A 144179-nucleotide genomic window follows, 5' to 3' on the forward strand; every position below is an offset into this window, starting at 1 on the left:
AAAATGCATACAGTAGGATTCATTCATATGAATTTCACGGAAGGGAACAACCTAACAGTGTCTTCTTTAGTGGTGCACATGTTGGTGTAAAAACATTAAAGAAATGCAACGGGATGGGGTCAACATAAATGTCTGAACAAGGAGAGGTACAGATAGCAGGAACTTGGAAGCATCTGGTCTATTTCTTGGCCTGGGTGATGAGTACATAGAAATCTGTTTTATTATTCTTTTAAATCTGCACACTTCCAATTTTTTATCTTGTTTAGGTATGTGCTATATTTTACAAACACATAGTCAAAAATCCTTCTTTCTTTTTTCTTTTCCTCCTACCCTCCATCCTTCCTTCCTTAACTTTCCTTTCCTTAACTTTCTTTAACTATCATTTTCTTTCTAAAAAGCAAAAACCCTGAATAAACTAACGTATCCCCCTTTCCTTAACTTTAACTTTCATTTTCTTTCTAAAAAGCAAAAACCCTGAATAAACTAACATATCCATGAGTGCTCTTAGTCGCAAACAAAAGAATTCACTCTAAAAAGCTCAAGCAAAAATTAATTTGTCACTTATATTATGTGGTCACTGAATTTCTTAGATGACCAACTATCCCAACTTGGAGACTATGTAGACAGACATGAGGCCCATGTTATTCTGCTAGATGGTCCCTGTGGAGCTGCTACTTCAGCAGCCACAGCAGGGTAGAGACTGTAGCTGGTCACACTGGGCAGCGGACATTGTCACAATATTCTGTCTCTGGGATTTGTACAGTTCCATTCCCATGAGCATTGGAATGGATTTCTGCAACAGCTGCTTCTTTGTGATGGTAGTTTCAAAGTGATGGGAAATAATGAACCTAAGTCAGATGCTGGAGACGCTGCACCCAGCAAAATTCTGCAAGGAATAATTCTCATCACATTTATGTGAACGTCATCTTCCAAAGTTGTGCAGCGCAATCATCGGAATCTGCAGAAGCTCTGGTAATGTTTGCAAGTGAGTTTCTGGACTCTAGCTTTAATTTTAAAGGTGTGAACTCCGGAAGTGCTAAATTCTCCAAAGACAAGAAAGGTGTTAGAACTTGTCAGGTGGCTGCTAGGGACTGAATTGTGTTCCCCACCAAATTCATATGTCGAAGTCTTTACTCTCAGTACTTCAGAATGTAGAGGTGATCATGAGCTCTGGGTGTTATGCTAAACTGATGAATCATTGAACGTTATATCAAAAACCAGTGATGTACTACTATACCTTGGCTATTTGAATTTAAATTAAAAATAAATAAATAAATAAAGAGGTGATCAAGTTGAAATAAAGCCATTAGGGTAGACCCTAATCCAATGTGACTTGGTGTCCTTATAAGAAGAAGAGATTTGGACACACAAGAAGACACCAGGGACGCGTACCCTTGGAGGAGAGATCATGTGAAGACAGCCACTGCAAGCCCAGGACAGAAGCCTCCGCAGAAACTAACCCTGGCCGTGTCTTGATTCCAGCCTCCAGAATGGTGAGAAAATAAATTTCTGTTGCTTAAGCCACCCATCTTTGGTGTTTTGTTATGGCGGCCTTAGCAAACTAATACCATGGCCAAAACAGAAGGACAAGTGTTCACTGAGACTACTCCCAACAGAAAAAAAAGGAAATAAAAATTATTTTCAAGTCAAAATAGTGATTAGCTTTGGAGCGGTTTTCACTGGGATGTTGGGTAGTGGATACCGAGATGTGTATGCGTGTGTCTGTATATGCATACGATTTCATTGGGCTATATGCTTTAGGCTTGTGTACTTTACCATATGTATAATTTACCTCAAATAAAACGTTAATTTTTTTTAAAAAAAAGACCACAAAAATGCTTGGCACCAGTTTTACTGGTAAGGTCTTTCACAGTTTTTAAAACTAGATATTTCTCAGACTATACAAACTGAGAAATTTTTAAGTAAATTTGTCACAGATTTTGTGACAGAATTTGTAAGTAAAGCTATTGAATTAATTTTATGAAATTAGCGCAACTCTTGAGACTTAGGCCAAATAAAAAACTGGACCAATTTTACTTAGAAATGAAGATTTTTAAAGTAATAAATTATTAGCAATACATTTCATCAGTACCTTAAAAAGTAAATCTTTCACCAGGACAGTGCAGAATTTATTACAGGATTGCACATAGTTCACTTCTGAGAAATTTATTAATGTATTCTACCACATGTCAGTAGATGTCAAATGGCATTCCACACAGATTCCTGATTTTAGAAATGAACAAACTAGCAAAAATAGAAGTAGCTGTTCAAGATTAAAAATATACATAGTAAAATAAACTGAAAGGATACCCACCATCATTACTACTGGTTAACATTGTGTCAATCAGGGATTCCAGAACAATCAGAGAGGAAACAAAAATTGAGTTAGCATCATGGAACACTACATCAAAAAGTAATGATGTACTCTATAGTGACTAACATAACATAATAAAAAGAAAAAAAAGAAAAAAAATTGAGTTAGCAGGAGTCAATGCTATTGTTTGTAGATAAAACAATAATTATATGCTTAGAAAACTAGTGAATACAAAGTCCTAAAATTAGTAGGTGTTTAGCAAAGCCGCAGAAAAGAAGATACACATGCTAAAATAGCTTTCTTTTCAATCAGCTAAAAAATAATGAAAAGCATGGTTCCATTTGCTCTAGAAACAACAAACATAAAAGAATTCTAATAGGAATTAGGTAGGGCTCATATGACAAAATTAAAGCACTTCCTTATATAAAATCAGATTTAAATGTAGAAACATACCATGATCCTGAACGGACAGGCTAATTTTGGAAAAGGTATCATTTCTCCCCAAGTTAACTTAAACTAGAAAAAATATTGGCATGTGGTAGTTTCGTAATGTGTCAACTTTCTATTTCTCGGAGGGGTGGACAAAAGAGATTCTTTTGGGAGACTTGGAGAATAGAAGTGAAGCAGCCATTTTGTAGCGTGTACAGGTTGTCGCCAATCGTTTTCTCTCTCGGTGTGATGGCGTGCCTGGGCAGGCAGTGCTCAGCCTTCCCCTGTATGCTCCTTCAGCTGCTCTGACTCCTGGGACAGATGTACGTTTGGCCCCAGGACTGAAGGCAGACACCTACACCACACCACCAAGGGCAGAGGCAATTTGAACAGGCCCTGGTATCACTCTGTGCCCAAGGGGCTCAACTCATGATTGCGGCTGCACCTAGTCCTTGCTCTTCCCATAGTCTTCCCACCTGCTTGCCCTCTGGACTTCAAGCCCCAGATCAGAGGCAAAGACAGCAGCCTTGCCGACACTGCTTAGCAGTTCCTACAATTGCCTAAGATTGTATCTGTATGTGTGTACCTCCTAGTGTTTTTGCTTCACAAAAACTGAGAAGTATGATTACATATGAATTAAAACCTCTGAACGTTAAAAATACATAAATACATTTAAAGGCAAAACAAAAAACATGATAAAGTTTTAATGTGTTTAATACATAAAAAGCTTCCTATGAATAAATTCTTAAAATACTAACTATACAGCTGGAAAAGGGGAGAAAACAGAAATAGGTATGTTAAAGAATATGTAATTGACCATTAGACATATAAAATCAATATGGAATATCAATTGTATTTAAAGAAATACAAATTAAAAATTGCCATCATAATCTACCAACTATAATTCACTAAACTGTTAAAAAGGAAAGTCTAATCTCACTGATAATGAGAAAATAAATTGATATGAGGTTTTCAGAGATGATTTTGGCCAGATCTATCAAGAGCCTTGGGCGAATTATTAATTCCACTTCTAGAAATCTCACCTAAGGGGCTTCTGGGTGGCTCAGTCGGTTGAGTGGCTGCCTTCAGCTCAGATCATGGTCCCATGGTTCTGGGATTGAGCCCCGCATCGGGCTTCCCACCCAGCAGGGAGCCTGCTTCTCCACTGCCTGCCTTTCCCCCTGCTCTCTCTCTCTCTCTCCGTGTCAAATAAATAAATAAATAAAATCTTTAAAAAAAAGAAATCTCACCTAAGAACATAACTAGCACTTGAATAACTAATAATACACAAAGAGATGTTCATTGCAGTGTTATGCTAACAAACCACTGCACACAAAATTGTTAGGAAATAATAGGAGATTGGTTAAATATATCATGGCATATTTGTAAGATGGAGTCATAAATCTCCATTAAAAACTATGTACTTGAAATATTAAAAATATAATGTCCATATATAATGCTATGTGAAAAGAATGGTCTATAAAACTTTATAAAGTAGAAGTTTCGTTATAAATTATAAATTAAATTAGATGTAAAAATAAAGGGCCAAAAGAAAAATACATCAAAATGTAAGGGGTGATTATTTAGAAAATTATGGAATTTTTTTAACTTTTGTCTTTTACTTCTCTTATATTTTTCTCTTTATACTTTGCTATATTTAAATCTTTTATAATCATAAAAAATAGATGTTATTAATACATCAAATTATTGTCCCTGGATGGTGGGATTAGGAGCAGCTGTCTGGTTTTATGAAATACTTCTTTTTTATGTATTAAGTTTATAATCTGACTTTTTATAAAAATCATCCTTTTCATATCAACTCAGAGGTCAAGTGAGCACAAATGAAGGTCTCAGATATCAGTTTTTGCAAAAAAATGAACTACTTTTCCATTCCCCGAAGGTGTGAGCATCTCTGAGATAGAAGATGAGTACAAATAGTTAAACTGTGATTGGTAAAGTTCTCGCCATTATTTTTCAGAACATGATTTTCCATGGCGCAACAGTTCTAATCGTTAGAAGGCGCTCAAGTCATTGAGTCCAACAAATGGTTCTAATTCTATCCTCTTGGGCCACACAGAGTATATCTAATCCTTCCTTCATATGCAAGCCCTTCAAATATTTGAAAAGTTTTCATTCCCCCTGGGTCTTCTCAAGCCTAAATATCTCCAGATTCTTCAACTATTTTTCATAGATCATGATTTTGTCTCATCAACTCAGATATCATCCTTCAGACACATTTCCTTTTATCAGACAATTAACAAATGGGAAAACCTTATTGACTAGCCATGAAAAAAGACAAAGAGTCAATGGTAAGATTCATTTTCAGATTTTTCAGATTATTTATTACTACTTATTAGAAAGTAATTTATTTTTCCTTTTAAAAGTTGAATTTCCAGAAACTATTCTTCATTTTAACTCAAGTACTCAGAAAATTCCAAGTTAAGGACACACTTTACTAAATTATTTAATTAGTCCTAGAAGCAGGGCAGGCAGTATAGACTAGTGTTTAGGAGTATAGGCTTTGGAATCAGGCTATCTAGGTTCAGATCCTTCTCTACTGTTGATAACTGTATGACCTTGAGCATAATTCTGTTTGAGTCCTTCTCTTTAAAATAGATGGTAATAATAGTGAACATCTCATAGGTTACTGAGAATTAAATAGGATATTGTATGAAAGCACTTAAGTCACAGTGCCTGGCACATAGTAAAGTCTTTTTAAGTAAAACAGTTTATATATGTTCTCAAAGTAATTTTAAAATCTTTAAAACAAGTCTATATGAGGACAGTAACTATAGGAAGCATCAATAACAAAGAAAGAATACAATCAGAAGGCAAAAGCATAATAGTTATTAACAGTGGTTTTTGTAATATTTCACTTTCTAATCCTAAATGCATGATTTCATTTAAAAATTATACTTTCACAAATTCGAATGAAGGACACAGAACTTTACTGTGAAGGGCATAAATCAATAGGACATGAGGGTCAGTTAACTAAATTCAGTTTTCCAGGGGGAGAAATAATGAGGGCTTGATTCCTGGAGACAACAACAATGAAGACTACCATTTTGTTGAGTGCTAACCCTGTGCTAAGCCCTCACTCAAAGAGGAAGAGGAAGAAAGGCAGAGGGAGGTAGGGGGAAGAAGAAAGGAGGATGGGGAGAGCAGGCAAGGGAGGGTAAGGAAAGGGAAGGCCAAGAGAGGAGTGGTAGCTAACATGCACAGAGTGCCTTAACAGTTTCGCAGGAATTGTTTCATTTAATCCCATAAACCTACAAAACAGGCACTAGAAACAATCTTTAGAGAGGTTAAGTAACTTGCCCGAGGCCATGCAAATTTATTAACTGGCAGAGGATTCAAACTTAGTTCTTTTTTTTTTTTTTTTTTAAGATTTTATTTATTTGACAGAGAGAGGCACAGGGAGAGAGGGAACACAAGCAGGGGGAGTGGGAGAGGGAGAAGCAGGCTTCCTGCCGAGCAGAGAGCCCGACGTGGGGCTCGATCCCAGGACCCTGGGACCATAACCCGAGCCAAAGGCAGATGCTTAACGACTGAGCCACCGAGGTGCCCCTCAAACCTAGTTCTTAACCAGAAAGTTATTATTAAGGGAGCAACTGTTCAGATTAGGGCAGCGAAAGGACAGGGAAGAAATATGATGGTCTGGTGTCTAAATGACAGAATCAGTAGTGATAAGAAGTATGGATTTGAGTGGGGACGGGAGGTGAATAAAAAGAGTAGATAGTAATTCTTTGGTTTTTGCATTTCTGAGGTAATATCCAAGACACTCTAAGCAAAGAAAGTTGGAATATTTCCATTACACTAAATCAATTTCACATTGTAAAGGAGTTGAACCCTAAAGGTCAATAACAACATTTAAAAGACTAGCTGACATTCCTTTTACTTAAATCTGATTTCTGGGAAAGTAAAATGAAACACGAAAAGATAAAAAAAAACAAAAACAAAAAACACTTTCCTTTTTTTTTCCCATCAAGGTGATTCTTTAAGTTTGGTAACTTTAGAAAGGTCCATGTTTGCCTCAGTTTGATAAAATAAAGTTTAGCAATGGGGAATAGCTTTAACCAGTATCTTCATAAATTCTTACACCAAAGGAAACCTTTCAGGACCCAGCAGCGTGTTTCACTAACTGGCTTATGGACAGTCATGCCATGTTCACTTTCAGAGAGATGTGGAGAGTCGGTCTGGCTGGTGATATTCCTATGCCAATGCTTTCTTCTTCTAGATACACACCTGATTAAAGGCTACAGGATCAAAGAGCAAACCACTTACAGCAAAGTGCTACAGACCCGAAAGCTCATCTGTGAATGGAATCACTTAAAAGTATTTTAAAGGGTCATCACAAAGAGGGTGCTTATTTTTAGAAATGAGTTTTCTTTTGATACAAAGAAAAATGTTGGCCATTTCCCTTATGTTTATAACAACATTCCAATTTAATCTTCAGTTTAAAAATTCTTTAATTATTGCACAACAGTGTTTTGTTGATTGCATAACACTCACATCTCTATTTGATACTAAAATCTAGACTTTTCTCCATGTGTGAGCACATGCGCATGCACATTCTTTTGCTTTATAGTAATGATATATGTTAAAGCTATGGTTTATAAATTTAATTCTGCTCTCAGGGGAAAGCTATAAACATGAATGATGGAAAAAATATCTGTTATAAAAACATTATATTTCAATTTATTTCATTATGACTTACCCAAATCTTTTTCGGTAACAGCAGTGGGGCTGGAAAAGAGCATGGTATTGTGCAGGTAGGTATCTATTCTAAAAGCTTATTCCTCTGAATTCCATGTCCCTATTCTCTACCATTTAAAGTCATTGACATGTATATAGATGTAAGGTCTTCAAGTAAAAGTAACCAATAGGTGTTGGAATTATTCTTAGGGTGATGATTAGAATCTGGTACAGAAAAAGGACTTCCAATCTAAATTTCCTTTGTTGGTTATCATAACTATCACTGAAAAAGCTGGAAGAACATACGCCAAAACACACAACCACATGTTTTTTTTGTCCAGTCATACATAAGAATCCAGCATAATTATTCTTGAATTAAAATCAAAAGCAAGTTTATAAGAAGAGATCTATATCCTTTTAAATACTGAGATTTCATCTATTATTCAGTTGATAAAAATCATTGTATTTACTTCACTTTTGTTTATAGTGAAATTAAAAGTTAAAAGACAAAAAAAGTCCTACCCATCTCTATAAATTATGTGAAAGAAAACACTGCAAACCACTGTATACCTTTATGAGCCTTTGGCATTTCTATTCTGAGCAAATATATTGTTCTAATGTAGTATAACTTTTTAATTTTCCTTGTCTTATACTATTTTATAAAATTGGAGTGACCTTTTAAAAACAAACAAGCAAACAAACAAAAAACAAAAGAAGCTTTTCTGCTCCTAGAAGACAGAACCAAAAAAACATTGGGCAAATTTAAACACACACACACACACACATTAGCTTTGCTTCTCTACAATTTAGTCATTATAGTAGAATATAAGTTTCAAACACACAAAACCTCGAGTCTCCTGGTGCATCTTGTGTTACCATCTCTTATTCCACTGGCATTCCTATGTTAGAGCAGAGTGTTCTTAGGATAATTTAGCTTAAAAAAAAAAAAAAGCTACAGTTCTTCCTTGTTGTCTATTCAAATATCCAGAGATGCCAAAGAGAGTTCTTTCCCCCTTTTTTTCCCCTTGAATGCTCTAGAAGAGAGCAAACCATTTCAGTAATTTTTTTTAACTTTGATGAGTGATGTTTCACTTAAATGTTCATTCTATTTTCTGATAAGAGAATGCAGCATCTTATAAAAGTGATAATTTTGTCAGTATGGGATTATACTTTTTTTGTTTTTACTTTATAGTCAATTATTCTTCCCAGAGTTCTGTAAGTCACTCATATCATATAAGAAAAGTTTACCAGATGATCACATGGTAAACCTGAAGAATAATGTTCAACTTACATGGTTGTCTTGAGACTCACTTGAAAGAATGTGCATGATTGTTAAGTAAAGGTGAAAATATGAAGCAAAAATGAGGCATTTTTATTGATTGTTGGTGAAAACTCATTTGAGACCTACAGATCTCAGGCCCCAAGTCCCATGACAAGGGAGTTCTTACTAAATAACCAAGAATGTTTTCTAATCATGTCATCTCTTAAAACATAAGGCATACTGGTTGTGTAGAGCTCTGGACGATTTCTGAATCAATGAGACAATCCACACTCCACCCGATATTTTCTAGGACTAGTTACACTAACTTGTCAGCAGAAATTTAATTTTTTAAATAAAATTGATAAATAAAGTTCTAATACTTGTTTGTCACAGCTTCTTAAGTTTTGTTCCTATCATGTAGTGTTTACACTGATACCTGCACATATGGCAGCAAAGTATTGACCTTTGAATATACCGAGATAAAACTTCTGATCTACCATTATAGGATTCATGCTTTATGCTTTGTTTGTTTTGTTTTTAAAGGCTGTGATGGTTTTAAGCTGATCTATCTGCACTCTTTTCAGGTCTCCTCACATCCAATGGCATGTACTTAGGAAATAGCTGGCAAAGGTTCAAGGTGCAATCTGTGGCTAAGAATGGAGAAACACTAACTGGCTTATGGACAGATGGACCAACAGCTCTGGCCTGATTAGCTAACTGAACAAAGACACAAAGCTAATCACGTGCTTCCTCTCTATGCAGACCATTTGTCTTTAAAATCAAGTGAAAATTTGCATACTCCCTAAGGACAGCAACCAGAGAGACTCACAGCAATGCCCCCTCTACTAGGCTGCTGCTTTCTATTTCCCAAATATTACCTGTGTACCCAGATGAATGAATGGTTAGTGAAGGAGTAAATCTCTACAGTATCTATTATCATGCCTACTGTTTGGGGAGTACAAAGATGAACATATAGCATGGCTACTGTGCTTAAAGGGCAATAGAGAAGGCAAGAAAAAATGGCCACAAATAAATGTAATCCAGTAGCATTCTATTCTCCTAGGAGAGCTGCCAGGTTTGAAGGCCTGATTAAATAGGACTTTCTGTGATCCAATTTTTTCTCCATGCCACTCTGAATAAGCTATGCCTCCGGCTTCCAACACCTGGGTTCTAGTGCTGATCAACATGGAATCTTAGATGTATACCTTTAAGCAATCAGACTCACATGTATACACACACTTAGCTTATTCACCTGGAATTGTGCCTAAGTGCCCATGGTGTTTCCCAGTTCAAAAGAGCAACTTCTCCTTACCCCTCAATTGTCCTCACAACGCTTAAAAACAAATGAATCAATCTGGCATTGTTCTCCCAATCCCATCAGACTAAATGGAAGTCAGCACAAAAGTCAGAGTTTCAGAACCAAAATAGGAGATGCCTTAGATTAATGTTATTTCTTGCAGATTTTAAGAGTCAAACAGTTTATTAAATACATGAGATGAAAAATTAACAAAGCATAACAGTGTTTGTGCTACCTCTCCAGAAAGTTAACACTTTTCCAGACGATGGCTTGATCTCTAAGGGAATTTAAAAAGCATGGGAGTAAATTATGCATGGAAACATACAAAACAGTTTAAAACCAGGCTATTTTCTAAGAATCTAATTAAAGCCTCATTGAAAATTTTAAACATTTCACTCTAGCAGATATTTTGGCCCTGGCCTTAATAACTTTTCTTACTGATGGTCTTTACTGCTCAGTATTTCACTTCTGACCTTTTTACTGTGGAGGTGAATCTGATTTGGGTTTTCAATTGCTCCTGTGTTAGCAGTGCCACTAGAACCAGAAAGATTTACTTTCCAAGTGACCTCTTTCGGATACTTGACGGTATTTGAAGATACCTGTATCCTTTGTCCACACATCCACCAGCTGGAAAAGAAAACAGTGGTCATATGTGAGGATCAACAGTAGGCTGGCAAACCTGAGTTCACAATATTGTAAATTTGAAAGTCAACAGTTCTGTATGCTGTCCAGCTATTTTCCTGACCACGGGGAAGTAGAGAGGAAGGAAAACATCTGAGATCATTAGTATATCTGTCTCTCTTTTTACTTCCATCATTACCAAGAAAGGGCCAAGGCCAAGGGAAAGATGAAGTTTTGAAACATTTCATAAATTGTAGCTAATGATGATTTTTGCAAGTCTTCAATTGACCTTAACCATTAAAAAAGTATCTTATAGCAATACTTCATAAGTCTAAGTGTTTTCACATCCAATAGGACTCACCGTATAGTATTATGTTTGTGTGTCTAAGACATCAACTGTATATTCATGAAAAAAGGGGATGTGGCAGTCTTTTTGTTTCTTATCTCCAATAACCAGGCATACAAAGCAGCTAATATTGCCATTAGGTTAGGAAATCAGAGAATAAGAAATACATGATTTTGTTCAAGACCACCTGATAATAACAGCATGAAATCAGGGTTTTGGGATAGGTACATTTATATATTTTTCTTCAACTTTTTTTCCCCATTATACCATTCCAAACAGGATTCATTCATTCATTCATTTGTTCCATTTATTCAATAATTTATCAAGGGCCTAATATGAGCCAGGCATTAGGGATTCAGTAATAAGTTATCATCCATAAACAAATGAAAATGACAGTCTATTTTTTTAATAAAGGATTTTTTTATTTATTTGAGAGAGAGAATGAGAGACAGAGAGCACGAGAGGGAAGAGGGTCAGAGGGAGAAGCAGACTCCCCGCTGAGCAGGGAGCCCGATGCGGGACTCGATCCCGGGACTCCAGGATCATGACCCGAGCCGAAGGCAGTCGCCCAACCAACTGAGCCACCCAGACGCCCCGAAAATGACAGTCTATTAATCAACTAATTATAAAATTAATAAGTGCAATTACACGTGGAGTAAATAAAACAAGACTATATCTAGACTAATCTAGGGGTAAGAAAAATTTTCCTACAGAGAGGAAATGTCAAGTTTTCCTTGATATTTGAGTTATGTTCTGGGGGATAAATAAAATACAAACTAGAAGTACATGTGTGCATGGGAAGTAGGGGTTGGAGAGAGAGAATGTTCATTTCTCGGCAGAGGGAACAACACTGCAAAAATCAAGGTATAGGAAGGACTGCTGCTCTTTAGAGCAGTATTTTTCAAATGTGGATACCAACTGGGGGATTATGAAATCAATTTATGGGACATAATAACTATTACATAGAATAATAAAAAAATTAGATATCACATTTACTAAGGGTAGGTATTGTTTTATAAAACTTCCATCAAATATATGTATTTATTTTTTTAGCATTGGGTCATGATGTAAAATATTTTTCTTACTCTGTAGCAGTCAAAATAGTTTGAAGCTACTGTTTTAAGGGACTGAGAAAAGGCCAGTGGGGCTTGAGAGTGACATAAAATGAGGCTGACACAGCAAGAAGATAGCAGATAATGAGAGCCACATTAAGGATTCAGTCTTTAGGCTAGAAACAATAGGGAGCCACTGAAGGATTTTTTTAATCAGGGGAGGAAAATGATCAGATTTAAACTTGAAAAGATTATTCTAACTCTATAATATGGAAAACAGGTGGGAATAGGGGGTCAGGGATAGTTATAGGGAGAGTAAGTCAGAAAATATTGTATTCGGGGGCACCTGGGTGGCTCAGTTGTTAAGCGTCTGCCTTAGGCTCAGGTCATGAGCCCGGGGGTCCTGGGATCGAGCCCCCCGCATCGGGCTCCCTGCTCTGCGGGAAGCCTGCTTCTCCCTCTCCCGCTCCCCCTGCTTGTGTTCCTCTCTCACTGTGTCTCTCTCTGTCAAATAAATAAAATCTTAAAAAAAAAAAAGAAAATATTGTATTCATTAAGGGATGGATGCTAGCCTGGGTAAGAATGGTGGCACAGTAGTAGATGGATTCAAAACACAGAATATAAGATAAATTCAAAGAATATAATTTGGCACTGAAAAATGGTAAAAGAATAAGAAACTTCCAAAGATGAAATAAATCACTGAAATAAGAAATTCCATGGAAGCTTAAGAGCAAATTAGATACAGTTGACGAGATCATTAACAAACTAGAAGAAAGAACTGAGGAAATTATGCAAAATGTAATGCAGCACAGGTGGCAGAGATCCAAAGTATGAAAGAGAGGGAGGTTTTGGGGGGAACTCAAAAACAAACAAAAACCTGATGAACCAGGAAGAATTATCCAAAGAGATAACTTTCCAGAACTAATGCAAGACAAAAGCCATTTTCAGAATCAGAAGACCAATGACTCCCAATCAGTATAAATAAAATTCACTTAGAAACATCATAGTGAAACTTCAGAACACTAATGAAAAGGAGATCCTAAAAACGACCTGAGGAAAGTCTCATTACAAGAGGAATGAATAAGAAAAAAGGCATTATTGTATAAAATAATGCCTAACTTATGAAGTTACAATAAAAAGAACAGAATGGACACAAATAACTGGGGAGGAAGATCACTGCAGTAAAAGTTTTCCTTATATTGTTAGAGAGGAGCAGAGATATTAATTTTAGGACATTAAGTTAAAAAAACACGTTAAGATTTCTAGGATGATCACTAAATAGAAATAGAACATTTAGTTGCTCAACCAGAAGATAGTAAAATCAAACCATAAGAAGGCAAGAAATAGGGGGTGGGGTAAAAAAAAAGCCAAAGTGGGACAGAAAGCTTGTAATGAGATGGTAGAAATAAACCCATATAGGTTAGTAATCATAATAAAAGGAAATGGATTTAACTCACCAGTTAATAGAAACAATTGTGAGACTGGTTCCAAAAACTCTACTAGATAAACGAGGCGTGGAAACACCATGTTCACCAATATTTGGTTGAATTACATATGGTATATTCAGACAACAAAATACCACAAAGCAGTGAAAAAGAATCAACGACAGCTAATACACCAACAGGAATATATCAACATCGATGAATCTCAGTGTTGGGAAAAGCAAGCAAGATTACTAAGTATGATTTCAATTAAATACACGTCAAAAACATGTTAAGTACACGTGTCCATAAAACCAGACAGAAAAGTGAAGGAATTATTAACACAAAAGTCATGGTAGTGGTTGCTTCTCAAGGGCAAAGAGGAAAATACAGTATGCCCACAAGCTTGTTAAAGTTACTAGGACCGTTGTATTTCTTAAGGTGAGTAGCAAGTAGGAATACTGGGTAAATGATCATTGGTTTTTCTTTCAACTTTTTTGTATTTTTTTATATTTTATATTTTAAAAAGCATAAAGACGTGCTTGTGAATGCATAGAAACTTTTTAAAAAATACACAAGAAACTATTTACTTAATGTAAGCCTCGTGAACTCTTGTACTTCACTGTGTTCCCAGTGCCTGTAAATGTTGCTGATACATGGGGGGTCTATTTATTGAATGGAAACAAATAAAAGAGCACAAAAAAGAAAATTAATCACTACATAATCTGTGCTCAACATCTTACTGGGGCAGTTTACCTGTTATCAAAACTTATGACTAAACCCAGAACCAGGTAATTTGTTTTTATGCAAATTTCAAAAATGCATCTTAATGATGAACAAGTGTAGATAATGTGTAAAAATAGCCATTATAGTTTTTTTTTCTGATTGATACTAGTAATCTATAGTGGCATCATCTTTCAAGTTCAAAGGGCAGCAATATGTGAAAAGTAAAAAGTGGTAGGAAAAGTGAACATTAATTATTCATATAATGGATAACCTTGAGGGAGCAAACCATAAATAGAAAAAAATCAAAGAGATGTTCATCAAGGTTTTGTCTGTCCAAATAGATTTTTTTTTTTTTGGTGGGGTCACTAGTATCCAATGATTATACTGGTAGAAAAAAACAGAGCATTTTTTACTCTAATTTGAAGATAATGGTGCCAAGAGACTTAAATAGTTTTGTGGATCAAGATCCTCCTTTACAACCTACTAACCATATACCACTTAACCCTTTGTAAATTTAAGGCAATAATGTTGGAAGAAGGAGCAGTGTGATATAATTGAAAAAGCCTGTTTTCAATTCATCACTTTAACGTTTAGTAGGTAGGACCTAGAGTAACCATCTGTTTCTTCATCAATAATATGCAAATATTAACACCCAAATTTCAGTGTTTCCAGGCAAAATGAGGCACTCAAATGTTAGCTTTCCTTCTTAAAATTCTCTAGATACATAAATGTGAAAATGCCTGACACACAGTAAATGCATAATATTAGCTTCCTATCTTTCCTCCTTGGTTTTTTTTTTTTTTTACTGGTCCATTAAAGCACATTAAATAACTGTTAGATTTGCTTTTAACTGCCATGTAATCACCTAGAAATCCTTGCCATTAATGTGGTTTGGTTGAACAATAGTTTTAAGATAAAAAGTCATTAACGATGCCTCTAAGAACTTTTTGCCTTTGGATCACTGGTGGGTAGGGAAACAGACAGTTTAACATACTTCCCATTTCTGTATAGCTTGAGTAACAGGTAATTTTATCTAGTTTTGTTTAACTATTTCTTATAGATCTGTACTTCTGATTCATGGAATTAGCTCTTGCACTCAAGGTAAGATGGACCTGTTCTGATCTAGTTACTGATATGCCCTTTTGGTACTTCCTCTATGAACCTTGACCATTTTGTACTACAGATGACCCTTTAAAGTTGGCATTTTCACAACACTGGCTAGAGAGTGCTGAATAAAAAATTAGCATTTGGCTTACCCTAACCAGCAACCCTCCCTTTACTTCAGCACCTTTGGGCTTGTTTAGAAGAACCAATACCATAATCCAGGGATCTGAAACCACAGTACATGGACCAAATCTGGCCTATATTCTCTAAACTTAACTGCAGGTTGAAGGTGACCTTATCAGATGCCAAATAAAAACCCAATATGCATGTATCTCCTACCCTTGCACCAGTCTTTTGAGTGCAGAAACAGAAATGTCTATTGTCTGACTAGGTTTTAGTTCAACAACCAAAGTGAAAATCAAACCACTTCTGTGTAAAGGAGACCCAACCAGAGCTTTATATATTTAAAGATCTTGGGTATCCAGTAAACCATGTGCGTGTGTGCATGCGTGTGTGCAATATTCAAGAAGTCATTTATAAAATTCAGCTTATACTCCTTTTTAGTCTCTGTAGCTGCCCAGTGAGTGACAAGGAGCCACTTTAAAAAGTTAAGAAACAGCAGCTTTATTTGTAGTAGCCCCAAACTGGAAACAACCATAATATCCTTAAAGGTACATGGTTAAACAATGTGGTACATCAATACCATGGAATAAGACTTAGCAATAAATGGGAAAAAACTACTGATATATATAAGAACTTGGATAGAAGTCAAGGGCTTTATAATGAGTAGAAAAAGTTAAACTCAAAAAGTCATGTTGTATAATTCCATTTCTAGAATATTCTACTGATGACAAATTATAGAGATGGAGGACAGATTAGTGGTTGCCAGGATTTAAAGCTGGTAGAGGTAGGTATGACCACGGAGGGAGGAGCACAAGGGAGAAGTTCATAATGATGATAGTTCTTTATCTTTTTTTCCCCCTGAACAAAAGGTCTCACATATTTACTACTGAACCAACCTACTAGTGCAGAAGTATAGTAACAGGAAAAATAATTTGCCCCATAAAAATGTCTATTGTTCAGGTAGTAGTGATGTTCACAGAGTGACAGTAGATGAGCACATGACCTTCATGTAGCATAAAGGAGAAAAAAAGAGTTTCTTATCTTGACTGTACTGAAGGCTACACAAATCTACACAACTGATAAAATGGCACAGAGGTATTTGCATACATTGTCCCTATGTCTATATCCTGGTTGTGATAATGTATTATAGTAACATAGATGGAAAAACTAGGGTAAACTAGTTCATGACACCTCTCTCTACTATTTTTGCAACTTCCTGTGAATCTACTATTCCAAAATGAAAAGTTAAAAAAACACACTTGGATATATGAGGAAATTCACAAGATAAAATGAAACACAGCCAATTTTATTCAAATTCCCCAAAATTTATACTCAATATGTTAATTGTTCCTAAAATGTAGGTCACCCTTTATATAATGGTTTTATTATTTCATCTTTATTTTATAGTTTTTTCATCTTGTCTTTATACAGTTCTTCAGTAGAAGCCAGAGTCCTGAGTTGCCCAGTTAGGAGCCTAAAACATACAAAGAGAGATGGACAAGGTGAGAAGAAAGTACTTTCTGAAAAAGTTAACTTAGAAAAAAGTGATACTAGCATTTCCTTTTAGTACTCCAACCCAAACCACTCTCAAAGATTTTAACAACCTCCGTATTTCTACATGTCAACTGTGCCACTTGGAACAAAAAAACACACATCAGAATACCATCTAAACCAGTTTTTGACCAATTATAAAGTTTAACAATGACAGTATCACCAATACTGCAACAAAAGTCAATACAAATTGATCCTCAAGCATACAGAAAAGAACATTATATAAAAGTTGTTTTAGGTTGAGTTATTCTGACTTGGTTGGAAAAGGCATAAACATAATTTCCCAATTCTTCCTCTCTCTTAAAATTGAAGAACTATTCAAAGGACACAAACCTTTTGCTAAAACTTCAATCACATGAGGTCTCTGAATGCACATCTATTTTAGGAAGCAGCTGTGCTTCCTAAAAATAAAAACTTCCTATCCTCCAGTTACACATAATCATAATGGCTAAAAAGCATTAAAGCTTGTTTGGGATTCCAAAATTACAAGGCCATTCAAGTTCCTTTAATATCTAATATGCATAATCTCTACCAAAAGGGGGGATATATTTTTTTGACACAGTTTTTAAAGATCAACACTAATAGATAATAAGACCAACATTTTTATAGAAGTATTTCTTCAGATTTAAAAAGAACACAATTTTTTCAGTTTCCTTAACACATATATCTAAGAAAAATTCTTCTCAGTTTAGTAATATATTTTTAAAAAAGTTTGTACCCCCAGTTAGAAATACAAAATCAGATATAACCAATATATTAGTATGTTCTCAAATAAAGTCCAGTAATAATTACGTTACATTATTGCTAAATTCCAGACAAAATAGAAAATGTGTGGTTCTTACCTCTGACCTACTATTCTGATTAAGTTTCTTCTCAATATTCATGGCCAACATCTGGCTTCTAAACGAAAGGCTTTTGGTCTTTTCAATCACTTGCTGATAAGGTGAAACTGCATTGTTACCCATAACCACATGACCCTAAAATGAGACCGAGGGAAATTGATCCTGTAATATTACAACTGGGTTTCCCAGGTAGGTCATGAGCATGACATCACAACACTACATGACTGCTGCACACACTATCATGCACTGTACAGAGATGACAATATTCACCCAGCAACAACAAACAAAAGGTGGCTGCTGTAGCTTCAACACAAAGCAAAAATTATTAACAGAATAGAATAAAATGTCCTAGTGAAAAGTTCTCAAAATAGTATTAAAGTAGTCAGCAATTTACAGATATAGCATAACTAATTTAATACTCACTAATTTGGAATCAATCTTGGCATCCAGCCTTGCATTTCTAATCAAATTTACAATCCACCTTTCAGCTTCTTCTGGAGTCATGTTCAGTTTGTCTGCCAACATGCTAATGAAAAAAGTAAAAACAATGTTAATGAAGTCTAAACACTTAGTTTCATACACACAATCTTTGAACCACACTCTGCACAGAGACTTTCAGATATTTACGGATATGGTATTTATGGATAAAAAATACCTTCTTTAAATACTATGACTCAGTAACTGCACTGTTCATATTTGTGCTATTACCTTGTACCACATGTGCATGACCTATCCCATTTCACCAACCAGTAACAGAGGAGAGGGAACATTTCACATTTACAGAAACCTCTGGCCTCTAGAATAGTACCTTACACTTAGCAGGTGCTCAATTAATAACAATCTAAGGGAGAAAAAGGTTTTATGATGCATAATGATTACACAAATTAAATCTATTACAAGGAACATCAGTGATAAGTATAATATAATGAAATAACCAAACCTTAGCATTAGTGTGCACGTTTGTGTTGTAAACTCTGAGGGCACTCTGGGAATTGCACATTATATAACCTAAGTGGCCACTGAATTTCCGAGGAAAGAGAAAGACACACATATACACAGAATGAGAGAGAGGAAGAGAGGGAAAGGAGCAAGGGAGATGACTGGGTTGAAAAAGAGGCGTTACAGGGCTTGCTTAATTGGAACTAACAAAAGCACCCCTTGGTAGTATGTAAATACATCACCCAGCTGATGGAAGAGTTTGCATGGACAGTATTAAGAGTATACAGTATACATGTATGCACATAAGGGTGTTTAAACATTAACTGTTCTCTTTTCACCTCTCTTCACTGAAGACATTATACATTTGCCAGGCCCTCTAATGTTATCACTCGTTTGATGAAGAGAACTAGGATACCAATAATAGAAACTTTCCTTAGAATATTATAAACTAAAATTCCTGATCTGATAGCCTTCCCGGTTTTAAAACATAGTCAAAACACTGGCAATCACATAATTATGTAATTCCTTATAAGAATAATATCTGTGCTATTCCTATTTTATATATTTACTGAAAAAGAGTTAATAGAATTTCATTCAAAATGTAAAAATTAAGTTAGGTCATCAATAAAATAACTATAAACTAAATCTACAAAAACATAATCATTTAAAATTTATCCTTAAAATATGCCTGGAGTTAAAAACATCTTGATGATGAATATGAACCAACTCAACCATAAAACGCCCTGGATTTGTGTGTCACAATTTTGTTCTCTGTGTTTTTGCAATCTATTTTGTTCTAAGCACACTTTCTCAGCTAAAATAAAGAACAATTAATCCATGACTATTATTTCAGTTTCATGGATTTCATTTTATTCTCTTTATCACTGTTCTCTTTATTTATTCATGAGAGTCAGAGAGAGAGAGGCAGAGGCAGAGGGAGAAGCAGGCTCCCCGCCTAGCAGGGAGCCCGATGCGGGACTCGATCCCAGGACCCTGGGATCATGACCTGAGCCGAAGGCAGACGCTTAACCATCTGAGCCACCCAGGCGCCCCAAAATATACTCATTATTTTATCACGTCCTATAGCAATTTATCTTTTGTGTGTCTCCTGCATACCCCAAAACAAAACTCTTTAAAGTGAGGCCAAAGCATTTTATTCTGAAAAGCACAAAAGAAACTGTACTAAATATATTAAAACTCCAATGTTTAAGATCACTATATTTTGTTTTAAAGAGCAGAAAAATTATTCCCAGTAAGCTACAAATTATATGGAGTTGGTATTATAAACATGTTTTTTAATTATAATATAAAACCTATTTATGAGGGCTGTTTAACTAAAATTTTAATGAAACATTCAGTCTTGAAGCCCAGGTTATCTGTTGGATTCCTCTTCTTAACTGCCATATACAACTGAGAAGACCTAGAATTTTCTTTAACCACTGCCTCTTATCTAACCATTCTACGCTTACATGGAAGACTCCTCTCCACCAGCCCTACTAAACCTCTCTGTTCATTAAACATGCCAGCTTTTTAATCACTTCAGGGCCTTTGCATATACTGTGTCTTCTGCTTAAAAAGCTCATCCACCTTCTTCTTCATTTAGCTAGCTGTTACATGAGTCTCAGCTAAATCAGTACCCTCATAAGCCTTCCAAGACACCTCTGCAAACTGTAACATATCTGTTTGATACTTTCATAGCCCCTCTATTTTCTTTGGAGCAGTCATAATAGCTGTAGTTTTTTCTGTTGAATATTTGCTTTCATAATACACTGTATATATAACCAAAGAGCGTGCACCATAGCTTTTTTGTTCACTGCTATCTATCCAGCAATTAGCACAATGCTCAGTTTAGAGGAGGCAATTAATAAATATTTACTATATGATTTCTTAATTGGTCAACTCCCCCAGTCCAGGCTCCATTACTATTTCCCAGTTTTTTAACTAATCTACCTCTCTAGTCTCTCCTTAATCTATTTTACATAATTGCCAACTAACCAGTTTATGCCCAAATTCCTTTCAAAACTTTAACAAAGCCCTTCTACCAAAACAATAAAATCCAACCTTCTAAATTTCTCATTCATGGTTCTCTACAATTTAGCTACAACCTCATTTTCGAACCTCTCATTATTCTCCCCCATGAGTACCACATGCCAGCCAAACCAAACTAATTATCTTCCTTCCTTGCCATTCATTCAACAAAATATGAACTGTTAAGATGCTAATGACAAAATACAGTCTATTCCCCACTTTTATAAAGTTTAAGCTGGGGGGTGGGGAGTAGAGGACAATCACTTCATTCCCAAAATATATAAACTATTCTAAGTGTAAAGATGAAAAAGTAGAAGAAGCTATGTGAGATGCAAAGGAGTTTACTAGTTCTAGTCTGGAGGCTTGGGGACATATTATTTAAGGAAATATTTAAGGTCAGATTTTAGCATAAAAGAGAGAAAAGTCTATTCTGCATAATAACTCCACGTAGAAGTCTTCATCCTTTCTTTCTTTACAACCATATTCTGTCTCATTTTCCTACATGGCTGGGGCAATACGGTAACATGCATCAAGACCCATAAATATCTGCAAGCTCTGACCCATAATCCTACTTTGGGGATTTACTGCTTCACATTGTACTTGTTGATCCTTTATGTATTAAATCAGGTCAAAGCAAAACCTGAAATAAGGTCCAAGAAGTATTAGTAAATTACTGATGGCATCTCAGGTTATCTAGGCTACCAATCATTCTGAGAGTGAATTAAAGAATGTGGCAACAGTCCAGTTTCTTTTAAATAACAGGAAAATATACAGAATAAAAGAAATTAAATGACAGAAATCCTCAAAATTGACAATTCTCTTACAGTCTACTGATTTTATGCAAAAATAGTAAAGATTTAAGAATAAAAATATAAATCCTATTAAAGCTTAAAAAACAAAAAGTTGGCTTAAGCTATCCTATACAATGCTTGTCTTATTTAAAATAATTCAGTTAATCAATAAACTAAAAGACAAAATGTATTAAAATGCAGATTTAAAAAGAAAGATATCTAATTTGATATCAAAGATATCAAATATCTAATTTGATCAAGATCTTAAGCACAAAAATAATTTCCTGATTATTCAGACTGTATAGAAAATCTCAACCTTGTCTACCGGCAGCTTAAAGCAGACATTTAACTATTTTGTGTAAATATCCCTTATACATATCTTTAAGTTGATGAGCACTTCTTTCTCAAGTGATGCACACATACTGAGTATGTTAAATAAGAAATATATATGGAACCACAAAAGACCCTAAACAATCAAAGCAATCTTGAGCAAGAAGAACAAAGGTGAAGGTATCACACATCCTGATTTTAAATTATATTACAAAGCTATACTAATCAAAACAGTATAGTTTTTTTTTTAAGATTTTATTTATTTATTTGAGAGAGAGAATGAGATAGAGAGAGAGCACGAGAGAGAAGAGGGTCAGAGGCAGAAGCAGACTCCTTGCTGAGCAGGGAGCCCGATGCGGGACTCGATCCCGGGACTCCAGGATCATGACCTGAGCCGAAGGCAGTCGCTTAACCAACTGAGCCACCCAGGCGCCCAAAAACAGTATAGTATTGATAAAAATAGACAAATGGAACACAATAGAAAGCCCAGAAATAAACCCATGCATATATGTTGAATTAATTTACAACAAAGGAGCCAAGAATATACAATGGGGAATTGTATATTCTTTGATTATATATTCTTCAATAAATGGTGCCGGCGAAACTGGACAGCCACATGCAAATGACTGAAATTGGGCCAAAATCTTATACCATAAATTAACTCAAAATGGATTAAAGACTGATTAAAGACTTGAACATAAGACTTGAAACCATAAACACCTATAAGAACACACAGGTGGTAAGCTCCCTGACATCAATTTTGGCAATGATTTTTTGGATCTGACACCAAAAGTAAAGATGACAGAAGCAAAAATAAACAAGTGGGACTATATCAAACTAAAAAGTCTGCATAGCAAAAGAACCCATCTACAAAATGAAAGGGCAAGCTATCACCAAATGGGAGAAGGTATTGCAAATGATTAGAGCTAAGAGGTTAATATCCAAAATATATAAGGAACTCTTACAACTGAAGAGCAAAATCCCCTAAATAATTCAACTAAAAAATGGGCAAAGGATCGGAACAGGCATTTTTCTAAAGAAGACATATGGACAGCTAACAAGTACATGAAAAGATGCTCAACATCACTAATCATTAGGGAAATGCAAATTCAAAACTACAGTGAGATATCATCTCACACATACTAGAATGGCTATTATCAAAAAGACAAGAAATAGGGATGCGTGGGTGGCTCAGGGGGTTAAGCGTCTGCCTTTGGCTCAGGTCATGATTCCAGCATCCTGGGATCGAGCCCTGCATTGGGCTCCCTGCTCAGCAGAGAGCCCACTTCTCCTTCTGTCTGCCGCTCCTCCTGCTTGTGCTCTCTCTCTCTCTGTGACAAATAAATAAAATCTTAAAAAGAAATAAAATAAAATGTGATATGGGTAACATTTCAAATTAATGGGGGAAAAGATAATTTTTCAAGTGAATACATGAATGATAAGAAGCCAACACTGCCTTACTGCTGATAGGCAGAAATTTTCAGTGGTCTGGAAAAAAGATCAAAATAGGCACAACAGGGAGCCTGGGTGGCTCAGTTGGTTAAGCAACTGCCTTCGGTTCAGGTCATGATCCTGGAGTCCCGGGATCGAGTCCTGCATCGGGCTCCCTGCTCAGCAAGGAGTCTGCTTCTCCCTCTGACCCTCTTCCCTCTCGTACTCTCTCTCTCTCACTCTCTCTCTCTCAAATAAATAAATCAAATCTTTAAAAAAAAAAAACAAAAACAAAATAGGCACAACATTCCCTAAAGCCAAAACCTAATCCAAAGCAAGGTCCTAACTCTTGTCAATTCTTTGAAGGCTCAGAGAGGTAAGAAAGCTACAGAAGAAAAGTCTGAAGCTAGTAGAGGTTAATGAAGTTTAACCCAAGATGAAGCTGCTAATGTAGAAGCTGCAGTGAGTTATCCAGAATATCTAGCTAAGATAATTAATGAAGGTGATTACATCAAACAACAGATTTTCAAGGCAGAGCAAATAGCCTTATATTGGAAGAGGCCACCTAGACTTTCATAGCTAGAAAGAAGTCAATCCCTGGATTCAAAGCCTCAAAGGACAGAATGACTCTCTTATTAGGTGCTAATGCAGCTGGTGACTTTAAGTTGAAACCAATGTTCATTTACCATTCCAAAAATCCTCAGGCCCCCCTTTTTTTTAAGATTTTATTTATTTTTTGTCAGAGAGATAGACACAGAGAGAGGGAACACAAGCAGGGGGAGTGGAAGAGGGAGAAGCAGGCTTCCCGCTGAGCAGGGAGCCCAATGCGGGACTTGATCCCAGGAGGTCCTGGGATCATGACCTGAGCCAAAGGCAGACGCTTAATGACTGAGCCACCCAGGCACCACCCTAGGGCCCTTAACAATTATGCCAAATCTCCTCTGTCTGTGCTCTATAAATGGAACAACAAAGCCTGTATGATAGCACATATGTTTACAAAATAGTTTACTGAATATTTTAAGTTGAGATCTGCTAAAGAAAAAAAAGATTCCTTTCCAAAATATTATTGCTCATTGACAATACACCTGGTCACCCAAGAGCTCTGATGGAGATATACAATGAGATTAACATTGGTTTTGTCCCTGCTAACACATCATCCATTCTGCAGTCCATGGGTCAAGGAGTAATTTCAAGTCTTAATACTTAAGAAATACATTCCCTAGGGCTATAGCTGCCATAGTGATTCTTCTGATGGATCTGGGCAAAGTAAATTGTAAATCTTCAAAGAAGGATTCTCCACTAAGATGCCATTAAGAACATTTGTGATTCTAGGGGCACCTGGATGGCTCAATTGGTTAAGCAACTGCTTTTGGCTTGGGTCATGATCCCGGAGTCCCGGGACGGAGTTCCGCGTCCGGCTCCCAGCTCAGTGGGGAGTCTGCTTCTCCCTCTGACCCTACTCCCTCTTGTGCTCTCTTTCTCAAATAAAATGAAACTTAAAAAAAAGAACATTTGTGATTCATGGAAAGAGGTCAAAATAGCAATATTAACAGGAGTTTGGAAGAAGTTAATTCCAAGCCTTATAGATGACTTTAAAAGGTTCAAGACTTCAGTGGAGGAAGTAACTGCAGATGTGGTGGAAATAGGAAGAGACTAGAATGAGAAGTGGAGCCTGAAGATGGGACTGAATAGTTGCAATCTCGTGACAAAATTTTAACAAATGAGGAGTTACTTCCTATGGATAAGCAAAGAAAGTGGTTTTTTGAGATGGAATCTACTCTTGGTAAAGATTACTGGAAATGACAACAAAGGATTTAGAATATTCCATAAACTTAGTTGATAAAAAGTAGGGGCCAGTGTGAGAGAATGGACTCCCAATTTTTAAAGAAGTTCTACTGTGTAAAATGCTATCAAATAGCATCACATGCTACAGAGAAATCATTTGTGAAAGGAGGAGCCAGTAGATGTGGAAAACTTCACTGCTGTCCTAAGAAACCATCACAGCAACCCCAATCTTCGGTGGCCCCCACCCTATCAGTCAGTAGCCATTAAAATCGAAGCAAGACCCTCCCACCAGCAAAAAGATTATGACTCACTGAAAGCTCAGATAATGGTTAGCATTTTTCAGTAATGAAGTATTTTTTAATTAAGGTATGTACATTGGGTTTTTTTTTTTAGACAAAATACTATACTGCACACTTAAAAAGACTACAGTATAAACACAACTTATATATGCACTAGGAAACCAAAAAATTCGTTTGACTAATTTTATTGTGATATTCACTTTATTGCAGTTGCCTGGAACCAAACCCGCAACATGTCTGAGATATGCCACATATTACTTTATAGTTAGCACAGAAATACAAAAAGGCTTTTGAAACTGTCTTATCTCCATCTGGAAATGCACCTTTCTATATTTCTCTTTAATATCAGGAAGTATAATTATGAATATAAATTGCTTTGTAGTAATAAGAACTTTAAGAAAAATATTAAGATCTAAAATGTTACTTAATAAAATAAGCAAAGTAGAATGACTTCATAACTTAAAGAAATGCAAGAGTAGTTGGCAAATACCTTCTTTTGTGAAAAGCCAAACTAAAGGAAAATTATATAAATGTATGCTCCAACATGTTTATCACACACATTCAAAATATTACTTCCATACTTTGTTTTATCTACAACTGAAAACTGGTCCAAGAATTATTCTAGAACAGCTTTTAAATTTCAGACACACACCATATCTGATTAACTATTCAGCGATACTAAATTAAATCCCACCATAGTAATCTTTTTTGACAGATGTTGCATACTTTATGGTACACAGATTGGTAACTTATCCTACAAATCTATAAAATTGTATATAAACTGATAAAAACATTCTTAATATGCAGTTTTATAAAGATATGACTATCATATGTGCTTAGAGCCATTAGTCAAGAAACCTATCAACTGAGAATGTTCCAAATCACAAACAGAAAGAGTTGTTTAATAAACAATTGGTTTTATAATACGTACTAATCTCTTCAGCATTTAAAATGTGTCCACTGTTGGACAGAAAGGACAGAGACAAATCTTTCCCTTTACCCCCAAAAAGATAGAATATCAAATAATTTTAAATTAGAGGCAAAGATAGATCAGCGCAAACTAGTGAACGGAATAATTTGTCATAATTAGTATACGGTGGAAAAGAGTCTACTTTGCAGCTTAAAAATATTCCATTTAGTGAGTTATCAGGGTTCACTGAAGCTTCAATCTAAAGTACTTCTCTGATTTTCCAACACACAAATTATGTCCCTGTCATTCTAATTACTCTATATTTTTCTTCAAAATACCTATCATAATTTGTAATTTTATCTTTATTTAGTATGTTTCTTCCTCTGGACTTAAAGCTCTGAGGGTGTGCTTCCTACCTTCTAACCAGTGCTAGGTCAGAAGAGCCACTCATTCACATTTGTAGTATTTCCTTCTCTGAACACCTGTACTAGTTATACTGCTATTACTAATTACATCATAATCATGATACATAGTGTATTTATCCTCTCTGGAAAGTTGAACATTACCTTTTAAAAAAGCTTCTGCATATTCTTTTTTTTTTTTAAAGACTTTATTTTTCAACAGAGAGAGAGACAGTGAGAGAGGGAACATAAGCAGGGGGAGTGGGAGAAGCAGGCTTCCTGCTGAGCAGGGAGCCCGATGTGGGACTCGATCTCAGGACCCTGGGATCATGACCTGAGCTGAAGGCAGACGCTTAACGACTGAGCCACCAGGTGCCCTCTGCATATTTTTTTTTTAAAGATTTTATTCATTTGTTTGCCAGAGAGAGAGAGAGAGCACAAGCAGAGGGAGTGGCAGGCAGAGGGAGAGGGAGAAGCAGCCTCCCTGGCTGAGCAGGGAGCCCAATGTGGGGCTAGATCCCAGGACCCTGGCATCATGACCTGAGCTGAAGGCAGACGCTAAACGACTGAGCCACCCAGGTACCCCTGCATATTCTTAAAATGACAAAATTATAGAAATGCTTAACAAATGAGAATGTATCAATATCAACATGTTGGTTGTGCTATTTCACTACACTTTACAAGATGTTATTCCAAGATGTTATATTGGAAATGTGAACTGTGTAAATGCGAAACTGTGTGAAGAACAAAGGGGATCTCTTTATTATTTCTTACAACTGCATGTCAATCTACAACCACCTCAAAATAAAAGATGTAATTAAGAAAAGAGGTTTTTATATCAGAATTATTTATTTATTTTTTAAAGATTTTATTTATTTATTTGAGAGAGAGAATGAGAGATGGAAAGCACGAGAGGGAAGAGGGTCAGAGGGAGAAGCAGGCTCCTGCTGAGCAGGAAGCCTGATGTGGAACTCGATCCTGGGACTCCAGGATCATGACCTGAGCCGAAGGCAGTCGCTTAACCAACTGAGCCACCCAGGCGCCCCTATATCAGAATTATTTAGAGGAACTCTAAAAAAATATAGATACAAAGATCTCCTCCCAGGGAATGTTTCAGATTTTTAGGGGTTGGGCTCAGTCATCATGTATGTATGTATGTATGTATGTATGTACGTATTTATTTTTAAGATTTTATTTATTTGAGAAGGGCACACAGCACTCCAAGAGGGAGAGAAAATCTGAAGCAGACTCTGCACTCAGCGCAGAGCCTGACACAGGGCTCAAACCCACGACCACAAGATCATGACCTGATTCAGAAGGTCTGCAGTAAGGCCAGAAAATCTATTGTTTTTAAGTTGCTGTTTTTTTTTTTTTTAAAGATTTGATTTATTTATTTGAGAGAGAATGAGAGATAGAGAGCACGAGAGGGAAGAGGGTCAGAGGGAGAAGCAGACTCCCTGCTGAGCAGGGAGCCTGATGTGGGACTCGATCCCGGGACTCCAGGATCACGACCTGAGCCCAAGGCAGTCGCTTAAGCAACTGAGCCACCCAGGCGCCCTAAGTTGATGTTGTTTTAAGTTCTGTACAGCTAGCTTAAAAACCTGGTTTATAGAACAATGATTTTTTTCTATTATTGTTTAAAGGTAAACATTAAACTTGATTGGTCATTATCACAGATTTCAAATCCTTGGAGTCTGAATGAAGATGTTTTCTGTATTTATAAAAGCCCAACTTAAATACCTAACATTATTTTAAGCCATATTCCTAACCCATTAAAACAGCTTTAAAAAATGAAAAACTGGGCACCTGGTTGGCATAGTTTGGTCGTCCAACTCTTGGTTTCAGCTCAGGTCATGATCTCAGGGTCATGAGATCGAGTCCCGTGTTGGAGGACTCCGTGCTCAGCACAGAGTCTGCTTAAGATTGTTTCTCTCTCCCCACCCACCCCCTCTACTTGCAAGCTCTCTCTCTCTCAAAAACAAAACAAAACAAAACAACAACAAAACAAAGAAAACAACAAAAACAAAATCCTAAACCCTGGACTAAGTCCTACTGGATACAACCTCCCCCCTGCCAATGAACCTTACAGAGATCTCGTTGCTCTAAGATGAGTATTTCTTTTTTCACCTGAATCTATATATTCTGCTTTGCCCCTATCTTAATTCTTTATATACTAAAAATACTAAATCACTGATTTTTCTTTCCATTACTTTAACAGGCTGTAAATGTGTGCCTAAAAATTGGCAACCTGATGCAGGTTCTTAACCCTGGATGTGCTTTGGAATAACCGCTCTGAAGGTATAGTATAGTAGCTGTTACACATCATAGCAGAGCAGACTCAGAAAATCTGACCCAAAAACTCTGAGGTGGCTTCAGGGAATCTGTATTTGTAAAACAAAACAAACTCTACAATGATTCTGAGACACAAAGTTAAACAATGACTTATGATTTCCATCTTTATCTTCTGGCTTTTAGTGAAAAGACTAATGACAAGTTAGTCTAAATCTGATATTTCTAAAAATATCAATTGTGCACAATGAAAATGAGAGAATTCATAGTGAGGTACAATACAATGAATGTCCAAAACCTATTAGTCCAGGCTCTGTCATTAAATAGGACCTAAGCAGCTTAACGTCTCTGATCCTAAAGTTTCCCAGCTATAAATAAGGAGCTACAAAACCAGTAGAAAACAAAGGAGTTGTACTGGATCTTTTTTTTTTTTTTTTGAAAACGGTGTTTCCAGAAGTTTTAGGGTTCCACAGAAGTGTTTTAGCTGTCAGGAGGAAAGCCGAATAGAGATAGGCTAAACAGCATGAAGGGGCTCTGATTTGACTTACAGAGAAACACAAACATATATATATATATATAATGCTACATCTGAAAATAAGCTGTAACATACACACATGATTTAAAAACCATGGTTCTAGAATTTGAAACCTGAGCCACATTTAAAGTGCTCAAAAGCCACAAATGACTATTGGCCACTACACTGAACGATGTAGATATAAAAACATCTCCACCACTGCAGAAAAAAGTCCTATTGTTGCTGATTCAGTAACTGTGCGCTGTTGGATTAGAAACTCTTGAAGATTTCTTCCAACTCTAAAAATCTTTCTTAATATTTGAAGAAAATGCATTAATATATGTATTCAAAATCTCCTTAGTTAGAACACATTCCACAGGTAGCCAAAAACATTTAAACAATTAAAACAAAAGGGAAACACTATCACTGGAAAAGAGAAAAGATTTCTGGACTTTAGTTAGTCTGAAAATGCTTTAGACTTTGTCCAAAACTTTCAAAAAACTACAGGTAGCAAAGAACTACAGCAATCAAAGAAAAGCATAAAAACTACACTGATATCAGCTTTAAAAAATTCTTAGATAATGACAGTCACATAAAAGCTTCTGGAAGCATTATCCACTCTATTACCTCCTTTGAACTATACTTCTTTCTTGAGTACACAGGACAAATAGTTTATTTTACTGTCAAACATGGTAAACTGAATCTCATAAACATAAAACAATGAATACAAGGTCCCAGAGTTAATAAAGGGAACAAGTCAGAAGTGGAACAAACTTTCTTACTCATGCTACCTCTGAAGCAAACACCAAAGTGAAAAAGCATTATCACGGATGAAAATACAAATTCACTAATAGAAAGAAAAGAAATTTATTCATTTAGCAAATATTTATTGAACACCTATACTGTACAGAGTCAGTATACTAGGTACTAAAGATATAAAAAGGAGAATTTGCTTTCAAAAGGGTCATAACAGGGATAATTAAATAAGGTCTAGACAAAACACCCAAGTGACCATACTATAATGAGAAATGGGGGAAAGTCCACAAGGAAAAACCAAAATATTAGCATCCGTCTTTCACAAGGCTGAATTATAAATCTTAAAAAAAAAAAAAAAAGGCAGTGCAAGAATTCAGTTATCTATTGTCCACTAGCATCCCACATATAATTCTTCTCTTTATTTCACAACCAATGACATATTAGGAATCTGCATGTATTCCTTAAGAGAATCAGATTTTTTAAATTATGTGTTTGCTAGGCTGTAATAAAGTACTAATAAAACTGGTCAAGGCTTTAAATTCCCATAGCAAAAGCCCCATGATTACACTATACTTCTAACTCTGAAAAACCACTTCAATAACAACCCAGTAAAATTAGGCAAACAAGTACGGATGCCTCAAAAAAAACAAATGGCACTAAAGAAAAACTCTGGTCTACACACAATTCCAAAGAGGCAAACATTAAAGTAATTTTTTAAACATTTATGGAGCATATTTACTGTTTGACCTCATCTGTGGCCAAAAGGGCGCTAGTTATTTTTCAAATCCTAATATGAAAATTAGTTTCTAATAAGTTATGTAAGTTTCACAATTTTTCCGCCAATAATTTTCTCACACAACAAAGAGAATTTCAATTGAAATTCCCCATACTTTCCATGTTTCAACATTTTAGGATGTCACAGTTTACTATATGAGAATTCAAATATATAATTAAATAAAACAAACTCAATTAACTGAAATGATTACCAAATGTGGTCTTTCAACAGTATTTCCGATTCACTAAGGGCTAACTTCTTCCTTATTTGAACTCCTGTTGAAACCATTCTAAAACTGGCTATTTCTCTTTTCTCCCTACATAGGGCATAACAGTACTCTTTAAAAGGTTAACTGACAATCATAATACTGCCTTGAAGTTACCATTTTCAAAAATCATGCTATGCCACACACATAGAACTAAAGAAGGTATTTCTGAGTCTGTAGCATCCCCAAACAAAAAAAGTTAGGATTTTAATAAATCACTATCAGATTGTTTTTTTTCTTCTAAAGCAAAGGGAAATAAAATAAAAATCCAATTAACTGGAATCCTATTAAGTATAATTTTACACTCAATGGAAATTTCCAGGAATTTAAAAGTAGAAAAATACAAATCAAATCAGAGTGTTCTTACTTAATGCTGATACACTGGTGGATGCGACAAAAAGTCTCAAATATGAAGAGACGAGCATTTTCAATGAAATCCTCAAGACAAGCCACCAAGAAGAAGTCATTCACAAGTACCTATGTAAAATATAACAAAAAAATTAATAGCACTGACAAGCAATTTTCAAAAATGTGACCCAAAATACTTCCTGTGTGCTTTACTCATTGTTCCAGTTACTACAATTCTCTTACCTAATATCACACAAGTTCTACACACAGCACTTTCTAGAACACTATGTTCAAGCCTCTAACAATTTAAAGAAGTAAATGAATGCTACGAGAAAAAACCTTAAGTACTGCCATGTTTTCTTGTTCTATTGAGGATTTAAGCAACCCTGTGATAAAGTAGCTTTGTCCTATCCATTACGCTACATAAATGCTTTGTAGATAACGTGACTTTTCTAGCTTCTTAAAATAGTTATAACAGACTAAAAATACGCGTATTTCTGTGAAGTGAGTAGACTTGGAAATAAACAAGGGAAAAAAAAATTCAAGGGGTGGCTCCTACTCCACATTTGGTATCATAATTAAAAGAGAATTATTTTAACTTCATTAGTGTATATTTAACAAATATACACCAAAACATAATAACACTGCATATAACTACACGAACACAAATTATCACATTGGAATCTATTTTATATTTTGTCCAATGTGTGAAAATCACCTCTGAAGTTATACTTACATGATAATTTTCTCCTTAGAGAAATAAAATCTTAGTCCTTCAACAAACTCTTTATATTTTGTGTTAACATTTGGATTCAAAAATGAACCTGACAACTAGTAACACGGATATGGTAAATGTATTCAAAAGGTAAGTTTTTAGTTTAATTTCTTAGAACTCTGCAAACTAACATAAAAAAAACCCAGATATCTAACTCTTTCAGTTGCTCCAAGGTACTTTAGTTTCTACCAAAAGACATTACTGTTAAAAAATTCATGCCCTTATAGCTTTACTGGTTTATAGCAAATGTGAAGTACAATGTGTGAAAAATTCTGAAGATAGGCCAATTTATGAAACAAATTGAGAATCAGTATGTGCAATTCTATACAATCTCATACATACATATGAAGTACTTCACATATTTACTCATATAGGATAAGACATGGAATTATGGGCATATGTGTGTATTTATAATGTCGCCAATGTTTTAACAAACTACTAACAAAAGGGATACACATATGGTAATAACATTAAAAATGTCTTTACCCTAGAACATCTTAAAATGATTGTTTCTGATATAATTCCTTTAATAAAACACTACCAGTTAACTCTCACAATATCCAAATACTAAAGAATGTTATTAATTTATAAGTAAAAATTCATACTTACTGATTCACATTCCCTCAGCTTTTTCTGAGCCCCATCAAAGTCAAAGTTAACATATAAGCATTCAACAAATTCTGTAATTGGGTCTTTATATGTGTAAGACTCCTGTAGAATTAAGTCAAAGGTCAAGTTGGATCAGATTAACATTGTTTGGTAGACTACCCCTAGAATATCCCAATCTTCCTGTTTTCTCCTCCCTTACCATTAATTTCTAGCAAATTACCTAGTGTCATTTTCTCAAAGCAACTGCTCATATCCTGATTCCAGGCCACACCTTAAGCTTATAATGCCTTCCAGACTGAGTTCTCTAAATTCTCATCCTAGGACGCCTGGGTGGCTCAGTCGGTTAAGCGTCTGCCTTCGGCTCAGGTCATGATCCCAGGGTCCTGGGATCGAGTCCCACATCGGGCTCCCTGCTCGGCGGGGAGCCTTCTTCTCCCTCTGCCTCTGCCTCTCTCTCTCTCTCATGAATAAATAAATAAAATCTTTAAAAAATAAAAAAATAAATTCTCATCCTAGAATTATTCCAAAGGCTTTCAAGTTGCTCTATTGACAAAAGTCTCCCTTAGTTAATAAACAGTGATGAACATCCCCAAGTATAAGGGTATTCACACACTGCTGAATTTGTCTTTTTATATTTAATTTATCCTTAGGTCAAATAAGTAAGTTATTTTTCTAACCCATAGTTATTGCTGAGAAGCTCACTAAAAAAAAAAAATCCATCAGTAGGGCTGCAGCTTTTGTACAACTTGGGGACTATTAATATTGTATCCTACGTAAAGATCACTTCTCTGGAATTATGTAGGTAAGCCATCTCCCAACAAACAGTGCCAGGCTCCAAATTTCCTTCACTCTTTGCAATAAAGGCAACACTAATACACAATGTATATTAAGTATCCACCCAGCAGAGAGCAGTATTCATTCATACCACATCTAACATAAGTACATCTTGGAATTAGAGTAAATGCCCATCTGAGTATCCTGGGATCCTCTTTCTCTATGTATAGCGCATGTATCCTTTCTCCTATTTTTAAAGCATTTTTACCTTAAGAATTAAGAGTCCTACTCTAGAAACAGATGTTAGATCTAGTTTAGACATATTTTAAAACACCATAAAGATTTTAGTTTTTACCTGTTGAATAACTTTAACAAGATCTTTTAGCACCTGTCGGCGTTTACGAACATCTTTGTTTGTTATGACGGCTGTAGTCAAATAGCGCAGAATATGTGGACACATAGTCTGAATTGCATTAAGATACCTGAGGTAAAAATATAAATAACTTTAATATTTTTTAAATTTAATGTTAATAACTTACCCAGTTTCTATAAATCTGTAATTAACCACAAGTGATTTAAAGAAGCACTTGAACAGCCCATTACACTGTGCTGCTTCAGTAACGTAAGACTGCAAACACTGAATGATTATTATAAGGATCATCTCCTCCAAAGAAATGAAAAAACAGAAATCTGCAGAGAATTCCAGCTTATATCGCCCAGTTTGAAGTAAACTGGAAGACTCACTTCAGCAGTAAATAATCCTATTACTATTGTTGAGTAAAAGGATTTTGGAAGGCCCCTATACATGCTGTCAGTCTGTTCCAAAAGACTGCTAAGCTATGGCGTTCAGTCATTCACTTTTTGGAAAAAGTGTGTGAAAACCTATGGGCAAATTAGTCATCATAATCAGAAAATGAGGCACTTAAATGATTCAGAGGATGAAAGACTTAAAACTACAGGGAGAAGGAAACTGTTACAGTATTATAAGGCTTTGGTTAAATTGGTAGCACTGGGAATTAGAAAGGAAGGGTTATATGTCAGACAAATGTCAACAGGGCCATTGCTAATATTTAACAAATCCTGCTATTCTGATGATCAGCAGCTGGCCACCCTGTCGTTTCATGTTTATCCCGTATTCCTCCTTCTCAACTCCTTAAATAGCTCCCTAATTTTTATCCAAGAAGTACCTCTGAGTGTCAGGCACTATGACAATCTTGGAAATATATGTCAATAAAGTCCATTCCTCTTGGCTGAATATATAAACCCCAGAGTACCATCCAGCTTCATCTCCCACCAGACCATCATTGACTGCTTCCTGTTTTTCTCACTTAAAGCTCACTCCACATGGACTGCTCTCCCAAACACATCCTTCTGAAAGCCTAAACTCTAGCCATCCTTCAAGATCCATACCTTATCTTCCAAATTCTTCTAAACTATGATATTAATAAATCTTTATAGTTCATCACATTGTAGATTCCCCATAAAATGTTGTTTGAACTCCTCAGAGGACACTAGAATCTGATAGTAATCTAACAATTAATAATATTTAGTCCCCCCTTAAATTCCCTCTAAACAGGGCAGGGAATAAAAAGAATCAACACTCAAGAATAAACCAATTTCTAGGAAAAAAATAACTAAATAAATCAGCTAAAAGTTTCATTATTTGAAATATTAAACCTGGTTCTCAGGCAGAAATTTTTAAACTGCAATCTTCATTCAGGATAATTCTTTTTCTCAATACTCTCTTGCCAGAGATCTCATGTACAAGCACAAGAAAGGATGACTGTTTTTCAATACCGATTTTGAAGTAAGTAATTTTAGTAAGCATTTCTAGAACTCATAAACTTATCCATATGGTTTAAAAAACTAAGTTTATTGTATAAGATGTTAAACATATTTTACTTACCCTAGCTTTATATCACTGTATCACATGTATCTTCATTGTTTTTAATGGAGGATACCTTCCTGGGAAATCACATCCCACTCTTTTTGAGAATATATGATAGGGGTTAGCAAAACTTTTGTAAAAGGCCAGATAATAAATATTTTAGGTTTTGCAGGCCAGGAGGCACAATTGAGAATATTGTACAGGTACTTGTATGAAAAGAAAACAAATTTCCAAAATATTTTATTGATAAAACTCAAAATATTAATAGTGAAGTATGATTTTTTTTATAACTTATCTACTTAATGAGAAGAACAGCATTTATCTATTGGGGATAATTTTGCTTAATTGCATTCTAAGGGATCCTAACATTAAAATTTATTCCAAATGTTTATCTGTTAATGCTGTTCTGTAATGAAAATTTACATACTGTCTTTGTAAATGTTTTTCATGAACCTAGTATTACCAAAACCTGCTATCAACTGATAGAAATGTGATTTTAATTTATCATATTTATCACCTGGAAGGCATTACAGAACTCTGTTAAATTCTTCTTTTGATACTGTCCTTTAGGGTATCATTACACTGCATATAAATCACTTCCAATTCAATAGCACAGTTAAGTGAATTTAGAAATATGGAAATTTCCGGGCGCCTGGGTTGCTCAGTCGTTAAGCATCTGTCTTCGGCTCAGGTCATGATCCCAGGGTCCTGGGATCGAGTCCCACATCGGGCTCTCTGCTCAGTGGGAAGGCTGCTTCTCCCTCTCCCACTCCCCCTGCGTGTGTTCCCTCTTTCCCTGTCTCTCTGTCAAATAAATAAATAAAATCTTAAAAAAAAAAAAAGAAATATGGAAATTTCCTTTGTATTTACAATGAGGTCTAAAACTTTCTGGAATTATAATTTGAGCTTGAAAAAATATATCTGCTACAAATCTGTGTGGGAATGAAGGTCTCCTTTCTTGTTTTACCATGTGAAAGAACAGAAAACATATAAAGCAGCTGGACATTATTTGTTATTCATGCTATGTTAGTTGTCATCAAAGTGACTAATGCAATACAGTTTTTCCATATGAACACTATTTTATTTTGTTAATTTTAGGGTGAATTAAGAAACATTAACAAGGTACAGCAAAAGTTAATTTCCAGAGCCACCCAAGGCTTGATAATAATGTTTGAGGGCAATTTTTCTCATTCAGAAAAAATTCAGTCTTGCCCCGGGCTCAAAAAAAGTCACACTAAAACTGCCATTGCTAAGCCACCCAACTGTTGTTAAGTAGAGAAAGCCAAGACATTCTATTTCTGACAAAAATTTATGGACTGATAACAGTTAAGTCCACAGGAGCAAAAGAAGTTCACTGCTGACAAAAATGGTTCAAAAATATACCACATGGGGTACCTGGATGGCTCAGGCAGTTAAGCATCCAACACTTGATTTTGGCTCAGGGCACGATCTCAGGGTGGTGAGATCAAGACACGCGTTGGGCTCTATGCTGGGTGTGCAGCCTGCTTAAGATTCTCTTTCTTCCTCTCCCTCTGCCCCTCCCCACTGCTCACTCACTCTCTCGAAAGAAAGAAAGAAAGAAAGAAAAGAAAAGAAAAGAAAAGAAAAGAAAAGAGAGTATACACCACAGATTCAAGAATTTTCCGCCAAGTATCTGGTGATGAATAATGTAACAAATAACCACAGGCTTTGAAAAACCTCTTTTTCCTCCATACATATTTGCCAGCAAGTTTTAACACATCTTAGCAGATTCCACTTCAGGTTGTATTAAATTAGTGTTTTATCAACTCTGAAAATATTTTCACCTGTAGCTGTTCCACAGAGACTACTTATTCATAAAGGCATATTCTTTAGTCACTTCAAATCCAACACTGATTCCTCAAGTCAACAACTAAGCCACATTGGTAACATCTGTTGACTCCTCAAGAGCCAAGGAAAATCGCTAAAAATCATGTGCCTTGTTTTTTAACTGATTGATGTTGGTACAGATAACTTCAACTCTAACTGTTCTCACCTAAAAGCTAATATTTTTAAACAAGTTTATCTTTTCTGGACATTATTTCTTTGGCTGCTGCAACTGAACATGATTTAGAATCAAAATTGGTAAATGGCTTTCCCTACCTCGCTTTAAACAAGAGCCACTCAGGGCGCCTGGGTGGCTCAGTTGGTTAAGCGACTGCCTTCGGCTCAGGTCATGATCCTGGAGTCCTGGGATCGAGTCCCGTATCGGGCTCCCTGCTCAGCAGGGAGTCTGCTTCTCCCTCTGACCCTCTTCCCTCTCGTGCTATCTCTCATTCTCTCTCTCAAATAAATAAACTCTTTAAAAAAATAAATAAATAAATAAACAAACAAGAGCCACTCAAACTTACCTGCTTGAGCCTCATTTTCATTAATTTTTGTGAGGAAATTCTGCTATGATGAGATATTCTGTTTTAAATTTCTAATTTTTCTGATTGTTGCTTTGCTGTCAGTTGGAATATTATAATGAGTGATTACAATCTTGCAATGTGAATTAAACTGCATTCTTTTAGCATACCTATAGTATCTAATTCAAACAAAATAATCCCCACTCCACTGTGCCTTAAAAGCACATTTGAAGTCCACTTGTCTTGTTTTGACATGATAAGTACATACTGGTCAGAAAGTGTTGCAGTATGGCAATACACAGGGCCCTTGAAACATTGGCCAGGTGTAACTGCAGCATGGCATCACTGGGATTCATAGCGCACTGAGTAGCAGCGTTGAGTCAACGAGAGTGCAACATTGTATGATCTCTGTCACAACTCAACTCTGCCTTTACAGCTTAAAAGTAGCCAAAGACACTTAGATCAATGAAGCTGGCTGTGTTCCAATAAAAATTTATGGACACTAAAATTATAGTCTCATATTTCACATGTCACAAAATATTTTTCTTTTAATTTCTTCAACCATTTTTTTAAAGATTTACTTATTTGAGAAAGCGAGAGCAAGTGAAAGCACACAAGTAGGTCGGGGGGAGAGGGAGGAGAAGCAGGCTCTCCCCACTGAGCAGGGCCTGAGCCCAGGGCAGACACTCAACCAACTGAGCCACCCAGGCACCCCTTTTTCAACCATTTAAAATGTAAAAGTCATTCTTAGATCACAGGCCTTAAGAAAAAAGGCAGTGAGCCAGATTCAGCCCACGGTCCAGATTCCTAATATATATATTACCATGGCTCCTGACTTCCCTACCTTCTAGAACAGAAGTGATCCTTCCTAAGTATGTGTATCTACATAGATCAATACATAAGGAAGGGGAGTGGGGATTAAAAGTGACTTGAAGTTATCTTAGTTCACAATCTTGTAGGATCAGTGATGATATATTTTATCTTAGTTCAAATACAAGCAAAACCACACATGTAGTTTAACAGTCTACACATGTCTGTTGTGCTTTTTTGTTCTATTTCTTTCTTACCATCACCTTTCCTGTCAACTGAAATTTAAGGGTCAATTTTCATCTTTACTGGACTCTTCTAACTTTTCCAGATCTTACTGGTTGCTGTTATACCTACTGTGTATTTATAATGCACAATCCATCAGTCCTTAGTTAAGTATGTTCTTAGGCTACTTCTTGTATTACTTGTTTGGATTATAAACTATTTAAGAACAGAGGCTGTAACTCCCCTATTTTGGAATCTAACTTTATTATTTTTCTTTTTTTTTTTTAAAGTAGGCTCCACACCCGGTGTGGAGCCCAACATGGGGCTTGAACTCACAACCCTGAGATCAAGACCTAAGCTCAGATCAACAGTTAGACGCTTAACCAACTGAGCCACCCAGGCATCCCTATTATTTTTTCTTTTAAATAAGAGCACTGGTATTTACTGTGTTCTGAGGTATAATTTCATGATAGGTAATTAAAAATGTTTTAGTATATTTTTTCTCTAGTACAATCCCACTCCAATTGTACAGTTTTATGGAACTTTTTTAGTGTTTTCTAATTGCAAGTCAGATCATACAGTAATCAAAAGATAACACAAAATATCCCAAAATAAAAAAATATTTAAGTATCTATCATGTGCCAGATACTACAAGAACAGAGAGAATAAAAACTCTGCCCTCAAATATGCTTATACTCTAGTAGGAACAATAAAGCAATTACAAATTATTTTAAAGACATTAATTAAATATCAAATATAAAGTAGGCACAATATACAGGACTTCATGAACGGTAAAGTAAACCTGAACTGGATCTTTAAAAACAGGCAGGCTTAGATAGAGGTTCAAAAAAAGAGAAGGGCATTTCTGGAAAGACAGGCTAAAAAACAAAAAACAATGCAGGACACTTAGTAGAACATCAGAGGACAAATTTTTATTTTTATTTTAGATGGAAACCTTAAAGGTCATCGTCCTGAGCTAGAATAGGTAAGATACCTACATGAAGAAGAGTTTCCTTATCAGGAACAATTAGAAAATAGGAAAAATAAAGATGGAAAGGTCAGTCAGGACAACTTCTGAATACCACACCCAGCTGACTATTAATGGTAAAACGTGAAATTTCTTAGGGTGTTTATGTTATTTTTATGTAGAAAACACGCAAAGGAGTGTTTAATTCAAACTGAACTTTCAATCTTTTTACAATGGAGAGTAATAACTAGGGCATTGTCTTACAAATGCATTCTTTTCTCTAATACCATCTACATTGGGTGACAAAGCCTCATCTCTTATTAGTCTATGAACACTTCTCTTACACCTGATACTTTATCTTAAGGAATAACTTGAGTTTTCTCAAGTGGCTCCAGGCTCCCATCACAAGAGACCCATGCAAATCTTAGCAACTACCAATGCTGAAATTCAATCAGTAATCAAAAGACTCCCAGCAAACAAAAGTCCAGCACTAGAAAACTGCAGAGGTGAATTCAACCAAAATTTAAATCTATTTTTCTCAAATTATTCATAAAAAATACAAGAGGGGCGCCTGGGTGGCTCAGTTGGTTGAGCGACTGCCTTCGGCTCAGGTCATGATCCTGGAGTCCAGGGATCGAGTCCCGCATCGGGCTCCCTGCTTGGCAGGGAGTCTGCTTCTCCCTCTGACCCTCTTCCCTCTCGTGCTTTCTATCTCTCATTCTCTCTCTCTCTGAAATAAATAAATAAAAATTTAAAAAAAAAAAATACAAGAGGAACAGAAGTGTCCAAATATGTCCTATGTGGCCAGCATTACCCTGATACCAACATCAGATAAAGGCACTACTAACAAAGAGAACTACAAGTCAACCTCTCTGATGAAAATAGATGCAAAAATCCTCAACAAAATATTAGCAAACCAAATCCAACAATACAAAAAAATCATTCAGCACAATCAAGTGGGATTGATTCCTAGGATGCAAGGATGGTTCAATATTTACAAATCAATCAACATGATACACCACATCAATATGAGAAAGGCTAAAAACCATATGATCCACTTAAATAGATGCCAGAAAAGCATTTGATGTTAAAAGCATTCAAAAAAATAGGTCTAGAGGAAACACACCTCAACATAATAAAGACAATATATGAAAAACTCACAGGTAACATCCCACTCAATGGTGAAAAACCTAGAGCTTTCCCCCTAAGGAACAAGATAAGGATGTGGACTTTCAACACTTTTATTCAACATTGTCCTGGAAGTCCTAGTTACAGCAATCAGACAAGACAGAGAAATAAAAAGCATCCAAATTCGTAAGGAAGAAGTAAAACTTTCACTATTTGCAGATGACAAGACATTAAATATAGAAAGTCCAAAAGATTCCACTCCAAAACTACTAGAACTGACAAATGAATTCAGTAAGGTTGCAGGATAAAAAAGCAATTTACAGAAATCCACTGCATTTCTGTACACTATTAATAAACTAGTAGATTGCACCAAAAATAGGAAAATACCTAGGAATAAACTTAACCAAAGAGGCAAAAGATCTGTACTCTGCACACTATAAAACACCGATGAAAGAAACTGAAGACAACACAAATGAAAGATATTCTATGCTCACGGACCGGGAGAACAAATACTGTTAAAATGTGCTTACTACCCAAAGCAATCTGCAGATTTAACACAATCCCTATCAAAATACGAATAGCCTTTTTCACAGATTTAGAACAAATAATCCTAAAATTTGTATGAAACCACAAAAGACCCCAAATAGCCAAGGCATTTTTGAAAAAGAAGGCATAACTGGAGGCATCAGAATCCCAGATATCAAGATATGCTACAAAGCTGTAGTAATCAAAACAGTGTGGTACTGGCACAAAAACAGACACAGAGATCAATGGAACAGAACAGAGAGCCCAGAAATAAACACACATTTATAAGGTTAATTAATCTTTGACTAAGCAGGCAAGGATATGCAATGGGAAAAAAATGGTCTCTTCAATAAATGGTATTGGGAAAACTGGAGAGCCACATGTAAAATAAAAACTGAACCACTTTCTTATACCATATACAAAATAAACTCAAAGTGCATTAAAGACCTAAATGAGAGACTTGAAACCATAAAAATCCTAGAAGAGAGCATAGATAGTAATTTCTCTGACATCGTCCATAGCAAAATTTTTCTAGATATGTCTCCTGAGGCAAGGAAAAAAAAACAAAAGCAAGCCACCAGTACTACATCAAAATAAAAAGCTTCTGCACAGCAAAGAAAGCAATCAGCAAAACTAAAAGACAACCTAGTGAATGGGAGAAAACATCTGCAAAGGACGTATCTGATAAAAGGTTAGTATCCAAAATATATAAGGAATTTATACAACTCAACACCAAAAAAACCCAACAACACTGGGCAGAGACATGGAGACATTTCTCCAAAGACATATAAATGACCAACAGAACATAAAATGTTCAACATCATTCATCAGAGAAATGCAAATCAAAATCAATATGAGGTTATCACCTCTCACCTGTCAGAATGGCAAAAATCAAAAACACAAGAAACAACAATTGTTGGCAAAGATATGGAGAAAAAAGAACCCTCATGCACTGTTGGTGGGAATGCAAACTGGTGTAGCCACTCTGGAAAACAGTATAATGATTCCTCAAAAAATTAAAAATAGAATTACCATATGATCCAGTAATTCCACTACTGGGTATTTACCCAAAGAATACGAGAAAACTAATTTGAAAAGATACACACGCTCCTTGTTTATTGTAGCATTATTAACAATACCCAAATTATGGAAGCAGCCCAAGTTGTCCACTGATAGATGAATGGATAAAGAAGATATATATATATATATAATGGAATATTGCTCAGCCATAAAAAAGAATGATGAATGACATCTTGCCATTTGCAACAACATAGATGGATCTAGAGAATATAACGCTAAGTGAAGTCATTCAGAGAAAGAAAATACCATGATTTCACTCATATGTGGAATTTAAGAAACAAAACAAAGGAAAAAAGAGATAAACCAAAAAACACTCTTAACTATAGAGAACAAACTGATCACCAGAGGAGAGGTGGGTGGGGGCATGCGTGAAACAGGTGAAGGGGATTAAGAGTACACTTACTGTGATGGGCACTGAGAAATGTACAGAATTGCTGAATCAATATATTGTACACCTGAAACTAATATAACCCTGTATGTTAACTATACTGGAATTAAATTTTTTAAAATAACCTACTTTTTTTGCATTATTTACCTTTTGCAAAGTTTATCTTTTTTTAAAGATTTTATTTATTTCAGAGAGAGAGAGCACGAGCGAGAGCGTGAGTGGGGGAAGGGGCAAAGGGAGAGGGAGAAGCAGACTCCTGCCAAGCAGGGCCCTGGGATCCTGACCTGAGCCAAAGGCAGACACTTAACCCACTGAGCCACCCAGGCGCCCCAGTTTGATTTTTATCTTAACACTTTCTGCAATCTCAATAGAACTACCTTTGTATTTCTAGTATCCATAACAAATGGTTCTACTAATTAATAAACATATTCTATATGCCTTTAAAATTTCACATAAGGCATAAAGCTGTCAGGAATTGATCCATCTTGTTCCCCTCTTGTATTGTATTAACAGAATTTTCACAGTGGGTTTGAATACTTTTATTTTTCTTGTTTGCGTGCTTCTTTTCATTACTTGAAAATATTCAAAGAGCCTGTTAAATTTAATATTCCTTTCTAAATACATATGTAACTGCAAAAAACACAGAAGAGTGGGCCTACTAGTAAGTAGTACCATGGAAAGCCAATTCCTAATGGTTCCTATGGCTTACTTCAGGAAGAGCTGTCCTTACCCTTAACCCATCCCCTAAGTGTCAGGATTACAACCGGGTGTTACAGGCCAATGCCTGGGTCCAATCTGCACATTCAGAATAGGCTCTTCCTCCCACATCTGATTTTGGGGCTATTAATCAACTCTTAAGAAATCTTACAGAATTTATTAATCAGGACACAGACAAAATACTAACGTTAGTGTTATTTTTAATCTCTTTTCATTTGAATGAATGTTTGGTTTATGTCCAAAAATACTGAGAAATATATCCTTAATTCTTTTTTAAAATTCTCAGAAAACACCTTTTCTGTAAGAGGCACAGATAGTTTAACATAAAAGACAGGTATGTAGCTATTTTACTAACCAAGATTCCCAAATTTCTCACAGTGATTTATTAGTCATTTTCCTGGATACTCCAGACTCATCCAATATTGATGTGTCTCAACTATTGCATGAGATTGTAATTGTCAGTATCACAAATAAAAAAGCCTCTTCTAAAATGTAATGGTTGCATAAAAGTACTTCTCAAAAGGGTACCTCTCAAGAATCACTGCCCTGAGAAGATTAAATAAAAAGTGTACCACAGCAGAAAGAGATTAATCAATTTACTCTCTGATCAGAGAAAGCTACCAGATCAGGAAGACTTGAGAACTTGATAAAATACATTAACATATTTAAATCAGAATGGGGAATGGGAGTAGGAACACAGTGAGAAGTACTGATCTGAAATGGAATTATGAAAAGAGAAATAAAAAAGCAAATCTCAGAAATGCCCATCCATATGTTTAGGGTGACAAAAAAATGTTCATTTTCTGGTCCTAGTGCAAGAACAGTCCTACTGTGAAGAGAGAGATGTTAGGCCAGCTTAACCTGATGGTGCCATTAACAGTCCAGTCACAAATTAACTTTCCATTCTGATTCCAAGTACTCTTAAAGCAACCTTCTCTTTATTATATGGCTTCCCATGTGTGAAACTTACAGACCACACCTCCTCAAGAAGCTAACACTGCCCCTGTAATCTGGATCAGAAACTCACTCCTACCACTTACACTCCTCATTATGAATTACTGATGGCATTCTGGTTTTATAAATCAGTTTTTCCGAAGCTGGTTCAGCTTTGTTCTTCATAAATCTACCTTTAAGATACTGCCAAATAAAGTTGCTGAGTTTACCATGCTAAAGCCCAGAACGAAGTATGACACCCTTGTAGGATCTCATTTTAGTGTACAATTAATTGTTTTTGGTTTTTTAAATCCTTCCCACTAGCCTTTTCCTTAACTCAACATACAGACGATGATTTATGTAACTTTTCAGATTATGAACAATTTATCATGGCATTCAGCAAACAGTAAAATATATACCAAATACAATTTAAAAACTGTATATATACAATTTTAACAGTGAATTTCCCACAAACAGGATTTGCTTAAGGAATAACAGCTCAGAATGAGGCTATTATGTATACATTAATGAATAATGTGAATCTAGAAGGCATACTTAAGTACTATAAAATATCTCTAATAAAAAAAAGAAATACAATGCTATGTAAATTATAAAATTTCACCTCTTATCATTTATATTTAAAATGGGATGCAAAGATCATATATTGTCTTTTATCTTACCCAATGCCATGTAGTTTTTTTTTTTTCAAGGAAAGAAAAACATATTTTCCTGTTACAAAAACTCCTCTGCCTATGTTTGATTTTAACATACTAGGTTACCATGTCATTAAAATACTGACAGGAAATACATTAATACTGAACTTACATTGCAATGTTAATATTTCTGTTAAGACTGCTTCTTTTTACCAGATTCAGGGGAATATTTAGCATTTAATGCAGAAAACAGAATATACACCATTTAAAAATGGTTCCCTGATTCGCCATAAAAAAAGTTACTGGCATTTCTCAGTTGGCTGGATATTTTTCATCTGTATTACCAGTAATAACTTAATTTCTTTTAAATTCCAAGTGCTGTTGATTATGTTAACAACTTCACTGAAGAGGTCAAATATTTTAGAGTCTTAAAAAATCTTACTAAAATAAGCACTTAAAGTACATTTATTAAAGTACACTTATTAAAGTTACATTTATTTATGTGACTCAGTTTAGAATATCCTATCAACTTATCCAAAAATATTGCCATAGATACTATTTTCAAGACTTTGGAAATTACAAATCAACTTAAAAACAGGTTATTCAATCTTCACTGATGTTTTAATTCAGAAAAGTATTACACCATCTATTTGTAAGCTATACCTTTATAAATTAAAATATATATGCATTTGAGAAAAATGTTAAAATCATAATTTGACAGAAAATAATAAGCAGAAATCAAGTGAAATGTAACAACTGTATCTTCATTTAGGTTAACATATAACAAAAGTATGGCCCAAGGATGTTTATATGAAGTTTAGTTGACAATATAGCCAATATAAGCCATACCATGTAGGAAATGCGAATATTACTCCAATCTTGAACTATGTTTATATAAGCACACATACAGGTCAAGAAACTAACATTGGCCCTGTAATCTATAAAACTCAAGTAACAATCCTAGAATTTTAAAGATCCGTATTTTGAGAAGACTGTGGATAAACTGGCAGTTACCTAAGGAGGACAACCAAAATACTAAAAAGTCTGAAAAATTACACACTTGATAAAACCATAGATATTTAGCCTGAAGGAAGAGATAAAGAAAAATTATCTTCAAATATCTAAGTGTTTCCACCAAGCAGTTTTGTTTTCTGTTGTTCTAACCAAATAAGAAATAAGATTCAAAGGCACTTAAGCTCAAACAGAAAAATAAATTTTTAAAAATGATTTGTAGCTAACAAGAGAATAGTCTAGTTCATAGTGAATTTCTTAGCACCAAAAGTTGGATAATTGAGTAATGATATAAAGGATTCTGGGATGTATTTATTTCTTCCATGCAATTTGGCCTGGAGCCCTAATTCTAAAGCTTTAGTTAATATGTTAATTACCTGGAATCTTGTTAAGATGCAGATTCTGATTTAGTTCTTCTAGGGTAAGGTAGAACCAAGAGATTCTACACGATGCCTATTCTGCTGGCACAGGAAACACACTGAACAGCACTTCCACAGGCTTAAAGTATGCTTTTTTCAAATAATTTACTAGAGTTACATGTAAGCTTTTTCTTTTTTTTTTTTTTAAGATTTTGTTTATTCGAGAGAGAGTGAGAGGGAGCACAGGCAGGGGGAGCAGCAGAGGGAGAGGGAGAAGCAGGCTCCTCACTGAGCAGGGAGCCCCATGTGGGGCTGCTCATCCCTGGGCCCTGGTATCATGACCTGAGCCAAAGGCAGACGCTTAACCAACTGAGCCACCCAGGCGCCCCATGTAAGCTTTTTCAATTAATAAGCTAATCTACCACATGCAGGGGGAAAAAAAAGGTTAACAACAAATTCAAATGTGAGAGAGAAGTGCATTTTTAAGTTTAAAAAAAATCCATGTAATTTCATATAACGAAAGCCAGAATTATATAGTGAAATAACTTACTGTGGCTGGTAAAGGAAGAGATCAATAATGTTATCACGCCCTTTGGGGTGGTTGAAGAAAACGAACAGAGACCAGTGGATGAGCCATGTTCGCTGCTGAAGAGACTGAAGTGGAGAACTCACAGACTACAGGGTTAAAAAATACATACATAGGAAATCTTAATATATGAGAAAGAGGCAAGAGAATAAACAAAGCTGATCTCCGAATTTTAGTTAAAAATGAGAACCTTCTGAGGCATGATCTATGGCCATTAGGATCTAAGTCCTATCCCCTAGACCCTCTGCACCAACCTCAACATTAGAAATTACCTCCCTGCTCTGAGAAATAGATTCAATAATGTCTGCTAAGCCATTTTTATAGAAGCCGTAAATTATACTCATACCAGAAAACATTTTAAAAGCAAGGACCGAACTAAATACTCAATAAGTTGTTTTATTAGACCTAATTGTAGGTGAAAACTGTCATCTTCTACATAGGACTTTATTGAGGGCCTATCACTGAGGTGGCACTAATAGTATTATGCCATTTTCACTGTACAAATAAAAAAGGTGCAGTAGCTGTAAGAGAAATGAAAACTTGAGTTCTTTTCTCTAAGAGCCAAAAAAAAGTTTGACAGTTTCTTTCAGGGAGATTAAGTGAAACTAGTCACCCCACTAACCCACTGTGATTTTTATGTCAAGTCAACAAAAGCTAATCTGAACATTTTTGTTTCCCTTCTTCCCTCCCACCATCCCTCACTCCTTCCTTCCTTCCATTCCTCTCTCCCCCAGCCCCACTTTTTTAAAAAAGTACACAGTGTTTTCCTTATCAGAAAGTATGAAGGACACACAAAAATTTCAGAAAATCACCCTGGAAAAATACTGTAACTCACATTATTATCTATGGTCTCTTTTAACCGTGTAAGGTCTTCCATAGCTGCATCCCAATTCTGCATTAAGATTTCAGAGGCCAATTTTCCCCAGAGTGAACTCAAAGCATTTCTATCTGTAGCTGGAACCTGTTTAAGCAATCATAATTAATTATATTCTGAATATTCTAGGAAAAAAAGACATTGTATATTTTATGCCTTACATATCCACCTAACCTACTAAAAGACCTGTAGCTTTCTAACCCAAACAGTAATTATCTAAGTCCTTATTGGATCACACTGGCTAAACTGATTCAGTTTCCATTTAACTTAATTTACTAAAAATATTAGCTCGGAGTGCCTGGGTGGCTCAGTCAGTTAAGCATCTGCATTCCGCTCAGATCATGATCCCAGGGTCCTGGGATTGAGCCCCACATTAGGCTCCTTGCTCAGCAGGGAGCCTGCTTCTCCCTTTCCTTCTGCCGGCCACTCCCCATGCTTGTGTGCTCTCTCGTTATCTCTCTGTCAAATAAATAAATAAAATCTTTAAAAAAATAAAAACACACAGCTTTGTGATATTCAGTCTAAATCAGAAAGAGTAAGTTAAAACTAGAATACAGCACTAGTGTTAAAAGTATTATTTTCAGAACAAAAAATATCCAGGGTGCCTGGGTGGCTCAGTTGGTTAAGCATCTGCCTTTGGCTCAGGTCATGATCTCAGGGTCCTGGGATCGAGTCCCGCATCTGGGTCTCTGCTCAGCAGGGAGTCTGCTTCTCCCTCTACCCCTCCCCACTGCTCATGATCTCTCTCTCACGCTCTCTCTCTCGAATATATAAATAAAATCTTAAAAAAAATCCAAATTATGACACAAATGAAAGGAGTCAGAGAAAAGCAGGTATACTAGTTAATAACAATTAATAATTATCAAAGGAATATGTACTGAGCAATAAATGTTCATTTTTCACATAATCCTAATAGAAACATTATAAAAGGTAAATATTTTTTAACCCCATTTTAATTAAAGAGGGGAAACTCATGCATGGAGAGTGTAATCTGCCCAAAACTACACTTCTAATTATGAAAGCTATAAATTTTTTTAAAGATCTATTTATTTATTTTTAGAGACCAAGGAGTGGAGGAGGGGCAAAAGGAGAGAATCTTTCAAGCAGATTCCCAGCTGAGCACAGAGCCCAATGGGGGATGGAGTGGGTCAATCCCCATGACCCATGAGATCATGACCTGAGCCAAAGCCAAGTGTCCAATGCTTAAGGAGTGAGCCACTCAGGTGCCCCAAGATCTATAAATTTTATACCACCATCTAAACCACAAAATAGGAGGACTAAAGGCACCTATCTCTTTTTGCCACTGATGGAAAAGGGTCACAAACCCAAAACACCTATTAAGGACTTTGACGGCAGTAATTAATTCTAATGTACTCAATAACATTAAGCAAACTCTAACAAACACTAAATTCGTAAATTAAATTTTGAAACATATCCATGAAACCACTGGTTCTTATCATTACAATATATGTCCAAAAAAAAGAGTTGTATTTGAATATTCGTGGCAATTTTTTTTGTAATAGACAAAAACTAGACTTTTTTAAAGATTTTATTTATTTATTTGACAGAGAGCACAAGTAGGCAGAGCAGCAGGCAGACAAAGAGGGAAAAGCAGGCTCCCCGCCGAGCAGAGAACCAGATGCGGGACTTGATCCCAGGACCCTGGGATCATGACCTGAGCCAAAGGCAGACACTTAACCAACTGAGCCACCCAGGCATCCCTAGAAGTTTTTTTATTCATGTTTCTAAAACCACAACCAATTCAAGACACATCCCAGTTTGATATTAAAATGTGATAAATTATGCATCTGAAAATCAATATGAGACATCTTTTACATCAACATTATCAAACAGGGCACATCAGACCCAAAACTTCAGTCAAGATCCCAAAGCTTCCAAAAGTCACCATTACTTAAGCTTTCTTGAGTCAAGGAGAAGTACCTTTAAATTAAATGGCATGTACTTACAGGCGATCAATCAATTTTAAATTCTGAGTGATCACACTACTAAAATATGATCACCAACAGTTCTAGCATCTTAAAATCACTTTTATTTCAAGTAGCTGCTGGATAAGGGGAGGGGTTATATTTTCAAGTCAGACCAAAGGGACAGAGAGTGCAAATTTTAACAAACTAATTAAAATACAGTGTTAATTCCTTTTATTTATTTTTGTAACTTTAAAAACAAAAATTTTCAAAAATTCCTGCCAATTCTGCTCCACCATTTCATACCAAATTAATGCATTTCTTAGAACACAACCAAATAGGATGCATGTAAATATTCCTTGATGTATTCTAAAAACCATCACATTTTTTAAAAATAAAGGTAGATTCTGGGGTCACACAGCTTTAATTTACACAAAACTGACCTACAATAGGTCACCTGGAGAGTCAAATTCTAATCTCAGATCATAGTTACAATGGTTCTTTCATAGCTTATGTTTCCCTAACTATAGATTTAAAAGAATAACCAATCAAGAGACAAGAATTTAGAAATGAAAAAAAGGAAAAGGCTATTACAAAAAAATAAAAGTAAATAACTAATATGTAAAACACTGATATTTTTCACCCCAAATCCAATCCAGGATTTTTAATCTTTGCTATTAACAAGATTTTGAACAAATACATGATTTTATAGTAGTGCCTATCTAAACAAAAGAAAAAGCAAAGTAAAATTAACCGTTGTTTTAAACTTAGCTTGGTTAGCCCCTATCAATATGCCAACTCCCAGCTACTCAAATGTTTTGTCACACAGGTGGGACATAAATTTAAAATAAATTTCACATAATTTCTAAGTACTATCCAATCACTATATTTTGACTACTCTTAATGTAAAACGTTGATTTTTGTGTTCAAATCATGGTAATCAATCACCTAACCAAATGCCATTTGAATTCCAACACAAGACCTGTTAGGCAATGCAAAAGCTTAAAACTGAGATTTTTTTTTTTTTTTAAGTTAGGGAGCAAACTAGGATCTTCATATTTAAAAAAAAAAAAAAAGGAAACAAAAACTTCACAAACCTTTTACATATATATACCTACCATTTGTAGAAATTTTCAGACTAATTATAAAACCACACTACATAAATGTAAAATGCTGTTAAAACTAAGATATGTTTTATTTGTTAGGATAAAAGCTTTTTGTAGCAGCAGAGCAAGTTTTTTAATCCCCCAAAGGTTCATGCGTACTACTCTGGCTCAAGTCCATGTCATTACAGTTGGCTCTTCATACCAACCTGCTTTCAAGGGTGGATATGCTAGAAGAGTTTCAATATCTGGATTTCCAGCAGTTACCTTAAGTTTCCATGTCTTAGCAAAATGGCACATTCACTCACTGACCAGCAACAATAAATTTACTGTGCTAGAACTCTAACATGACACTAAATCTTCATTCTCAAAATTCACTCCCAGCATTAACAAATGATATGAATAACCAACTCTTTTCATGTACCTGTAATCATATCAGGCTTCTGATTTTACAATCCTGGTTTAAGCTGTTTACATTTCCAAAGTAATCAACTTTTGCTCTCCTAAATCCTTCGTAATATTCAAAGTAAAACTGATGGAATTTTCTGATAAGCACTACAAGTTTAGAATCACTGATTACCTTCAATGCACTTGTAAGCTAACCAAGCTAATCTATAATTAAGAATATTCACAAATGGGAATAAGAGAAAAATAAATTTTTTTCAAATCAAACTTCGAAATAAACTGAAAATCTTTATTTCCTTTTGAAAGATGGATGGTAGCTTTAAAAAACGAAGCTCTCTAAGTACTTTTTAAGTGTAGAAATTAGCTGTATTACTAAAACACCAATCTCTTCCCCTTCCTTGCTCCCCCAAAAAGAAAAATTTAAGTTCCTAGAAAACAACCAAAGGTAGCAGCCATAAGTCTTTTCTTTGTGGCAGGCATATGGAGCTAAAAGAATAAAGGCACCAGAAAGTAGAGACAGAAGAAATACTCTTCCAAGGTTAGAAAACAAGAAGTCCCTGTCTTAAGAGGTCATTTCCCAACATCTAGGACTAACTAGAGAAATCAGACACTTAGGTACTTGCTTACTAACCCAAAGTGAGTAACAAATTATAATTTCTCAAATGAGAAGTTAGTTAAAACAAGGGTGTTTTGAGAACTCTAGAAGGCATTAATACAATTACCTACACAGAAGACAGAATGAGAAAAAAATTTTTTCATTTGAAAGCCTTATTTTTTTCTTTGGCTTCATGCAATTTTCTTTTTTCCCAGAAAAAGCACTGAATCTAGGAACTTGTCAATAGGCAAATGAAAATAACAACAGGGCTCTTCATGGTTAGATATTTGCTCTTAATAGCACAATTTAAATTTACCTTCCCCCTACATTATTAAAAAAAATCATTGAGTTTTATTTCCTAACAGCTAAGGGTAGAAGTAAATGGAAAAAAGTTACTATTAAGGCATAATTTTTTTTCAAATATCATTAGAACTCCATAGTTGTTTGAAACAAACTCAAGGGATGTATACAGCATAACATATTTAATTAAAATTAGGAATAATGGATTTATTCAATAAATATTTAAGCATCCACAATGTCCTGTTCACTGTGCTACACAGTAATATAACAAATTGATTACATGATAGAATTTTGCTAATGCCAATCATTCAATTATACATAAAATAACAAATTAGCGGGTCTTACTTTTGGATTTCAAGGAAAGTTAAATCTCTCTCCAAATTTTGAGGTCCTGATATAAGCTTTCCTATTTCTATTTGTTCTTTGTTGAGAAAGTTTTTCTCCTTTCACCAAGGATTCTTGAAACTTTATGTACAGAATCAAATCTATAGATATGTTTTGACAAACCAAGGGAATCCTACAAAGTCTGAGAGAAGAAAAAAAATTTACTCACCAATACTCTAAAGAAGTAAAGATATTCTGCGGCTCCAGAGTAATTCCCACATTCATACTGAAATTTTGCATACCTGTAGAGTGTATCTAAATATTCCTGCCTAAACTAAAAGAAGAAAAAAGAAAAAAGCATCAGTTCTGTTTTTAACTTTGAGTTTTAAAATTCAAACCATTTACTCCTTTAAATGTCCCCAGATACGTCAATTCTCTCAGTGTACCCCAAGTGTCACAAAAAAACCAAAATAAAACAAAAACCATGATCAAAAACATGACTCTGAAAACATACATTAGCAATAGGTAGATTTTTCATTCATAATTCTGGTCTCAAAGAGTTATGAATTGTAACAATACCTAATTCGTTGCAGTGAGAATTTGAATTGCAGGGAAAGGTCTGAGGTGTGAGTCTCTCAGTTAGTGACTGAGCTTAGACAACTACTAAGAGCATGAATTCCTATAACGTTTGTGATTCTGTACAAATAACATGTACAGTAAATTTCAGTTCTCTGTGAAAACTGGCCCCAAAATTACAGCAACTTTTAAAGTTAGCAATGCAAGGAAAGCGAAAGTAAAGAAATGTAAGAGAAGGGCTACGAACTAGAACATTATTAAATATACCAAACATTCTATTTGGAAACCAGAAAGAATAATTTGTACAGTGGTCAGCATACCTCGTTACAGTTTATTGTCAAATGAGAGAAGAAACTTGAATGCAAGTAAAGAACTAATTGTATATGCAAATCCTCACACTTTAAGTTAACACAAGGGAAAATGAGACTGGGAGACGACTAGGGAAGTCTACGATAAAATTCCTTTATGGGGGATTTATGAAGACCTTGATAATGTCAAGAACTACTATATTCCACAAGGCAGCCAAAGTATTACTTAATTCTACTGCTCAAAACATTTCTAATTCAAATTTAGTTCTATCTTTGTTAATCCATCAGAAATATAAAATTGTACCCATTACTTGATTATTCTAAAAAAATAAAGTTTTGAAAATTTCTATGATCTAAAGTATAAGCACCTCATTTTCCCATCAGCATCAATTTTTAAAAACTGAAGTTTCAAAACTACCAGGTCTTATATTTAATAAATTAATCTAGAAATTATAATCTTGCCAAGCCTTGAACCTATCTATGCAGCACTGTTCTTTAATTAGCCCTATTAAAACAGAACTAAAGAAAATTTTTAAAATACCACTTACACCATGCTTGTCCGCCAGGTAGTCAAACAGCATCCGACCATCTCTTAATTAGAAAGAAAAATTATTGTACTTTATAGGTCACAGAAAACAAAATAAGCATAACCAATGTTCATCCTATTACCCACATAAAGCCATTTAAATATCTTAATACTTAAACACTAGAAATAGGACTTCCAGAATAAACAGAACAATACAAAATTAATATAATAATTGATTATGCTTAACTTATATTTCTATGCCACACACCTATATAATTATTACCCGTATCAGTGTCAACCCAATTGAACTTTTCTTAAATTGGCTTTGTGTAACTAAGATGCTGCCAGGCTGGTAAAAGACAAAACGGTAACAAAGACACCAAGGAACAAGTGATAGATGGGCACAGTGGCCCACTTACTGGGCATTTTCAAAAAAGAAAACATTTTCTTATGCGTATCACAGAGGGAATGCTATGGCATGTCTTTCCAGAGTTTAATTTTACTTGAAGATTTAATGGGGAGGGAATATATCATCACCAACATTAACATGGGTATATTATAATAGTGAATATGAAATATGCATGAATTTTAACAAGATTTAAAAAAAAAACTTAAGTGTGGATCACAGTGAATAACTGTGTTACACTCCTTGTATCTTTCAGGTACATAATCACTGTCCTTTGGTTGACTAGGTATTTCTGGGAAAGTATGAGAAGTAAAACGTTATATATTCAATGAAATTTAAAAACAGGAATTGGCAGGAAGAGGTTATTCCTTTGCAAAGTTTTAAAACACAATTCCATCCTTTCATTTATCTCAATGCTATGCCTATTACACCGCAAGGAGTCTTCTCTAATAATTGGTGAATAAATCTATATTCATCTTGATTCATACCCTAATCCCATTAATTTCTAGTATTTAAGTGACTAATTTAGAATTTAAATTCTTAATTTTCTGTTGTACCCTAACAGCCGGATTATTTCACCTGTTCCTCTGGGTGCACTTACATGTGACCTGCAGGTCTAAGTCATTATATTCTATTCTGTGTAGTAAGTAGTATAGTGCGCGTGCACGTACACACACAGCCATATATAACTGCTTTGTAAGATAGAGCTGTGTATATATGTATATATCTACCTGTATATACACAGATAGATATAACATGGTGTAGTTAGTAATGTAGCAGGTTACATTATAATGGTATAGTAATCGTGTAGTATTTGCTGTTTTGCTTAAAATTATCTGGTAACACTTCCCCAAATCACAAATGAAAATTTGAAACTAATGTCTCCAAAAATTTGTTCTGGTCACATACTGTATGAACTGAAGACACAACACAAGAAAATCTTCAGCAATTTCTCTAGTAAATACATTAGCAGCTAAGATCTACCACAATGGCAATATTCAATTTTAGCAGATTTTGTCTTAAAGAAGTTCTAATAACCCAAAGGGCTTCAATTAATGATATACATTAAGTCAGAATGAGGCAACATGCATTCTTTGGAAACCAAACAATAAGTTTATTTCTAGTTAAGAGGAAATTAAGAATAAAATAACCTTATCAGCTCTACACTACCCTCCCTTCTTGGGCTGGGCAATGAGGTTGGAAGGATACTAGAGAATGCAACCAAGTGATAAAGTGAGCTCAGGTTTCCCTCTTGGTACTGCCCAGGCACAGGTACGTCAACCTCAGTACTACTGACACTTTTGGGTTGGATATTCTTTGTTGGGGGTGTAGGGTACTGTCGGATGCATTGCAGGATGGTTAGCAGCATCCCTGGCCTCTCCTTGCTAGGTGCTAGTCGCACCCCTTCAATAGTGATAACTAAAAATGTCATCAGACATTGCCAATGTCCACTGGGAAGAGAGGAAGAAGGCAAAACTGCTCCAGCATAATCAGATTTGGATAACTGGTAGAGAAGTTAAAAATAAAATTAGGATTAATGTTTATTAAGGAATTCCTGGTCCCTACACAAGGATAAATGAAAATAAACAGGTAATCAATTAAGCCATGAACTTTTATGATGGGATATTAGATAAAATTTGAATTAACATTAGTCTTAATCCAGTAAAGAGAATTTTCAGATTATTCAAATTAAGGGAGGTTACCTGGTTGACTGCATCTGCCTTGTAGTTTCTGGATCTTCAAACATCTTCACAATTGGTTCTGTTTCTGCCTGAAGCTGTTTCAGTTGTGCAACAACTGTGGTTCTTTTTTCTCTCAAAGCTAATTAAAAATGCAAAGGAGTACTCTATGTTAAACTATACTGCTCACCATGAGGATGTCTCTGGAAATTTTTCAGTTTATTTAAATTATTCATAAATTTATTTACCCCCAATATATTCATATGCCAGGAACCACCAATTCAATAAGTCTCCCAGATCCATTTTTTACTTTCTAGCGGTGCAAAGGCACATAAAGAGGGAATCTTCTTACTCTTAAAGAAAACTGAGGAAGATACAGATACAGCCGGGGGAGGGATGGCTGCCGAGAAACGATTACCTTATTCCACATTTCAGAGACTTCACTCTTATTGTTTTTATATTTGTTTTCATTGAATTTTCTCAGGTGAATATTATCCCAGAGTTTCTGAACAGAGACTCAGAGGGTTTATATATTACTATAGATTTCCAATTAGGTAAAATGGAATTTAAATCCAGTCAGTAATCTCTTTTCACTATAAATCTAATTCTGTAATCTCGCAAACCCAGTTCTCATTTCCTTTTACTGCATTATGAAGAGTCAGAGAAAACTTGCAGATAACCTACACTGCAGGCATGTTTTAAACTTTCACTAAGAAATAGTTAACTTTTTCATCACAAACTAGAATTTAAAGAGCTGCTGTCATTCACTATAATTTAAAAAGGTGATTATGTTTAGTGTAATAACGTGTTATACATTAAAAAGTGTTACTACAACAACATTTCTCAAACATAAAAGGGTATCTGTGATCAAATTTTGGAAAATGTCAATTTAAACAAATTATACTTCTCTACTGAAAGCATTCTTAGAATTTTTTTAAAATACCAGGTGCCTGGGTGGCTCGGTTGGTTAAGCGACTGCCTTTGGCTCAGGTCATGATCCGGAAGTCCCGGGATCGAGTCCCACATCAGGCTCCCGGCTCAGCGGGGAGCCTGCTTCTCCCTCTGACCTTCTCCCCTCTCATGCTGTTTCTCTCTCTCTCTCAAATAAATAAAATCTTAAAAAAAAAAACCAGGTTCATAAGAGAAATAATATTTTTCAAACTTATGGGAAAACCTTTTTTTTTTTTTAAAGGAACATCAATTACCACAGAAAACAAGAATGTGGAAAACACCATACCCCAGTAGTTCTCCAATTTAAGCGCTGGGCCTCAGCCAACAGTTTCTGATTAAGTAGATCTGGGGTATGACCCCAAAATTTGCATTTCTAACAAGTACTCCCAGGGGAACTGATGATGCTGGTACTGGGGACAATACTTTTGAGAACCCTGGCTATTCCCAGATGCTTCAAGATGAAAAGTCTCTAAGGCACACAGATGCTAACTCAAAAAGTTAGCAGACCAAAAACAGCAACATTCTCAGGTCATTCTAAGGAGACAATCTGATTCATAAGCACAATTTTGATGATACATACTATGAACGGAACATATCTGAAAATCATGTTTTAAAGTAGTATCACACCTTTTGTAGTGAGAAAATATACTTTAGATGACATGTAACCTTCACATTACCTTTCATCCAGAGAATTTTTAAACCATTCAAATAGTTATTAAAAGACTTTTGACTAAAGCTCTTTTAAAAATCACAAAACTTTTTTTTAAAGATTTTATTTATTTATTTGAGAGAGAGAGAGAGAGCACATGAGGGGGGGAGGGTCAGAGGGAGAAGCAGACTCCATGCCGAGCAGGGAGCCCAATGCGGGACTCGATCCGGGGACCCCAGGATCATGACCTGAGCCGAAGGCAGTTGCTTAACCAACTGAGCCACCCAGGCGCCCTATAAATCACAAAACTTTAACACACACATACTCAGTTCATGAGAGAAGCTGACAAAACTTACCATGTGGAATATCATCAGAATAAAGGTTTTTGTATACATCCATAGCAAAGTCCACCATGTTGGTATCACTAAGGAGATCCAATTTCCCTTGTAATAATTCTTTTTCATTATATATCTGCAAGAGAAAATTACTTTCTAATGAATATGTTGAAGTTCCCCCAAATAAAATGATAAACAGCCAAACCAACTCTACTGACAAGCACATAGAGTTGTTTCCTTGCCACATCAGGTAATTAGAAATCAACTCAAAATTTTTATCTTCTCACTATCTCACATCCACATGATACCTACTCATCTCTCCTTGAGATAGCCTTTTGTCTACCCCCACGTATTTTTTCACTAAATCATTTGAATCCTTTCTTTATAATCCTTTCTCATCCACACCACTAAAACAGAACTAGTACCTATTCTCTAAGTCAACCATGTCATAGGTTTTTGCAAGGACTTAAGAAACAATTTAACCCACAGGACAAGGACCAAATAGATACACCAGCAAACTCACAAAAATGTGAAGTTTAGGGCAATGAGCAGTATGTAGGGATCCCACACAACAGTATTCAAGGAGACAGAAACCAAAATTAAAAAAAAATTTTTTAAATAAGCAGTCATCGAGATAAAAGCTTCAGCAAAAGATTTGCGTACTAAATTTTATTTTGTCAAGGAAAGAAAAATGCAGGAAGATTCCACATTTAAAAGCCTGTGAAAAGATGAAGGTGATGAAATGGTACAGCCATGAGATCAAAACTGAATCTTCCAAACTGCTACAAAAGAGTAAGAAAATAAGGGACTGAAAATGGCTAAAAAATTTTAATAGCCACTTTACAAGAGTATAACCAAATGGCCAAAAACACCAAATATCTCAACTTCATTAATCATACAGAAAATGAAAATTAAAGCCACATTAAAAAACAAAAACAAAAAAATGGCAATACCAGTACTGGTGTAGATTTAGAGCAACTGTACACTTACTCTTCAGGCAGAAGTACAACAGCTTTGGAAAACTGTTTTTATCTCCTAAAATCAAAAATACATTTAGACCTAGTCATTCTGCTCCGTGATACCCAAGAGAACCTGGTGCATATATTCAAAGGACATTTCTAAGAATGTTCATAGTAGTACTACTTTAATAGTCAAGTTTATCAACATTAGAATGGATAAACTGTAATATGTAACAGATTAACATTCAGCATTCGAATTAAAGAACTACAGTTATCCTACCAACTTGGATGACTATCACAATGTTGAATAAAATAAGTCATAAAAACAGTATAATGCTTAATTTCATATATGCAAAATCAAAACCAGGCAAAACTATTCTAGATCAGACTAGTGCTTACCTTTGGGAGGTGTGAGTAGTGACTCAAGGGTCAGAGGAAGGTTTTTAGGATATTTGTAATGTTTTATGGTGGTCACACAAGTGGTTTCACTTCAAAAAATGGTGCTTATATTGGGCACTTTTCTGTATGAATGGTCTATCTGATAAAAAGTTTACTTAAAAAAAAATCAAAGCTTCCTTTCAGTGTACCCTATAGAAACCTAATCTTGTGAAAACATCTTTCCCAAACATGCCAACTTCTTCTTGCCACCCCATTAATAAGCTTTTAATTTGTATTTTCTCTATCTATTGTAGATTCAAAGCACTGCTCCTCAGCCATCAGATCTTACTGGCCTCTTAAATCTGTATCTGCTTATATCACCTTCCCTAAATTCTGCCTTATAACCACACTTACTCTATAAAGGGCAGGCAGTAAATAGTCTAGACTTTTGCACCAAGAAGCAAAAATCTAGGAAACTAGGGGCGCCCGGGCGGTCCGTTGAGCATTTGACTCATGGTTTCAGCTCAGGTCATTATCTCAGGGTCCTGGGATAGAGCCCCAAATGGGGTTCTGCACTCAGCAGGGAGTCCGTTTGAGATTCTCTCTCTCCCTCTTGTCTCTGCCCTCCCCCACGCCAAGTGTGCTCTTTTGCAAGCTCTCTCTCTCTAAAATAAATCTTAAAAAAAAATCTAGGATAATACTTATAAGTACTATAAGAGTTTCCACAATTTCTTTCTTTTTTGAAGCAAAAAATAATGGAGTAAACTTTTTTGTAAAAGAGATCTACTAATGAGATGAATGAAATTTGGGGGGGGTAGGAACTATTAAGGTACCAAAGTTAGTGTTCTATAACTGAAAATGTTTGCAAATGTTCATCTGTTAAAAATTATTTTTAGGGGCCCCCAGGTGGCTCGGTTGGTTAAGTGTCTGCCTTCAGCTCAGGTCATGATCCCAGGGCTCTAGGACAGAACCCCGCATAGATTCCCTGCTCAGCGGGGAACCTGCTTCTCCCTCTCCCTCTGATGCTCCCCCTACTTGTGCTCTCTTGCTCTGTCGAATAAATAACATCTTTAAAAATTAAAAAAAAAAAAGAAAATATTCCTTTGACATCTCTTCCTGCTGTCATCCTCCACAAATTCAACATCCATACTGATGATTCTTAAGAAACTCGAATCTTAAAATTTCCAACTTTCCACAACTTTCATTTAGTACCTCATCTCTAAGATTTAACTTAAATTCATCTTTCACCATTACCATTAAAATGCTTCATTATACCCTCTGTTCTTTTTAATTTTTATAACATCCTTTTTGGTTATCACTTTCCACATTAGTTTAGATGTCATTTTTAGCTATTTCAAAGATTTTCTCATTAGTAATATCATTGATTCCAACCATTTTCTCCAATCAAACATAATTCAATGTCAGTATTTTTGGAAAAAGTCATCTGTCTTGTATGTTCTGGCTAAGGACGACTGTAAAATGTTTCAAAAGCAGGCAATAATGCTATTCAGTCACATCTGTGCTTTTCTCTGCTGATCAGCAATCCATCTCTAAATAACGTATATCTACAAGCATACCTCCAAACATTTCTACACTACTTAAGTAACCTTCCACTGCTGCTCTCGGTTCGAAAATTACATCATCAGCTCTTATAAATGTATGATTTTCAATCTCAGTTGGGCCATCCACACTTACCAATCCTTATACTTTGGTCAGTTTTCTCAGTCCCCATTTCCATTCCTTACCTCACTCCTCAAGACCCCAATTGGCTGCCTCACTCCTCTCTCACACAGGATGGCCTAGCCTCCTAATGGAAAATATTCAGGAATACTCACTTTGTCCCAGAAGGTTACGTGCCTTCCAAGATTGGTGGCAGTATCAACACTCCTACGCATGAGACAGGCTTACTTAAGATGAGAAAGTAACACCTCTGAAGTGCAGAGATATCAAATAATCACTAAAAGCCTTTATGCCAGACTCTCTTTTACATGCTAAGGGCACAGCAGAGAACAAAACAAAGTTCCTGCTCTCATAGAGCTTACAGTATCCAACATGTTACAAATATATCAAATTGTTACTCTTACCAATCATGATCACTGCCTCTATCCTAACCATCTAAAACTCAACCTAAAACCTATCCTCAAAAGTCCTTTTTGCCCACTGAATAGAATCTCTTCAATTTTGACAGCACTCTGCCAGTACTTCTCTGACATGTGTTCCTTTTTGTCTCATATGTAATTATAGATCTTTATCTCCTCTAAAGGATAGGTAAGTTTTTCACCGGTGAAATGTCTGGGTTTTATCCTGGATTTAACACAATTCCATGATAGCCCTATACTTAGTAACTGCTACGTAAATACTCTAGCATCTGTCTTCCTCTTGGTATACTCCAGCCATCTTACCAACATTCTCTACAAAGAGGCAAGTACTGAGCAGTTATTTTCCACGGATTCTCAGCTGCCCTTCATGATTTTGGTCTTACCCCATGAAAAACTAATTTACACTCACATATTCCTTCCTTTTATCTATCTGCCTTGTAAAACAAAAGTGTAAAGAACACATTACAAGAATATGAACTTTGGCTGATTTAGAAGCATTTCTACAAGTAGCTGATAAAGGATTTCAAATATGGCATTTTTCTATTCTTTGATCTTTGGTGAATTATCCTCACACATCCAGGAAGGGAAAAAAAAGAATGTACTGTTTTAGGCAAGCTCTAAAATATAGGTGTAAGTACATCCTACGTGAGGAAAAATAAAGAAAAAACATATCCTCTCATGATAAAGCTTTATATTGCTTTATTTTTACATTCCTGAAATTTACTGAAAATAAACTTTGCTGTTCCCTAACATCACAACTTTAGAGTCCTTAGAAAAGGATCAGATAAATTTGAGGATTATACCTAATGAACAGTCACTACCAGGAAGATCTGAAAAGTTAGCAGAACAATTTAATGTTTATTTGCAGAGCTTTTCTGTTTTATTGTTGTTGAGCCACACAAATCAACTCCCCAAATCTAGAGTTCCCTAAAGTAGACTTACGTTGTAATCGGCTTTCAGATACAGAATTCATTTACTTTTCTGGCCAATAATCAAATCCCTTCATCATAGTAACGTCACTTTATTATAATTACTACAATGTATCGATTTTCCAACAAGCTCAAGATATAACTAAGCCCAATAGTTCAAAACTTTCAGGATTGAGACGTTTTGAAATGAGGTACCAGAACCACAGGCTAATTCAAGGTATCGTGAGTAGCTAAATGAATGTTAACGTTCAAATTTACTCGAAGTCTGTATCACCGGAAAACCACTTTTAAGTAAAAAAAAATTGTCCAGGTTTTTTTTTGGGGGGGGGGAAGCCGTCCCCATCCGACAAAATATGCCACGCTTCTAGGAAGTGGCTACTTACCGAAAAACCAGGAAAACTCTTGGCGAAGAATTCACAACTTCATGTAAATTAAAGTACTAGGTATTTAAGTGTAAATTATTCCAAAGATCCGGCAAACAAAAACACAAAGCCAAGCACACCCCTCCCACAGTTCCCTAAACAAAACCCAAAATCTGTAACACTCCCATTTGCTTTTAAGAAGCAGGCGTTACTACAGGGAAGCTGGCGAATGGTCGGTCAACTTCCGAGAGGAACTGACGCGGAAGTCCCTCCAGCACTGTCACCTCCAGTAGTGAAGCAGAGACCTTTCTCCCCTAAGTTGCCTGCTGTCACCTCACTTCTCGTCACAACCAAATTCTGCGGTGCTAACTGGGACGACGCTCAATTACCAGCAGATCCTTACCGCCCAACTCGGGACCAAACTCGCGGCCGCCTCACACGTGTGTCAGGCCTAGGGCTATCGCCACCGCCTCTCAGCCCTGCCCCGAGCCTCACGCGCTCCCACACCTTCCTCGCGGTCAAAGCCCCCCTCACCTCTTTTACGGAGAGAAACTCAAGCAACGGAAAGACCAGATGCCGATCCAAAAAGTGCGCGATGCGAGTAGTCAAATCGTACTCCGCCATCTTGCCAAGTAAAAAAGGAGTCTGTACTCGCTAAAACTTTATTGATAACGCCGACAAACGAACAAACAGGTCCGCGTTGCGCATGCGCAGTGGCTAAACACGCCAAGAAAAGGGGTGGGGTTCAGCCCGAAGCGCTCAGAGAACAATGGCGCATGCGTGCGGGTCCTCCCTTCTTTTAGGCAGTTCTGGGACGGGGCGGAGCCGCGGGCGTAATTTCTTCTGTTTTTAAGTTTGCAGTATCCTATTCTCCGTTCCGCTAATAAATTTTGGAAAACTGAGATTTGACTGCTGAGGGATTGTTGATTACATTGGGATGCGGCAGAGGACAAGATAATGGGGCTCTTGCTCCCCGGGAAATTGCGTAGGAGAAGGAATACCTGAGGTTTTATTTGGCATATAGCGATCGTTTTGTAATCGTTTGTTAAATTAAGGTGGGACGGGTTTCTAGACGGGAAACAAGTGAAATAATTTTAGATTATAGTAAGAGCCATAATTTGGTGGGGGTAGTCGGGCTGGGTTTATTTAATTCGGGGGGTTAGAGAAAAAACTCAGAGTACCAATTTAACTGAGAGTTGTAGTGACAGAAGGAAGCGACTAAAATTGGAGCCCCGGTAAAACCACGCCTGGTGGATGGCTTAGCAAACGAAAAGCCCACGAGACAGGAAAGGACTTGGTATATTCCAAAAGCTAAATATCCTGTGTGACTAGACAGCGAGGTGAAAGACGTTGAGAAGGGCCAGGTCATGATTAAGGTAAGGAATGTGGATTTTATTCTAAGTGCTCTGAAGTCTCCTTTGCTAGACCGTTTTCATCTTTCAGGCCTCTTCATTTTGGAGTGCCTCAGGGTCTTGGATTTTTTTCCTATGTAAGTGAGTACCCTAGTTGATATCATTCAACCTAAGGGCTTTAAATGCAGTATATACACTGACAACTCCCAAATTATAGCACCAACACAGACTATAGTTAACCACAGACTCACAAAAAATCTATCTAGCCACTCAATATCTCAATATTAACATGTCCAAAACCAAACTCCCCCATGTAGCTCGTCAAAACCTGCTCTTTTTGCGCTCTTCTCCATCTCTATGAATGCTAGTTCCATCTGTCCGCTTGCTCAGACCCAAAACCTTGGAGTCATCTTTGACTTTTCTCTTGCTGTTACACTGTGCACTGAATTCACCAACAAACCCTTTGGTTTTAACATTTGAAGCATATCCGGATCCAGTCAGTTCACACACCACCTCCAAAGTCACATCCTTAGTCCAAACCACCATCATGTCTTGCTTTGATATTTTGGAGTAGCTTCTTCACTAACGACCTTGCTTCCCCTCTTTTCCACCTGTAATTTATTCTCACACAGCAGCCAGAGTGACTTTTCAATATGGTTAAAACTATCCAAGCCTTATTATCTCACACTGACTTCATCTTCATCTCCTCTTCTTTTTCACTCTACTCCAGCCCTAAGCAACACTATTTTCTGTCTGTATAGATTTCCCTATTCAAGACTTTCATATGAATGGAATCATATAATATGTGGCATTTTGTGTCTGACTTTCACTTTGTATAATATCTTCAAAATTCATCCAAGTTGTAGCATGACCAGTACTTCATTTCTTTTCATGGCCAAATAATATTCTATTATATGGCTATACCACATACAGTTTACCCATTCATCCACCGATGGACATTTGGGTTGTTTTCTACCTTTTGGCTACTATGAAGAATGCTGCTGTAAACATCTGTTACAAATTTTTGTGTAGACATGTTTTTAGTTTTCTTGGTTATATACCAGAGATGGAATTGGTGGGATATACAGTAACTATGTTTAATCACTTGAGGAACTGCCAGACTGTACTATAATTTTGCAAGATGTTAACACTGGGGGAAATTGAGTACAGGATACATGGGATCTTACAAGTGCCTGTGAATCTACTATCCCAGAATAAAGTTTCAGTTAAAAAAAAATGATTCCTAGACTTGGGGCATAAGAAACTGGGTTCCCACTGGTGACTAGTAGATGGGGGGGAGAATGGTAAAGGAATAGGTATGGGTGCTAAAATCAGGAATTCTGTTTCAGACAGAATAAGACCCTATCAGATATCCAAGTGGTGATGTGTAGTATGCAAACTGAGATACTATTCTGGATCAGTTGATATAGTTGTTACCACTTACCATGCATGTAACCTTGTACAGTAGACGCCCCCCCCATCCATAGCAGGCACTTTCCAAGACCCCTAGTGGATGCCTGAAACCATGGACAGTACTGAACCCTATATATACTATGCTTTTGCCCATACATATGTATACCTATGATAAAATTTATATTATAAATTAGGTACAAAGTTTCCTAGAAGCCCAAAGACTAAAGTTGTAATAGAATATAGACAGAAAAAGAGGAAGTTAAAGAAATAGCAGCCAAGGCTTCCAGCAGAAGTGAGCTGGGGCAGAGGAAGAAAGCAAGCAGGTAGCAGTATGGAAACTTGCCAAAAAAGGAACAGAGGGCATTTTTGAGAAGCAGAGAGAAATAAGATGCAATTCGGTTTGATTAACATTTTGAACTTTTACCATATGGAAGGTACTAAGCTAGGTGTTAATGGGAATATATAATCAGTAAAGGCTATATAGGAAGACTATATAGGAACTTTCAATCTAATAGGTGGCAATTATTTGTTAATTCTGTATAAATCAAATACTTACAATGTTCTAGGTCCTGGGAATGTAAAACAGATGGCCTTCTCTAGAGAAGTTTATATTTGAGGGGAAGGAGATGGATAAAAACATAAATATATACTTTGTCCAGTGGTGGTGAATGCTATGAAGAACAATATGCAAGGTAGAAGTTAGAGAATGGTGGGGAAAGGCTTCTGATTTATATAATGTGATTAGGGAAGGCCTCTCTGGTAAAGTAGAATGTAAAAAGAGACCTGAAGAAAGTAGGGAACCTGTGGCTCTCTAGAGGAGGAAAATTCCAGGTAAAGGAACGTTAAGTATAAAGGTACTGAAGCAAAATGGCACTTGGTATCAATGAGAAATAGCAAAGAGACTAGAAATTCAAGATCTGACTGAACAAAAGGAAGTATGATAGAAGATGAGTTCAGAGAGGGAGTTGTGGGACAGATGACAATGTTTTGGAAGCCACAGTCAAGACTTTGGGTTGTATTCTGAATGAGGTGGGACGCTATTGGAGAGTTTTGAACAGAGAAATCACATAATCATAGTTTTGCTTTAAAAAGACCACTTCAGGGGCCCCTGGGTGACTCAGACGGTTAAGCGTCTGCCTCCGGCTCAAGTCATGATCTTGGGGTCCCAAAATCAAGCCCCACATCAGGCTCCCTGCTCAGTAGGGAGTCTTCTCCCTCTCCTTCTCCCCCCACCCCTGCTCATGTGCTCTCTCTCTCTTGCTCAAATAAATAAATAAAATCTTAAAAAAAATTTAAAAAGACCACTTCAAAGGTTGAGGGGTAGGGGTGTCAAGCATGTACATAGAGAAACCAGTTAAGAGACCATTGAAATAATTCAAGCAAGAGATGATGGTGGCTTAGACAAGAGTAATAGCCTTGATAAAGTTGTGCACAGTAACAAAATTCTGAATATATTTTAAATGTAGAGCTGTCAAATATGCTAATGGATTAGATGAGAAAAAGAATGGGTCAAAGATGACTCCAAGGTCTAGAACTGAGAGGCCATTTACTAAAATGAGGAAGGGTGTGATAGATGCATGCTTTAGAGGAGAGAAGTCGAGAGTTTAGGTGTGGCCATACTATGTTTTGGATGCCTATTAGACATCTAATTACAACTGATTAGTGGTGTATATGAATTTGGAATGAAAAGCTGGAGACAGAAAACTAGATCTTGTCAACCTATTGATGAAATTTACAACATATGACTGAGTGAGATCAGAGTACGAGTGTGTTTGAAAAAGATACAAGGAAGGCTAAATCTTAGGCACTTCAACTTGTAGAGGTTGGGACAACTTAGATCAAGTAAAAAAGCTAGGGATGGGCCAGTAGGTGGTGGAGAGAAGAGAAGAAAGAGTAAGTGTCCCAGGCACCAAAGGAAGAGAGTGGTCCAAGCAGCAAAGAGCAATGAACTATGTCTATTGGTGCTGTTAGTTCAAGAAGACAACTGACTATTGCCCTTTGGTGTGGTTATTGATGACCTTGATAAAAGCAGTTTCAGTGAGTAGTGGATGAAAGTCTATTTTGTGCGAGCTTAAAAGATGGGAGAAGTGAAACAACATATATAAACATATCTTTTGAGGAATTTTGGTAGAAAGGGAAGCAGTAAAATAGGGCTATGGATGTGCAGTCTAGGGAGGGTGTTTTAAAAGATGTGTATATACTGATTGACATTCAATACTTATATATATAACTGTAATGGAAGGATAGATTATTAGCAGAAACTGTAGGGAATATGAGAAGAGCATGCGTCCCAGTCAGGCTGATCCCAGAGATTGATTCTCAGTGGGAGTAGAGAAAATGGAGAAATATGGGTGGTTGGATGTCTTTTGTATTGGGACTACTGACTTTTTACAACAGCTATGGAAGAGAGCATTCTAGGGGTTCAGGAACAATTTGAACATTGTAGAGATACAAAAACAGGAAAATAGAAGAAATTCTTGAGAAAGACAGCTTGGGAAGTTAGCTGAAGATCGAAGACTAGGGAGGATATGCCAGAAAAGATGGGGGCCAAATAGTAGAAAGCTTATGTGAAGAATTTAAAATTTATCTGAGGTCATGAGGAACCTTAAAGTATTTTTAAATATGAGAGTGAATAATTCTCTGTGTTTCAGGAAGATAATTCTGACAGTTGTGTGGACAGTGGATTAGATAGGTGAAATGCAGCCAGACTGTGGAACGTCTTCAAAACCAGACTGGGAAACTTGGATTTGATCAGATAGGCAATGGGAGCCACTCATTAAGTTCTTAAATAAAAAAATACATGAAAACAGTGGTGTTTTGTCCTTTAAAATTAAACTAGAAGTGATTTACAAGTTGGATTAAAGTGGTGACAGATTGGAAACTCTGCTGATTTGCCTGGCTTTTCCCCTGGAATTTTCCTTGCTGGTTTATGAAAATATCTTGTTTCTTTTTATAAGAGATTCAGCCCCAAATATGGAAAATCTGACTTTCTTGCTTTAGTCTCTTCCTAGTGTTTTAGTTAAAAAGAGATATTACAGAAGAAGGACAGGCAAGGCCTCACCTGGTACTCAGTGGTATTTGATTCTCATTCATTTGTTAGATATTGATTAAATACTTTCCATTGGCTATCACCAAGTCAGACTCTAGGGAAACAAAGAAAGGAAACCAGCCTCAGCCGACAGGGAGCTTATAGTTTATCAGTAGTAGCAGGTGTGTAAAATGTAAAATAATCATAGCACAGTGTGAGGAAGTCCATGCACAGAGTGCTCCTGAGAGTCCAAGGGAAGGAATGATTTGCTGCCAGAGGAAGTTGGAGCTTCATGGGGAAGGTAACATTTGACTACCTGTATCTGAATTGATGTTCAGCTAGCTAAGCAAAGGGGAAGAATGTTTCAGACAGAGGGATGAGCAGGCACACAGGCTTGGCCTTGGGAAAAAGCCTAGGGTGATCAAAGACATTGAGAAGGTCTTTATGCCTAGAGGGTGCCATGTGTGATGTTGAGTGGCAGAATAATAACTCTGATAACTCTTTTAACATCTCCCTTTGACAGATCCTCTGTCTTTCTAGTTCAGGCTCTGATCATCTCTCATATAGACTACTGGAATAGTCTTTCAAAGGTTCTCACTGTCCCCAGTCCTGTGTTCATCTAACCTAACCTCCCCTCTTCTGTCTGGATGACTTAAATATACATCTAACTTTGCTATGAATTGAATTGTGCCCCCAACTCCCAAAATTCATATGTTGAAGTCCTAACCCATCGTAGCTTAAAATGTAATTGTATTTGGGGCACCTGGGTGGCTCAGTTGGTTAAGCGACTGCCTTCGGCTCAGGTCATGATCCTGGAGTCCCAGGATCAAGTCCCACATCGGGCTCCCTGCTCAGCAGGGAGTCTGCTTCTCCCTCTGACCCTCTTCCCTCTCGTGCTCTCTATCTCTCATTCTCTCTCTCTCAAATAAATAAATAAAATCTTTAAAAAAAATGTAATTGTATTTGGAGATAGGGTCTTTAAAGGGGATAATTAGGGTGCCTGTGTGACTCAGCCAGTTAAGCGTCTGCCTTCGGCTCAGGTCATGATCCCAGGGTCCTGGAATCGAGTCCCACATCGGGCTCCCTGCTCAGCGGGGTGTCTGCTTCTCCCTCTGACCCTCCCCCCTGCTCATGCTCTCTCTCTCTTTCAAATAAATAAATAATTTAAAAAATAATTTAAAAAATAAAGGGGATAATTAAGTTAAAATGAGGTCATTAGCTGAGCCCTAATCAAATATGACCGGTATCCACATAAGACAAGGAGATTAAGACACACACACGTACAGAGGAAAGACCATGTGAAGACGTGGGGAGAAGAGGGCCATCTACAAGCCAAGGAGGGAGGCCTTTAGAGGAAAGAACACTGCCGACACCTTGATCTTGGACTTCTAGCCTGTTATTAAGCCATCCAATGTGTGGTACTTTATTATGGCAGCCCTAGCACACTAATACACTTTGCACTTCCTATTTCATATAGTAAAAGTCAAAACTTCTTATCACACTATATCAAGTTCTTTAGAAATTTATCTCTCCAGAACCTTATGCCTTTCCATGCTAAGCTCTGCTTAAACAAACCACCAGGTTTATTGTTTTTCTACATTAAGAAGCAAGGAAGATCCCAAATAAACAACCTAACTCTACACCTTAAAGAACTAGAAAAAGAAGAACAAGCCCAGAGTTAGTAGAGGAAAGAAAATAATAAAGAGTAGAGCAGAAATAAATGAAATCGACAACAGACAAACAGTAAAGAAGATTAACCAAACTAAGAGTTGTTTCTTTGAGAAGATAAAATTGATAAATCTTTAGCTAGCTTAACCAAGGAACAAAAACAGAGGATGCAGATCAACAAGATTATAAATGAAAAGACATTACAACTGATACATCAGAAATACTAAGGATTATAAGAAGCTCCTAGAACAACTATACACCAACAAACTGGACAACCTACAAGAAATGGAAAACAAATTCTTAGAAACATATAAGTTATCAAGACTGAATCAGGAAGAAACAAAATCTGAATAGACCAATTACTAGTAAGGAGATTGAATCAGTAATAAAAACTCTCCCAGTGAAGAGAAGCCAAGGACCAAATGGCTTCACTGGTAGATTTTACTATTTAAATAAGATTTAACACCAACTCCCCCAAAAAATCAAAGAGGAAGGAACACTCCCAAACTCATTTTATGAGGCCAGCATTATCCTGATAATAAAACTAGAAAAGGATACTACTAGACAAAACTATAGGCCAATATCCCGGTAAATACAGGTGCAAAAACTCTCAATAAAATACCAGCAAACAAAATTCAGCAGCACATTAAAAGGATCATTCACTATGATCAGTGGGATTAATCGTGGGATTCAAGGATGGTCCAACATATGCAAATCAATCAATGTGATACATCACACTAATAGAATGAAAGAAGAATCATATGATCATCTCAATAGACAAAATGTGTCTATTACACATCTACATCCAGGTGTTGTTTAAGTCTTTTTTTTTCTGAAATAATTATTTGACAAAATTCAACAATCATTTGTGATAAAAGTTCTTAATAAATTAGGTATAGAAGGAGCACATCTCAACATAATAAAGGTCATGTATGACAAGCTGAGAACATCATACTCAGCGGTGAAAGGCTGAAAGCTTTTCCTCAAAAGATCAGGAGCAAGACACGTGTGTCCACTCTCACTACTCCTATTCATTATAGTCCTGCAAGTCCTACCTAGAGCAGTCAAGCAAGAAAAAGAAATAAAAGGTATCAGAATTGGAAAGGAAGAAGTAAAATTGTCTCTATTTGCAGATGACATGATTTTATATAGAGATAATCCCAAAGACTCAACCCAAAACTGTTAGGTCTAGTCAATGAATTCAGTAAATTTGCAGGATACAAAATTAACATATAAAAATCAGTGGTGTTTCTATACACTAACAACAAATTTTCCGGAAAAGAAAGAAAGAAATCCCATTTACAATAACATCAAAAATAAAATACTCAGGAATAAATTTAACCAAGAAGATAAAAAATCACTACTCTGAAAACTACAAGACATTGATGAAAGAAATCAACAAAGACACAAATAAATGGAAATGTGCCTCATGTTGATAGAGTAAAAGAATTAGTATTGGGGTGTCTGGGTGGCTCAGTCAATTAAACTTCTGACTCTTGATTTCGACTCAGGTCATGATCTCGGGCGTGAGATCAAGCCCCATGTTGGGCTCGCACAGAGTGTGGAGCCTGCATAAGATTCTCTCTCCTTTGGCCTTCTCCCCCACCCAAAAAGAATTAATATTGTTAAAATATCAATACTGCCAAAGCCATCTATAGATTCAATGCAATCCCAATCAAGAATCCAATGGAATCTTCTACTTTCTACAGAGGTGGAAAAAAACCTTCTAAAATGTATGTGGAACCAAGCATTTTACTGTTTCATCACTTGCTCTCCAGCAGGTCATTCAAATTAAAATGCCCTTCTGCCCCATCCCACCCCACAACCTTTTCACTTTATAAGACTCAAATGAAGCATCCTCTTTCCCATTCTGTATCTGAAGTAATCAGTCTCTCTTTCTATGCCCTCTCTACTGGCAACAAACTTTTATTTCAGCCTGTAACAATCTAGCTCACTTTTTCTTTTTTTACATGTTTTTTTCCTCCTACTATACTAAAGGCTATGTGTGTATAAGGACTTGAGTATAAGGACTATGAATATCTGTCTTTAAGTCCCCATTCCTGCCTTAGTACGTGGCACATAACAAGTACTCAATAGATGCTATGGAAACGAATAAATGTGTATAGAGACGGGATATCCAGACCTACATGTTCTTGAAAGAAATTCAACCATATTTTGAAATAGTTTAATGAATACCTATCACTACTATGGGGGCACATTTTTTAAAATGCTCGTGTCTCCTGATTTAATAGCTCTGTTAGATATTTATAAGTAACATTAAATAATATTATTTGTAATCCAATTACCCCCTTTATATACTGCATGCAGATGCCTATTGCATTTTTTTAAAAGATTTTATTTATTTGAGAGAGTGAGCAAGAGATTGAGAGAGAGAACGAGCAGTGGGGAGGGGAAGAGGGAGAGAGAGAGAGAAGTAGACTCCCTGCTGAGCAGGAAGCCTGACGCGGGGCTCCATCCCAGGACCCTGAGATCATGACCTGAGCCCAAAGCAGGTGTTTAACCGACTGAGCCACCCAGGCGGCCTGCCTATTGCATTTTACTGTCTGCCTTCTTTATTTATATTTCCAGTTCATGTATTCAAAACACATTTGTTCCTATTTTGTGCCAGACAGAGTGCTAGATTCTGCGGGTAAAAAAAAATGACTAAAACACTGTTTCTCTCTAAAGGAACTCATAGGTAGAAGGGACAGATACATAAACCAGTAGTTATACTTTAGTGTGGTAAGTGCAATGATAGAAATGTACAGGAGGTATTAATGGAGTAGTTTAATTAGATTGAAAGCATAGACATATCTTACATCTAGGTGTTGTCTTTTTTTTTCCCCCAAATAATTATTGCTTCTTGGAGTGTGTATCTTCAGAAGATGACTTTTTCCTGACCTTATTCTCTTGCCCTTGAGGAACTTTCTTGTAACTCCTTATGTACTGATTCCACCCAATGCCTGTGTGAGAATTTCCAGAAGCCTCTGTCCTGCTGTCATCCTCATTAAAGTATCACAGAGAGAGAAGGCGCCTTTGGAGGACTTGAATCCCCTTCTTTCTTCACTTACCACCTCATATAAAGCTAGGATTGACAGCTAATTCTATTCGACTCTGAGACCTCGTAATAAGCACAGTAAAAGGATATTGGGCAAAGGGAACCATCACTGCTCTTATCTGTCTCCAATACCGGTACCTGGAATGTGGCTACCCCATTCTTGAGGGAAAGTAGCAATTATCAGTAGTTGGGAGTATCTCAGAGGAATCTAAAAGAATTGTGATGAATCGAAAAGAGTTGACAAGCTAATATAAACCACTAGCCACTTCAAAACATAATTAAAATACCTGTGTATCTGTTCAAATACTTCCAATTCTGTGTGTCTTTTATAGAATATTCTGTGTTGGTATTATCTGTCTTTAAAAATTCCTGCAGTACAAATAAACTCTTCCTCCCTGATTACCAGACCGATGTGGTTGGTTAACATACTAAACGATAGAAATATGTACTGAAATGCAGTACAAGCTTCTGATAATGACATTTGTCATTTGAATACATTCTCTTATGTGATAACAACGAGCTCCAATTATCTGGCTAAAAATCCTATTTAGCATTTATTTGGAAATTTTGATGTAAAAAATGTGGCCTCTTTAAGAATGTAATTGTTTGATAAAGTTTCCATGTTACTTTAAGTTATATATCTCAAGCCAATGCTAGGATCTATTGGCTACGAAGGCATTAAGCTAGTATTGCATGCAAGTCCAGTTACTGCTGATCTAGCCAAAAAATAAAAAGTAAATATTGAGATGATATAGGGAGCCAGGCAGAATTTTCAGCCTGGAACCCAAACAAGAAAACATAGTTTTCTAGGGACTCCAGCGTCCCAAGCAGAATAGTTAAGTAGGAGAACAGTAACACTGTTCATACTTGTGGTATACCCTTTGTCATATTGTATTTACTTGATCTGTTTTACATGTCAGTCCCTTCCACTGAACTATGAGTTCTAAAAGATCAGGAATGAGGCATATTTATGTCTATACCCATGTACCTTTTGGAGGAAATAAAGAAAAAGGGGGTGGAGCCCTGTAGGTAGCCCCAAAGGAGAATAACAAGTGGGATTTATTGGAAGGCATTTAAATATTTTAATATTATCAAACTAATGGTAAGAGACTGCGGATATGGTTAGTGAAGTCTTCCCTGACTTTCTCATTTAGAATAGCTTCCTCCAACATTTCAATACCTTGTTTATTTCCCTACCAGTGCTATCACCATCTGTAATGACCTTGTTTATTTGTTTACTGGTTTAAATCTTCCTCACCTCAAGGTAATTTCATGAAGGCAGGAACCCAATCTGTGGTCTTGTTGGTTACTTCCTGATAACGACTTGTTGCTTAATAACTATTTGCTGAATGAATCTTTGAATGAATTAATATGTTATTTAGGCGGAATACGTTTGTGTCCTGAAAATGTCTTCCGTGATACAAAAGGCTTATACACCAGGGTGCACGAGGAGAGATAGAACTATTGAAAAAGGAAAGAATGTAAAAATGCCTTGATTCCTGGTGTTTGATCTCTGAGAGAGAGATCAACCCTTTTTATTCTCCTACGTGACAATGGAAAATGAACTCAACGCCATGGAGGAAAGGGGCTGGGTTAGTGTTACTCTTACCTTTGAAGACTTCTCTGAGTCCTAGAGATCAAGAATGAGGGAGTTGTTACAGGCATTAAGCTCCATTTATTTAACAAAAGTATTCTGTACCTGTTTTGTGACAAGAACTGAGTGGGGCCACAAGATACAAAGATGGGTAAGAGAAAGGCTGTAAAGCAGCAACAGGTAAAAACCAGAGCTCCCAGTCTGTAGCTGCTGGAAAAGATCTGTGTACTAGCTTGACAGTTTTTTTTTTTTTAATCTTTCTTCATTTCTTTTTCATTTTTAAGATAATTTTTTTTTTAAAATTAGAAATTTTCCTTTTTCACTTTCTTTTTTAAGGCATTAACATAATTTTTAATTTACAGATTAATCATCTAATTATTAATCATCTAATTCTTTTCTAAGTTCTGTCATCTCAATGCTGAGCCTTTCTAATTCTGATTGATGATATTCTCTCACATCTTGAATCACTTTCTTAATGTCTTTTAGGCTTGTTTTGAAAGGGTGGGTTACAGTTTGGAGCTGTTTTGTGGGCACATCTTCCTGACCTGCTTTCCTTGTTTGTAGGAATGTTAGTTTGCTCCTTATTCCTTTTTTCTTATAATATTTGTTTTAATTTTATTTTATTATGCTATATTAATCACCATATATCATTAGTTTTTGATGTAGTGTTCCATGATTCATTGTTTGCGTATAACACCCAGGGCTCCACGCAGAACGTGCCCTCTTTAATACCCATCACCAGGCTAACCCATCCCCCAACCCCCTCCCCTCTAGAACCCTCAGTTTGTTTCCTGAGATGAAGAATTCCTCATATCAGTAAGATCATATGATACATGTCTTTCTCTGATTGGCTTATTTCGCTTAGCATAATACTCTCCAGTTCCATCCACCTCTTATAATATTTTTATGTGGGATTTTCCCTCGATACTCTTCTCACGCTCATTTCTATGGGAAATTAGGTTTTTTTCCTCAACATTTACAGTGACGCTGGTGGAGAAAAACTTTTCTGACTTCAGCATGCTCCCTCTTCTGTTGCTCTTGTGTAGTGGTCAAAACCTTGCTGGCTTGCTGTCTGGAATTCTCTGACCCCGTTTCCTCCCCCCCCCCCGCCCCCCCCCCCCCCCCCACCTTTTTTGTCCTTTGTCCCAGTTGTCCAGCTCTTGCTGAGATTCATTCTGCACGCCGCAGCTTCTCCCCAGTGTGGAGCCGTGCGCCAGATCAGAGCACTGAGAGTCGCAGGGTTTGGAGTCCCAGGGAGCGCTTCTGCTCTGGCCCCTGCAGTTCCGCGGGCTGGAGCGCCGCCCCGGCAGAACGGGCCAAGCGCCAGTTCCCCGCCGAGCCGAGCGGGGCGGGCTGCTGAGCCTGGAGCTGCGGCGCCGTCGCGGCGGCCGTGACCGAGCGCACCTTCCGGCACCTGCCGGCACCTGAGCTCCCCTGCGCACACCTATCGCTGAGCTTTGGCCTCTTCGCAGCTGCCGCCTGCTGGCTTCCTTCTTCCTCCCGCCCTGACCCTGAGAAGCTAATGGGGATTTGGCTCCACCCGCTTTTATTTGGGGTGCCCTAGCTTTGTCGTAAATTTGGCTCAGGCGTTTTGGCTTTGCCACCTAGTTGCTGTGTTTTTGTAGTTGTTGTTTGCTTGCTTTTGCTTTGTTTTGTAGGAATTTAAAGATTTAAAACTTGGGGTTCCACCATCTCCCCCGAATCCCGGTCAACTGCATCTAAAACTGAGAGAAACCTGGGGCTAAGTAGATATGACCTTCCACACGGGCTCTTTGAATTAAAGAGGGGTGCTAAATGTTTATCAAATGTATGCTTCCCCTTTTCTGTATCATCACTCCCTATACATACAGCGGCTTATTTCTTCCCTAACCAATTCTGCTGTCCTCAACCTCCATGCTTGCTTTAAGTATATTCCCTAACATGCACAGAGGACCATGTCACTCCTCTGTTTCTACGGACTAAATCCCCAACTCCTTGGCAAGGCATGCAAGACTCTCCATAATTGGGGCCTTTCTCTGTTGTCTAACCTGCTGCACAACCGTCAAACTCTGTGTGTTTATACCACTGGCCTGCTTGTGGTCAGACACATATGACATTGTTTCATGCCTCAGTGCTTCCGTGCATCCTATTGCTTCTGCTTGTAATGCGTTTCTCACCTTTCTTCTTCTGGCTAATTCTTGACTCGACTTTCCAAACTTCATTGCCCTCCTCTTGGATCTTAAAGCAACTTGTACTTCTTGTCATTTACCAGGTAAGATGTATATAGTCTGCTAAAGGGTCTCTCCCGTCCACTTGGCGATAAACTAGGGACCGCATCTCACCTATGTGTGTCTCAATCACATAATGTGCCTTGCACAAAGATGATTAATAATAGTTTGCCTGCTTCTTGCTTCTACCTGTCCTTTCTAAGTCATTTTACCTGCTATTTGGTAGTAGCTATGCCCTATTTCATTTACTGCAATGGTATGTTAAAAGAAAAGAAATCTAATGTCTCTCTGGCTCAGGTACTTCTTCTGGGTTTCAGATCATGTATTTATTCACTGCTTGGGTAGCACCTGCACTTGTATATCTCCCAGGAATCCAAAATCAAGATCCAGCTCTCCACTACTGTTCCCTTTTGTCATCAACAGCACCTTGTTGATCATGCTAGGAAATAGGAGTCACACTAAATCATTCTGTTTTCTCAACTCTCCGGTCATCAAGTCCTATTGATTCCGCCTTCCGAGCCTATTTCAGCTCCAATTCTTTTCTAATCCACTGTCACTGTACCACCTGAAGCCATATAATCTCTCACCCAAAGGCTTTTAAAAGAAATTTCTAACTATATTCCTGTATCTACTCTTAACTTTCTCTCATCTCATCGATGTTACATATGACAGACACAATTACTCTTTATGAAAATCTGATCAGTTTGTTCTCTGCTTAAAACCACTCAATGGCTTTTCATTGTTTTTAGCGTGAAGTCTGAAAATCTGTAAAATGGCTTCTAAATTCCTGTTCCTTTTGCTCACTGATTTCCTTTAAATTTCTCAAATTCAGCCAACTCCTTCCTATCACCCAGTCAAGCTATTTCCTCTGCCTGGATCATCCGCCCCATCCTCTGTAGCCCCCTTGCCAGGCCAAACTCACCCTTTGGCTTTAATATGGTAACACTTTTCTTTCTTCTTCTTCTTTTTTTTTTTAAGATTTTATTTATTTATTTGCCAGAGAGATACAGAGAGAGCACAAGCAGGGGGAGCGGCAGGCAGAGGGAGAAGGAGAAGCAGGCTCCCCACTGAGGAGGGAGCCCGACGCGGGACTCGATCCCAGGACACTGAGATCACGACCTGAACCGAAGGCAGACGCTCAACCATCTGAGCCACTCAGGCGTCCCAGTGGTAACACTTTTCTGCTCTTTATAGTTATAGTCACTTATAAATGTATCCCTAAAAATAGTTTGCATTTGCTTGTTTTAGAACTTCACGTAAGTGAAATCAAATTCTACAAATCTTTTTATGCCTTGTATTTTATATTCAACATGTTTGAAGGATCCATCCATGTTGCTGAATGTATAATTTGTTCATTTTTGTTGCTCTATAATATTCTACATTTTCTTAAAAGCTATTCTAAAATCAATGAACTTTAGGGTTGTTTTCAGTCTGGGGTTGTAATGAATTATGAATAATGTTGCTATGATCCTTCTTATACATGTATCCTGATCTATCAGTGCACCCATTTCTCCATGGTATATACTTATGACCTTTGACAATTAATGCCAGATTGTTTTCTAGAGTGGACATTCCAGATTATACCCACAGGGTTGTTTTAGTCTGGGGTTGTAATGAATTATGAATAATGCTGCTATGATCCTTCTTATACATGTATACTGATCTATCAGTGCACCCATTTCTCCATGGTATATACTTATGACCTTTGACAATTAATGCCAGATTGTTTTCTGGAGTGGACATTCCAGATTATACCCATAGGGTTATTTTCAGTCTGGGATTGTAATGAATTATGAATAATGCTGCTATGATCTTTCTTATACATGTATCCTGATCTATCACTGCACCCATTTCTTCACAATATATACTTATGACCTTTGACAGTTAATGCCAGATTGTTTTCTAGAGTGGACATTCCATATACCCAACCAGGAATATATGAGAGTTACTACTGCTATGCATCCTTGCTGACACTTTTAATTCATGCCAATCTGATGGAGGAATGTTTTGCTTACACTTTTTATAATAAATTGATACTTTATAAAGTAATATGGCAATAGTGGTCACTTGTTTCCAAAGCTGGCCACAACAATGCCTCCAATCCTACATGCCCTTCTGCAATGTGATTTTGTAGTTTCTCCATTAAAAAATGGAGTCTCTTTCTCTTCCCCCTAAATCTGAGCTGGTGCCATGACTTGTTTTGACTTCTAGATCTAGGTCTTATGAAGCCTGGTAGTTTCTACTTTCACTCTCATGGTATGCAGCTGCCATATAAATTCAGGCTAGACTAATGAATGATGAGAGACTACATAGAAAGAGAGAGGCCAAGCCAGCCCCCAGCTATTCCAGCTACCCCAGCTAAGGTGCCAGATGCATGAGTGAAGTCATCTCAGATATTCCCACCTCGACTGAGCTTTCAGCTGAATGCAACTGCATGAGTGAACCCTCCATATCAATTTTTTTAACAATCTATCTTAAAGAAATGTTTTAAAATGAAGGTTTAAAATATGTACAAAAATGTTAATCATGGTGATATTTGCATTTTTTAAAAAAAGTGGAAACAACCTCTATGTTTAAAATTTTAAATGTGGAGTAATTAAATTATGATGCTTTCATAAGGTAGAACACTCTACAGGCAAAACTACATTGAAAGGATTTTTAATGACTTTGGAAAATACTGAAGAAAAATATCAGGTGGTGGTAAGGGCAAGATCATTATATATTTATACATATATTCTTGTTTAAAAATTGTACATTGAAAAACCCTGGAAAAAACAAATCCATCTATTAACAATAGTGTGGTTTTTCAAAGGGTTTTCCCCCTAGTCTTTGAAAGTTTTCTACAGAGAAGATATATTACTTATAAGAGAAAAGATGCTAATGCCATTTTTTGGGACAGTAAAAAATTCCCCTAATTTGAAAGTTGTGCAGGCTGTGGAACTCTGCTTCCCCTGGTGGCAATCAGTTCAAATTTCAGGAGCAGACCTGAAGGCCTGGTAGCCCAAATTTTTGAAATTGGTAGACAGAGTTTCTAACTCTTTATTTTTCTAAATTAAAAATAAACTCTACTATTTTACTGTTAGAATTATTTCATAAAAGAAATGACATTTCAAAGTCCTGAATGTAAGAAGAACATAATTGCAAAATAAGACAACCCTTTAAACATATTTAACTTTATGAAAAACTCACTAGGGACTTTGAAATTTTCATTTTGCCATGGACTGGTGGAGACTTCATCTGGGAGACTGGCTCAAAGAGAGGAAAAAAAAAAACAACAACACTGAACTTAAGCCTACACGGGGATATCAAAAGGCCTATATATTCTTACTCAGTAGAAAACGACCTAGATTTCCGAATAAAATTATCTTCCAAGTTGAGAGGGATGAAACTTCCAGAGTCAGGAGTCAAATTCGGCTTTCTTCAAGGGCAGAGTTTGTCCAGGTGGAGGTGCTTATTCAATATTCAACTTCAAGGGCGCTCTCCCAGACCTACTGATAATGAATCTCTGGGAGTATGGCCTAGGAACCTACATTTTTAACAGCATCCACAGGGGAGATTTATACACCTGACATTGAAGGAGACATTGCCTTTTAAGGGTTGTCTATCTTGATCTGGTTGGTGGATCATGACTGTAATGTGTAAAAATTCATCAAGGTGTACACTTAACTTTTATACTTCATGAAAGTTATACCTCAGTAAAAAGTAAAAAGAAACAAAAAAACAGTAAGAGTTACATAATTGCCTTAGCAAAATAAATTTAGTAAATTTTAATTCATACTAGCAATCATGATTTATATATTTCTGTTGCTCTGAAGCAGATTGTTTTGCATTTTGTTGGCAAATTTAGGCACTGGTTATTTTAGAAACAATTTTTAAATAGTTTTGGTTAAAATAGTCTAATTTTTTAATGGAAAAATAATTCTAGTGTATAGCCAAATTTATTTGAAAAACAAGCCATTATTTTGTTTTCTTTCATATAGATAACATTCATTACTATAGATTGTTAAAAGTTTGTATTTCTTCAGAAAGTTGATGTTTCAAGTAAATTGTACGTTTAAACCCCTATGTTTTTTGTTTTGTGAATATGTAGAAATGAAAACTGTAAGAAGAAAGAGAGGAAGAGAGGGAGGGAGGAAAGAAAGAAGAGAAAGCAAAAGCAAAGCAAAGAAGGAACGTGGAACAAACAGTACCCTAAGGACAAAATATTTCTGCCCATCCCCTCAAAATAAATCCCCTCATATAGCTTAAGACATTTCACATGTTTTGATTGTTAGTTTTATCTTAACTATTCTCTGATTCCCACTTAGAACAGCTTCTTAATGCATAATACCTTATTGTAACACTTTATGTTGGAACATATTTTGTAGTTGTTGCTACTGATGTGTACTTACAAGCTTTGTTATTATTGTTTAAAATGTGTGACCATTTCTGTGTTGGAAAGAGAGAAGCAGGGACTCACTAAGGGGCAGAGTACCTTAAATAATCTGTGCCTTCTCATTCTGATGCCTGATTTATCTCACACCTTCACAATTTTACTGGAGTCAGAAGGAGGCCTGTTTTCTCTTGGAATGCTACGTTCCTGGGGGGAATGAAGTGCTCAGAGTCTTTAACCCTGTATTGGAGTGTCCCCTGAGTAGTTAGCATCTGGGTATGGCCGTCATCACAGTAATGAAAGGTAGAGCAGGCCAGAACTGACCTCTGCCCCGGGGAAAAGCTGGATCAACACCAAATCTACCATGGCTTTTCCCAGTGTTGCAAAAATAATGGGTTATGGCATCTATATAAAATACTTCTGCAGTCTTGCATTTAATTTGTGTTATTGTCACCCAGCCTACATACAATTAGGAAATAATAGTTAATGATATTGCTATAAAAATTTAGGGGATTATAAGCCATAATTTTCATAACAACAATTACAGGCTGTTAGTGTTAACTCTGTTTTTCTCATACACATATAATAGTGTCTTTCTCTCTTTTTTCAATAATAAATAGTGCTAAAAATTTTAGAAGGATTTCTGAAATATAGTAAATAACCCACATTTGTTCAGAAATTATTTCCTTAGTATTACAAGGAGAGAGAAACTTTTTTTTATTATGTTAATCACCATACATTACATAAGGAGAGAGAAACTTCTAAACTAGATGGCTCATCTGACTTATTTTGTATTTATTTAAAAAATTATATTGCTGGGCACCTGGGTGGCTCAGATGGTTGAGCATCTGCCTTCGGCTCAGGTCGTGTTTGGGATTGAGTCCCGCGTCGGGCTCCCTGCTCAGCGGGAAGCCTGCTTCTCCCTCTCCCACTCCCTCTGTTTGTGTTCCCTCTCGCTGTGCCTCTCTCTGTCAAATAGATAAATAAAATCTTTAAAAAAAATACAATAAAATAAACATGGAATACTATTTCTACTTTGCAGGCTATTTTGCAAAGTGCTTTTTCATTTTATGTATTTTGAATATATTACCTAGTATTATTACTTTGCTATGAAATCTATATTCTGGCATATGTTTATAGTACAATTTTTAACAATCCTTTTATTGCAAACATGCTATTTTCATTTTTTTTGTCATGGTAAATTGAACTACACTGATCATATTTATTGATTTTATGATAGTTTCTGTATTAGTTTCTGGAGTCCCTTGTTACAAAGTACCACGAACTTTGTGGATATAAACAATAGAAGTTATTCTCATAGTTCTAGGGGCTAAAAATCTGAAACCTGGCAGGACCACACTGACCCTACAATTCTATGGGATCATGTTCCTTTCATTTTCTGGCTTCTGGGTGGCTATTAACATTCTTTGACTTTTGGCTGCATCAGTTGCAATATCTGCCTCAGTGGTCACATTGCCTCCACCTCATCTCTATGTAATCTCCCTCTGCCTTAATCTTTTAATAATGTTTGTCATTGGATTTAGGGCCCACCCAGACAATACAGAATGATCTTATCATCTCAAGATCCTTAACTAAATGACAACTGCGAAGACTCATTTTCCATATAAATTAACACCAACAAGTTCTGGGGATTAGGACATGGACAGACTGGGTGGAGGGAGGGAGCACTATTCAACCCACAACAGTTTCATTAAGATACATTTCTAAAATTAGAATGGTTAGTTCAGGGTACGATGGTTTTAGACAAATATTTTCAAATTGTGTTCTAGAATGACTTTGAATCACATTTTTAATGTCCTTAAACATGTGTGTTGTGTGTGTGCTTACATACACACCATGGAAAAATATATGTGTACTCCATAAAAATTAAAAAAAGGAAAGAAAAGAGAAGAGAAAATTGGAGGTGGGGAGAAAATGAAAAAAGAATACTGGGAATTGTCAGAGCGGTCCTCCTTAATAATTCTGTCAATAGTTGTATCAGTAAAACATGCCTTACTCCTCTCAGCCTAGAGAGGTGGCCAAACTTGTGTAGCTTTAACTTATTTATTTGGTTATCTCTGTTTTGTTTCTGTGTAGAAATATATTTTGTTTTCAAATCTTTGCATTTTATTTAAATAATCTTTAATTGTGACATTCTCTATTAAAAAGAAATGTTTTTCCTATTTTCTTCAATTGCCACATAATCTTTACAATGTAGGGTATACATTTTTGGACTTTTTTTTTTAAAGATTTTACTTATTTATTCATGAAAGACAGAGAGAGAGAGAGAGAGAGAGGCAGAGGGAGAAGCAGGCTCCCAAGGAGCAGGGAGCCCAACGCGGGACTCGATCCCAGGACCCTGGGATCATGACCTGAGCCGAAGGCAGATGCTTAACCATCTGAGCCACCCAGGCGCCCCAACATTTTTGGACTTTTAAAATCATTTGATGAATAAGCTAAGAAAAGCTTTGTATGCATGTATGTATGTGTTTGGTTGGGAGATGGAAAATCATCAGGATTCTTTTCTGAAACCTACTTGAAAAGTTCACCAAAAAGGAACTATGTCTCAGGATAAAAGTCATTTTCAAGAGCATTTGGGTAATAAATCATGTGGAATTGTATTTTCAATACTTTGACATGAATAGCGAGCGATGAATCATTAGGTCCTGATAGAAGGTGTCCTTTTGTGATCAACTAGTAAAACTTACACTTCAGTTGAGTGTGAATTCTTTAAAGTCAGGTAATGTACTTTTTCCAGGGATGTGACAGTTGCTCAAACTGGGTTTTGAACTTCTCTCTTAAAAATAACTGGGGGGCGCCTGGGTGGCTCAGTTGGTTGAGCGACTGCCTTCGGCTCAGGTCATGATCCTGGAGTCCCGGGATCGAGTCCCACGTCGGGCTCCCTGCTCAGCGGGGAGTCTGCTTCTCCCTCTGACCCTCTTCCCTCTCGTGCTCTCTATCTCTCATTCTCTCTCTCTCTCTCTCTCAGATAAATAAATAAAATCTTTTTTTTTAAGATTTTATTTATTTATCTGAGAGAGAGAGAGAGAGAGCACGAGTGAGGAGAGGAAGAATCAGGCTCCTTACTGAGCAGGGAGCCTGACGCGGGGCTCGATTCCAGGACCCTGGGATCATGACCTGAGCCAAAGGCAGACGCTTAATTGACTGAGCCACTCAGGCATCCCCAAAACTAACTGGTTTTAACTTGTGGCTTAAGATTATCAAAAATAAGCCAGTTACATTTATTTGATAAACCCATTTCATATTTTGTCAAAAAGCTCGATTAATTTTTAGTTTGACCATCCACTGGACCTGGCTCTAAATAACTTTTGTCTGGTTCCAAAAAGATCAAATCCATTTTCACAAAAAAATAATTTGCCACCTGATAAGATATTCAGTATGTTGCCACATTTACCAATAATGATTTAAGCAACAGCATTATCATTAAAATAAGTAAATGCCCTCCTGAGGAATGTACTTTGAGACAGGGCACTTAGAATTGTTATTTGTGGTATGTTTTCATTAACATCCTGACACCTTGCTACAAAGGTAACACAATAGAGTTGTTGGATACTAGATTTTATGGGACAAAGATAACTCTCAAGATTTTCTAGTCAAACTTACTAATTTTACAATTAAGGAACAGTGAGATTCAGGCAACTTAAACTGCCGAAGGCTAGCTACATCCTTAGTTGGCGATGGAGTTTAGGGAAATCCATGCTTTTTAATTTGATTTAAGGGCTTAATTTATATATATATATATATTGTAGCTGATGTTGTGAATTGGCAAGCAGCTAGCAAAGTTCAACCTGCAAATGTGTTTACATTGTCTAGACATGGTTAAGTAACTTAAGGAAGGTGGGGCAGTAACTCTCCATTTCAGATTAACAATGGGTTTTAGTTATGTATGAAACATATGACCTTTAGGTAAAGTCAGATTTAACAAATAAAATTTTGAATTTCAGGTAGATAATGCTTAATTTTTTACTCTAAGTATGTCCCAAATATTGCATGAGATATACTCATACTAAAAATATTCATTTATTTGGAATTATTTGGAAATTTAACTGGGTGTTGTGTATTTTTTCTAGCAAATCTAGCTTTGGAGCATATGAGGCATACACATTACCATTTCAAACCAGCCTACCAGCCAGGTATGGCAGAGCTATTTACAATTCACTAAAGAGTCCTATGTTTCCTCACATTTTACAGCTTTCTTGAAATTAGGCAGAGCCACATGACTTGTTCTGGCCAGTGTGTTGTGGTTTGAGGTGATGTGTGTCAGTTGATTGATGTACTTAAAAGCCAATGTGCGACCAATCCCTGCCCCACCCCCCTCACACCCCCCCAACCTCCATCACGCTGTCCCTACTGCAGTGAACTAGAACTAGAAACCATGTGTTCAAGATGACATAGATGCAAGATGCACTACTTTTGTATCCCTGAAGAAAAGTTGAAATTGAAGTACCCCAGAGAACCAGTGGACCCACAGCATACTTTGCGTGTGTAAGAAATAATCTGTTAGGGGCACCTGGGTGGCTCAGTCAAGCGTCTGCCTTCAGCTCATGTCGTGATCCCAGGGTCCCAGGATCAAGTCCCGCGTCGGGCTCCCTGCTCAGTGGGAAGTCTGCTTCTCCCTCTCGCACTCCCCCTGCTTGTGTTCCCTTTCTCTGTCAAATAAATAAAATCTTAAAAAAAAAGAAATAATCTGTTAAACCACTGCAGCTTGGCATAACCTACCCTGATGAGCCTACCGTGTATCATTAGATAAATTAAATAAATTCTGTGAGTCTAAGTTTGCTGCCTTTTTTTTTTTCTAAATAATCTCTACACTCAACGTGGGGCTTGAACTCACAACCCAGAGATCAAGAGCCGCACTCTCTACCAACCAACAGGCACGCCTTCTGTTGTTGTTTTTTAATCTTTATGGAGTGGCCATCAACTTCACGGATTTGTTTGAAGGACTGAATGAGAATTACAGGTGAAAAAATTTAGCACTCTGTAGGCTGCAACGAATAAGAACAATATTTAATGACAGCATGCCCTTTATTATTGTTTTAATTCTTAGAACAATCTTATGAAATTGGTGTTATTATCACTTTCATTTCACAACTAAGGGAAATGAGGCTTGAAGTGGTTGAGCAATTTGCTCAAGGTCATTTCACAAAGTTATTATTAAATATAGAGCTAGGCCTCTATTCCAGGACAGTCTGACTACAAAATCAGTATTATCAAATCTATATCACATAAACATTTACCTGAGACATACAGAAGCCTGTACCCCTGTCATTTGTTCATTTTAAAAACATTTATTGATTGCCCATCAAGTCAGATGCCCGTATTAGCATTAGAATACAAAGATAAAAGACCAGACCAATCTTTCCCTTAGGGAAGTCTCAGTCTTGTCCAGGCATGTAAATATATAATTACAGATTGGTACAGTAAGTTATGTGATAGACAGAAGCACACACTTCCAAAGAAACACATGTTAGATGAGGCTTCAAGGAGGTGGCAAAAACTGCTCTCAGTCTTGGAGAATGAATGTGAGTTGGTCTGACAAAAACAGCCTGAGATTTTAGGCAGAGAGAACATGTACTAAGCATGCACAGACCCATCTGGTATGTTCAAAAATTGTAGTTGGTTCTATGCCTGGGTTGCAATCATTTAGCGAGTTCAGGAATTGGGTATGACCAGTGGGAGCTAGAAACGTGGCAGAGGCTGCCCAGTAGGCATAAGACTACAGAGATGAGGTGGTCCAAAAGGACAAAACGTAGGTACCACCAGGGATTTAGAGGGAGGGGTAGAGATAGCCTTACTTCTTCCTTCTGCTATGCAATCTCCCACCACTGCTCTCTTTGAGCAAACCTAACTAGAGGCCAGTCGTCAAGGAAGCCAAGGAAATGAAGTTTCAGGAGCCAGCTTTCTGCCATACTGAATAGGGGAAGAGTGAGAAATGGATCCTAGAACAAATAGCACAAGAATATCAATTCTAGCCCTTGCTGTGAGAGGTCATATTCTTCAGGCAACAATATTAACATATCCTATTGTCTCCAGTTGGGTTTCCTCAGCAGCAGACCTTGAGATGGAGATTAGGGTATAAGAAGTTTATTGAAGAGTGCTTTCAGGATCAACACTCGTGGAAGAAGAAAATGAAGTAGGATTGGACAGAGGTAGAAGTTGAGCTGCAGTGCAGTCCCAACAAAGACTCAACTAACTCCTTGTGTAGCTGTGTAGCCAGGACAGCCTTTCAAAGTTGTCTCCAGTTGGGGTACTGGGATCAACCTTTATACTCCTATGCTGATTGGTCATTGGATAACAGCTATTCTGGGAAGGAGGTATGACCTTGGGCCTGAGGAAATCCCTATAGAGAAGGCTGACAGCTGAGGACCGACCATCTTCCAGCAGCATTCCCAGAAGCTGGGGATGTCTACAACAATTCACCCCTTGTGCCCCCCCATCTCTGCATAGTTTCCACATGAGCCTTTCTTCCTGGGAGAAGTTTGGAAAGGGAAGGTTAATGAGACAAGCTAGTGTTTTTTCTGCTGTAGCTGGTTACAGGGCCACAACTAACACTGGTCATCTCCCTCCTCTACTATGCATTCTAGACCCTCTTCCCCTCAGCTGTCATCTCTAGTCATCTCAGTGGTTTACCTGGTGGCATGACACAGACCCTTTTCTCTGAGGTATCTAAAGCACTGAGTACCATGCCTTTCTCTGGCTAGAGTTACTGCATTTGTCAATTTATCATCAGAACCGGGCAAGGGAATACCCAGGGTCACGCAAGTGGATCGCCTGGGCTCCACACATATTCCAACCAGCCCTACCTCCCCTTGATCCTCTTGGCAACTCTATCTTGCTGACTGGTCACAGGACACAAGGAGCCAGAAGTGCCCAGGCAGTAGCTCAACTGGACTCTGGCTCAGTTGGACTCTTGCTATATCCCCTGGAAGAAATGTTCTCTCTTTGGGAATCAGTATCTCTATACCCACAGAGCCCAGAGTTCTATACAAACAGTAATAAAGGAATAGTAAACTTTCAGTCAAGAGTGATCTTTGGGGATCTTAAAAATTTAGAGGCCAAGAAGAGTAAGGGCAGCTAGGGAAAAGGAAGTGGCAGTTACACAGGAAGGAAAACAGGTGTATGAGGTTTCTGAAGCTAAAAGAAGAAAGTTTTCAAAAAATAAGTTTGATCAACTATTGTCAAATGCTGGGAAGGGTACAATACGATGAAGACTGAGGGTAGACCCCTGGATTTAGCAAGAATTAGTGACCTTGAAGAGTGTTTTTTTCAGTGCAGTGGAGGAATGAAAGCCTGATTATAGGGGTTTAAAAATAGGAATAGGAGACAAGAAAGTGAAGATGGTGAGTATATATACTTTTAAGATGTTTTCTACAAAAAGAAGTAGAGGAAAAGAAGGTAGCTTGAGGGAAAAGGCACAAATGATTTTTTGAAGGAGGCAACACACTATAGCATGTTGATGGAAATGACCCAATGGAGAGGGAACAATTGAGAGGCCTAGTTAGTCTTTGCCATAGATGCCTGACAAGTAGTGCTCAGTGAATGCTAGCTCCTCAGACATTGATAATTATATGATCGTCTGCCTACTTTCTTGAGATTTTGATTGAATTTTTTATTTCTAGCAAGTTTCCAGGTAATGTCAGCAATATACCTAAATGTTAAGGTCCATGAATGTTGCTATGAAAAATAATAAACTACAAGTTTACCATTCCTTATAACCATGTGAAAATAAAATTATATTAATTATGTTCAAGGGAGGGACTTATATAGGCTAGTCCATGGCTTGGAATATAAACGTGTTATTTCCACAAAATATTTTAGAATTTTGATAAGGTTTATTATTTGAGTAGACTTTTGTCAACAGTCAATAACAGAGGGGCTGGTGGATGTGTAGGGCCACAAAAACAAAGAAATAAAAACAACAAACGACAACACACAGAAGAAAGAATAAGGTCAGTGGAGTGGTTGCAAAGCATTAAGCACAATCTGAGTGTTCAGATAAAAACTCTCCCTTTTTAACAGTAACTATGGCAACTGGGAAACTAATCAGGGTTCCTGGGATTAGACCTAGTACTTTAGTGGATCTAGGACAGAGACAAAAGGGAGGATATTATGTATAGTTTTGTTATTTTGAACAAAAGAGAAAAGAATAAACCTCTTTATTTGTGAAATTGTTCAATTTGTGTGTGAGGAAAAGCCATGACTATAACCCATCAGAGTCTTTGTCCAAGTAAAAGATTACACAGAATTATTGTCAGATGCTGGATTTTTCCTTCCAGAGAAATGACAACCCTATACCTTGAAAATTTCAAGAATGGTCTTCCAAAATCCCAATAAAATATTAAACTAATATACTTGCAATTTTAGTACAAATCAGGAAATGCAGAAATTACAGCACTCATAGTTATATTAACTAAGTTCACAGGGCACACATGTAAGATTTTTTATTCTAAAGCAGCCCAATTTGAAGAGTTAATATTTCTTTGGGGACTGAATACTGGTATTTTCCATCTTCTCTGAATTAAGATTAGAAAACAAAAATAAGTTTGCATACTTCATTTAATGTATAATTTCTTAGCTTTGCCAAGATGTTTGGCTGACCTCTGATTTTGTATCAATATTTAAGGGAAGATATTAAATGGGAAATCATCTTGAAGCAAATTCAAAGACGAGTCATGTACTAGGGCTTTTATAGTTTTTATATTTATAATAGAGTAATTTTATTTTGTGGCTAGTTTCCATAACATGTTTCCATCAATTAAAAAGAGAAAAATATTTAATTTCTAAGGGCAAATCTCCAGTTTTTCACTTCTTTACTCTAAAACATTGAACAGAAGAGAATCATACAGACAGTATAACATTTGATTTACTTATTTTTCTCATGCAGTATTTATTTTTTTATTGTCCAAATATTTTTTGATGGGTTTAAATATTCTGGAAAATTAATTCGGGAGCTGATAAAATACTTCTGAAAGTCATGAAGTCATGTCTACTTGCCAATGTAAAAATGGACATAGCTAAAATATCACTAGTCCGGGGTGCCTGGGTGGCTCAGTTGGTTGAGCGACTGCCTTCGGCTCAGGTCATGATCCCGGAGTCCTGGGATCGAGTCCCACATCGGGCTCCCAGCTCAGCGGGGAGCCTGCTTCTCCCTCTGACCCTCTCCCCTCTCATGCTGTCTCTCTCTCTCTCTCTCTCTCGCTCTCGCTCTCTCTCTAGCTCTCTAATAAATAAATAAATGAAAATCTTTAAAATAAATAAATAAATAAATAAAATATCCCTAGTCCTACACTTTTCAATTGAGAAAAAAAGTACATTCTGTTGAAGAGATATGCCAAATCAACCAATGTGATTTTATCTTATGGGGAAAGTCTGAGGAGATGTGCGGAGCATACCTCAGAATGGTCCACTCAAGGGGATGGAAGAGGGGAATATTTCTCTACTGATTCTTGTCCTGTATTGTATTAATACCCTCGCACTTCCAAGTTTGTGTGTGAGTCAAAATCTAGCTCAACAAGTTCCCTCAGGTACTACAGCAAGAAGTCCCTGATGTAGAAAGCAAGAAATTACAGTAGAGGCAAGGTGCTGTCTCGTTATACTTGTGTACACCAGATTGTCATAATAACACCTGGGCTAGAAGTACTTTGAGAGAACATGAGGTGGGACACAAGAGGTGTCTAAACACCCTTTCATGATTATTTCTGGAAAAATAACAGGATATAACCATCAATAGATGTGGTTATTTGTAAATGGATATTTAAGGTGATACAAGAATACCCAAGATTTATCAAGATGACTGTAAGAATGTCTAATCAATCATGTTATGTTTTAGTAAAAAAAAGACAGGCTATAGCTGTAGAATATATCCCATGTTTTCAAGTCTGCATGGGGCCTATTAAGAGGAAGACAAAATGTACTATAGAAGCTTTGTGTGCCTTCAATATAGTTACAAAGTATTGTCTCCTATAAACTAGTCAAATACCCAGTCTACTTAGCAGCATGGTCTTTAGTGAAGAGGGGCATCAAGCAATCATAGCTTAAAGACATTAACTAGGAATATCATCTAATTAACTTTGTTCACTCTGCTTCTATGTTCACCAAGTGACCCCTGATTCTCCTGAGGTTGTCTCATAAATTGGTCTACAGTGATAAAATGTGATAAATTGTGTTCCCCTCATAATCACATTTATCATCATAAATTTAAAATCTGAACTATGATTTATATATCAATCCTTTGTGAATTTGGGTAGTGTGAGATGAAGACTACTGAGCATGGTTGGGATATTGTTTAAAAAATATATCAAGCATGGGATGCCTAGGTGGCTTACTCAGTTAAGCATCTGCCTTTGGCTCATGTCATGATCTTGGGGTCCTGGAATCGAGCTCCAAATTGGGCTCCCTGCTCAGCGGGCCTTCTGCTTCTCCGCCTCCCTCTGTAGGTCCCCCTCCCCGATTCATGAGTGTGCACTCTCTCTCAAATAAATAAATGCAATCTTTTAAAAGTATATATCAAGCATGGATGTGACAAGGAAACCAAGATAATATGACAAGAAGAGAATTATATAAAGTTCTACTAGGAAAAGTAGTTGAGTAAAAGTTAGAACAGTAAAGTGGCTTGGAAAAGTAGAAGATGCAAAGAGTGTGCTGACTCTTCTTCCTGGCTCTGTGGGCAAAGTGAAGGAGGTCTGGGAGATATTACAGTTTTCAATTAATGGGAGACAGAGTGAGAAAAGCTTCAAGACTATAGCTTGGCTATTTTAATAGTAGAGGACCTCTACAAAATATTGTAGACCCAATTATCCTGAGTTTTCAATTGGAGCGTGGTGTAAATGGAGCCTTCCACCTCGGCAAATTGGTAGTTTGGCTTGATCCTTTATCAAAAGTCTTGGGAGATGGGAAATAAAGGTGATTGCAAAGCATTTGGTAAACATAAATAAAATACAAAACTCAACATTAGCAACTTTCCAGCAAATTTCCCTGAAATAAGTGGTGTATTTTGTGAAAAATTTCAGAGTGGTTTCTTGATACATTAAAATGTTTTTCTCGTATTAGTGATGCTTTCACAGTTGGCTTGATTCACTTGATATCGATGATCTACACTATAATAAAATTTAAACAGAGAAACTTAATACAGTCTGAATTGGGAACCACAGCTTCACTGGGACTTAATGTATCATGTTGCAACATAACATTCTAATATACATAATTTCCTAAATCATGCATTGACTTCAGGGAGTACTTAAATATTCAGCTCAATTTTCTCTTAAGTGTTCAGAATATAGTTAACAATATAATGTCCTGCATGCAGAAGGTAGAGAAACTTCCCTTCACACCCAGATCCACAAGCAGAGCCAGAAAACGAGGCAATAACTGTATGAAAAAGCTCCCTGGCAGAGTTATTTTCAGCACATTTTGATAGGACACAAAAGGAAGTAGAATCAATACTTCCTGAATGCTCATGTGCCAGCCCTTTTACTAGTATTTTAACACACTTTAGTCATTAAACATTAAAACATTAAAACAAATCTGCACAGAGGTGCTGTTGAAAATTAACACAGCTGTGGTGGAACTGAGACTGGGAATATAGTCTTGTCTTCATTCTGTTCATCCACCTGACCAAGAATCTATGTACAAATCTATGAATGCAAGAGAGTTCTGCCCAAGCATCCCATCATGGGTATTGTAACATCATTCCTTCTTCAGACAATCTTTTCAGTGATGCCAAACGAGGCATCCATTTATGAAAAGAATATCTCTGTTCCTTCCTTAAAGGCAAGAAGAGGGTTATCAGACCAGTTTTTGCTTTCTTAGTAACAATGGGTATGGGTTCAGGATCCAAGCTCTAACATGTTCACCAACTGTAAACTCTTGCATGACAGAGGCCATGACCTTGACTGCCAATTTCCAATTTATACCTGGCTTAAAAGAAACTTGCCCAGAATCAAGCCATGGCAGCTTATGTTTTAGTTGCTCGGTTCTTGCTTCCTCTAAACTCTGAAGACTCAAGCCCTGAGTTATTTCAATTATTTATGAAATAAACCAGTGCTCACATTAATACAGGTCTTTATTTATTTGGTATAAGTAGATGAAGAAAATGTTTGGCAAATGCTCACTTTTATAGTGAATTGGGTTTGGCTTGTTGACTAAGTGGCAAAGGATTTAGATACCAGTATTTTCAGTTGGCAGTAAGGAGGAGAAAGCATTCTCTATTTGCTTCTTGACATTGTGAGTTTAAGGAATGCTTTGTGTTGTTTTCCCGACAGACTTACAAATCAGAAAAAGCAAGACATGGTAATCTACAGCAATTAGTGGAAGACAATATCAGGGGAACAGACAAGTAAGTTTTTATTCTCAAAAGGGTGAAATCTGTCAGTAGGAGAAAGGAGAACTCTTATTTTGATGCTAGTGTATAAAATATTAACTTCATATAGCTTTGCAGACAAACACATTAAAATTCACTTTAACTCCATGAGGAAGTTAATAAACATATGATAAAACTAAGGTAACTACTTCAAATGAAGAACTGAGAAGTCACTTTATAAAAGGGTATCATGTGCAGCCTCTGGAACAACCCCCGGTGGTCCCTACCTCTTGGTATTCCCATCCTTGTGTCATCTCTTTCCATGAAGTATGGGCTAAACTTAGTGACCTGCTTTCAATGGGCAGAATAAGGTGGAACTAACAATGCGTGTCATAAAAGGCAACATAGTCTCTCTCTCTCCTCTCTCTCTCTCTCTCAGATCATTCTCTCTGGGGGAAGCCAGCTGTATTACCATGAGCAGCTCTATGGTGAGGTACAAGTGGCAAGGAGATGAGGCCTCTTGTCAACAGCCATGTGAGTAAGCTTGGAAGTGGATCATCCAGCCCCATTCAACCCTTTAGATGACGAGATTCCCAGTTGACAATTTGAATGCAGCCTCATGAGTGACTGTACCACAAATACTTAGCTAGGCTGCTCCCAGATCCCTGATCCTGAGAAACTGTGCAGGTTACAAACGCACATTGTTTTAAGCCACTAAATTTTGAGGTAATTTGTTGTGCAGCAACAGATAACTGGTTCAAGGAGGCGGGAGTGATAAGACACTCTATCCTGGAAAGGATAAGGGCCAGGAATTCACTTCAGCAAGAAGACTAGACAGGAGTATATCAGGTTTAAGTAGGTCTGTTAGAAGAAGAAAATACAGGCCACAGGTCTTGAGAGTTAGCACATCAAGGCTGAAGGACTGGAGGGCCAGCAAAATTGGCATACTTTGGAAAAGTTAGGACAAAAGAGTTTAACCCCAAAGGTTAGTAGAGGATGCAGGTGAATGACTTTATTGGGGGCAGCTATAGAGAAGCTAGAATTACCTCATAGGTTGGGAGACTGTATGACATTTGATGTGGAAATTGTCCTAGTTATCAGAATTCAGGCAATTAAATAGGCATGGTTGCTACCCTCTAGGATCTTGTATTTCTAAAGGGACAGATTGACATGGGCAAGCATATAAAAGGGTGTAACTCTAAATTCCAAAAGCATATTCTCTCTCCTCACCATTCTCTCTGCCTCTGTCAAGCTCAGACTCTCCGCACCTCATGCCTAGCACTTAATTGCTACCAGGTTGTTTCTTGTTCTTGAGCCTTTTCTCCTCAGCTAGACTGTAGGTTCTTAAGGAAAAGATCATGTCTCATTCAATAATCCTCGTCTAACCACAAGTTCTTATTTGAAATGTGAGTATATGTGGACATATTTCTGTGTACCTTCTCTGAAGCCACAAGAATTTTGGATCCTTTATGTGAATCATTTCAAATGCCACCATCTTGTCTGTAGTGAGATTCAAAGTCCTCTGGGTTATTTTTTTTCTACCCTCTTCTGCCTCTCTATGTTATTGGTTATATTCTCTCCAATTTTTGCAAAGGTGCATTATCCATTTTCTTTATATTATGGGCACTATGATGTGGTGCAAAAAATGGTGCTAGATGTTGGGAGGACATGCTGCCATAGATAAGATTGACATGGACCCTGCCTTTCTGTCATTTGCTACCCATGTAGTCTGTATAATATTAGGGAAAAAGTAATTAAACAACAAGACACATAAGCAGTGGCAGCTCCCAGGAATGTTTAAAGACAGTACCCATGATGTGTCAAGTTATTTCCCAGTGGAGAACCCATTTTTTGATCTGACACTATGCCATAAGTGATATTTCATACCAAAGAAAGCTTCATAAGATCTTCCAACACGAAACACTCTTTAAGGGGCGCCTGGATGGCTCAGTAGGTTAAGCAACTGACTCTTGATTTCAGCTCAGGTCATGATCTCAGGGTTGTGAGAGGGATCCTCAGGTCAGGCTTTGCACTGGGCATGGAGCCTGCTTCAGATTCTCTCTCTGCCTCTCACTCTATCTCTCTCAAAAGAAGAAGAAGTAGTAGTAGAAGAAGAAGAAGAAGAAGAAGAAGAAGAAGAAGAAGAAGAAGAAGAAGAAGTTGTACTCATATAAAAGGACATAGATAAAGAACATGAGGGCGCCTGGGTGGCTCAGTCGTTAAGCGTCTGCCTTCGGCTCGGGTCATGATCCCAGGGTCCTGGGATTGAGCCCCGCATCGGGCTCCCTGCTCAGCAGGAAGCCTGCTTCTCTCTCTCTCACTGCCCCTGCTTGTGTTTCCTCTCTCGCTGTGTCTCTCTCTGTCGATTAAATAAATAAAATCTTAAAAAGAAAAAAAACGAATGTTGGAGACACAAAAATGAAGTATCTTAAAAGCAGGCAGCTAGCGGTTGTCAGAGCATATTGAAGGGTGGTAAGACCTTAGAAAATAACTTCTTAAATCTTGATATCTATCGTTTAAGCAAATAGCATAAACTGTATTTTTTTAAAAAACCTTCATGTGTATATAAATGATTCATTACAATTCTGTAAAATGACTAACTCCTAATCTGTTAGGTGTCCATTTAAAGTTGTTTCTTCCCGGAGTCCATCCCAAGTAGTCCCATAGCCCTTGTACTCTAACATAATTTAGAGTAATTTAATATTTAATTGTCTATTTCCATCCAATAAATCATGGGCTTTTAACGAGAGCAGGGACCTGTCTTTCTTGATTAATTTTGTATCACTAGTCCCTAGCACAGTGCCTCATCATGGAAAATGTGATGAATAAAGGAATAAATACATGGAAGTAAAAAAGGGTCTTCACAAAAAAACAAATAAACAAACAAAACACCTGTTATCATATGCATGCTTTCTCTAAAAAGATAGAGAAAACATCAAAAAGAAATAAAACCACTATGTAGGACTGTTCAAACATGTCTGATGATAAATAATTCTGCTAGGAGCACAAGATACATTAATTACTTTTCATTCATTTTCTTCATTTATTTGTTACCTTCCTACTGCAGGCTCAGCAATGTTTTTACCTATACTGTTTGGCCTTTGAAGCCCTTTCTGAGTGCTGCTTTCTAGATTTGGCCCCAGCAGAGAGACCTGACATTTCTGGAACTCACTCTCCAACTTTTGCCTTGAAGGGCCTGACACTGAACAGTCCCAGCTTTCTCATTCATCACAGGCTGAGGTATTTGAACTGAATTCTGCTAGAAACAACAGCCACTAAAGCAGTGTGAACAAAGAAGACACATTGCAAAGCAGGGTTCAGGAAGATTCTTCTTTGACAGCGATTAGAATTGATTTTTTTCTCTGGAAAGTCTGATGTTGAAGAGCCGTCGCTTTTAAGGAGAGGAAGCCCATGCAGTGTTAAAGGACAAGAAGCAATGCAATATGCTGTATTTGGTTCCAAATGGGCGTCCCTCGTAGGAGTTCAGTGAAGGAGCAGATGATGTGGGATGGCAGGGTCAAGGGGCCCTCGGTGATGAAGGGGGCCATAAGTTAGCTTTGAAGGATAGAAAGGTTTTAGATAAGTAATAATGCATATGACTTCTTTACAGGAAAAAAATACAGAACAGTTTGGTTGTGGTAGTGGTTCTTGGTCTCCACTCTGGATTCACTTGAGGAGCGCAATAAAATGAGAATTCACATGATCTGTCAATACCCTCCAGCCAAAGACCACCAAAAACACACCAGCAGTTGGAGACTGGGTTTATTGATCATTGCAAAGAAGGAGAACCATGTGGTCTCTTAGTAAGAGGGTGTTAGAAAAGATTTACTATAGGGGTGCTTGGGTGTCTTGGTCAGTTAAGCAGCTGACTCTTGATTTGGGCTCAGGTCATGGTCCCAGGGTCCTGGGATTGAGCCCTGAGTCCCTGGGTCTGACTCTGTGCTCAGTGGGGAATCTGCATGAGGATTTCTCTCCCTCTCCCTCTGCCCCTACCCCTGCTCTCTCTCTCTCTCTCTCTCTCTCTCTCAAATAAATAAATAAATAAATCTTAAAAAAAAAAAAGGACTATAATATTTGGGCTTTTGCTAGTAATTTGGGTGAGGGTCCAAGGAAACAGGGCTTTGCTCTACATTAGACGCTGTCAAGAAGCAGGGGTAATTCTGTGATTGGGTATCTTAATAACTCTTACCTAGAAGATGGAAGAAACCAAGCAATACAGTAAGCGTAATTAGTAAAGAAGCAGCAATCAATCATACCATTCAGGACAAGGAGTATTTGGCCACTTTTGTGGTTTGGGCACTGTTCCTGTATTTGTCTGTGCTGACTCTTGATTACAGATTGGTTATCATGGGCACCAAGTGGCCTTGTCTGAAGCTGTTCTGTGAAATTGCTTGGGCTCAACAGGAGAATACCATGGCCTACCTATGAATACCAGGGCAGCTGCCAGATGTTGGGGATTGCTCTTCAATTTTTTAGATGCAGCACATGAAACTGATTCACCGGTGGACAAGAAATCTGTATTTTTAATAAGATGTCTATGTGATTCCAATGGAGGGAATCTGAGGATCAAGTTTTCCTATGATGGGAAATAAGGCTGAACAAGAGGAGCAGAGGATTATAGAGATCCTTAAAAAACAGGCTAATAAGTTTGAACATGATTCTGCCAGCAAATAACAGCCATCAGAGACATACAAGTAAAGAAGCAGCATTGCAAAGCAGGGTTCAGAAAGATTCTTCTGTTGGTAGTGAGGAGAGCAGTTAGAGCAGAAGGGATGGAAGCTCAGGCTGGGGGTAAGCAGGGAGAATAGAAGCAGACAGATAGCAGCTAGGAAACTCAGGCAAGGGGCTGATCCTGACAAGATGATAAATTGGATTAAAATATTGGCAGTGGGAATGGAAAGAAATTGTTGGATGTGAAAGACATTAAATAAAAATTTGAAATCCATTCACTGTGAGCCTAGAGGACAGGGACTTATTTTGATATTCTTTGCTCCCAGGCCTGTGCCTGGGGCAGATTTTACCTCAGGGGCACAGCATACATCCAGGAACTCTTTAAGGACTGAATCAATTAAACAATTAATAGGATTATATAACTGACAGGTTGTGGGGGAAGAGGAAGAAGGAAAAAATCAAGAGTGATTTTAGGACAGTTTGGAAGGGAAAATTATTTCCGTAGAAGGAGCATTCAGTTTGGTCATATGGAGTCTCTGTAATGTCAGAAATTAGCAATATGGGTTTGGAAATTGAATTCAAGAGATAGGTTACAGTAGGGGTTGCAGGGTGAATAAATGGGAGGGCTGAAGTCTTTGGAGTACGTGGAATTACTAAGAGTGGGTAGATGGAAGAATGGAAATCAGAGTCAGCCTCCTCTTCATTTAGCATGGCAATTTTTGTTTTCTACCCTAGAGGATGAGCTCCCATTGGGGGGGGGAACACATACATTATATATGTATTATTTCAGAAATACAGTGTAGATTTTATGAGCATGTTTTTGAAGTCAGCAGACAGGGTTTCCAGTACATCCTTGTTCCAAACAAGCTGTTCTTTTTCATGTATTTAACTTACCTAAGTTAAAATTTCCTGACCTATAAAAAGAAGACAGTAAATGTAAAGCCAAACTCTTAAAGATAGGTCTGGAAAGAAAATGAAAATACAACTCTCATGTGGGAATGTACGAGTGACAGTGTGCAGTATATATGAAGCTTTGGTTTTTAGGATAGTTCCGTCTTCTCAAAACATGACTTCTTAAGGAAAAGTGGCCATCTTCAGTGACTCTGCCCTTTCATATCATAGGACAAAGATTGAAAATTTAAGTGTACCCAGTTGCTGCCAAAATGGTGGAATTTTATTTTATTTTAATTAATTAATTTATTTTTAAAGATTTTATTTATTTATTTGACAGAGACAGAAAGCACAAGTAGGCAGAGGGGCAGGCAGAGGGAGAGGGAGAAGCAGGCTCCCAACTGAGCAGGAAGCCCGATGTGGGGCTCGATCCCAGGACCCTAGGATCATGACCTGAGCCGGAGGCAACTGCTTAACCAACTGAGCCACCCATGCGCCCCAAATGGTGGAATTTTAGAGCACTCTCTAGAAACTAAGTAAATACAAAATAAGAGGGAAAATCCTTTGACTTGACAATTTTTTCTTAAAGATTTAATGTATTTATTTGAGAGAGAGAGAGAGAGCATGAGCAGGGGAGAGGGGCAGAGGGGTGAAGGGAGAGAGAGAAGCAGACTCCCTGCTGAGCAGGGAGCCCACATGGCTGGATGCTAGGACCCCAGGATCATGACTAGAGCCAAAGACAGACGCTTAACCGACTGAGCCACCCAGGCGCCCTTGACTTGACAATATTACATACAAGCACTAATGGAGTTGTTAAATAAAAGTAAATATATTTGAGATAGCTCTTGCCTAGCTCATTCTGAGTTTTGTAAAAACATATTTCCAGACAGCTTACTGAAAACAGCCCTATCTTGTTAAAATTTAACCAAAAGGTGGGGGTGATCTATACAAATGCTCCCTTGTCCTTTACTATTACTGATATATTTTGTAAAATAAATGTTTCAGCATTATACATTATGAGAATCAAGTTATTAAGAATCAGGAAAAATACCAGGCTTCATTGAGAAAGTTTGAAACGTACAAGAAAACATCTTTACTTTTTTTTTTTTAAGGATTTTATTCTGGTTTTTTTTTTTTTTTTTTTTTTTTTTGTCAGAGAGAGAGAGCACAAGCAGGGGGAGCGGCAGGCAGAGCAGGTAGAGGAAGAAGCAGGCTCTCTGCCAAGCAAGGAGCCCAATGTGGGACTCGATCCCAGGACCCCGGGATCATGACCTGAGCCTAAGGCAGAAGCTTAACCGACTGAGTCACCCAGGCGTCCCACAAGGAAACATCTTTAAATAACAATGCTGAACACCACACAGTGTGTTAGAGTACTTGTGTTCCCACCAAGATTCTTATGATACACTCAGTGTTGGAGAGACAAAAATCTGAAGCATCCATTTCCATATTTGATTTGCACATGGTCTTCTTGCTTATCATGCTGTCTATCTAAATAGGCTAAAATTGATTAAGGTTTCTTCTTTTCTGTTGAAAATAGAGCTACCGTAGCAATTGCACTACTGGGTATTTACTCCAAAGATACAAATGTAGTGATCCGAAGGGGCACCTGCACACCAATGTTTATAGCAGCAATGTCCACAATAGCCAAACTATGGAAAGAGCCTAGATGTCCATCAACAGATGAATGAATAAAGAAGATGTGGTGTATATACATACAATGGAATATTATGCAGCCATCAAAAAATGAAATCTTGCCATTTGCAACCATGTGGATGGAACTGGAGGGTATTATGCTAAGTGAAATAAGTCAATCAGAGAGACAATTATCATATGATCTCACTGATATGAGGAATTTGACTTAGATCAAAAACTAATGATGTATTGTATGGTGACTATCATAACATAATAAAATTAAATTAAATTAAAAAAGAACACTACTAAAATAAATAAATAAATAAAAACTTAGAAAAAAGAAAAAAGGTTTCTTTTTTTCTTTTCTTTTTAAAGATTTTATTTATTTTATTTGAGAGAGAGAGAGAGAGAGCACATGGGGGGGAGGGTCAGAGGGAGAAGCAGACTCCCTGCCGAGCAGGGAGCCCGATGCGGGACTCGATCCCGGGACTCCAGCATCATGACCTGAGCTGAAGGCAGTCGCTTAACCAACTGAGCCACCCAGGCACCCAAGGTTTCTTTTTTTCTTATACAAGTCTTTATTCCCCAACCTTCTTGGTGTGGGTGGGGGGGAGAGGGGCTCCAGCTTATTGCAGCAATTTGTGTAATCTATGGGAAAAGAACACTGGCCTACGTTTTAAGATATCCAGCTTTTTAAATTCAGATTCTATCCTAATCATAAAAATGGAAGAAACAAACATTAATTAAACATCTACAACACATCAAGCCAAGATATATGTAATCTTGTGTGGGTGGTAAAGGAGACCGAATAAGGTAATTATCATTAGTCTCACTTTATCAATAGGGAAAACAGAGGCTCAGAAAAGATAAATAATTTATCCAAGGTCGTTGACTAGGAACTAGGATGTAAATATTTAAACTGACTTTGAAGTTCCCAGTTCTTTCAGTTATATTAACTCCTATGACTACAAACCATTCATTTTTTTTTTTTTTGGTTGTTATTTGATACTATAGTTAGGGAAAAGCTACTACAAGTTAAGAACTTTTTTCAGGATGTTGGGAAATATTTTTGCAGAAATCATTTTATTAGTTCACAGCATAAGTTAGATGTGAATATAGAGATCTGTAAGTATGCGTTCTCAGTGAGTACATTTTAATAATATTGGAATAAATCAATTAGCTACACTGTGACATCGTACAATGTTATACTTAAAGCTTAAGGTGAGGAAAGAAAGACTGAATTACAACATATGATCAGTATCCTTATTTTTATCCATTAGCCTCCATTATTTTTCCTAGGGGCTGCATTTCCAATGCTCTTTAAGAATTTTAGATTTCCCAGTATTGTGTTTTTCCAGACCAAATCTTTGACAGTCTCAGTCAAAATTCAACTGATGTTGTGGGCTGATTTTTTTCTCCCTAACATTTTATTGAAACAGTCTATTTCTCTGGAATAGTTTAAGCTGTTCTTATGATTTCCTGTTGGGTGGGACATTTTTTTTCTTTTTTGGCTATGCTGTTTGCTTAAACTATGAAGCCATTTCAAGTAGACATGTTTTATCATCCTTTTTGCCCTTTAGAGGAACCTCCCTATAATTTAAGGTTGTTAATAACCTCACCAAAGTGACATTTCTAATATTTATTTATTTATTTTTCTCATTAGACACACAGAATGAAGGATAGTGGTTTTTCGTTAGTACTTCTTTTTTTTTAAAGATTTTATTTATTTATTCATGAGAGACAGAGGGAGAGAGAGAGAGGGAGAGAGAGAGGGAGAGAAAGAGAGAGAAGCAGAGGGAGAAGCAGGCTCCCAAGCAGCAGGGAGCCCGATGCGGGACTCGATCCCAGGACCCTGGGATCATGACCTGAGCTGAAGGCGCCCCTTCATTAGTACTTCTAATTCCAACCTACAATGAGTGGTTAATAGTGTATTCCTTCAGTAAAGTTGTGTTTCATAAAAAGGGTATTTTATTTATTTTTTTAAAAGATTTTGTTTATTTATTTGAGAGAGAGAGAAAGCACACAAGCAGGGAAAGAGGCAGAGGGAGAGGGAGAAGCAGACTCCCCACTGAGCAGGGAGCCTGATGCCAGGCTCCATTCCAGGACCCCGGGATCATGACCTGAGCCGAAGGCAGATGCTTAACCAACTGAGCTACCCAGGCGCCCCCTAAAAAGGGTATTTTAAACATAAATGTAAATAAGGCTAACAATTTTAAAAATATGTGAGAGAAATATAAATAAAGCTAACAATGCCTTAAAATATAGGCCATCCCTTACCGTCAGAAAACCAGTAATTGCCTAATGCTATGTCACAAACCCTGTATCATTCACCTCGGTTCATCTTATCAATGTAGGCATTTTATCATCTCACATTATCACAAAAGAAAAGGTGAGTACAGTACGAGATATTTGGAGATAGACCACAGCTACATTACTTTTATGACAGTATACTGTTATAATTGTTCTGTTTTATTATATTTGTTAATCTCTTACTGTATTTAATTTATAAATTAAACTTGATCATAGATGTGTGTGTATAGGAAAGAATATAGCATATATAGGATTCCATACTATCTGTGGTTTCAGGCAACCACTGGGGGTCTTGGAACGTATCTCCCTCAGAAAAGAGGGGCTACTGTAGCTGTATTCCTGCATGAAAGCAGATTAAATCATCTTCTATACCTCTTGATCTAACCAGCTGTCCTTATAATGTGTTTTAGTGTTCTAGACCTACTGGGTCAAAGAGTATGAAAGCATCAGGCACCCTGGAAAAACACTCACAACGCAGGTTATACTGATGTGAGACAGTGCTGTCTTCTCACACCAAGAAACATGTAATCACCCCTTATTTTTGGAAATTGTAGGGCAAGTACTGAACTGGTAGTCATTAAACTAAGGTTCTAGTTCTCAGCCCATTTCTAACTTAAAAGGCCACCCTTGGAAGTCACTTAGCCTCCCTCGGTCTCAATTCCCAACCAGTAAAACGAAGGACTTTTAGAGTGTATTGTCTCTAAGACATCCTCCAGATGTAAGGCTTTAACAAGACCCATAAAATCTGTACTTAATGCCAGAATCCAATTGGAATACCTTTAAATTTACTAAGTAAATACTGAGCAATGGGGGGTCTGCACCCACCTGCTGAATCACATTTTGAAACTCTCTAAACCATTGACCTTTTCCAAAAATCAGGGCATTGTACACTCTTCTTTATCCTATTAGCATAGGAGGCATGAGAGTGAGTAAAATTCCTAGTTACAAAGCTGCTTAGAATTTGGAAACCATCTTCCATAAACATGCAATAGCTACCTATTAGAATGACTAAATATACATCCTAAACAAACATGCTAAGAGAGCTACTAAGAAAGTCAAGTGAAAAATCATTTTTGATGGATATTAACTAGACACTATATACAAATATCAAATCATTATGTTGTGCACCAAAAACTAACATGTTATATGTCATGGTACCTCAATTTAAAAAAAGGGGGGAAGTAAAAAACCATTTTATTTTCTTTTAGACAAGCCCCAAATATTTTTTTCATCTATTTTTAAAATTAAGAATAGGGAATATTGCCTAATAGTCAACACATTTAAAAACTAGGAAGGAGGGGTGCCTGGTGGCTCAGTCGTTAAGCATCTGCCTTCTGCTTAGGTCATGATCTGAGGGTCCTGGGATCAGGCTCCCTGCTCAGCGAGAAGCCTGCTTCTCCCTCTCCCACTCCCCCTGCTTGTGTTCCCTCTCTCGTTGCGGCTCTCTCTGTCAAATAAATAAAATCTTTAAAAAATAAAAATAAAAACTAGGAAGGAGAGGCAGAGATTAGAAAGGAAATGAAAGATGAAAATTGAGGGGAAAAATGAGAAAAAAAAAGAAAAATATTCACAGACGGAGAGAGAAATATACAAGCCAGGAAAGATAAGGAAAACATCAGAGGGAATTTCATAAAAATTAAGTGGACAGGGAAAGACAGACACACTCAACAAATGGAACATTAGTCATCTATGAGAAAGGTTTTCATGGAGAAAGAGCTTAATCAATGGCTTTTAATGAAATAGATTTCATACACATAGTAGTTTTAAGCAATCACAGGCATTTGGGGAAAGATAACCTCTTGGCACAGATTTCTGGGCCAACTGAAGAGGAATTGACTGAATCAGAGATTTCCCAATGTTATTTCAATCAAAATGAACTTCTTCAATGGGTATTCCCTACACTATTGTAAAATGATAGTAACTGACTAGAAATCGGTGCCTCATCTAGAAAGAGGAAGAGAAAAATATAGGATAGAATAAAAAAAATTTTTAATTATTTTGTTCTCCATGGGAACAATAAATTATTTATAATTTTTCATGGAAGCCATTTATTTACAAGTCTTCTAAATAATGTATAACAACTGTTAACATCAATCTCTTTTCATATTATTATTAATTCAAAATAGAATATTTCTGAAATTAAGGAATTAATTGCTCTGCTTCAAGTGTTATAGATAAGAGCATAATTGTTATTTTTAAAATATCCTTATCATTTGGTGATATAGTAGATGTATATGAGTGAAATGACATGATTTCCTTTAATATCTATAAAAATATGTGGGGGTTTATAGATAAAACAAGTATCAGAACGTTGCTAACTGAATCTAAGAGATGTGTATATAGAGGTTCATTTATTTTCTATTTTTGTGTATATTTGAGATTTCCTACAACAAAAGAAATAAAGCATCTTTTTTTTTGAAACTGAGTCAACTATTTGGCTGTGTTTGGGAGAAGTAGCTAAACGAATACATGATATCTCACTTTCAGGACATCATGAAAGACTCAAGGATTTTTTGTTACTGAAGTCTTCTTTTTCAGTGACTTCTACAACTTTATTTTTCATCATCCTTTGAGTTTTATTTTCAGAACAGCCGAACTGTATTTTTATAAATTTCCACTTCAGAAACACAGGAAGTCTTAAGAAATGGATGAGAACCAGGTACTTAGTGTACGGTTTTCCATTGTGTTTTATTTTAACCTAAGTCCCAGATTCTAAAAGCAGAAATGAAAGTATCTTTCTTCCTTGGGTAAAGATGTCTCAACCGTTCCATGAGAAAGCTGGAGAAAGAGTGGCGTTTGGAAGCCTTGCTTTGGCTATCACCTGAGACTGGTATCCTAGAAGTGCGGTGTGCTCAATCTACTGGAGGAGGCATGCCTGCCTCTTACTCACACACTGCTTTATTTGCAAGTTGAAGTCTCAGAGGAGACTGCCTGTCTACCCAGCTGCAGAATGTGTATGTGATGATTGCATCTGTTGCCATGGAAACTGAAATATAACCGATAAACTACACACCCCAAACAGATTAAAATTGACTTAGAAAAACTATGTAGGGTTATTACAAAATGTATGATAAAACATCTCTTTACTGTACCTCCCACTTTAAAATGAGAGCTTATGAAGTAAAATTTTCATAGAAATTGTTCTCCCGAACAGTTTGTGGTGGTAGTAAGGTGACTGCTGAATAAATCCTTCAAGTAGTACATGACAGCAGATGGATGAATGGTTTAAATACATATATGCTTGGCTAAGCATATATGTATAAGGGTAATGATATCATTATGAAATACTACGAGTCCCAGAAATCCAGGCCCAGATATGTTTGAACATAATAAAAATATAATTGATTTTTGTTTTAACCTGTTTTACTGTTTCAAAGATGTATATCTATTGTCTTGTTGTTGAACTTATATTAACCTAAACTTATTAATAGCTACCACTAGTTCAGCATTTACTCATAATGATAAAAATTATAGATATGGAGAACTAATAATTGAAACTGTTGTAGAACATTCATTGGTTGAAATGGAGATTTTTTTTTTCCTGGAATGTGGCTATCATACCTAAAGAGCTAAGACTGGTCATTTGCGGAAACTGAAAAATTATGGAATGATGATTATTTAGATGTCATACAATTAACAAACCTTATTTTGGGGGTGTCAAGGTATTGAGATAATTTGATAGTAACAATAAATTAATTTTTTTTCCTAGCAAAAGTTAGCAATGGTAGTATATACTAAGGGAAAAGAGAAAACACTGGAATTGCTCTTTACCACTTTCGGATTTTCATTGTGTAATGAATTTGTTCTGCACTAGGACTTTAAAAAAACAACCTTCCAAATTACACAGAGCACAAGGACAACTTATGGAGGATATGTCTTTCTCCCCGAAATTTTGAAGTTTATTTTGCCATCTTTTAAGTCAAAGGAAGACTGGAAGGTCTGTTTTCCCATTTGTTGCTCTGAATGTTTATAGGAAGGAGAAGATTCTTTTGGAGACAGCTGAACTAAAGTTCCAATGTTCTAAATTCTGTCTTTGGAAATGACTCGTAACTTCTAACGTAGGACCTTCTAATGATCTGTATGTGGATGTATGGAATGTTCAATGGCCTAGGAATGGTGATAGCTGGATCTTAGTTTATTCTCTGTCCTGCCGTTACTTGGCTGTAGATCTCAGACATTTTTGGCCACAGTTTTCTCATCTGTCAGATCTCAGTAGGAGGTGCCAAATAATTGGTAACATTCCTTTCAGTCCTAATTAGAATCAAACCTTATGTGAATGTTTCTGTCTGACTCAATCCCAATCCATAATTCCTTTCTCCCTAAATATTTTGGGGTATTGGTCCAGGGATAAACATGGGTCCAGTTCTAACCAATGAAGTGTTAATGGCTGAGATTCATAAAAGCTTTTTTTAAAAGGAGAGATTGGGACAGAACAATCCTTTGAGCCTTTTGAACCTGTCCCCTTCTTGCCTGCAAAAAATGTAATGCTTAGGTGTAGCAGCCATCTTTTTTTTTTTAAGATTTTTTTATTTGTTTATTTGAGAGAGAGAGAGCAGAGTGAGCAAGAGAGAGCACAAGTGGGGGGAGGGGCAGAGGGAGAGGGAGAAGCAGACTCCCCGCTGAGCAGGGAGTCCTACTCTGGACTGGATCCCAGGACCCTGAGATCATGACCGGAGTCTAAGGCAGAGGCTTAACCGACTGAGCCACCCATGCGCCCTTGTAGCAGCCATCTTAATGTCCATGAGGTGACAAGCTAAACAGTCAGGATGGCAGAAGCAGAGAGATGAAAAGAATGTGTATCCCTAATGGCTTCTTTGAGAAGCCGTGCCAACCTTGGACTGTCTGTATCTAGATTTCTTGCTATAAGAGAAAAATAAAACCATTGTTTAAGCCATTGTGGTATGGTTCACCATTATTGGCAGTAGAATTTATGCCTAAATGATATAGCTTAATACAACAAATAAAACTAAAATGCCCTAATTGAAAATGGTTCCTTATGAAGGATACAAAGATCAATACCATGATTGCTTCTCTCAAGGAGCTTCTAAGTAGAAGACAAAAGACGCACACTAAACTAGCTATAATACCAGTCAGAATGCATTAAGAAATGTACCAACATTTTAAGAAAGATGAAGTCATACTTGATCTAACAATGTAGGAAAATTGGGCATAAAGCACTTTTTATTTTTTTTAAAGATTTTATTTATTTATTTGAGAGAGAGAGAGAACCAACAAGCAGGGGGAGTGTCAGAAGCAAGCTCCCTGCAAGCAGGGAGCCTGAGATCATGACCTGAGCAGAAGGGAGACGCTTAACTGACCAAGTCACCCAGGTGCCCATGGGCATAGAGCCTTAAAGAGATATATTTTAGTACTCTTGCAAGTTCATGCTGCCTCCTAATTACATTAATAATTAAATTATTAATATAGAAGCAATAATTGGAGATTAAGCTATGATCACTTTATCATGCTGATCTAGAGACCGTGTGTCATATAGTTAAGCTTGACTTTCGATTTAACATTTTAGCAAAATATTGTTTTTATAAAGTATCATTTTAAAAAAATTCCACATTTGGTAGATTAAAAAAGGTCAGGGCAACCCATTTCCTTCTGCTTGATCAGCTACTGGTTTATGCAACTACTCCAGTGCCCTAATAATTTGCCGTTTGAAAAAATTGGACTAAAGTCAATGCCTGTCCTCCCTCTTTTTATACACTTTTTTTTCCACTGCTCTGATGCTACCCTGACCCTACCCTACTGTCCAAGTCTTTTCCCAGACTGTGCAATCTGATAAGCGATTCAACACAGATGAGTTAACCAATAAAAATTGCTTAGTATGCTACCAGTGTTCCCTCGTGTCTGTGCTTTTATACCATCTAGGCTGTGATAATTCCTGATTACATTTTAGAATCATCAGGGAAATTTTTAAAGATACCAAATGCATGAGCCCTCCCATCCAAGCCAATTTGAATCTAATTGGTCTGCAGTCGGATGCAGGAATTGGTAGGTTTAAAAGCATCTCAGGTTTTTTTAATGTACAGCTAAGTTTAAGAACCAGCCGTCTAACCTACATGCAAGACATGTATCCACCAGATGCCTGCTGTGGCAAGTTTCTCTAAAAATCTACTCTCAGCCTTGTGGGATTAGATGACTAAAGCACAACTCATTTTGCCCCTGAGCTAAAAATGAGTTTGTTGAAAGAATCCTGCATTTTCTCAGCAACACCACAGGGAATGGGGTCTCTCCAGGGCCTGCACCCAGTATTGGGAAAGCTGACAGGAACCAGACCCTGGTTCCCTCTGCCCCTTCCTCTCTTGCTGGCTCATGCTCTAATTCTCATAGACTGCTGCTTCTCTGCAGATTTTTGGCTTATTCTTTTCCCCCACCCTCACCCCCAGATATTTGGTCTATTCTGCTTTTTCTGCAACCCGGGTGTCTCTGCCTCTGCAGCTATGAAGGAAAATACTATGGCTACTCAAGGTCACCGCATGTATTTTTACCCCGCACCTGAAGTTGCATCTACCTAGAGGGCTGCCCTTCTCTTATATGAACAAAATGGTCCCTTTGGAGGGACATGGTCTCAAGATAAATCACTACTGGTGGCCCCAGCTTCTCTTTTAGGAGATAGATCCAAGCTCAGAGGCTCCTTTCTTACATGTACACAGTCTCTGAGAAGCTCTGGCCCATCACTGCCCATTCTGATCTATTCACCTATGCTCTGAGACGCAGGGTAATATGGCAGAAACACATTTAGAGGACTCATCCCTACATGGGGACGGAGCACTTATTTAAAAAGGGGATCATTTATGAGGTGGGCAGTTAACTAAAAAGGTCAACGTGATCCCTCAAAGAGCTAGCTTTTGAATATGGGAGATGTCTAAAACATAAAATGTCTCTCAGAAGCCCTCTGTCAGTGTAATGAGCACATAGGAAACACCAGAGAACTTTCCTGACTGGAGTGTTCCAAGAAAGCATTATGGAAGGGATAAAATTTTTATAGACAATGTAAGAGAAGAAGCAATCCAGACAGGCAAAGAAAACATAATGAACAAAGGCATGGGGTGAGGATGGCAACTATTTCAGATTGATTGGACCATAGGATTCAAAACGTAGTGTGAGATCAAGTTGAAGCCAGATTGTAGAGACCGTTGAAACTCAGACAAAAGGATTCCTTCTAGAAAATGTAAGGTTTTTGAGCAAGGGAAATATATAATCAGATGAGCATTTTAGGAAGGTCAATCTCTTCCAAAGTGACTGTAGTAACTAAAGAGGAGAAGATATGAAAGTAGATGAGTAGATCAAATAAGAGGCAAGACAATCTAGGTTGGTGGCAGTAAGAATAAAAAAATAAGGGCAGGGCATTCTTGAGGACCATGGGGATTTCAGGCAGCATGTCAGGGGCAAGGAGAGAGATATTTGGATTAGGAAGCATATTCCAGGGCTCTGGCCACATACATGTATGGGAAGCCAGTTCCAGGAAGTTCCTTTTTAAGGCACCCTATTGTATTTATTTCATTTGACTCATTCCATCATTCTCTCACTCAACAAACATTTACTGAGCACCTGATTTGATCAGGCATTAGGCGAGGAGGTGGTTCTTATAAGATGAATGAGATTGGTCTCTTCCAGTGAGGATGCGGACATGAGAACAATGAATGAGAAGACACTGTGAAAAGTGCCACATGACCTCATAGGGCTGCTGGGCAGATTAGATGAGATCACGTCTGTAAGATGCTTAGTTAGGCACAGTGCCTGGTACCTAGTAAGCGCTCAAGAAATAGTAACTATTATTCCATATAAAATCCCCAGAGAGCAAAAAAGAAGGAGTGATGAACTGCCTCAGGATATTGAGGACAGCTTCAGAGAGGAGGTGAGATCATTGACCAGGCAGAGGCAAACATGGGCATTCTAGATGGAAGGGACCACGTGAGCAAAAGCTGTTCTGAGAAGACGGAGAAGGGTGGCCACTATAGGGCACGAGATGTGTATTTAGTAGTGGCCGGTAGGCTGGGCCTACTTTTAGGTGGCCTTGATGCCCAGCAAAGTCTAGATTTTATATTTTAGGCAATCAGAAGCAATGATTTGGATTTCAAGCAGACAGAGGGTAAGCAGATTTCTTATTAGAAAGATCACTGCGGGGACAGTGAGGGGGATGGACTAAGGGTGGGAAGTGAGAACAGGTCAGAGTTAAGAAATTAGTAGACTGCTTAAATTGTCCAGGCAAGGGGCGCCTGGGTGGCTCAGTCTTTAAGTGTCTGCTTTCGGCTCAGGTCATGATCCCGGGGTCCTGGGATCGAGCCCCGCACTGGGCTCCCTGCTCAGCAGGCAGCCTGCTTCTCCCCCTCCCACCCCCCACCTTGTGTTTCCTCTCTCACTGTGTCTCTTTCTGTCAAATAAATAAATAAAATCTTAAAAAAAAATGTTCAGGCAAGTCATTTGAGGTAAGAGGGTGAATTGAGATGGTTGCAGTAGAAATGGAGCAGCAGGGGGAAAAATGGCAATTTTTGTTTTTATTTTTACAATTCTGTTCTGATAAAGCATTTTATGAAACACTTTCTTTTTCTTTCTTTTTTTTTAAATTAATTTATTTATTTGACAGAGAGAGAGAGAGAGAGCACAAGCAGGGGGAGCGGCAGGCTGAGGGAGAGGGAGAAGCAGACTCCCCACTGAGCAGGGAGCCCTATGTGGGGCTCAATCCCAGGACCCTGGGATCATGACCTGAGCGAAGGCAGACGCTTAACGACTGAGCCACCCAGGCGTCCCTGAAACATTTTCAACAATCCATACACTTCTAAAAGCTTGGGAGGTTATATTTGAAAATGTATCAATTCAAAATGTATAACATTTTTACCAGCTCACTCTTATAATGTTAATCTCTTCTAAAAACATAGGAAAGACCATGCTTTAGGGAAATAAAACAGAACAAACTTTCACAATTATAACATCCATTATAATATCATAGGTTGGATTACTTGCAAAGATACTGTGCAAAAATAACCTCATACAAATATTTTAATGTGCTCCAATTTTATGTATTCTTGCTTATATATTTCAAGATTGTGAAATAGATACAGGCAAATTTTAAGTATTCTGATGTGCTGATGAGAACATCCTTTTCTTATTGCATTACATGGGAACCAATCAGGTGGCCTAGACCCAGGTCATGCCTAGAGGCCCACAGCTTTCTGGGTTGATAAGTTGCTTATGGCTTATCTTCCTGACACCTGGAAAAGGTTATGGAACTCTCAGAGATCTTATTACTGCAATTCTGTGTACAGTCAAAGCCTAGTCATTGAGAATCAAATTAACTAGGGGCGTCTGGGTGGCTCAGTCGTTAAGCGTCTGCCTTCCGGCTCAAGTCATGTTCCGGGGGTCCTGGGATCGAGCCCCACATCAGGCTCCCTGCTCCCCGCTCTGCGGGAAGCCTGCGTCTCCCTCTCCCACTCCCCCTGCTTGTGTTTGTTCCCTCTCTTGCTGTATCTCTCTCTGTCAAATAAATAAATAAATAATCTTAAAAAAAAAAAGAAAGAAAATCAAATTAACTAAAAATTTCAAATAATGAGTTGTTTTTTTCTACTCTTTATACGTGGTAACTCATCTTTATAATAAAAGCCACCGAGAATTGTAAAATCCTGTATTTAATTTTAAAATAAAACAGAGTAATTATATTCCATTCCATTCGCTATTATTTTACCTTTATTTTATTTATTTTATTTTTTTTAAGATTTTATTTATTTATTTGACAGAGAGATAGAGAGAGAGCACAAGTAGGCAGAGTGGCAGGCAGAGGGAGAGGGAGAAGCAGGCTCTCCGCTGAGCAGGGAGCTGGACGTGGGGCTCGATCCCAGGACCCCAGGATCATGACCTGAGCTGAAGGCAGACGCTTAACAACTGAGCCACCCAGGCACCCCTCGCTATTATTTTACTTTTAAAACTAAACTTATAATTTTGAGATAATTGTAGATTCACATGCACTTGTGAGAAATAATTTAGAGAAATCCCTTGTACACTTTCCAGTTCCAGACAGTGTTAACATCTTTCAAAACTATCATATAATATGACAACCAGGATATTGACATTGATAGAGTATAGGTCTCTTCCTGGATTCTCTTCTTTTCTATTGATCTATCCATCTTTTCCTCCACCAATACCCTATTGCCTTGATTACCGTCACTATATAAATGGCCCTAATATCAGGAAGAGTGATGCCTCATACCTGATTCTTCTTTATTTAAGATTGTTTTAGGTAGTCTAGGGCCTCGTTTTTGTGTATTTCATTATAACATATTTCTTTTATAAATTGGAAATCCAGGTATACTACATAGAGCAACTCTATTAACCAGTATATTAAGTTAGTTATTAATATGTCATACATCAAAATTCTGAATAAGCTAGAATTTACTTTCAGTCCTGGCTTGAAGGTAAAGTTACCACAAAATAGATTACAAAAGCAAAGTTGTGGAGTCTTCTCTATAGGCATTTAAAAACTGTCTATTTGGGGCGCCTGGGTGGCTCAGTTGGTTGAGCATCAGACTCTTGGTTTCAGCTCAGGTCATGATTTCAGGGTTGTGAGATCAAGCCCTGCACTCAGTGAGGAGTCTGCTTGACTGCCCCTCCTCCTGCTCACATGCGCACTCTCTCCCTTTTTTTCTCTCTCTCTCTCAAAATAAATAAATCTTTAAAAACAAAACAAAACAAAACATCTGCCATTCCAGGGTGCCTGGCTGGCTCAGTCAGTAGAGTATGTGACTCTTTCTTCTTTTTTTTTCTTTGGAGCTGGGGGAGGGACAGAGAGAATCTTAAGCAGCCTTCACACCCAGTGCATGTCTGATCAGGGCCTCAATTTCACGATCCTGAGATCATGACGTGAGTGGAAATCAAGAGCCAAGAGTCAAACACTTGACAGAGTGAGCCACCCAGACGCCCCTGAGCATGCAACTCTTGATCTCAGGGTTGTAAGTTCAAGCCCTATATTGGGTGTAGAGATTACTTTAAAAAAAAAAATAAATAAAATCTAAAAAAGAAAAGTATTTTAAAAAATAAAACCCATCTATTCCTATCTATATGGATATGTCATGAATATTTCAGTTGTCATAATTCTAATAGATTCATTCTTGAAAATAATTTTAAATGCTAGAAGTTCAGATGTGTTAAGTGAATGGGGTGTTCTGTAAAATGTTCTGTTTCATCGACCTTTAGTTATATTTACCAACCTATAACCTTTATAAAGCAATAAATAACTGCAAGCACAGGACATGAACAAATCCCAAAACCAGCTTGTTGAAATGCAACTTCGTCTCTAAAGATTCTTCCGTGCCATTTACCTTTGGAGAAGAAAGGAGAAAAAGACAAACAAAAGCTTCAGCAAATTGACGCTCAGAAATTAAATGTACTTAAGTGTGGCAGATATATTTTTAGTTATGAAAACGGATATTCTCACCAGCAGTGTGCTCTCATAATTGCCTGTTAACAAATGGATCAGGGTACATGAGATAAATCTGCAAACTATTGAATACGCTCGCCAGTTTTTAAATTTCAAAAGCAATCATATTGTAAAATTTGTACAACTTTCTCTAATCCATGATACTCCTATTTCTTTTTGAGGTACAAGGAGTTTTTATTTTCATCCAGACAATTAATTAAGATATTTGTGCTGTCTTTAAACAATAAAACTGGCTTTTAAAAAAAGACAATCTTTTATTACTGGAAAATGAAACTTAACCCTATCAGAAATCACTGCAGCATGTAATAAAAGAAACGATTATAAAATAAAAATATCATGATCATATGTAATGCTTTTCTATTTAGCTAATGAAGTCTTTAAACAAGAAGAAAAGAGCTTATTAAAAATTTTTATATTCAATAGATTTATTGAGATATAATTGATATAAAAAACTATACATATTTAATAAAACATGTCCATGTTTTGACACCTGCATACCCCTTTGAAACCACACCACGATTAAGGTAATAAGCATATTTATTATGCCCAAAAGTTTTCTTGTGTCTTTTTCTAATCCCTCCTACCTCCCCTACCCTAGTCTAGGTAACCACTGGTCTGCTTTTTGTCACTATATATTAGTTTTCATTTTCTACAATTTTATATAAATGGAATCATACAGCATGTATTTGGTTTTTTCTTGGCTGCTTTTCCTCAGCATAATTATTCTGATATTTATCCATGCTGCATGTTGGATGTTGCATGGATATACCATAATTTGCTTATCCAATCATCCATTTGGATTGTTTCCAGTTTGGGGCTATTGTAGATAAAACTGCTATGAATATTTGTATTCAAATCTTTTTATGGATGTCTATTTTCATTTCTCTTGGGTAAATACCTAGGAGTGGAATGGCTAAATCATGCAGTAGGTGTGTATTTCATTTTTTAAGATGCTGTCCAGCTTTTTTTTGAAGGGCTGAAACACTTCTATTTCTACCTGCAGTGAGTGAGAATTCTGGTTCTTCCACATCCTTGCTAATACTTGATATGGTCAGTTATTTTAATTTCAGCCATTCTGTTAGATGTGTAGTGGTATCTCATTGCGGTTTTAATTTATATTTACCTAATGACAAATGACACTGAGCATCCTTTCACATACTCATTTGTTATCCATATATCTTTTTGGTGAGGTGTGTGTTCAAACCACTTGCTCCCTTTAAAAAAAAAGAGTTGTTTTCTTATTATTGAGTTTTGAAAGTCCATTATATATTCTGGATACAAGTTCTATATCAGATCTATGATTTGCAAATGTTTTCTCCAATCTTTTGTAGGACCTTTTGAGGAACTAAGCTTTCAAATTCTGATGAAGTCCAATTTATTGTTTTTTTTCTCTTATGGATTGTGTCTTTGGTGCTGTATTTAAGAAATATTTGTCTAAACCCAAGGTCTCAAAGATTTTCTCTCATGTTGTTTTTCAGATTCTATAGTTTTAGATTTTTACATTAAATCTATGGTCCATTTTGAGTTGATTTTGGTATGTGGTAAAAGGTATGAGTTAAAGTTCTCTCTCTTTTTTTTTTTATGGACGTACAAATATTCCAGCACCATTTGTTGAAAAGATTACTTTTTCTCCAGTGAATTGCGTTTGTACTTTTGTCAAAAATCAGTTGTCTAGACATGTGTGGGTCTATATAAGGGCTCTCTATTCTGTTCCATTGTCTATCTTTATGCCAATACATCAGTCTTAATTACTGTAGTTTTATAATAAGTATTGAAATCAGACAGTATTTGTCCTCTAATTTTGTTCTTTTTCTTCAGTTGGGTACCCAGACAACCCAGGTGTTTGGGTTGACATAGAATAGCTGTTTTGTAGGGATTTTTTGTTTTTTAAAAAGTTTCTCAGTTATTCTAGCCTGTTCTGAGAAGCTGGAGTAAAAAAATCCAGTTCAGGATGGTTCTGTGAAGGATATGCTCACAGTAATATGGTAATGCTTTATCATTTCACTTGTATCTTGGATTTTACTGAACATAGACCATGTTTCAATTATTGTGGCTGAAATTCACATCAATCCAGTTTTGACAAAGGCTAATTACTGTAGTACAGATAAGTGAAAAGTAAGTGCTGAGTATAACTTCCAAAAGACATCTTTGTCTTTTGAGTCCTTGATCCATTTAGAAGGAAGCTAGAGTGAGTTTCCATGCAAAATTCTATTAAAAAATTCAGCAGGACTGGGGTACTTGAATGGCTCAGTCAGTTGAGTGAGTTGAGTGTCCAGCTCTTGGTTTCGGCCCAGCTCTTGGTTTCGGCTCAGGTCATGATCTCAGGGTGGTGGGATCAAGCCCCACATCGGGCTCCATGCTTAGTGGGAGTCTGCTTGAAACTCTCTCTCTCCCTCTCCCCCTGCTCACACACTCTCACTCTCTAAAATAAATAAATCTTTAAAAAAATAAAAAAATTAAAAAACAAATTCAGCAGGACTAAGAACTATTGTCTAACATGGAATGATATGTTTATTGATGAGAAACATAGCTAACCTTTCTTATCCCATTTCCTGCAATAACCCTCAGCAGTTATACCATGCTTTCAGTCTGACCATTTGCTTGAGACAAAGCAGTTGTTTCTATGATTTTTTGAGTGTTTACTCACAACTCTGGAAGAGTTCTTTTTATGTGTGTGTTTTCTTCTTTCTTTTTTTCCCCGAAACTGAGATTGTCAAAATACCATACCTCAATTGGGTTGGGAAAGTTATGGATAGGAAATTTGCTTGGGACTAGATAGCATTACAACTGAGGGCTTGGCTTTGGAGTCAGGCAAATGGGATTTAAATATTGATTCTGCTTTGTAATAATTACCTGGCCTTGATTATGTTATCAAATATCTCTAAACCCCAGTTTATCATCTGGAAATTGGGGATTATATAGTGTTCACCTCTTAGGATTATTACAAAGATTAAGTTAGATAATGTTTATAAAACACTTAGGCCATATGCACCTTATGCTGGTGTTGCTATGCACTAGGTCAGTGGTTTCCAAACCTGTTTGTATGTTAGGGTTACCTAGAGACCTTTACAAAATTTCAAAACTCAGGCCACACCTCTGACTCATTAAATCACAGTCTCTTGGGATGGAACATGGGAACCAGTAGGTCTTTTGTAGCACCCCAGGAGAATCCAATGTGTATACAACTTGGGAACCACTGCACTAGGTGATTTATATAAACTATCATATTTAATTTTACAACTCTCTGAGTTGTGCTTTCATTTCTTTTTTATAGAGAAGAAAACTGAGGTTCACAATCACTGTGTTGATGAAGGTTATCTAACAATTCGAGCTTGAAGGATTCAGACCCAGATATGTCTGACTTCAAAATCCCTACTTTTAACTATTTCACTATATTTATGAAAGCAGGGTTCTTAGAGAATCCTAAATTTAAATAAGGAAAAAAATGCACACACACACACACACACAGCATTAGTTGATTGCAAATATCTGGCCCAGACTTAGGAATAAAGCAATAGGGGAATTGTGAACATTTCATTGCCATTTGTGAAGGAGTCTACCATAAACCATTAATATAATCTTACAAACTCAGTAAGGACTCCTGATCAAGGTTTCACCATCATGTATCATGGAATTAACTTGGTAGATTATACACTGGAGCTTCATATGTGCTTTACTTTTTTCCAGTATTTGCAGTAGTCAAACAAAGTCCAAGCCAGTAGTAAGAGTGTCTATCCAATGTTTTCCTGAGAATAATTCCCAGATGTACTGAATTTACAATGTTCAAGATAACCTGATGACTAGTTTCTGGAACAGTACTCTGCTCATTATAAAATGAATTCTTACAGGCATGTATTTTTTTCTCTACACACCTAATTTAGGATATAGATGAACCAACATCACAGTTCTAGTGGGAACACCAGTATCTAAGTGGCAGATGGCTCTGGCTATCACCATTAGCTATTGCTCTTCCAGGCTTATAAACAAGTTACAAGAACCGAGCAAAAATGACACTTCTGCATACATGATGACATAATTATGGGTGTAGTCTTCATCTTAGAGAAGAATCCCAAAAGAGTTTATGTCAGTACAGACTGTAAAGATACTACTATAGGGGTGTTTTTAGGATTTCTTTACTCCCACAATAATTGCAAAGAACTCAGTGACATTTGACAGTAATTTTATTATTGTGAGAACTTTCTGCTCAACTATAGGGAAGTATTCTTCAGTCCTACCTGGCACTTTGAGACTAAGGACTCTCCAGAATTCATCAACTGAAACAACAGTGGTTTGTATTCAGTATAATATAGTGATCCAAACCAAGAAGTTAATAGTACTTTGACATTCTGAAGTGTTTTCCCACCAGAAAGCTGCAACACTGCCAGATGTTATTTTCTGGTAGGCAATAAAGTACTTCAATTGATTTGAAGTAATTCATTTGGTTTTTTAAAATTTGAGATTTTCTGGTCCTTCGGGGGAAACCAGCTTTATTTTCATGTTATAATTATAAAGATTGTCAGCCATACAGACAGGTCTAATGAAGAAAGAAACCATCTGAAACTTCATTATGCAGTGATAACCTCTAGGTATGTAGGTTTCTCTCCCTCCCTCTTTTCCTATTGTCTATTAATCTCTCTGTTTAAAATCAATGCAATAAATACACATGTATGGAAAAAATTAAATATTGGAGAATGGACATAAAATGAAAAGCAGAATCCCCTACTCCATCCCTAAATCAATTTTTCCCAGGTTAAATGTTTATGTTTTACTGCTAGTTTTTGACTTATCAACTTTGGATATTATTTATTATTTCCCAACTATAAACGGTGAGTATTTAGTCTACTCATATTACTTGCTACTTGTTTTAATAATCCTATTATTAATCCTAGGATTTAATAATCCTATTGTTACTTTGATTTGTACTGGTTACTGACTGACTTTAAATATTATACTGAAATTGCTATTGCCTGTTTCATCCAACTCTGAAGTCTTTCTCTTTACTTTTCATGTTAATAAGATGCTACTAACATCACTATCCAAACTTCCATTTCTGCAGCCCATTTTCTAAACTTCAACTTCTGTACTTTTGCAGTGTCAAGATTTATGATATTTCTATTTCTCCAGAACAAAATATGAATAAAATCAAAAGTCCTGGGTTAAAATCATATTTCCATGGCATGCAAGCTGTGTAGTATAGCTTCACTAAGCCTTGACAGTGAATACGTGATTTACCTTTTCCATTTTCTTAAGGGTATCTTTTGATGAACAGAAGTTTCTAATCTTAATAAAGTCCAATGTATCTTTTTTTCTTTTATGGTTACTACTTTTTATATACCAAGAAATCCTTGTCTACTACATTATTGCAAAGATATTCTTTATGCTTCCTTCTAAGGATTTTATAGTTTGGTTTTTATTTTTAGGTTTACAATCCACCTCAGGTTATTTTTTTATATGTTGTGATGTACCAGTAAGGATATATAGATACCAGTTGTTCTAGCATCATTTGCTGACAATATTTTCTTATCCCCCATTGAATTTCTGTCAGTTGGCTGAATATATATGGTGGCGGGGGGTGGGGGAGGTTTATTTCTAGATTCTCTGTTCTGTTCAATCCATCTATTTGTCTTTTCTTATGCCAATTACACATTGCCTTAATTACTATAGCTTTATAATAAGTCTTAGAATCAGGTGGTCTAAGTCCTCCAACTTTTCTTTTTCAGGATTATTTTAGCTATTTTGGTCCTTTGTATTTCCATATAAGTTAATGTTAGACTAACAATTTCCATAAAAAACAGCATTCTGAGTTGGAATTATACTGATTCTATAGATCATTTTTAGGTGGAATGACATTTTTACACTATCATCCTGCAACAATGTACATGGTGTATTTCTTTACTTTTTAGGCCTTTCTTCCTGCAGACTTATAGTTTTCAAGGTAAAGATCTAAAAAAATTATTCTTAGGTATTTAATGTTTTTTAACATTCTTATAAATGATGTTTATTTTTCTATGTTATTTCCAATTGTTTGTTGAAATAGTATAGAAATATTGACTTTTTATATCCTTTTAGAAACTTGCTGAATTCACTTATTGGAATTAATAGATTTTTGGAGAATCATATAGAATCATGTTGTCCCTGAATAAGGGCAGTTTCTTTTCTGCTTTTCTAATCTTTATTCCCCATGACCCATTTCTTTATATGTTATATCCATCTTTTCTTGTAGATGTTTAAACATATTTATCACAGTTATTTTAAAGTCTTTCTCTGCCAACTCTAACACCTAGGTCCTTTGTTGGTCTCTTTCTATTGACTGTAAGTCACATTTTCCCATTTCTATTAATTTTTTATTGTTATGCTGTGGGTAATACATTGCAGAGTCTCTTGATCTTCCTCTGAAAAGTACTGAGTTTTGTTCTAGCAGGCAGTTAAATTACAGACAGATCACCTTTAACTTGGGGAAGTTGGTTTTCACTTTTTTAGGACAAGTTTATGTTTTAGTTTTGGTGGTGTACTTCATGGAAAGCCCAAGGTGTTTACCAAGGTCACCTAACTCGGTTGGATTTCAGCTCCAAAGTGTGTCTTACCTGTGGTAGGCAGCAGCTAAAATCTCTGCTTAGCTCTTAGAGCCTTCCCCAGTTGTTACCTTCTGCTGGGTTCCTTGGATTGTCACTGGCATATTTATAGGCAGTCAGCCAACAAATTGAGGGGAGTTTACATGCAGATTTCCGGGCTTCTCACTCAGTAGCTCCTTCCGTTAGGGGATTTCACCTTAGATTTTAGCTGCTCAGACAGACCCAAAATCAGTTCTCTAAATTCTTAGGCCAGTAAGACTGGCTTTCTTCCAGAGTTCCATCTTCCCGTGCTGTACAGACCGAAGATTAAGAAAGGCTATTTTTATAGATATGCTATTTAGGGTTAAGTAGATGTATAGGAAATCTGATTGGGACATATTGCCAATCTACAGGCTTACCAAAATTTCCCCATTTTCCTTAATAAATCTCTTCTGTTCCAACTCTGATTGAATAATTTGTAAAAGTCTTTTTCCTCCTGCTATTGTCATCAAAGAATAAATTAAGCTTTAACAATTTTTTCATTTAAATTCATAATGACCAGAAATTAGATTTCTTTTACAACTGATGATACAGAAATAGAATGGGACTGAGGATCAGGAGACCAAGGGTTTCTTTTTTTTTTTTTACTGCTTTTCCACCAATCAGCTGTGTCATATTAGCATTAGAGAACCACTAAACCATTCTGTTCTTCAGTTTCCTGTTTGGACAAAAATGGAGAATGGACTAAGTAATGTCCAAGGACAATTCTAATTAGATCCTATACATTAGATACATTCATACATACACATATATAGGCAAGTATGTAAGATTCTGAGTTTAACAAAAACCTCTAATTTATTTTTTTTAAAGATTTTATTTATTTATTTGACAGAGAGAGAGAGACAGCGAGGGAACACAAGCAGGGGTAGTGAGAGAGGGAGAAGCAGGCTTCCCGCAGAGCAGGGAGCCCGATGTGGGGCTCAATCCCAGGGCCCTGGGATAATGACCTGAGCCGAAGGCAGACACTTTAACCAACTGAGCCACCCAGGTGCCCCCTGAAACCCTCTAATTAAAAAAAAATTATTTTATAAAGATTTTGTGTATTTTATTAATTGGTACATCATGTCACCAAATATAAGCTGTGACAAGAAAATTGCCAGAATATAAGAACATTTATTGTAATTTTCCTCCTGAATTTTTTTGGCTAAAGCTGGCAAAACAATCTTCCCTTTTATTTTTTTTCTACTTTTTAAAAAACTATTTATTTATTATTTGAAAGAGAGAGACATCACGTGTGAGAGTACAGGGGGAGGGGCAGAAAGAGAGGGAGAGAGAATCCCAAGCAGACTTCCGGCTGAGCTGACATGGGGCTTGATCTTATGACCTTGAGATCACAACCTGATCCAAAACCAAGAGTTGGCACTTAATGGACTGCACCACCCAGGTACCCCAAGAATCTTCCCTTTTAAGTGATAAAGGTATTAGATAACTTCTTGAAATGATTATATACATGATATTCTTAATTTACAATTAAAAACTAAAAAATATTCATTTTTTTTAAAGATTTTATTTATTTATTTGACAGAGAGAGACACAGTGAGAGAGGGAACACAAGCAGGGGGAGTGGGAGAGGGAGAAGCAGGCTTCCCGTGGAGCAGGGAGCCCAATGCGGGGCTCAATCCCAGGACTCTGGGATCACGACCCGAGCTGAAGGCGGAGGCTTAACCATCTGAGCCACCTCGGCACCCCAAAAATATTCATTTTTAATGGAAACTATTTAATCATTAAAATTTTGATAAATGTGCCATAAAAGCCAAGTGCTGTCTTCAATAGGAAGCTCTGTTATTAAACATCTATAAACCTCTTTTTTGCAAATTGCTGGATTTTAATGGAAAATCATTAAAACATTAGAAATTTGTAAACCTAAAGAGTTTTGCTTCTTACTACTGTCCTTTTTATATGTGGTCCAACAAAATACCAGGACTCACATGTTTTCTTTGATATTTCACTAAATTCAGTAGAATTCAATCTAAATATCAGAGAAATATGTGGGATTGTAAACTTAAAAATTAATATTGAACAGTGTTTCTAGGAACTCTGCAGTTTATTAAGTATTAATATTAAATATTACCTCCTTTGTGTCTAGAGTTAATCTATTTCATCAGAAATTATTGATAGAAATAATATACTTTTAGTTACATAGTCCATGTTCCTAGGGCCAATGCCCTCCCTTCCCAAACACAGATGCAGACAACTTCAATGAGCCTATATTTCTATCATTCTTTACACTACTCACATTATTTGTTCAAATGGTCACCTCCTTGTAAAAGCCAACTGCATTCCTCTTAACTCTTCATCAAAATTATTACTATAAGGAATCTTAAGCTAGCTGTTCTTTTTCCATTTTCCATTTCTGTGTATTTTAAATTTTTATCCAAGATATGCATGCACATAGTTAAATTGTTCTGTAAAACACTTTCCCTCTCTCTTACTGCTCCCCTATTTTCCTAATTTCCAGAAACAATTTTTTTTGTTATTTTTAACTTATCTGCAAATTTCTAAGCAACATGGTTTTATTGTTACATCTTGATCTATCAATTTTAGATATTATCTCATGTCATCTCCCTCCAGATAAAGATTTAGCATTCCTTTTTGTTTGAAACCATTCATCCTACTGCCTGTGTCTATGCCCCTCCCTACCTATATATTTTTCCCCTGTACTCTTCTCCTCCCAATAGAGTTATATCATGTTTACTTAAATCAATATTCAATCTTTGAATTCCTTTTTTAAAATTTAATTTAATTTTATTTACATTCAATTAATTAACATATAGTGTATTATTAGTTTCAGAGGTAGAGTTCAGTGATTCATCAGTTGTATATAACACCCAGTGCTCTTTACATTATGTGCCCTCCTTAATGCCTCCTTAGTGCCCAGTTACCCATCCCCCCACCCCCCTCCCCTCCAGCAACCCTCAGTTTGTTTCCTATGCTTAAGTCTCTTTTGGTTTGTCTCCCTCTCTGATCTCGTCTTGTTTTTTTTTTTTCCCTCCCTTCCTCTATGATCCTTTGTTTTTTTTCTTAGATTCCCACATATGAGTGAAATCATATGGTCATTTGTCTTTCTCTGATTGACTTACTTCGCTTAGTGTAATATCCTCTAGTTCCACCCACGTCGTTGCAAATGGCAAGATTTCATTTTTTTGATGGCTCAATAATATTCTATTGTTTGAATTCTTATAAATAGTTAAATGATATTTCCTGCTGAGCCATGTATTATACTGGGATTAATTTTACTTTCCTTTTATTAGTTCATTGCCTTGTGTTTTTTTTCCCTTTGATTAGTGATTTTACATATATAATCCTTTGGTTAGTAGTTTTATATATATAATTAAATACATAATTTAATTTCAACCACTTTTAGTTGTTTACACCCCTCCAAATACATCCAGACATATTAGGTGTTCTATGAATTTCATTTTTCTTGAAGAAAGCTCCCCTGGAGTTGTTTGACTTTTCCCAATTTCCTACATTTTTCCCATATCTTACACCTTTTCTTTCCTGGTTTATGCTCTTGTTTAGTGTAACACATCCTCTAATGGTTTACTGAGAGAGTCACAGCAGCTCGATTTTCATGACTTTAGATGTCTGAAATGTCTTTATTTTCCCTCACGTTTCATTAGTAGACAGAGTATAGAATTCTAGGCTAAAAATCTCAGTATTTTATTTATTTTTTATTTTTTTTAAGATTTTATTTATTTATTTGACAGAGAGAGACACAGCGAGAGAGGGAACACGAGCAGAGGGAGTGGGAGAGGGAGAAGCAGGTTTCCCGCCGAGCAGGGAGCCTAATGTGGGGCTCGATCCCAGGACCCTGGGATCATGACCTGAGCTGAAGGCAGACGCTTAACGACTGAGCCACCCAGGCGCCCCGAAATCTCAGTATTTTAAAAGTCATTGTTTCAATGTCTTATAGATTCCAGGGCTGCTGTTGAGAAGTCAAAGCCAGTCTAATACCTGACTCTTCTTTGTACCTTCTCTTTGGAAGTGGGTGGAGTTTTCTCTTTGCTTCCAGTGGGTTCAGAAAATGTATGATAATTGACATTAGTATGGATCATTTTTTTTTTTTTTCCAGTATGCCAAGGCAGATACGTTCATCAGGCCCCTCCATCTGCAAACTCATGTCCTTCAGTTCTGGGGACACGTTGTGGATTATTCTTTGTTGATCTCCTCTACTCCATTGTGTACTTTCTCTCTCTGGAAATCCTTTTATTTGGGTATTGGATTTCCTGGATTAGTTCTTTATTTGCCCATCTTTCCTATTTTCTGTTGTCTTCTTACTCTATTCTCTGAAAGGTTTCTGCAGGGTTATTCCCCAGGCTTTCTACTGAGTTTTTGATTTCTGCATTTTTTTAAATTCCAAAAGCTCTTTTAAAAAATTATGCATAATCCCCCCTCCATTTTCAATAGCATACTGACCTTGCCTCATAGTTATAATATTTATTTCTTATACATCTTAGAATGATTTCTTTAAATAAACTTTTCTTCTCCCTTAATAGTCTCCATTCCCTTGTTTATTTGTCTGGTAATCCTTAGTTGCTCTTTTTTTCAGAGAGAAGGCCCTTGAAAACCTGACTGCAAGTTTGAGTGTGTGGACAGTGCTTGTCAATTGTGGGCTTCACTTTTGGTGGTCTGTGCTTTTGTTGAATTTCTTTCTTTTTTTTTAAAGATTTCATTTATTTATTAGACCGAGACACAGCAAGAGAGGGAACACAAGCAGGGGGAGTGGGAGAGGGAGAAGCAGGCTCCCCACGGAGCAGGGAGCCCGACGTGGGGCTCAATCCTTGGGACCTTGGGATCATGACCTGAGCCGAAGGCAGACGCTTAACGACTGAGCCACCCAGGCACCCCTCTTTCTTTTTTTTTTTCATTGAATTTCTGATGTTCAGTTTAGTCTTCCTTTTTGGCTGGTCACTTTGCCCAAAGAAAACTTCCAATCTCTTGCCTGAAGGTTAGATAACTGGCTATTAGAGTCCTGGGAGCTGAATGAGGGAAGGAGGCAGGATAGCTCAGCATTCAGAATGTAAATATTGATTTAATCTCCACATATTTAGTGTGATATTAAGGATGCCAATGACTCTGATATCTCCTACTCCAGAGACCCTCTATTTAACCCTCTTCAGAGAAATCTTTTTAGTCCTTTCCTGGAGATGAACACTACAGTTGCCCTGCAGTTTATAGTAGAAAGGGGGTTGTGGGGTCCATTTCCTAAACAAACTTTCAAGTACTTTTCTGTATTTAGACTCATTTTCACTTGCTATGGCTGGAAACTTATAATGTCTAACTATGGCCCTAGCTGTGGCATTTTGGCTATCAAAACAGAGTATTTGGATAAAAATATTTGTAACTTCACTTTACTGAGTGTTTGCTTTGTACCAAGTACATTATAGACATTATCTATAATTTTCAAAACCAACCTGAAACTACAAGTTATTATCATCCTCATTGCATGGAGTTGAATAAGTAGAATTACATAGTAAGCAAGTAATTGTGTTTGGGATTCAAAAACCAAGTCTGGATCGCTGGCCCCAAAGTTGATGCTTTTGCTGCATGCTGCACTGCTTTGTTAGTTTTAGAAGAGGAGTCAACTTAGTAAGTCAGAAATACCAAGACCTACTGGCACAACTGAAATGTGTTGCATAATGCCTTTGCTCTTCACCTCAATTCATATTCATCGGGTGTTTTAGAACTTGTAATTCTCACAGTGGCCTTTTATTTTGTGTGTATCTGGAGTAGGCATCGGGAGTGGAGAGTGAGACCCCAAGTATTATGGGAATGATGACTTTGAAAAGGTCAGTGATGCTGCTACTAGCAGGAATTGGAAGTAAACTGTTGAAAGAGGGAGAGCTTGTGATTATATTTCTATTCTTTATATTTGGGTAATGGTAAAAATCTCAAATGATGAAATCAAATGTAGCTTTTTGCTGCTATTATGAGTCTTTTTGGTTGAGTTTTTTCCTAAGATTTTTATTTATAGATTTGAGAGAGAGAGGGAGAGAGCAAGAGAGCACAGGAGGGAGAGGGAAAAGCAGGCTCCTCATTGAACAGGGAACCCAACATGGGGCTGGATGCCAGGACCCCAGGATCATGACCTGAGCTAAAGGCAGACACTTAACTTACTGAGCCACTCAGATGACCCTGACTGAGTTTGTTTCTTAAGGCTGAGCAATTAAGTGAGGCTTTCCTCACTTAATCAGGAATCAAGATTAGAAGATCTGAGAGGTCATTTTCAGCTTCATGACTCAAAAATGTTTATTAGTGAGCTCTGTTTCCTCACTCATCAACCTAGTCTTCTTCTTCTGCTATAATCAAGTATTCATTCCTATCATTTGTGCCCTGCACTTCCACTCTGCCTCCCGAACCAAAGCACACCTATAAATTCTGAACTAATATTTACCAACCACCTACTATCTGCCAGCCACTGTTAGATGTCAATGGCACAAAAATAACAAGACAGACCAAGGCCTGCCACATAGAACTTAGAGTTTAATGGAGAATTCTCATCTTTAATAAGCAATTGAAATAAACTAATAAATAAACAGTAAGGGGACAGATCTTACCATCCTTTCCAAATTTTTCCATATAATATGTATTAAAGAATATGTTTTATTAAAGAATAAATATTTGTACTCCCTTTCATTTTATATTCAACATTAACCTAAATTACCTCCTCAGTCTCCCAGGTTTTACTGTCCTTCAAGGAGGCTAGCATTGCTCCTTTTCCAAAAGCATACGTTTGGTTCTCTCCTTCTCTAACTACAGCCTCCTCCTGGCCATCTGCCTCCTTCCCCCAACTCTGCTGATCCTTAGGAGTTCTTCTTTTCCATCGTCACCCATTTAGCCCTCTTTTGACATCACTTGTCTTCTGTACTTATCTCAGAAAAAAAGCTGTTCCTCTTCTTCCAGATTAATGCTGCTACTTTTGCTCTAGGATTATTACTTACTCCTCAGATATAGTATTCTCACTCTTCAGCATCATCCCTAGACAGGCTCCATTGGCATAGTCTCATCTGTCTTTGCATGTGCACAGATTTTTTACACTACTTATAATTTTCCAGTTGACACAGACAACCCATGGAGCTAGTCTTCTTTCCCTCAGATTTTCACTTTCAGATAGCCAGTTAATATCTATTACCTATGGTTTTGATTTCCCTCACAACATACTTTTTCTTTAGCCTCTGTCAGATATTTTTCTTCAAAACCTTCCACCAAAACTCTTCCAGGGATGACTATTGACTTCTGACTAAATCCAATGACCTTTTCCAGGCCTTTCTTTTTGGCTTTGGCCTTCTTAACATTTCTGCAGCACATGGCCATGTTGTCCTTCTGAAACCCACTTAATGGTTGGCTTCTGTGATCTTCTGTGACACCGAACTTCCATGATCATCATCCATTGTCCAACAATTCCTTCTCCAGGCTCTTCTCTATTCTAGTTCAGTTCTTAACCCTTTGAACTTCACTCTCAAGTTTTTTTTTTTTTTTTCCATTTTTTGATTGATTCTGTGCACTGGCTTTAGCTATTAAGTCTATTCTTGGTGAGTCTCACCCTGCATTTTCCAAGTGGATCATGATATAAAGTGTCAAGGGTTGACCATAGTTTGGAATGTTTTGCTTAGGCAAAATTATATAGACTTCTGTACAGAAGGATCATTCTGAGTGTTTGATATTCTAATGTGCATTCTGAGTATCCAAGAAGTAGTAAACATTTTCCAAATTTATTTAGTCTCAGGATATTTTAATGGGGCATCTCATGTCAATAGTGTTTGAGAAACACATTTTGGAAAATACTGCTTATTATTGTGAGTTCTAATGTCTCATCTTAATTCAATTTCATGCCAGAAACTAAATATGGGATATTTCTACTTGGATATAATATTAACTTAGTAGGTCTAGAACTTACTATCTCAGTAGGTCTAGAATTCTACTCAGTAGGTCACCATTACCTTTCAACCCATTATCTCTTCTCAGTTTTCTTCTCTGCATCAGTGTCGCCCCAATTTTCTTAGTCATCCCAACTCAGAATCTCAGCATCATCTCTGGATTTTCCTTCTTCATCATTCCTTTTACCATTCAGTCATCCCTTAATTATTCATTAGATAGTTCTTGAACTTGTATGCACTGTCATTTCCTTAGTCCAACTTCTCATAACCTCATATTTGGAAATCATCCTAACTGGCCCTGATGTGTCAAGTTTTTCCTCATACTAATTCATACAAAACAACCACTTTTGTCAAAACACTGATTTGATTATGTCACTGCCCTGTTAAGAATCTTCAGTCAACTTTTTGTTACCTCTTGAAGAAAGTCTGAACTATTACCCAAGACATTTTAAGGTTAATGTCTCTATCGACCTTCCCTATCTAGTTCCTTGTTACTCCTCTAATGTTACTATTTACTCCAGCTAAATTGACCTCACTGTTCTAAGACTGTAGAGGTATTTCCAACTCTGAACCACTTACTGACAATCAGCCTTACATTACTTTAGGCCTTATTTTAAAAAAATCATAGATCATAAAATCAATTTTTTTGGTGTTTAGGTGAAATTCTTCATTTTCATGTATTTGCTTGAAGAGTACATCTATATTATAGTTCTTTATTTTCTCTTCATAAGGAAGTAATGATCTCTATAAGATATTCTTATACTTTTATGTCACTCACTTCTATGTAACACATTATCTCAAATTTAATTTCCTAAAACAAAAATAGCCTATTTGCTCATGGTTCTGTGGGAATTCAGGCAGGGACTGGCTAGAGTTTCTTCTTTGCAGGGATCATGGTGTTGGGGTGCTGGGGGGATGGCTAGAGGTTTAAAACACTCTCACTTACATTTCTGAGTTATTTCTGGTTCCCGATTGAGGACTCACCTGGGGCTGTTGTCAGGGACCTTGGTTTTTCTCCACATAGATGTCTCCAAGTGGCTGCTTGGGCTGCCTCACAGCACAGAGGCTGAGTTCCCAGAAGCTGAATTGTAAAACGCAGAGATAGAAGTTGTATAAATTTTAAGGCCTAGCCTCAGAAGTCAAAGCATTACATCTCCCATTAAGCATGGTAAGTACTAAGTCTAGCCCAAATTCAATGGTGAAAGAAATAGACTATACCTTTTAATAGAAGAGTAAATAGCAAGGCCACATTGCAAAAGAGCATGTGGTATGGATGATATTGTTGGAGCTTTCTTTGGGAAGACAACCCATTTACACTAATGTTCTTTCTAGTTTTCTAAAAAACATTTTAATATGAAAATTTTCAAACATCTATAATAATGGACAAAATAGTATAATGTACTCCATGTATGTATTTTCTTAGACTCTGTATTTTTCTATTGACATCCATTCATCATGGGGCCAATAAACTGACTATATTTTCTTTTCTGTATTCTTGATACTCTGGCATATTCTTGATATCCTGATATTTTGGGGCCTTACAGACCTGGGAGAGATTGCCTCTTTTACACAAACCAACCACTTCCTTATCTGACTTTTACACACCAAGCCAAAATTTCCCCTGCCCTAAACTATCCCAGGGATAGGTATCAGGCAAGTAGAGACCACCCCCATAGTCTAAAGCTTGCCAGAATTATTCAAATTGGCCAACCCTAAACTGTTTACCTTGTCCTGCCTTGCCTTTCCCGTGGAAATCCCAATAAAGACTCTGGCACAGAATTTCCCCTTGTTCCTGTCTTCCGTCTCTTGACTACCCTGATGCTTCTGTGTAAGTAATAAAAATCTTCTTTCAATGGCATTAACCTCTCTGTGTTTGTAATCAGTCACCTGTATAAATTAAAAACCTGTGGGTACAAACAAGACAGTATGTATCACCCCCAGGTCCAATAATTCAGTAGTTATCAGTTCAGTGACTCCCCATCTCTAAAATATTTAGAAGCAAATTCCAGATATTATATAATTTCAACTGTGAATATTTCAGTATTTGTGTGTATTTATACATGAATATATGTATGTATATTACTTTTCTTCAATTATAACCATCATATGATTATCTCAGCAAGTGATTTTTTTAGTATCATGAATATTAAAGAAATATTGAAAAGTTGAAATATTTTAAATTGTTTCACAAATTTTTTTTTATAGTTTATTGTTTAAATTAGGATCTAAGGGCACTTGGGTGGCTCAGTCAGTTAAGCATCTGACTCTTGATTTCAGCTTAGGTCATGATCTCAGGGTCATGAGATCAAGCCCCAAGTTGGGCTCAGCACGGAATCTGCTTGAGATTCTCTCTCTCTCTCTCTCTCCCTCTGCCCCCCTCCCACTAGAATGCACTCTCTCTCTTTCTAAAATAAATAAATCTCTAAAAATAAATTAAAAAATTAAATAAGGATCCAAATGAAGTTTATACATTGTATCTGGTTGTTATGTCTTTTTATTTTCTTTTTATATGTAGGTTTCTTTCCTGTCCTTTATTTGCAATTTTTCTTCCTCCCTGTCTCTCTTCCCCACTCTTTTCTTCCCTCTCTCTCCCTCTCTTTCTATCTTTGGTATGGTTATTGAAGAAAGACACTAGTTGGTTTTTCCTGCAGAAACCCTACTTCCCTTATTTTACTTACATTCCCATGGTGCCATTTAATATGTTCCTTCATCCCTTTAATTTCCTACTAATTAGTAGTTAGATATTGACAGATTTGGGCTTGATTTTTTTAGCAAGAGTTCTTCATAGGTATACTTCTCTGAGTATGTACATAATGTCTGTTTGTCTTACTCTCAGTGATGTTAGCAGCCATTGATGATTACTGCTTATAGCTATTAATTTATTAGGGATTGTAAAATAGTGATAATTTCATCATTTCTTCATTGTTTATTAGCTGGAAGATTTCCATAAAGTAAACCTTCTCAACACCAATTATCTGTTTTCCCTGATGTATAGTCCATTCTCAAGAGAATGATGATCAATGAAGTTTTTTAAAGTATCATTTTGAACTTACAAATTTGAGTATATTGGATTTGTGTCAATCCATTGTAGTTAATATCCTTATTGATGTTCAAAGGTCCAAGTCAATAGACCAAGTTGACACCTGAGTCTCTATGACAAGACCATAGTTAGCCTTTGATAATTTCCTGGCTTTCTGGCCAACAAAATGTTCATCAGTAAATTTTCTGTTTCAGAGCTGGAATCAACCATCTGTCCAAGGAATACTGGTTCCTTTTGGTGGAAATTGATATTTTTCTCTTGTTGGTAACCATTTGTCTGGTTTGTTTTCCTTATTTAAAAAAATATAATAATAACAAGATTTTGTTACTAAAAAAGTTAATAGATTTTATTTTTCAGAGCTGTTTTAGGTTCACAGCAAAATTGAGCAGAAGGTACAGAGATTCCCTATATATCCTCTGTCCCCTTATACATACAGCCTCTCCTAACTATCAAAGTTCTGCACCAGAGTAGTACATTTATTACAGTCAATGAACCTACATGGACACATTATTGTTACCCAAAGTCCATAGCTTACATTAAGATTCATTATCTGTATGTTCTATGGGTTTTAGAAAACGAATAATGACATATATGCCCTATTATAATATTATACAGAGTGGTTTCACTGCCCTAAAAATCCTGTGTGCTCCAATTATTCTTCCCTCCTTCTTCCCTAATTGCTGACAACCACTGATCCTTTTACTGTCTCCATAGTTTTTCTTTTTCCAGAATATCATATAGTTGGAGTCATACAGTATGTAGTGTTTTCAGATTAACTCTTTTCACTTAATAATATACATTTAAGTTTCTTCCATGTCTTTCTATGGCTTGATAGCTCATTTCCATTTGGGCTACTATAGCAAAATACCACAGATTAGGTGGCTTATAAACAATAGCAATTTATTTCTCAGAGTTCTGGAGGATGGAAGTCCAAAACTGGATGCCAGCATGGTTGGGTTCAGGTGAAGACCTTCTTCTGGGTTGCAGATTGCTGACTTCTCAATGTAACCTCACATGGTGGAAAGGGTAAGGGAGCTTTCTCCCTTGTATTGATACAGCATGGTTTTATTTAACCCATTCCCTATTGACAAGCATTTGGTTTTGTTTCACTAGCCTTTGGAGATGTATCTTGAAAGAAGTTGCTGTGGCCGATGTCAAAGAGGTTACTGCCTATGTTCTCCTCTAGGATTTTGATGGATTCCTGCCTCACACTGAGGTCTTTCATCCATTTTGAGTTTGTCTTTGTGTATGGTGTTAGAGAATGGTCGAGTTTCATTCTTCCATATATAGCTGTCCAATTTTCCTAGCACCATTTATTGAAGAGACTGTCTTTTTTCCATTGCATATTTTTTCCTGCTTTGTTGAAGACTGACCATAGAGTTGAGGGTCCATATCTGGGCTCTCTATTTTGTTCCATTTGTCTATATGTCTGCTTTTATTCCAGTACCATGCTGTCTTGGTGATCACTGCTTTGTAATATAGCTTGAAATCAGGCAACGTCATGCCCCCAACTTTGTTTTTCTTTTTCGACATTTCCTTGGTGATTCGGGGTCTTTTCTGATTCCATACAAATTTTAGGATTGTTTGTTCCAGCACTTTGAAAAATGTCGTTGGAATTTTGATCAGGATGGCATTGAAGGTATAGATTACTCTGTGTAGCATAGACATTTTAACAATGTTTATTCTTCCGATGCATGAGCATGGAATGTTTTTCCATCTTTTTGTGTCTTCTTCAATTTCTTTCATGAGTGTTCTGTAGTTCCTAGAGTATAGATCTTTCACCTTTTTGGTTAGGTTTATTCCATGTTATCTTATGGTTTTTGGTACTATTGTAAGTGGAATCATTTCTCTAATTTCTCTTTCTACAGTTGCATTCATCAAGATAACAAGCTTCTGCACAGCAAAGGCAACAGTCACCAAAACAAAGAGGCAACCCACAGAATGGGAGAAGATATTTGCAAATAACACTACAGATAAAGGGCTGGTATCCAAGATCTATAAAGAACTTCTCAAACTCAACACCCAGAAAACAAATCATCAAGTCAAAAAATGGGCAGAAGACATGAACAGACACTTCTCCAAAGAAGACATACAAATGGCTAACAGACACATGAAAAAATGTTCATCCTCATTAGCCATCAGGGAAATTCAAATCAAAACCACATTGAGATACCACCTTACACCAGTTAGAATGGCAAAAATTGACAAGGCAAGAAACAACAAATGTTGGAGAGGTTGTGGAGAAAGGGGAACCCTCTTACACTGTTGGTGGGAATGCAAGTTGGTACAGCCACTTTGGAAAACAGTGTGGAGGTTCCTCAAAAAATTAAAAATAGAGCTACCCTATGACCCAGCAATTGCACTAGTGGATATTTACCCCAAAGACACAGATGTAGTGAAAAGAAGGGCCATATGCACCCCAATGTTCATAGCAGCAATGTCCGCAATAGCCAAACTGTGGAAAGAGCTGAGATGCCCTTCAACAGATGAATGGATAAAGAAGATGTGGTCCATATATACAATGGAATATTACTCAGCCATCAGAAAGGATGAATACCCAACTTTTAAATCAACATGAATGGGAGTGGAGTAGATTATGCTAAGTGAAATAAGCCAAGCAGAGAAAGTTAATTATCATAAGGTCTCAGTTATTTGTGAAACATAAGGAATAGCATGGAGGCATTAGGGGAAGGAAGGGAAAAATGAAGGGGGGAAATCGGAGGGAGAGATGAACCATGAGAGAGTATGGACTCTGAGAAACAAACAGGGTTCTAGAGGGGAGGGGGGTGGGGGATGGGTTAGCCTGGTGATGGGTATTAAGGAGGGCACGTACTGCATGGACCACTGGGTGCTTTACAAAAACAATGAATCGTGATCACTACATCAAAAACTAATTATGTATGGTGACTAACATAACATAATAAAATTAAATTTAAAAAAAGACAAAAAACAAACATTTGGGTTTTTTATGATCTTTGCTATTACAAATAGTATTTCTTCTTTTTTTTAAGATTTTGTTTATTTATTTGAGATAGAGAGAGAGACAGCACCCACGTACTGTGGGGGTGGGGGGGAGTGCATAGGGAGAGGGAAAAGCAGGCTCCCCATTGAGCAGGGAGCAGGAGGCAGGGCTCAATCCCAGGACCTTGAGATCATGATGGGAGTCAAAGGCTTAACAGACTGAGCCACCCAGGCGCCTCTACAAATAGTATTTCAATGACTTCCTGTGAACGTATCTTTTTGTATTTTTTTCAATGTATTTTTGTAGTAGATTTCTAGAAGTGGGATTGCTAAATCAAGCAATTTTGTACTTGGGTAATTTTGGTATATATTGACAAATTCTGCTCTCTGTAGGAGTTAAAAACATTTTGTAGCTCCATAACAATGTATTAACATGCTATTTCTTCATAGCCTTCTCAACAGAATATGTTGCAGACTTTTGGATTTTTCCCAATCTGATAAAGAAGAAATAATATCTCTGAAGTTTTGAATTGTACTTCTATTGTTATGAATGTAATTGAAAACTTTTCTTATGTTTAACAGCCATTTTCATTTCTTTTTTCTATGAATTCTGTCCATATTTCTAGCCTATTTTTCTATAGGATTGTCTTTTTTCTTTAGTTTTAGAAGCTTTATATATATTAGGGATATGAACCATTTGTGTATAACATATACTTTTTCCTAGCCAGTCATTTGTTTTTTTATTTAGCTGTGTTTATTTTCACATTTTTAATTTTTATCTAATCAAATTCATCATTTTCATTGCTTCTGGAGTCATAGTTTCCCCACTTTCAGGTTATAGACTAATTCAATTGTGTTTCCTTTTAATACTCTTATAATCACCAATCTAACCAGTTTAGTCGGTTGTAACCAGCAATTTTTTATTTTTATTTATTTATTTTAAAATATTTTATTTATGTATTTGAGAGACAGAGAGAGAGAGCGAGGGAGAGAAAGAGAGAGAGAGCATGAGGGTGGAGGGGCAGAGGAAGAAGCACACTCCCCCGCTGAGCAGGGAGCCCAATCCAGGGTTCGATCCCAGGACGCTGAGATCACAACCTGAGCTGAAAGCAAACGCTTAACAGGCTGAGCCACCCAGGTACCCCACAACCTGCCATTTTAAAAACAAGAATTAAATAGAATAGAAAAAAATATATTAATTGCACATAACATAAAGTATTGAAAGAGCTTGGAAGCAGTCATTCCTATCCTCACAACAAGAAAAAAGCTGAACAAACTGAAAGTCATCAATTTTTAGAGTCATCAGAAAACTGAGGTCAAAGGACAAAGTGTTGCTCCCCAAAACAGAGAGACAGACAGGAAGATACAGAGAATTACAGTTTACCAGGAATGGAAGACTGGGAGAAGCAGCCAGCAGCAGGAACCAGTATCTGTAGGAATATTTTGAACTGTAATTGATGAATTACTAAGTGGCTCCATGTAGACTAGCTTGAGAGTTAAAAACTCCAAGGAGACCCAGTTTTAATGGGGCTCTCCCATTTCTGTGGGTTTTACCTCCAGACCTCCCATGTTCTCACTGTGAAGATGGGAGACAAATCCTCTAGACAAATCCTCTGGCCAGAGGAGGGAAGAAGTAACCATTTTGAAATATAAGGGAAGCTGTTTTACTAGAGCCTAACTGGCTGGGATTTTACTAAAGCCTACCTGACCCAAGGGAAGGGAAATACCCAGCTTAGACTCACTAAAAGACTGAGACCTAATCATAGGCCCATAGAATACTTGTCCTCACCTTACACCTTGCACCATATCAATAGGGCTCCTGTATAATATCTGGGGATTGAAGCTCAAAGAACTAAAAGCCTCAGATGCTATTTAAGGAGTCTCTATGAAAATCCAAAGACTACAGGGGAGACAAAAGCAATGACAATAAAGGAAATTTATAGCTTCTGACATCACAGTTACAGTAGATACTAAACACAGTCTTCTCTTAGCCAGATAAACATAAAGTATGTATTATTTTGTAACAATTTGTGTGTGTAACATATATCAATATAGGCATAGTTATGAATGTGTGTATAGATTGCAGTCTAAGATGTATTTCCTACTATGAACTATAGTCAAAAAAGTTGAAATCAATTGGCATAGGGAATCTCTTGACTATGCTCTCTACAAAACCAAATGAACTAGTACTTATATACTCATAACCCATTCGAGTACCATCAAGAGTTTCTCCCATTCTGTGCAGCAACAGCTCAGTGAAGACATGAACAATGTATATTCATGGATGCAGTTTTTTTATTTTCATTAATACAGTGGGGATTTCACAGATTGGTACTTCTCAGTCAGAAGCTACTTAAACTTTCCAAGTCAGCATAGGTCCTTATGTCTTAACAATGCTTCTCTCTTAGCTGTGATACCCACTGAGCTAGCAAAAGATGCCAAAGAAGCTAGAGGCCCCTGTGATCCTGACACACCTGCTTACCTTCATCTTATTTGGGCTATTGCCTGAAGAATGCAGAGATTTTCAAGTATAAATATGACACATAACTTGTATTTCCTGTAGTATTAAACTTCTTAATAATTTACTCTCCTTAACATACTGCTATATTCTCTTGACGGCTTCCTACATCTACATCTTTGTTCTTGCTCTTATGAACCTCTTGCACCTGTAAGATCAAACTCCTCTTAAGTCTAACTCCCCTATGGAATTGTGAAGATCCCCCTGTAGACTGACTTTTTTCTTTCTTTCTTTCTTTCTTTCTTTCTTTCTTTCTTTCTTTCTTTCAAGAGTTCAGCTTTTTATTGAACAGGTTCAGAAGAGGTTTAGTCAGAAAAACCAAAGCCTGAGTCATCATCAGACTCCCTGATTCTTCTTTCTTTGCTTCCAACTCCTACTCATAAGCTTCCTCTGGATGACCAAGCACCTTATTTAACCCAGTCTCCACGGGTCCAAAGAATTGATTTTGTGAACCATTCTTCTTAATACAAAAATAATTTATCACCATGAGTTTATTACTTATTTTACACGTAGGAATCTTGACACACCTGTTAAATTATAAGCTCCTGGATTAGATGGTCATTTCTTTTAAGCTTCATTTCAGTTGATCAAAAGATTGGCATGTAGCAGGTACTAAATAAATTCTTATTCAATGAATGGATTCATGAACGACTCAATACACCAGTTCTCCTTTGAGAGATAGTTGTTGGCTATCTGTTAATCTCTTATCCTTTCTATTATTTTTGTGGATATGATTCATTATTTAAAAGTTCACAAAATTAGCAATTCATGAAATGGGACCAGTGCCTATAAAAATGTCTTTCTAGGGGTGCCTGGGTGGTTCCATTGGACTCTTGATTTTGGCTCAGGTCATGATCTCATGGGTCGTGGGATTGAGCTCCAAGTGGAGCTCAGCAAGGAGTCTGCTAGAGATTTCTCCCTCTGCCTCTCTCCCCACTTGCACACGTGCTCTCTCTCTCTCTCAAATAAATAAAGCTTAAAAAAATAAATACGTCTTTCTAGAATTTAAATAAAAACTTGAAAAAAATTTTTAAAAAGAAAATAAAGCAGAAGGGAAAAGAAAGGAGTCATTCTCCTCCTTTCCCTCATGTGGGAATGGGCACAGTTTAGAAATAACATTTATAGATTTTCAAGTTTACAGAGACGTTTTACACTTGATTATTTTTTTAAGTAGGCTTTCCCCCCAGCATGGAGTCCAAGTCAGGGCTTGAACTCAGGACCCTGAGATCAAGACCTGAGCTGAGATCAAGAGTCGGTCACTTAACTGACTGAGCCACCCAGGTGCCCCCAGAAGTTTCACAGTTGAAATCATTTCATAGGGAAATGTGCTTTATTTTATGCTCATTCTTTTCTCTGTGTTTATCTCCACTTCTTACTTCCCACTTCCTCATCATCATGTTCTTTCTTTTGGACTTTAAGTGCCCATTGTCTCAAGTCCCTCTCCAGGGGACCCTGAGAATGGAATGGAAAGAACCCTGGATTTGGTGTCAGGAGATCTCAGTGTAAATCCTGATTCTGGGCACCAAGCAACTGGCAAGTTTGGGGGAGGCATCCACCTCTCAGAGCTCAGTCTCTTTCCTGTGCAGAATGGACATTCCAAGGGGTCTTGCACAAGGGCCCCAAAGAATGCTCTTTGGGTCATCCCTTCTTCTTTAGTTTCTCCCCTTTTCCTTAGCTCAGGTCAGAACATTGTTTATTAGCTTTACTATTTAGATTTAACTTTACTGATATAATAAATCTAATATTAACCACTTCCCTTAACTCATTTGATTGGTAACTTGTATGAGGTGAATCATTCCAGTGATGCCGACTCATTGTAACGAGATTGTTTCTCAATCTCCACTACCTTACAATTTAGATTTTAATTGCTTTAGGTTGGATATAGCAATTATATTTTGACAGGACTGAATAAAAATTCTGTAATGTATAACTGCTGAAGAAATATTTGTGATATTGTACTGTTAAAAATGTACTAGTTGAAAAAAAAAGAATTTAAAAATAACACTGATGATGCTAACTCTCACAATTGCAAAACCATTTAAAAAGATGAATAAGGGGGAAAAAAGATGAATAAGGGGATTAGTCAGCCCTGTAGTCAGATGACAGACCTTCCTAAGTAAGGCTATTTAGATAACTTCATTCTCTATGTGGAGCTTCTAATTAACTTTCTTTTTTCAAGTTTTTATTTAAATTCCAGATAGTTAACATACAGTGTAATATTAGTTTCAGGAGTAGAATTTAGTGATTCATCACTTACATGTAACACCCAGGGCTCATCACAACAAGTGCCTTCCTCAATATCCATCACCCATTTAAGCCATCCCTCTACCCACCTCCCCTTCAGCAGCTCCTAGTTTGTTCTCTAGAGTTAAAAGTCTGTTTTATGGTTTGCCTTGCTCTCTTTTTACCCCATGTTCATCAGTTTTGTTTCTTAAATTCCACCTATGAGTGAAATTATATGGTATTTGTCTTTCTCTGACTGATTTATTTTGCTTAGCATAATACCCTTTAGCTCCATCCATATCTTGGCAAATGGTAAGATTTCATTCTTTTTTATGGCTGAGTAATATTCCATTGAGTGAGTGAGTGAGTGAGTGAGTGTGTGTGTGTGTGTGTGTGTGTGTGTGTGGTAACTTCTTTATCCATTTATCAGTCAATGGACATTTGGACTCTTTCCATAATTGGCTATTGTTGATAATGCTGCTGTAAACATTGGGATGCCTGTGTCTCTTCGAATTGGTATTTTTGTATATTTGGGTAAATAAATAGTAGTGCATTTGCTGGATCATAAGGTAGTTCTGTTTTTAACTTCTTGAGGAACCTCCATACTGTTCTTCTAATTAACTTTTGAACTCATAATTCCCTGTGGGGTTGCCACATTTATTGATTCAATCCTTCTCTCAGTGACACATGGACGCCATTCAAAACATATTTTTAAGTAAAACTCTTTTGTCTTTTTTTCCAGTTAATAAGTAATCTTCACTACAGAAAGAAGAAAAGTCAAAGAACAAATAATACATAATTGAGTTACATTCCAGGTATAAATTTTTATTACTCAAATAGGCATGCATATGCAATATTACACAATCAATGTCCCAAACTTTCAACTTTGGCATTCTGTTTTTTAAATCTGCAGGGCTCTTCTTTAAGTATCCAGATTCTTGGAAATGTTGACCCATATTCTAATATATATTGGAATTTCTTTTAGAATTTTGGATCTATAGATCTTGATTTTTTTAAAGAAATGTAAGAGATCTGAAAAGTCTATTAAAATCCCTTTTATGTCATTGAATCTAGAGTCACTTCTTTTGACTTAGATTAAAACTACTGTCCAAGTAGCCAAATAACCAAGCAATTCAACTAGTATCTATAAATTCCACCTACAAATAATTCTGATTGAGAGTTTGTTCAGTTATGTACATTCAGACACTTACTTGGTTTTTGCATATAAACCAAGCATTTTTATGGACAATACAATTCTTTTTTCTTTATTTTCAGCAACCATTCATTCAAAACTTGTGTAAGCTAGCTTTTGCTATAGTAACAAATAATCCCAATGTCTTTGTGGATTATAACAACACATGTGCTCAAATTCATGAGGGTGGTAGTTCTGTCGGATTTAGTGAGATTGGTAAAGCTAGATCTTGCCTCCATGAAACATGTATTTTCATTCCTTGGCCAGGCTGAAGGAGTAAGACAGTACCTTGGACATGCTATTTTCATTTTGGAGGGAAAAATCAAGACTGGACACTAAGCCATGCAAAATATGCAAGAATATTGAAAACTTCTACTGAGATATTCTCTTAGCCAAAGAAAATAATATGACCTAGGCTAAAGTCCGTGGGCAAGAAAGTAGACTGCTCACAGAGAAGCATGGTAGGGTATGGAGGAAATGAATATTTGTAAAATAATGCAATCTACCACACCTGCCATTGTTTACAAATGTTCACTTCCTTCCTATAAACAAACATAGTCACCCCATTCTAACAATATTCTAAGGTCTCATTCAATCAAAACATCTAGATTGAAACCCAGCCTCTTATAATATATATCATGCTCAAACATAGCTCCACTTGACTTGGTATTTGCACCCCACACAGCCATCATAAAATAGTGGAACCCATAATAAACACTCTTATTTAGAAAGGGGAAGAAAGGGAGAACCCAGCAATCACTGATCCACAGCAATTCTGAAATCCCAATGAGGAATTGTTATAAGGTCTACTAACCTGAGTTAGTGTAGAAAACTTAATCAATCTTCAGTTTTGTCTCCTGGAGGTAGAATCATAGTCTATCATCCTTCCAGGAGGTCCTTCCTTTTCCAATATCCTCTTTGTAAAAAATTGCCCTCTGTGGCTACTGAACAGCTTCCTCAGGCTGCCTATAGAAAGTTGAGGGCTCAAGAATAGTTTTATTGTTCAAACAATCACAACTCCTTTTAATTCAGGCTGGTGGCAGTTTGGGCATTACAACTCTCTCAAAAATATTGTTGGTTTTTTTGATACCTTTGTTTCTTATTAATGCCTCCTGCCAGTAACCAGATCCATAATTACAAGACATTCTTCTAGGCTTAATTACAGATAATTTGAACTCTTTAGAATTTCATTGGGCCAAATCTATGGTATCATTACCCTGAGCCATTTTGTACAAGTGAAATGACTTACCAGGGATCGCTTTAAAGGAATCAGAGGTCTGAACAAATAGTATAGTGACAACAGTCTTGATTTGGTTTTTGCTCTCAAGTTTGAGTCTTATTAGTAATAAGTGATAGTAGTAATAGTTTTAATTAGGTGAACTTTTACTTAATAGAATGAAAATAGTAGCTCTTCATATTATGAAAGATGATGAAAACATTTTATAGGCACTTTATAATATTAATTTTGCATAACTGCTCATGTCTTCTAATCCTTATAATGGGCTTCTAAAAGAGAATAGATAATATAAATTGCTTTTCTTCCATTTATCCCCTTTAAAGTTTATTTGAAATTATCCTTAAAATCACCTACATATTACAGTATTTTTGTATTCAGAATATGCTCAAGTTGCTAAATTTCTGATATGCTTCAATTCACTAAGAATAATTCAAATTATTCCATGTAAGAAAATGCACACACAACTAGAAAATGACTTTCCATGCCCTTGAGTTGGTCTTTGCCCTGAGGTTTTGTCTTAATTTGTAAATAGTTTAATGGCTGGAGATGAAAAACTGTTGCATCTTTTAACTCTGTCTCTGGATTTCTGGATTTCCCTTTTCTCTTCCATACTTATTTGAAAAAAAAAAGGCCAATTATTTTCTCAGCTCACCTCTTTCTTATAATGACCAATAAGCAATTTGGGGCCACTAACATTCTGTCTCAAAAAGTCTTTGCCAAAGTCACAAGTTCATTGGTATATTTTTTACCTTTCAAATTATCTCAGGTGACAGTTTTACCAAAATTTTCACCATTGTATAGAATAGGTTGGCATTTTTGCAGCCTCCTTTGACAGTAGGGCTCTCATAGTAGGCATGGTGCAAATACTATATATTTTAGTTTTTTGTTGTTACAGTAGTGCCTTGCTTCCAGGTATCAATTTCTTTATTAATCAACTTTTATTGTGATGACAAGCAATCTTCAAATCTCAGCAATTTACAACAGTCATTTGTCACTCACATTACTGGGCTCTACTGGGCTCTTTTGGGCTCGGCTTGTATCATGTGTCTTCTCTCTTTGAACCAAGTCTGAGATATTAAAAAGAAAACCACAGACCCAAAATAGTATCACTTAGGCTGAGTCTCCAAACGAGGGCTTAATCCCTAATCTAATTGCAATTTCAATCTCCCCCGCATATGTAGTTTTAACCGCCAGTCGGGAATTCTCTGATGGGCACCAGTGAAATAATCTGCCAAGTGGGCCCTCTCCATTCTTCAAAGGAAGATGAGGCAATCTGCAGGATAAAACCTTCTGCTCCTGGCCTTGCCTAAAACAATCCTTTTCTTTTGCTAATAATTTTTTTGCCCCACCTTCCTTCCTATACAAACCTTCCATTTTGTACAATTCCTTGGAGCACCCCTCTACTTACTACATGAGATGCTGTCTGATTCATGAATCCCTTAACA

At 36.9% G+C, this 144179-nt stretch overlaps 1 protein-coding gene and 1 long non-coding RNA gene across 3 annotated transcripts; one reads left to right on the top strand and one right to left on the bottom strand.

The window, feature by feature from the left end:
- Positions 1–16674: 16674 nt before the first annotated feature.
- Positions 16675–63805, bottom strand: EIF3E (eukaryotic translation initiation factor 3 subunit E). Of its 2 annotated transcripts, XM_025871003.2 has the most exons (13): positions 63652–63805; positions 58412–58526; positions 56480–56597; positions 54393–54435; positions 53190–53294; positions 48270–48395; positions 47399–47523; positions 34157–34283; positions 33028–33129; positions 31663–31772; positions 18206–18308; positions 17783–17917; positions 16675–16863 (listed from the first exon to the last, which is right to left on the bottom strand). In XM_025871003.2, exons 1-13 carry the CDS (start codon positions 63739–63741, stop codon positions 16825–16827), a joined length of 1338 nt encoding a protein of 445 aa, XP_025726788.1. In that variant the 5' UTR covers positions 63742–63805; the 3' UTR covers positions 16675–16824. The 2 variants fall into 2 exon arrangements, with proteins under 2 accessions (XP_025726788.1, XP_073749204.1); XM_073893103.1 differs by lacking the exon at positions 48270–48395.
- A 48-nt stretch (positions 63806–63853) lies between these two features.
- LOC141372836 (uncharacterized) lies at positions 63854–82527 on the top strand. Its single transcript, XR_012378298.1, has 3 exons — positions 63854–64493; positions 78442–78607; positions 81528–82527. It is a non-coding gene; the product is annotated as an uncharacterized lncRNA (long non-coding RNA).
- Positions 82528–144179: the final 61652 nt, after the last annotated feature.

This window comes from Callorhinus ursinus, unplaced genomic scaffold (assembly GCF_003265705.2).
Source record: "Callorhinus ursinus isolate GAN/ISIS: 27379988/994484 unplaced genomic scaffold, GSC_fseal_2.0 scaffold5, whole genome shotgun sequence".
Taxonomy (NCBI): domain Eukaryota; kingdom Metazoa; phylum Chordata; class Mammalia; order Carnivora; family Otariidae; genus Callorhinus; species Callorhinus ursinus.

Excerpts from the sequence above, each read along its gene's own strand:
- EIF3E (XM_025871003.2), bottom strand. The coding sequence starts at position 63,741 with ATGGCGGAGTACGATTTGACTACTCGCATCGCGCACTTTTTGGATCGG. Across the intron at positions 58,527-63,651 it reads AGTTTCTCTCCGTAAAAGAG|ATATATAATGAAAAAGAATT; the intron begins GTGAGGGGGGCT and ends TTTCTCTTGCAG. Across the intron at positions 31,773-33,027 it reads AGCTGAGGGAATGTGAATCA|GTACTTGTGAATGACTTCTT; the intron begins GTAAGTATGAAT and ends TATTTTACATAG.